At 41.0% G+C, this 139,498-nt stretch overlaps 1 protein-coding gene across 10 annotated transcripts; it reads right to left on the reverse strand.

Moving 5' to 3' along the window:
- Positions 1-28,659: 28,659 nt before the first annotated feature.
- Positions 28,660-117,227, reverse strand: LOC126293764 (guanine nucleotide-binding protein G(q) subunit alpha). Of its 10 annotated transcripts, none has more exons than XM_049987149.1 (9): positions 116,869-117,063; positions 116,273-116,492; positions 105,561-105,745; positions 94,607-94,761; positions 88,351-88,479; positions 73,931-74,060; positions 73,403-73,556; positions 60,301-60,408; positions 28,660-33,224 (listed from the first exon to the last, which is right to left on the reverse strand). In XM_049987149.1, the coding sequence occupies exons 2-9, from the start codon at positions 116,388-116,390 to the stop codon at positions 33,142-33,144; spliced, it is 1,062 nt and encodes a 353-aa protein (XP_049843106.1). In that variant the 5' UTR covers positions 116,391-116,492; positions 116,869-117,063; the 3' UTR covers positions 28,660-33,141. The 10 variants fall into 10 exon arrangements, with proteins under 10 accessions (XP_049843106.1, XP_049843107.1, XP_049843103.1 ...); XM_049987150.1 differs by having other exon boundaries at positions 116,895-117,036; XM_049987142.1 differs by lacking the exons at positions 28,660-33,224; positions 60,301-60,408 and adding exons at positions 56,549-57,641; positions 66,316-66,423.
- Positions 117,228-139,498: the final 22,271 nt, after the last annotated feature.

Below are 139,498 nucleotides of genomic sequence, written 5' to 3' on the forward strand. Positions count from 1 at the left end.
ATATTTATTTTAATACCCACAGTCATTAATGCTAAGACGGACCTAGACTCACCAATTACCTTCCCTGTGTTAACTGAATAGAAGATATGAAATCTGTTTCTACCAGGAGATCTCAGACATTATTCTCACCAGACAGTTGTATAACCAACTGGAACAGATACTTAATGTAAATTATTTAGTACTACATCATACAATTCCCTGTTCTTGCTGCATGTTCTACTGGATCGAGTCTCCAATCATGTAACTGATATGCTGGAACTTTTCCCTTATGGGAAATTTACAAGTAATCTTTTCCACTGACATCTTCTACATCCTGGAGGACCTCCTCACTACAGGTCAATTGGACTGAAAGTAAATCTAATCTAATCTAATCTAATCCAAGTTTTCTGCTACTATGGCAACTAAGGCACATAGCCTATGACAGTGCTAAATTACAATGTTCAACTCACAGTTCACATTTATGTTCCAATTATTTTGTGTTTGGAGTAAGTAATAAACTCACTAGATATGACTTTCTTCTCTATGGACAGTTTGGAAAACAGAAAATTTGCTCCATATTAAAAGCACGCTGTAACCAAAGACATGATATTATGTGTTGAACATTCATTTGTGCTATACAAGTTTAAGAATCTTGAAGTGTTAAAACATAATCTGGAATCTTGTTACTATAAATTTGCCATTTCAGAGTTAAAATCCCCACAGATAGGATCATATGTTTCTTAACAATAATTCGAATTTATCAAAAAATAAAGTTATATACTGATTTAGAGATTTATTACATTTTCTTCAACCAGTCTTACACAACTAAACTGTGTGTGCGTTTCTGAACAATACCGTGTTGTGTTGTTTTGAAACTACTGAACTGTGCTTAATGTAAAGTCCAACAGCACCATTCACCTCTGTTTCCCACAGCTTATGCCCACTGCAATATATCCCTAACGGCTCTCCACTGGATTTTCTGTAAGCCAGTTTTCACATATGAGGGTGGTCTCAAAAGTCTGATAGTGAAAATGATGATTTATGCTTTCAAAGAAGTTATAGTTTTCGACATAATCTCCTCCAATATCCAATGGTGTTCCAGTGCCATTATCTGCTCTCAGGAGTGTTCCTCCAGAAGTTCTGCAGAGTATCCACGTAAGGCTGCAACAGTTTCTCGATTGGACGAAAAGGCATTTCTTCTATTTTAGGAATAGGCTGACGTTTGAGAGAGTCAAATCTGGCGAATAAAATGGATGTTCCAGCACTTCACAGTGCAAATACCTCAATTTCCCCATTGCTGAGACTTATGCATTATCCTGATGGAATACAATATTTTTCTTCTTTATGCCAGATCTGGTTTCACAAATGATATTTCCTATTTCATTAAAAGCTGGGTAATATTCTCCACTTTGGTTTTCTCTCTTTTGAGATTGTCAATTGAAAAAATTCCTTTCACATCCTGAAACACCGATGCTGTGATCTTCCCTGCCAATGGCACCATTCTTGCCTCCTTCAGAGCTGAAGAATGAGCTTCAATCCACTGCGTAGACTGCTGCTTAGATTTGGTTGTGTAGTGATGTGTCCACATGTCATCCACTGTCATGAACTGACTTCTGTAAAATATCTGGGAGTATGCATACGGAACGATCTGAAGTGGAATGGCCATATAAAATTAATTGTTGGTAAAGCATGTGTCAGGTTGAGATTCATTGGGAGAGTCCTTAGAAAATGTAGTCCATCAACAAAAGAGGTGGCTTACAAAACACTCGTTCGACCAATACTTGAGTATTGCTCATCAGTGTGGGATCTGTACCAGGTCGGGTTGACAGAGTAGATAGACAAGATCTGAAGAAGAGCGGCGCGTTTCGTTACAGGGTTATTTGGTAAGCGTGATAGCGTTACGGAGATGTTTAGCAAACTCGAGTGGCAGACTCTGCAAGAGAGGCGCTCTGTATCGCGGTGTAGCTTGCTGTCCAGGTTTTGAGAGGGTGCATCTCTGGATGAGGTATCGAATATATTGCTTCCCCCTACTTATACCTCCCGAGGAAATCACGAATGTAAAATTAGAGAGATTCAAGCATGCACGGAGGCTTTCTGGCAGTCGTTCTTCCCGCGAACCGTACACGACAGGAAAGGGAGGTAATGACAGTGGCACGTAAAGTGCCCTCTGCCACACACCGTTGGGTGGCTTGCGGAGTATAAATGTTGATGTAGATGAAAAAGTCATTTCTGTTCTTCTTAAAATGCACCAAGCACTCTTCACAAAGTGCTGTGCAGATGCATTTGTGATCTGCACTGAACAAATGCGGCATCTGTCTTGCACGAAGATTTCTTGTGTTCAGTTTCTGGAGCAAGATGTGACCTGTATGTTCCTTTAATATTCCTAGAGCGTTAGCAATTTCTCACACCTTTAAACACCAGTCTTCCAAAATCATATTGTGCACTTTGCTGACGATTTCTGGTATGTTTGCACTTTTTGGACATCATCTATGTGGCATCTACTAACACGTGTACCAATGTATAGGGAAAAAATCACCAGTAGTGCTGTAATCTCCAGGCGAGGCTGAGAACTTTTCAGATGGCCCTCGTACATATCGTATCCACATCTTCAATGCTACAAAAATGTTCTAACAGTGTATTTTTACAACAAAACATATTTATTTGCATGCTACAACATTCAGATGGTCAGTGTGAATAGGGCTGGGAGTAGCATACTGCCACGAAATGCGCCAGTCAGACTTTCGCACACAGACAGTGGCAGCGTCACGAGGCCGGTCATCTACATTAGCATTCAGATGCACCTGCTGCACCGAGTGTGGCTGCATGCAGCTTCCAGGAGATCCCGTTACAGCCTGCTCACAGGGAACGCGTTTACCAGCTTGCTAGAGTACACAAAGCTGTGTAGAAAAATGCCTTAGCCCCCCAGCGAGAGAGAGAACCTGGCTCTGTAGAAGTCTGCCACAGGAACAGAGGTGGGCAGCAGTGGGGACTCACCTACAAGATGATGAATGGTGGGTCAGACCTCCAGAAGGTCTGGCGGATGGCGACGGCCCAGCTTTCCACCAGTCTCAACTCAGTAGATGGTGCCGCAGCTCACGGCGACCGAATCCCTCCGGACAGGACTTTCCGCTCTGTAGAAAATCTGTGGTGGCTAGAAAAGTAGAGGGTTGACTGGCGCTGGCTTTCCCCTTTGATAGGATGGCTACAATCTGAATAGAACTCTGCCAGAACAGAAGTAATATTTATATAGGCAAGCTCCTGTGCTCTGCTACAGTGAGGCAGCAATGACCTTATTCATTCTGATTTTCCCATTTAGTCTGCTCTCTTTTGTCACTTCAGGATCTCACATGCTTATGTTTCAGACATTCTTTTCTGCTGTGTCAGTAAATTGAGTAATTACTCTATTGTCCAACTTCAGCTTTCTTGCAACACTTTGTGCAGTCATGATTGCAACAATATCCCTTTGTCACCACAGTGTCATTTTGCTATGTTGCTTATTCCGGCACTCAGCCTTTCAGAGTGTTGCAATAGCTTCTGTGTTTGCTGTGCTGCACTATCAGTAGTTCTTCCTCACTGGAATTCTGCCTGGCTGTTAACGTTCTTCCTCTGGGGTTGTCAGAGAAGAACTTCAAAATTTTTCTGGCTGCACCAAGGAAGGCCTATTCTAATCTGCTTTGCAACAGTTAGATGCCAGTTTCGCATGCTCCAGCGGACATATCACTGGAAATATTAATCTACTAAAATTTCCACCACCAAATACTCTGTGCAGTATCTGTCACACAAAAACACTGTTAGGTGACATTCTATGAGGGTTGTCCACAAAATAAGTTCCGTTTGCATTTCTATCTAAGGCAGCACTACGATTGCACTTCCGAACATGCACAGCAGTTACTCTGACTCAAGCAGAAGATATGTAGGCCACTTTCAGATCACTGCTGCTGACGTGTGCTTTTTTAGTGCTTGTTTATAATGTCAGCTGTAATTGAAAATGCCACCGTGTGTGAAATCAGATCTTTGATTCCTGTTCTAAATGCAAAGAAAGTTAAACCAAAGGAAATTCATTCACAAATCTGTGAGGTTTGTGGACAAAATGCTTTGAGTGATTCAATGGTTAGAAGATGGGTCAGACTGTTCAATGAAGGACGTGATCAAGTGCATGATGAACGAAATGGATGCCGGTCTGTGGTTACTCATGAACTGGTTCACACAACTGAAGAGAATATTAAGCACAACCATAAGTTTGCATTTAGTGCCCTTGCTAGGGAAGTTCCGCACAATGCAGGACGAGGATTACTGTCTAAAAGTGTTGCTTTTTTCCACGATAATGCCCGACCGCACACAGCGAATGTGACCAAACAACTCTTATGCCAATTTCACTGGTGGTGTGTTTGATCATCCTCCGTACAGCCCGGACCTTGCTCGTAGTGACTTTCATCTCTTCTTACACCTAAAATCTGTCCTTGGTCATCAACACTTCAACAATGATGACGAGCTGAAGAACATGTTACCACATGGTTGAATACACAGGCGGCAACCTTCTATGAAGAAGGCATATAAAAACTTGTGCCACACTATGACAAGTGCCTACAAAATTTCGGAGGCTATGTAGAAAAATAGTGTAACAGTTGTAGATTTTTGTACAATAAATATTTTTTCTGTATCTGTACACGTTTGTTTTATATAACCAAACGGAACTTACTTTGTGGACATACCTCGTATAATTACAGTGAATTTGGAGAACCCGGTTGTTCATTGCACTCCAAAACGAAAAGTAAGATAGTGTACCTTTGTAATTTCAGTGACAATGGGCATTTGAGTAAAAGGAGATATGGCCAAAAATAATTTCCCTTTATTAGTGCAGTTGTCGTTGTGGTTGTTGACTGGTTTGTTACAGCTCTGCATGCTATTCTACCCTGTGCAAGCCTCTTCATCTCTGAATAACTATTGCAACTTACATCCTTCTGAATCTGCTGACTGTATTCATCTGTTGATCTCCCACTACAATTTTTACCCCCACCACTTCTCTCTCATACTAAACTGGCAACCCCTTGATGTCTCAGAATGTGTCAACCAATCCCTTCTTCTAGTCAGGTCATGCCACAAATTTTTTTTCTCCCCATTTCCATTCAGTACGTCCTCGTTAGTTATGTGATCTTTCCATCTAATCTCTGGCATTTTTCTGTAGCACCACATTTTGAAACCTTCTATTCTCTTCTCATCTAAACTGTTTATTGCACATATTTCACTTCCATACATGCATACACTGCAGACGAATACCTTCAGAAGAGACTTCCTAATACTTCAATCTCTATTTGATGTGAACAAATTTGTCTTCTTCAGAAACACTTTCCTTGCCATTCACGGTCTACATTTTTTACCCTCTCTGCTTTGGCCATCATTTTACTCTCCATTTACATTACTTAATTTTTTGTTTTTAAAGTCTATACTGCACTGGGCACATGTAAGGGAATACTGATCCTACAACTACTCTTGGAAGATAAGTTTAGTAAAGACAAACCTATGTTTTTAGCATTTCTAGACTTAGAGAAAGTGTTTGTCCTAATCTAATTCCCTCAGCATCACCTGATTTAATTCGACTACTATCCATTACCCTTGTCTTGTTTTTGTTGATGTTTATCTTATATCCACCTTTCAACACACTGTGGATTCAACTGCCAACACTGCTCTTCTCTTTATAGTCTTTTGCTGCCTCTGACAGAGTTACAATATCATCAGCAAACCTCGAAGTTTTTATTTCTTCTCCATGAACTTTAGTTCCTACTCCAGGTTTTTCTTCGGTTTCCTTTACTGTTTCCTCAGTGTAAAAGTTGAATAAACAGCCCTGTCTCAATCCCTTGTCAATCACTGCTTTCTTTTCATGGCCCTCAACTCTTACAACTACCATCTGATTGCTGTTCAAGTTGTAAATAGCCTTTTGCTTCCTGTATTTTACCCATGCTACCTCCAGAATTTCAAAGCAAGTATTGCAGTCAACATTGGCAAACATTTTCTCTAAGTATAGAAATGCTAAAAATGTAGGTTTGCCTTTGCTAAACTTATCTTCCAAGAGAAGTTGTAGGATCGGTATTGCCTCACATGTGCCCAGTGCAGTATAGACTTTAAAAACAAAAAAAATTAAGTAATGTAAATGTAGCTTCTTAGTGTAGTTTTCATGTGTCTGGCATGTTTAAGGGTATTTTAAAATAATAAAGGCTATAATGTAATTCAGAAGTTTATTTCAGTTGAAACTGTTGTTTGTGTTACAGACTTAACAAAATATTTTCGTAATATTTCATATTTTGCCCATTAACATTACATAAATATATACATATTTTGCCTGTTTATAAGAAGTAAAAATCTGGGCTCTACATATCAGTGTTAGGACATTATTTGCAGCCCTCTTGCAAAGATAGTGTCTTACATTCACAACGGAAAGCAGATGGTCTCACAGATAGACCAGTGTCTCAGGCATTGCCTACAGAATGGGGAAACATAAAGCGTGAGGTGCCACAAGGAAAGGTATTGGCCCAGCTCTTGTTCTTAACCTACAGCAGTGGTTTTCTGATGACCTTAAAGGGCAGTTCAAAGACTGAAATGTATGCTGATGACACAAGCATACAAGCACGGGTCAGATGATAACTAAACAGACCAAGTGGCTCACAGCAGATAGTTTAAGACTTAGACTCACATTATGTGATTTCAGACAAGCAATAATAATGTGTTAGCACCAGAAGTTGACACTGATCGTCATACACGACATGAAAATTCCTTCACGTCAAGCAGGATAAGTTAAAATATTCAACACACAATAAACTAATACAAAAGCTTAGTTCAGTGTGATATGACCTTAGAAACCTCCCTCATTGTGTTGCCCTTAACACAAAAGTGTTGGCTTATTTAGAACATTTCGTCTTGTGGATTTATATTCTCGGGCACGGTAGTTGAGTGGCCAGCACGACAGAATGTCAATCCTGAGGGCCCAGGTTCAATTCCCAGCTGGGTCGGAGATTTTCTCTGCTCAGGGACTGGGTGTTGTGTTGTGCTAATCATCATCACTTCATCCCCATTGACGCGCAAGTTGCCGAAGTGGTGTCAAATCGGAAGAGTATCACCCAGCGAACGGTCTACCCGATGGGAGCCCCTAGTCACACGACATTTATATATTTGTTCTGGGGGAGTACATCTGCAGTAAATAATGTGACTATTCAGTAGAGGTGAGAAGTAAGACTATTGCATATAGTAAACAACATCTCGCAAAAGTCTTTTTATAAAGACGTTGAAATTCTTGCCACTCATTTCTCAACATATTTACTCCTCAACTGTTTTTGCTGCTGACAATCAGTTTCAGCTGAGCTGTGGTTTGCACAATCACAACACAAAAAGTTTTCATATACTTTGCCTCCCTGCCTTGGTTTCAGGATGGAGTTATGTGCTCTGCTATGTACCTTGTGTTACTTTCTCCCATATAACGCAAGGCAAGAAAGCGGGCTGGGAATCCCCACAATTCAATAGAAAATGCCTCATTAGCCACTCTTTCCATAAATTATTTTAATATCTAGATTCAACGATTAAAAAGTTCTGTTAGTTACATGGCAAGTGCAGCAATGTTCTTTGTAAGGCTTCATGGTAAGTAGTAATGTACTGTAAACGAGACTCGGTATTTGTAGGTGTAGGAAAAAATTTTCTTTGAAAAATACCATTGAAATAAAATTAAACAGGTGCTGTACGAAATAACCAAGGAGGCGGCAATTTTTTTCAATGAAACAACTTTGTTTCTGATTTATTTGTTTAAATTTAGCCAGGAAAAACATGAATGGCATCAATTACACTCATGCTCTTAAGGATAATGCTGATACATGGTAAAACAATGTTCTGGTGGGCGGTTTGCGGGGTTAAATCACCTCGGGGTATGACCATGCGGTGCATTTGACCTACGGTCGTCACATGGTGGCGCTAGCAGCAGTACACATACGCAGAGGTGTGTTGGTACATGTCAGAGTACGGTGCAGCAAGTAAGAGTGCAGACGTTTTCAGACATGCTAATGGTGACTGTGTGTTGAAAATGGCTCAAAGTACACATATTGATGACGTAAAGACAGGGAGAATGTTAGGGCAACTCGAAAGTGTGATCTCAACATTATGGCAATGATTCCAGCAGACAGGAAACGCGTCCAGGCATTACAGTACTGGACGTCTACAGTGTACAACCCCACAAGAAGACCGATATTTCACCATCAGTGCCCACAGACGGCCACAGAATACTGCATGTAGCCTTGCTCAGGACCTTACCGCAGCCACTGGAACAGTTGTATCCAGACAACTGAACAGACATGGTTTATTCACCCGGAGACCTGCAAGGTACATTCCACTGACCCCTGGTCACAGGAGAGCTCGTAAAGCCTGGTGTCAAGAACACAGTACATGGTCATTGGAACAGTGGTCCCTGATTATGTTCACGGATGAGTCCAGATATAGTCTGAACAGTGATTCACGCTGGGTTTTCATCTGGCGTGAACCAGGAACCAGATACCAACCCCTTAATGTCCTTGAAAGGGGCCTGTATGAAGGTCGTGGTTTGATGGTGTGGGGTGGGATTATGATTGATGCATGTACACCCCTGCATGTCTGGCAGAGCAACTGTAACAGGTCACGTGTACCGGGACGTCATTTTGCACCAGTGTGTCCGCCTTTTCAGGGGTGCAGTGTCTACCACCTTCCTCCTGATGGATGATAACACACAGCCCCACCGAGCTGCCATCATGAAGGAGTACCTTGAAACAGAAGATATCAGGTGAATGGAGTGGCCTGCTGTTCTCCAGACCTAAACCCCATCGAGCACGTCTGGGATGCTCTTGGTTGACGTATCGCTGTGCATCTTCAAACCTGTACGACACTTCAGGAGCTCCGACAGGCACTGGTGGAAGAATGTAAAGCTATACCCCAGCAGCTGGTCAACCACCTGATCCAGAGTATGCCAACCCATTGTGCAGCCTGTGTACGTGTGATGGTGATCATATCCCATTTTGATGTCAAGGTACATGCACAGGAAACAGTCGTGTTTTGTAGCAGAAGTTGCGGGATGGTTTTCTCAACTTATCACCGGTACCATGGACTTACAGATCTGTGTCGGTACCATGGACTTACAGATCTGTGTCGTGTGTGTTGCATATGTTGTTAGTGCCAGTTTTGTGTAGTGACATGTTGTGTGGAACCACATTCTGCAGTTATCCTTAGTTTATGAGCATGAGTGTAGTGTAGTGGTAGGCTATTGTTAATTCAGAAAACAAATTAAGTTTCTACAATTTGCTTGTCTTTTGTCAATTTATATCGTCAATTGCTGCATACCCGTGAAGCTTCTTCTTTTTGATGGGACCTAAGGAATGAATGAATGAATGAAGAGAATCCGAGACACGTTCCTGTTGACGAAGGCTCCTTCTTGGACTAGAAATACTAAGTTTACGTGGTCCTTTAGTGGACAAATAAAGCATGTGAAATTAAAAGTGTCTTTTGGTGTACTTGGAATGTTTAGGATGTACCTTATTCCAAGGGAAGAGGAGGTATTAAAACATAAGGATGTTTCACACCATAATGTTATGGAGACACACACAAACACACTAATGCGTCAAAACATTATGTCCACGGGCCTAAAAGTGTACTCGTCCTCCTCTGGAGCGCCATTCAACAGTGATTATGTGTTATTCAACAAGTACTTGATAGGTTTCCAGAGGTTTGTAACACCAGATGCCTGCGCACAGGTCACAGACTTCCCGTAATGTAAGGGTGGTCAGGTTGGCTCGTGGTTGCGGTGCTCGATAGCATCCCAGATGTGTTTCATCAGATTCAGGTAAGCCAAATTTGATGGCCAAAACATCGAGGTCAGTTCACTGTTGTGCTCTTCAAACCACTTCGGCACGATTCTGGCTTTGTGACACGGACAGTTATCCTGCTGGAAGATACCACCACTGTTGGGGAAGACACCGAGCATAAGGTGTTACAGGTTGTCCCAAATATTATTCATGTAGTCTGCAGCTGTCTTCGATTACTGCAGCGGGTTCCACAGAAGCCGTGGTGAATGTCCCCCATAAACAATACTGCTCTCACCAGCCGGAGCCTCTGGTGCTCTGCACGTTTCGAGCAGTCGTTCACCTGAATGACAGCATATCTGGACACGACTGTTAACCTGGTTTAACAATAAACAATAAACAATAACAATAAACAGGCCAGGTTACCCACTTCCAATCTCAATTATCCCGTGCCCACTGTAATCATAACTGACAATGTCGTCAGGGCAACGTGAGAACACTCAGCAGCCCTCTACTGCGGAACTCCACATTCGACACTGTGCGCTAAACTGTGTGCTCCAAAACGATTGTTCCTGCACCGGCACTGTACTCTGTTATCAGATCTGCCACAGATCGATGCCTACCCTACTTCACAGAGTGGGCGAGCCTCTGATCCCTGTGTCTGTGCTGAGGTACGGACGTCCAATTTCTTGTCACCTACTCACGGTTTCAGCATTCTTCAAAGACTTTGCATAAATGTCAAGTCACTGAAGTCGGCAGATTTCTGCATTTATGCTACTTATCGTTGCTAGAATGATTCCTCATTTCTCTCTGCTCTGTTCGAACGCCTCTCTTCGCTCGTCACGTGCCCTCAGGCAGGGCACGACCTCGTGGTGGACAGTGGTCATAACGTTTTCCCTCTTCAGTGTACAATTACGTGCATACGTATTAATAAGGATACGTCAGATAATGATGAAGATAACAAGTTGTGAAACAAAGATATCTTCGAATGAAACAACTCTGTAAGAGTTGATTGTACCTTTGCGAGGCATACCTTAAAGGAAAATGCTACCTATATACCAAAACTAAGTTTTAGGATGAGGACTCTTTTTCGAAAGGGATTTTTCTGAAGAGGAGTGTACCTTTATGGTGACCAGGTTACTTTATGTAACAATGTTACTTGATTTAAGAGAGAAGGATACCATGGAGATCAACAACATTTTTGCTAAATTGGGTCCAATTTAGTACTTGTTTTGACGACTTACCCTCTTGAATCAAGTGGCATGACCTGCTCACTTCCATTTCAAGCTAATCACTCTTTCCATTATGTCACTGACTGATATCAGCTGCTTTCCTTCTGTGTTTCTTTGCGAAGCCCAACATTGATCATTCCATTACTGTTTGGGTTACTACTAGTTTTCTAACAATGAATTTATTTAATGTCCATGTCTCATGATTGAGATATTACTGGTTGTATAAATTGGTCAAAAACTTTTCTTCATCTCAGACAACATCTTAGAATTCAAAACTGTAGAGTGTCTTCTGCAAGCTTGCCAGCCTAATTTCATACATCAAACTGTTTCTGGTTTTAGGTCTCCTTTCATATTTTCAGATCAACACAGACAGACATTCTGTGACCCTTTTGTAATGGCGCTACCCAGTATTTTAGGTAAAAGTATTAAATCTTTAGTGTAAGTGGCTGAAAGTAGCACGGAAGCCATTGTGGAGTATTATGATAATAACTGTCAGCCACACTAGGTTATTATGTAGGGCACAATAACAGATGTGCAAGTGAGTTGGCAAAGCGAGGATAGCCCAGTGCCGTGTTAAACTGCTTGCGCAGCTGGAGCGAGTAGGTCATTCCCACCACACTCGAGCGAGTCTCTCTGTTGTGTAGATAGTTCTGCATAGTCAGCGCATACACAACTTTCCCACTAGAGCGTGCCCCGCTAAGCACAACAGCGCAGGCGCAGCGCTCGTCCATCTCTGCACTACGAGATGGCGCTGCCATAGAGATGGATCAAATTCTGCTTCGGCCGATCCGTGTATTAATATGTAACGCAGCCAATGAGATTGCTGCTTACGTAGAACCTTTTCTCCTCGCGGATCAAACTTGTGCAGTGATACATGAACGTGCGAGGTATTATAACAAGTGTACAGACCTCCGATTAGTCAGTCTGCAGTAGTCTGTACCAGTCTGTACGAGTTCTACATTTGTCTGTACCAGTCTATAGTTAAGTTTGAGTCTGCACCCAATAAGATTACCATATTCCTGTACATAGCCATGAAGATAAATGTATAGACACTTTTGTCAAGTATCAGAGATATATGTGAGAATAAGATTAACGTACCAACACCAAAGGAACTTCAGATTGTCAATTGTAAACAGCGTCCAGAATCAAGTTACGTAATGTCTATGCATTTTATTATTTTAATAAATGTGTGTGAAAATTAATCAAGTTCTGTTTAAGTTGGTCATCGTCAATCTGCTACTCTAAGCGTGCAAGTGGCATTTCTATTGTCTGACTTAACGGCTCAAGATAAACACGACACGATAAGACCGCGAGATATATTGCTGACACTCACCTACTTCATTAGAGCGACAAGTCAAATAATCGGATGGTGTGTGTACTGAAGGTCTTACAGTACGCACACCACACTCTCTGTTACGGACAACACGACTAGATGCCAGGATTTAGAGAAAACAAATGGGCAGTAGTGGAGTATAAATGAGACTGAATTCGAGATCACGATATAATTCAGTTTGAGGACTCGATCGTCACTGAGTAGCTGCACCGCAACACCAGACTATGAGATAACTGGGCAGCAACAACTGCAGCCTCCGTTTTGAGACCAGGCTACGTCTGCTATCACACTGCCACACTGGGTCCTTCACGGGACTCTGTACCAAAGCCACACTAGCCTGCTATCTGTGTCTGCTGCCACCGACACTGAGGCCCAGAGAGGGACACGGTGTCACGCAAGACACCGTCCACCACCTGTTGGGGGACGGGGGGGGGGGGGGGGTGTCGAGACCTGTGCACAGCAACCTCCGCCACTGTGGAGCGAAAAGCAGCAGAGCTGCCGCATGGCTTGTTGTTCCGCCGTGAGGCGCCACTGTCACAAACGGTCGTGTCCTCGCCGAGCACCCTCCTAGCAACCCACGCCAGCAGCACCATCCAGAGCTCACGAGGAGAGGTGTGTCTGCCTCATGTAGAATTGCAGATGTAATAAAGTTATACTGTTAAATTGTCCACAGTGTTCCCACTGGTTTCGCACCACCTATGGTATCACCACACACACATCACCCCCTACAGAGCGGTCTGTACACTTTTCAGTTGTGTACATTCAACAGAGATAGTTCCCTCCAGCGTTCATTCATTCATCACGATCCGGTTTTATCATAGTTCATTTCTAGACTAATATATACACGGTGAATCAAAATTCGTGCACTCTGATGCCACAATGTGATTCCTCGCATATCGCCATCACAAAAATGTTGGTAAAAAAAAATTTGTCCCTTGCATATTTTCAGTTGGAAATGGACAACAAAGAAAGACAATTTGGTAACATTGTAATCACACTTGGATATATCCTCTTCTGATACATCGCAGCTATACTGCCCCATTAGTGTGATAAGTAGAGCTTTGCCTTAGAATTTTTGAGCTACATTTCAGGTCCAGGGGTAATATTTTTTCTTTTTTGCAAAAATTGATCTGCTCAACAATGCTGTAATATACACTGTTTCTTAAATGAAACATATCTTACAACTACAGCTTTTAACGTTTAACATAATTATTGGACAGATAAGTCAGAAATACTCATAAGTGTTGTAATCCAAGAGAGAGAGAGAGAGAGAGAGAGAGAGAGAGAGAGAGATCCGTTACGGGATAGAAATAACTGTCAAAACTTATCAATCAGAGATGTTAAACACACGTGCTACATTAAAGAGTGGCAACCTGTAATACTTTAAATACACCATCTGTGACAGTAAGTCTTTCGGTTACACAATACATCACACAAATCTGAAGGCTGCCAATCCAACTAAATGCTTAGGGATTACAATTAACTTAAATTGAAATGATCACATAGATAATGAGGACTGCAGTTTATTGGCGGAATGCTAAGAAAATGAGACAGATCTATTAGAGAGACAACTTACATTACAAATGTGCCCTCTCTTCTCGAATACTGATGTGCATTGGGGTACACACAAGTTAGGATTGACAGAGGACCTCGAAAAAATTCAAAGGGCAGTTCATTTTGTAGATGTTCCCCACTAGGGCAGCCAACAGCTCACAAACAGTCATTGATAATATCTTTATAGAAAAGTCCAATGAACAAAATTATGTTACAAAACCAGTAGTCAATGGCCTCTCAGACCATGACATGCAGTTCCTTCTGTTAAATGTTAATACTGAACAGGATATTAAATCTGAGCTCAAGACGGTAATCAATAAGCCAAAAATTTATTATTTTATGACACTCCTCAAAGACATTCACTGGACTGATGTTTACAGTGCTCATGGCATGAATGAAAAATATAACACTTTTGCTAATAAAATACTTACCTTATTTGAACACTGTTTTCCCCCAAAACTAACCAAGGTTAGAGCAGAGTCTACAAAGAAGCCATGGATTACTCAAGGAATAGGGGTATCTTGTAAAACAAAAATAAAACTGTATCTGTCAATCCGAAACAGTTCTGATGCTGATGCTATAGCACATTACAAGACATACTGCAAAATATTAAATACTGTGATACGGACATCAAAGTAAATATATTACACGGGAAAGATAGTTATATCAGATAACAAAATGAAGACAATATGGGATATAGTGAAGGAGGAGACCGGTAGAACCCGACGTGAAGAGGGACATATAGCACTACGAGTAAATAATACATTGGTGACAGATGTGTGTAGTGTTGCAGAACTTTTTAACAAACATTTAATAACTGTTACTGAAAAGATGGGGTTGTCAGGTTCTGTAGATGCTGCTATGGGATACCTCAGACCAGACATTTCAAGTAACTTCCATAATATGTATCTGACCCTAACTACCCCAGCAGAAATTATGTCCACCATAAAATTTTTAAAATCAAAAACATCTAGTGGGTATGATGGAATATCAACAAATTTAATTAAAGAATGAGATTCTAAGTTAAGTAACATATTAAGCTATCTGTGTAACCAGTTGTTTAGCAGTGGAATATTTCCTGAATGGTCGAAGTATGCTGAAGTTAAGCCACTGTTTAAGAAGGGAGATAAAGAAATAGCATCAAATTTCTATCCAATTTGACTTCTCAAAAGTTTTAGAAAAAGTAATGTACAATCGGCTTTATAACCATCTTATCTCGAATAACTTACTGTCAGAGTCACAGTTCAGATTTCTCAAGGTTTCTTATATTGAGAAGGCTATCTACACTTACAGTGAAAAGGTGCTTAATTCATTAGACAAAAAATTGCAGTCAACTGGTATATTTTGTGATCTATTAAAGGCATTTGACTGTGTAAATCACAATATCCTTTTAAGTAAATTAGAATATTATGGTATAACAGGAAATGCTACAAAATGGTTCAAATCTTATATATCTGGCAGGAAACAGAGGGTGTTATTAGGAAAGAGACAAGTATTACGCTATCAGGCATCATCCAACTGGGAACTAATTACATGTGGGGTCCCACAAGGTTCCATTTTAGGGCCCTTACCTTTTCTTGTGTATATCAATGACCTTTGATCAGTAACATTACCAGATGCCAAATTCGTTTTGTTTGCTGATGATACAAACATTGCAATAAATAGCAAATCAAGTGTAGTCTTAGAAAGATCGGCTAATAAAATATTTGTGGACATTAATAACTGGTTCCTAGACAATTCTTTGTCACTAAATTTTGAAAAGACACACTACATGCAGTTCAGAACTTGTACAGGGTGTCCCATGAGTATATGCCTAAGATAGGATGACAAGCAGATAGAAGAAGTAGACAGTGCTAAATTTTTGGGATTACAGCTTGATAATAAATTCAACTGCGAGGAGCACACCACAGAACTGCTGAAGCATCTTAACTAATCTCTATTTGCAATGCAAATTGTGTCAGACACAGGGAATATAAAAATAAAAAAGCTGGCATATTATGCTTACTTTCATTCCATAATGTCATATGGGATTATTTTTTGGGGTAATTCATCAAGACAAGCTTAAGTTCTCCGGGCACAAAAACGTGCAGTGAGACTTATATGTGGTGTGAACTAAAGAATATCCTGCAGAAGCCTGTTTAGGGATACTAACAACTGCTTCCCAATATATTCATTCCTTAACGAAATTAATAATATACCACTTTTCCAAACAAACAGCTCAATTCATGGAATCAATACTAGAAATAAGAAGAATCTTCACAAGGATTTAAAGTCACTTAGTCTTGTACAAAAAGGTGTGCATTATTCAGGAACACACATTTTCAGTAACTTGCCAGCAAGGACTCATTTCCCCATCATGCACTTGTTTTAAAACCCATTTGCAAAACTTAACCCTGTGTTCATTGTAAATAAGTATTATAGTAGATCTACTTCGTGTCTATTACCTTATAAATAAAATTAAAAAAAACTTTTATTTTAAATTCAGTGCATTAGTGTTTGTAACACGATTCTTTCATATCGTGTTCATTAAAAAAAATGACTATCACTCCGCTTGGGACCTGTGGAAGGTACATTAGGTTATTTGTTTCAGTTGTAAATATTTGTCATGTATTATTGTCTTTCTGACATGTTCTACATCCTGGAGGACCTCCTCATTATGGATCTACTGGAATGGAAGTTAATCTAATCTAATATTGTGCAGTACAGTAGATGCCGGGCAGTGAGCGCTCCATTGCCCAGCGATCAGAGGCCTTGTCGCCTGTTTACTGCTGCGGTATGATGTGAACCTATTTAAAATATAAGCAAACAAATTTTGTACTCACTCATGTCACACCAGGAGATGCTAGAGCTGTCTGCCATTATTTTCTAGGCATTTCTAACATCTACTCAAGAAATTATTAATCACAAGATGTAACTCTCTCTCTCTCTCTCTTGAGATACTGAAATAATTGATTCGTACATATTATCCTCGACTTACTCTATTGTAATAGGTTTTGTTGTGTACGCTTTGTCCTTCAGTGCATCCCCCAAATAAAAATCATACGGAGTTAAATAAGGACTTCTAGCAGGCCAGGTAGTGTTATTAATCACTCTTTCATCAAATACACTGTGAATAGCACGCAAAGAAACATTGGTCATATGAGCCTTTGCTCAATTCTGTTGAAAAAATGTGATGCTTTGTTCTCTTCCAATCAGTTTATTAAAAAACTGATCACATAATGTTTTGCACATATCTTTCACTTGTATCTGTGTAATTAAAAAAAAATTGGGCCTATTATTCTGTCACCACTAATGGCACACCACAGCCCTATTTTCTGATCACGAAGGGATTCCTCGTGAAGCACAACAGGTCTATCTGCACTCCAGTGTTGACAGTTTTGGGAATTAAAACGGAATCAAGCCTCGTCTGAAAACAGAATGAGGTAAGGAGGCATTTCCCCATCATGCAAATAATTTAAAACCCATTTACAAAAGTTAACCCTGTGCGCAGGATCATCAGGTCGACGTTCTTGTACTACTGATACTTTATAGGGCCTTAGTCCAAGCAGCTTAGCACCCCTTTGACAGAGGTGCACAATATTTGCATTTGCTACGAAAGTTGTATAAGAGACTTTTTAGGGGAATTTTCCAGGCGGTACGCAATGTCATCGAGACTAGGTTCTTTGAGCATTGTATGTCGTCCTTTACGCTTCTTGTCTTGAACACTTCCCATTTCACAAAATTTATTCACTCATTTGTGAACTGTGTCATGACTCTGAACTCTAACACTTGGAAACTTCTGTTAAAAAAATCTCTGACCAGTATGAGTGTACTCTGTATGCACATGTGAATCGTAAGTAAACACTCATTGCGAAATTGAACAGTTCACTCTTGCTATTGCTGTGTTCGCAAACTTCACTGTTACACTCGTGGTGCCTGTTTCATTGCTCGAATGACACTAGCCAAATGTCCGTATGGCTTCCACGCAAAAAAATATGGGGGGGGGGGGGGGGGTGTAGTGCATGTGGTACCCATTCGACCAGCTCAGCTGGCGCATCTTCTGTGGCTGACCTGCAATACCCCATGCGGGCAGTCATCAGATAAATGGAACGTCCTGTACTATCACAAAATAGGGGAGAGTGTGCCACAATATTGGGTGACAATCACTGAAATAAAAATGGTATGCATAGTGGCAGTAACTCATGAAATTTCAATCACTAACTTTTTCCTCAGAGTGTGAAAATATTTTGTTGGTACATAGATAGAAATGACCATCATAATAATAAATAGAGAAATCACAGTTTGTGCGGAAAGATGTGAATGTTTGTTTTCTTCCGCGAGCCGTTCAAGAGTGTAAAGGTAGAGAAACAGCTCGAAGGTGGTTCGATGAACCCTCTGCCGCACACTTGGTTGTGAATTGCAGAGTAATCATGTGGATGTAGATGTAGGAACATACGTAGCCTTCAGAGTAGATCCTTAAACAGACCTTCCCGCATCTCCAAACACTGGTCGGATCGTGTTTCTCCAAACTCTTCGCAGCACAGCTGCATTCTTAGTTACGAGATCCACACGGAAACCCACTACCAGTTCTCCCCACATTCACCAGTGGAACAGAATAAACATGCCTCTTCATCAAGTGCCCCACAGAGAATTTAGATCAGGTAAATGCGGAGGCCACAAATGGACCACCATGACTGACCCGTTTTCTGAAAAAGGCTCTCCTTCATTACTGTTGCACATATTTTACAAATTGTGTAGGTGCAACCACAACTTCTGCCGAATATGAAGTAGAATGTCTCATAGAGCTTCAAGAATATTTTTTTGTGGGAAATGAAGCCTTTGCTCAGTCATCCAGCCTGGCATCAAGTTGGGACCCGAGATACCCTCATATGTGAAGACAACTTCTTTCTTAGAAGTGGAATAATAAAATCAATTGCACTCTCATTTCTGTAATAGTATTAAATAACTGCATGTGTCTGCAATGCCTGTTAAATGATTACGAAGCCAGATACCAAATTGTGAGTCTAAAATTAGAAAAAAGAAATATTACACCTAGATCTGGAATCAAACTAACAAACTCCAGTATTCTGACACAAAACTTGCAACATGACAAGGCTGGAGAGGAAGCCTCGGGCTACCAGCGACAATTATTTGAGGCTGTGTAAGTATAAGTTGAAGCCGAGAAAAGTAGTTCGTGGTAACACCCAAAAGTGTGAACAACAACAGACGACCTGTAACATGTGTTGTGGAAACACTGGAGTGGGAGAGCAGGATAACCATTAGTTTAAGCTGTTAAAAGACAGGGATGGTTCCCTTTCCCAAAAAACATTGCTACAGAAGACTGTTCATTATGTTGTGCGTATATGAAACAGAGGCCGGGCAAGTGGTGACGGGTTCAGCCAAGGTAGGCACAACAAGGGCCAACAGACAGAGGAGGAATTAGTAGGAGTTAGCATCTGGCCTTAAGTGGTCGGCACTGACAGGTAAATGCCGAGAAGGTCCCTAATAGCTACTTGTTTGGAAATATCAAGATTCTGAACAGAACCAACACCTTAATAAATTAGAATAAGACAAGGAAAACTGATGTAGTAAGCTTAAGGGTTATATGTGAGTTCAACAAAGACAATGTTATTCAGCGCTATGAACACAAGCACCAGCTGTAATTGCAAGCATAAGTAGACACTGTACAGTAAATGTTTGCAGACAATAATAATAAACAAGACTGTCTTACAAGGCAGACATAACATGGAAAAATGGCATTGCACAGTAGCCATTATCATGAGTAACAATGCAAATTATATTACTATTAAATACACTACGATGATAGGTGTCTACATTAAGAGTGTCATACCACGGAAAACACACATACACTTGGAAATAAAATGGTACACATTTATTAGAATATAAAACTAATTTAATATAATTATTAACCTTTGCAAAAGTATTTGATTGAAAGTGCTATAAATGCACATACTTGTCCAAATAAATCATACATCCATGTTTAAAGGAATAGAAATTAGTGTCAGTAAACACTGTATCAAATAATGTTTCATTTAACTTGTGTAAATTAACTGTAGAATTATTAGTGTAGGAATAGTGGTCCAATTCCATTCACATTCACATTTCCCATTCAGTTTCATTTCATTCCATTCCATTTCATTTCATTTCAACTGCACACAGTGTGTAAAAGTGTTGTAAGAAGTTGTGTTAGCTAAAGTTGGGTAACAGTGGGGAACGTGATGGTGAGATGTGCTCTTGGGAGCTGTTGAAAATGCAAGAGAAAGTTCTGTTACAGCCATTGGGCAAAGGGGGCTGGTTTGGTTTTTCTGATGTGAGAGTGAATATTCGGTTACGGCTGTTGGACATTTGTGGTTTTTTGTTACTGGGAGTGTAGCCCAATGATAGATTCTGGAAAGATACTCGTGACTGTGACTTTGGCTGTCGAAGCACGTACAGTATTACGTTATACGTGGACTTCAGTTTACACATCTGAGCATACTAAGTCAAGACTTCCACAACTTTTATGCCACTAGATAAATTGCAAATGGGACATCTTTTAGAGCAACTCATATTTTATTTCATTAGGACCACAATTCAATGGGAAATATAACTTGCTGAATATATAAGTTATTTCAAATATAAATCTGGAGTGTAATGTATGTTATTACTGTGATTTCCATGATCTTTTATGTTTAATAATCGGTAACTCGCATCACGTGTCTGACTTCGAGCATCTGACCACAGGTTTGTCAGTGCAGTGTATCGACTGGTCACTGCCATAGCGTGGTGTAAAGCAGACAATGTATGGCGTGATCCTGAGACATCTATGAGCCAACTTTTAGCCCGAGGAAGTTAACTTGCAAAGTCTGCCCACCACACTATTAAGACAGCATAGCTATGAAGTACTGAATGAACACATTTGTCATAATGCAATGACAGTGTTGCCAAATTGCCTTCTTATCAATATCAATTTTCTACCAAAAGTAAGCAAAGACAAAATTCTGTTAGACATTTTTTGTACTGTTAGCACACAAGGGATTGCATTGTGGTGTCTTCACTGAATGAATTTTTGTTCACCCAATATACAGGTTAGCCTATGTCCTTGTCACAGTGGTAACACCAGTTCCTGCCAGATCACCGAAGTTAAGCTCAGTTGGGCTCAGCTAACACCTGGACAGGTGACTGCGCTAGTCTGCCAAGGACTGTCACCAAGCGTGATGCACTCGACACTCGTGGAGGTGAATTGAGGAGCTAATCGACTGAGAAGTAGCAGCTCCGGTCACAAAAACTGACATTTGTCACAAAGGCTTTGAAACACTTGGTATGATCAGGGAATTTAGTATACAGTGGAAACAAATTCAAAAAAGTTATATTTATCTCTGTAGTAGTATTGCGACATTCAATAAGTAACGCCACACAATTTTTTTCTGAAAACAGATTGGTTTCATTCATGATTCCAATAAACCATATTATTCCTCATTTGGCTACAAATCTCTATTTTTCAACATAATCTCCATTCAATGTGATGGCCTTTGCAATCTTGCCCGTATGGTACTGCTCTACTGGTTGATGTCAGGGGCAACATCTTGCTGGATTAACAATCTAATCATCATCATCATCATCATCATCATCATCATCCATGTATTCCTTAATGGAGAGTGCACCCTTCATTGGGCCAAACACATGGAAATCGGAAGGTGCAAGATCTGGGCTGAAGAGTGGATTAGTGAGAACAGTCCAGTGAAGTTTTGCGGTCTCCTCTCAGGTGCAAGGACTGGTGTTGTCACGGAGAAGGAGATGTCGATTCACATTTTTGGGGTGAGACTGCACTGAAGTCGTTTCTTCAATTTCCTGATGGTGTGAGTGGGCAGCCTGCATGCCCTTGTTACGATGCTGACAGATGCCTCGCCTAATGACTAACCGTACTTTTTCTCACTGCCAGGTCTCCACAGACATTTTGCAAGCATCTAAGAATATCTGTGACACTCTGGTTTTCTGCCAAAAGAAACTCGACAATAGCTCTCCGACAGGAACACACCTCCATTACAGACGCCATTTTAAAGACATACTCAGTGCCACCACCAATCAGAACTTCATGAAACTATGTCCCACAACAAATTCCATATTTCCCCAACCAAAACTGGCCAAGAAAAAAAGAGAAGAAGAAGAAGAAGAAGAAGAAGAAAAAAACAAATGTTGTTGCAGTACTTATTGAACGCACCTTGTATACCACATGTTGAGTGAACATATGTTCATTTGGGAGAAACATTAAAAATTACCACTTCTGAGCAGGTTTACGGTCTTAATAAGATAACATTCCCGATGCAATATGCAATTGGTCTTAACTGTCCTTGCTGTGATCGTCATTGTCATTACAAATGTGATATGCAGGTACTGTTACCTCCTGTAGGAGGCTGTGAGGCAACAGTTTGTGGACAATAACATTTCTGAAAAGGACTGGCTTTCCCAGATTCCCAACGTGGAGCAAAGGAACAACTTTACGATGAGTCAGAATGGTGAATTCGCTTCATGCTCCAGCACCTTCAATGGTTCTGGCTGTTTAAGAAGAATGGGCTGCCATTTCTTCACAGACATTCAGACACCTTGTTGACAGATTTTCCAGTATTCAAGTTGTCATAAACGCGAAGGATGGAAACACTACATTTTACTGTCAACTAATAGGTGTCCAAGATACTTAAAAAAACTCTGCCACTGTGTCTCCAGCCTGGGGCCTTGCCTTGCAAGTGACGGAGGAGGAAGGGGGAGGAGCAAGTCCTTGTCACAAAACCTGTGTCCAGATGGTAGCACCTTGTGAGAGTCCCTGCCCGAGGTTGTGTGTGAAACCTGTTCAATGGTCTCAATGACAAAATAGTAGTATGAGTTCCAAACGGCAGAGAGAGTGGAAGAAAACTACTCACAGAAACCCTTTCAGCATTTGTTCGGAGCAAGCAGTCAAATGTCGGCGTCTGTTCATCTAGCTTGGGTAGCTGCAATAAAGATCTGGAAGCGACCACCCCAATTCTACTCACCCAGTGGAAGGTGGACTCGCAAACTGAGTGCAGACTCGAAAGGTGAGAGAAATACTATCACTACAACAGTGGTAGCCGATCGACCAGCACTCACCATCGCACCGTAAATGGACTGACAGATTTGGTGGAGTTTGGCCTACCACGGAAACAGAGGTTATCAGAGACATCTGGCAAATTTTCCACCGAAGTGAAAACATAAATAGGAACACTGAATACCAATACACTAATCAAAGCAGGGAAGCTAAATGAATCAGAAAAGATTCTGGGCAAACAAAGGGTCCCAATACTGGCAATACGAGAGACCTGCATCACAAATGACAATGCTGTGGACTTCGGTAACAACAGACTGTTCGAGAGTGAAACACGGAAGAAAACATGCAGAAGAGCTCCACTCCTGGGAATGATCTTTCCAGTCAAGGGGCTCCTCTGATCAGTAACAGAAGTAAAACCAATAAAAAACAGGCCGATGACAAGGCTCAAATGTGCTAATAAGTCTCAATCAAGCGAGAATCAACACACGAGCATCAGTAAACAACAGTAACATGGAGAGAGACAAAGAAAGAATCAATAAGCACTGAGATAGGAGAGGGGGAGAGGGAGAGAGAGAGAGAGAGAGGGGGGAGAGAGAGAGAGAGAGAGGGAGAACCCTAATGGGAGGGATGTTAAACTTTTATTAGCTGATTTAAACTCACAATTTGGAAGAAAAAGAGATTCAGAGGAACAATAGGAAAAGTCCAGGACACACATTCACTAACATTACCGGCCAGAGACTGGTCACCATATGTTAACAACACAGTACAAGGATAGTTACTCACTTCCAGAAACAGATCAAGAAAACAAAGATGTGGAAGTTATCCAAAACGTCATCAGGAGAATACCAAACTGACCATATAGCTATTACACACACAAACCGCAGAGAAATTGAGAATATACAACTCAGAAAAAGAGGAAAACAGACTTCGATCATTACCTCACTGGGATCAAAATCAGGCTGAAGCCAAATAGAATGAACAAGATGACTGTGCCGATACCAAAGTCTGATACGACTAAATTAAAATCATCGAGAATCAAAGACAAAAGGGAGGAAAAGACTGCCATGACATGGGAAGAATTTAAAGAGAAGATCATTAGTAATGTAAAAGAGAAAATTTCTCTAGTCAAAATGTAGAGACATCCACGTTGCAATGACATACCTGATAAAGCAACTGAAAACACAAAAATAGCATACAAAAAATGGTACAGGGGCAGAACAGAATTTAATCTAAAACATACATAGAAGCAAGAAAGCAAACAACAGACTCCCCTAATGAGTCAAAAGAGAATATGAACAGCATCAGTTAAAAGGAACACTAGAAAATTTCCAATACCACAACATGACACACTTCTAGAAGTGTTTAAAACCAGAGTACTCGGATAGCATCCTCAGAAAAAAGGTGGAGAACTGATACAGAACAAGAAAGAGAGCTGTGAGACATTGGTGAAATACTTCAACAAACTACTGAATTGTCCTGAACCAGCTGAGAGAGTCCAAAGGAGTCAAGAGATCAAGTCAAATGCACTGTACAAATTGAAGATCAAGAGAAAAATCATGAAACTGATAAACTCGTAGGACAGCAGGAGAAGATGGCACTGCAGCTGAACTTCTAAATGAAGATGGGCTAAATAACATCAGAGGAATAACAAATATCACACAACATGTAGGAGAGACAAATTGCACAGTTATACACACTGTATGTATGAAAGGGAATAGGACTTCACAGTTACAAAGGGATATGTTTACTGCCCATTACACACAAAATTATATCACAATACCTGCTAGATAGGACACAGTTCCAACTGGAAAACACAGTAGGAGAATACCGAGCTGGCTCCACACTGGAAAGATCCTGTGCTGAACAGGTACTCAGTTCAACACTTTACGGCATAGTAATCTGCTGTGCACTTTCTGCACGAATGTTTTTCTTTTAACGAAAAAGATAAATGTATTGAAACTTCCTGGCAGATTAAAACTGTGTGCCGGACCGAGACTCAAACTCGCAACCTTTGCTACGGTTTTAATCTTCCAGGAAGTTTCATACCAGTGCACACTCGGCTGCAGACAGAAAATCTCATCCTGGATAAATGTATTGCTTTCAAGGTTACCAGTCCATACTCATAAGCAATTTTGGAAATCAGTTTTGTTTTCCAAAATATATAAAACATGCTTTGGCACATTTCTGGCACACCACGCATGCATATAAGGCACAATATCTTTGAGTGCAGTGGTGGTGTTTTTTAAATTCTATTGCGCTAGGTGACAACTATCACATCACTTGTGCTGTCCAATGGTACAATCTACATCAACACTCCTTTACTCATACAATATGGAACATTTTGGAACAATTTCTGTCCTTATACGCAAACAAGACACGGATATATTCACCCTTCAATTTCCATAGCTACCAATCTCTCCACAGAAACTAGTGTCCAGCATTTGGCCATTTATAATGGTCAGCCAGAACATTATTACCGTTTACCTAAAAAATTCCGGGGAGGGGGTCAATGAGCTCTGACACCACGCTCCATCACATTCCAGATCTGGGGAGTAGGGGTCCCAGCACATCAAATGGGACTCGTCACTATTCCTCGAACCACTCCAGCACACTCCTGGTCTTGTGACGGCACATTATATTGTTGAGAAATGTCTGAGTCATCGGGAAACGTGATCATCATGAAGCGCTGTACGTGATCTGCAACTAGTGTATGATAATCCTTGGCCAGTCTTGTGCCTTGTACAACCTCCACAAGACGCACAAATGCTCACGTTAATGTTCCCCAAAGTACAATAGAGTCGCCACCATCTTGTCTCCGTCCCGAAGTACAGGTACCAAAGAGCTGTTCGCCTGGAACACTACAGATTCACACCCTCCCTTCGGCACGATGGATAAGGTATCGGGATTCGTTAGGCCGTGCAACTTTCTGTCACTGCACCAATACCGAGTGCCAAAGGTCAGGTTCCATTTCAGTTGTAACTGCCGATGTCCTGGTGTTAAAATTGGCACATAGACGGTTGTCTGTTCTGGAGGCCCTTCGTTAGCAGTGTCTGATGCTCTGTGTATTCAGATACACTTGTATCTCCCCAGCATTAATTTCTGACGTCAGTTCCGCCACAATTCGCTGCCTGTCTTGTTCTACCAGTCTGCTCAGCCTACAACGTCCAGAATATACAATGAGGGGTGGCTGCCCAACTCCACATCATCTGGAAGTGGCTTCACCTTGGTTTTGCCAGGTGTTGAAGACACTCATCACTGCAATCCTCAAACACCCGACGTTGTCACACAGTTTCCGAAATACTCGTGCTGAATCTTCAGGCCGTCACAATCTGCGCTCGGTCAAACTCTGACAGATCGTGCACCTTCCCCATTCTACACACAGACAGCACATTCACTAATATGTGCACCGTGCGTGTGTCTGACTAGCAGTCAATCCTCGCCTGGACTGGTTTATACCAATAGCAGGTCAGCGGTCATAATTTTCTGCTCATCAGTGTATATGAGAATAAGAATGTAAACTCATTCAAAATGTCCCATACTGCATACGTAAAGGAGTATTGGTGTAGATTGTATACCATTGAACAGGATGAGTAGTGTAGTAGTTACTTCACACACTACAGTAATTGTGAAAAAATAAAATAAAAACGTAAAAAACTGAACTGCTACGTAATGCAGCTTACATGCAGGGTGTGCCAGCAATAGGCCACACTATTTTTTCTTATATTTTGGAAAATAAAGTGGTTTCTTTACAAATACGCAGAAGGGTTACAAACACCAAACTAAAATTAAATTCATGGGAGAGTTAAACATGCTTCAAGATTAGAACAGGAGTGAGACAGGATGACTTTACTTCACCACTATTATTCAATATACTGACAGTGCTCACAGATAATATAGAAACTGAAGTAAAGCAAACACAGAACTGAGTCGAAATCTCTTGACAAAACAGAATACATGTGAAACCAAAAAAAGACATATCTAAAAAGATCACGATAAAATATGGTGAATTCACAAATTCAGGTTATCTTGGGGAGATGATACAGCCGAATGGGATAGAGAAAGCAGCTCACAAACAGACCAATCAAAAGATTAGTAGAGCATTCCGGAAGACTGGAAGCACCTACAGTAAATCGGGCATTTCACATAATGCAAAAAGAGAATACAACACTTATCAAGCCAGAAACCTCACATGCATCCAGAAATGTGGATCAGGAAGGTGCACTACAAAATATTAAGAAACTAGGGAAAAGAATAATCAGAAAAGTCTTAGGACTCAATTAGACAGAAGGAGGCTACAAATTGCAAATTAGTCAAGAGGCCAAACAGCTATCTAACATAGCACACGACATTAGGAAACACTGCTGAAATTTTACAAGAGTATAAAGAGAACATGACACATATGACAAACTAAACAGATCTTTGAGTCCACAGAAAGTATTCAGGGAATAAGAAATTCGAGACAAGGGCAACTTGGTCAGATGAAAGGAAGAAAATGCAAAATGAGAAGATGAAAGAAGTGCAATGCTTCCTGTGCACTTCAGTGGTTTGCAGAATATGCTTGTATATATTCTTTTCAGCTTCATGGTCAACTGTGCACCAAAGGTATTTGGTATGCATTTCGGAATAATTTTGTAATGAAAAACTAAGAAAGTTTAGCTATCTAATCTTGCGCGGGCACACTGTCCTCATGAGTCGCATTAGGCCTATGTCACAATGTGGTTAATTAAATGCACACTATTGCTTTGCGGTATTATGATTATGATATGGTAACAGCAGTTATGATCTCTGTAGTTTATGACGACGATCTGTTTATATGAGGAGGTCACAGAGATTTATTTTGTGTGTGTGTGTGTGTGTGTGTGTGTGTGTGTGTGTGTGTGTGTGTGTGTGTGTGTACGCACTCCCCCTCCCCTCCCCGCCCTTCCCTGCGAACTTCAGGGTCAATCTGAACTTACCAGGTATAAGCCACGGATATCTAAAAGGTGCGTGTTCATATTTAACCCTGCAATAAAAAAACTTGGGCTTTTTAAGGATATTGTTGTGCTTATTCAGAGAACTCCAGACAGAAAAATGACTTGCACCCTGATAACACTTCCTCGTGCACTGTACAGAAATGATTAAACAGAGAAGAGCGGGACATCTTTTACACATTAATACTGTCTTACAATAAACTTTTAGTATTGCATTTGTCAGTTTTCAAAGTAGATTTGCTTTGCTGCAATACATGAGTATATATGGTTGCAACTCTGTTATTGTTCATGTTCTTGTCTGTAACCATATTCTGCGAATGTCAATATCCAGCGAGTCATTCAATAACAAAATAACTTTTGCTCATATTGTCCCAAAATCTGGAAATTTAAACAATTCTACTTACCTAGCAGCACATATGGAGTATTGGCCACTAGCTCGTAGACTCCAAAATTTTCTAAGCTAGTTACAGGGGAAAAAAAAGGTTTCAAAGAAATGCCTAGCACTTTATTTATATGGCAAATGAGAGAAATCTCCTTCCCAAACTTTTTACAATTAAAGTCACTATCACTGATAAAGATATAGCATTAATTCTCCTGAGAAGTGAATCGAATAACGAGAGATTTCTCACATCTTCTAGAGTCACGGGTTGGGCTGCTTTTCGAACATGACAACCGTTTGAGCAGGGACAGAAAGAAATGAAGCAGTGTGAAGGAAATAGTCAAATAATTAGAACTTCAAACATCACAATTTCCAGAAAAAAGTATATTTTTGACAAGAAATGATTTACAAAATGAGCTAATGCCACATTCACAAACACATGCTTGGCCAGCACACACAAACAGCTGTTGCTGCATATCTCAATCACACAAAAATGAATGAAGCAACGTATTATTACATTTTCCCCTTATTCACCATGACTTCTCTTCAACAATAATCAGATAGTTCTGAGAAGGGAAAACTGGAACTTTGTCCTCTCATCATTGTTACAATGCAAATTGAGAAAAAATACAATTCCATTTTTTGTGCATGAAACTGTGTTTTCATATACACATATACATATATATATATACATATATATTTCACACCACGTCCTTTAATTTTTTTACCATTTTAGCTTTTCCACACTAACAGCAAGCAACAGGCAGGACTTCGAAGAGCCCAGGTAACCTAAAAAAATCCACACAAACAAGAGGCTCTTTATACAATACTCTAGCACTTTGCAGCATCATATAGAAGACACTTTCGTTCTTAACTTGTCACTATTCTAACGCTTACATATAAGAACGTATTTTAACTGACTGGGGCACATTTAACAGAAAAAAATGTGAAACGAAGGAAAGTTATGCTTTGGCATTTCTTAGTCTTGCATGAAAAAAAACTTATTTCCCATTCCATTCTTGTTGGTCACAATGCTCTACCACTATTATTCGCTGAAGATCGTCATACATTCTGGTAGGCTACACAATAATAAACATGCTTCTTAGTGTTTTTCCCCAATGCTAAACTGTGATGTTTGAACACTGTCTAACTCATAGGCCTAAAAATGTTGCTGTGTTTCAGTTTGTAATCACAGGTTAGACGTTTGTGCACAATATTCAATTCAGTAGACATAGAGCTGAAGTAAACTAATGAAACAATGAACATGTTTGCAATATACGGTTGTATACATTTACAAAGGCAGAAATAAAAAATCACAAGATATAAAATTTATTCATAAGATGTAACAAACAATATAAAGCTTTTGGCAATAGCAGCTCAAATAGGAATACAAACATTACATGTTTTGGAGTTGTTTTCAGATGTCTAAAGTGTTGCAAGAAATTGCAATAACAACACAGACAATGAGTGAAAAATATCCGTTTGTAATGAAGGGTTACCCTGAGCAAGCTCCCTATGTAGTTTTGTAATTTTCCATATGCAGTTTCTTATACTGGGCTGTATGAACCTGTACTTGAATTTGATGTAATGGCATTGTTATATATTAGTACACCGAGGTGTCTCAAATGTATTGAAAAGTGGTATTTATGATTCTGCAATTCTTAAGTACCAAGAAGTGAATGAGGAAACAAATAAACATTCAAGTAACTGGATGCTTAAGCAGCCAATGACTCAGGGAGGTAACACAGCACATCTCAATCACTAGCTCCTTTCAGTAAATTATTACAAAATTTTTTATACTGTCTGACTGAGAAAAATTTTGTCCATTTTCCTTTGGACTCTATGCCCTTTAAATAAAAAAAAATATAATTATGAAGGGCATAAGATTGCAGGTCCACTTCACACATTAACACACCGACAGTGCTACCAATATCAGTATTTCCTGCCCATTTCCACATTTTCTTCACCTTATATAATTTTTCTCCATACATCTCCCATATCTGCACAAAAAATAGCCCCCTGAACAAAAGACCTGTGTTAAATACTGTTTCAACTGAAATTAAATTCTGAGACCAATACAAACCACATTTGAAGACACCTCAAAAGCCTGAAAAAATTCAGACTTCCTAAAAGATATGACGACTCGTCTAATGGCAAGCTGGCAGTAAATGGTGTCATAAGTATTCCTCAACAGCTGTTTGGAATCTTGACAATGGGGTTCAGTGAACCCATGATCGAAGTCGCAATATGACAACTCCACACACATTACGAGCCAAATTGATGACTTCTTCTCTTGTGCCTAGATAACCAGTACTCTGATACAAAATGGAGTCGACCTTACCAATGTCTAATGTCCTTTCAAATTCCTCGGTTGCACACACTATCCCAGTCCGTTGCACTGTCGCAACTCGAGGTGACAGCTGGACTCTGAGCTCTCCGTAACAGAGATCAAATTGGGTCGACAGGTATTCATGTATTTTAAATGACATCGTTGTATATTGATAATATTTGATTATTGGACTCTGTTAATACTTCTGCACAATGCGTCGTAACAAATAAAAATTAGTCCGTATAAATATAATTCACAATATGTGTATGTGTGTACATATATTTATATATATATATATAGCTTGGCATAATCATCCAATTAACTGCAACAATTTCTGTTTAATAAATAAATATTCTGTATACATTAATACAATTCACAATATTTACAGTTAGAAGATAATTAAATCAGCTGAATTTCACAAGCTATTTCTGTCATTACGAACACTACAAACTTCAGTATTCAACCGCATTTACACCTATGATATATAATGCCAGGGAAACAACAATAAACAGAAAAAAGTAAAAACCATCCTTACAAGTTCTGCAATGCTAATCAAAAACTTATCACATTCCATCTCCAGCATTTAATGCTTCCCACTGTAGATAAACCCTACGAAAAAGCAGTGTGTCGCAGGCACGGCTCTCACACTTCACTCTGACCTAAGACGCGACACCGCGAAGACGCGGTTGCGTTCAAAAATTGTCTCTTCACACTGCAATACTTCTCGATCCAAAAGTTCGGATGACTGTGTCCATTTGCTGCACACTGGCAATCTGCATTTCTTTCTTAGGCCAAACTGTCACTGTTTAATTACTAACAACAGCCATTAAAAACAACAACGAAGCAAATATGCACAGTACAACTCACTGAAGAGCTGTAAAAGGTATTTCCACAAATCCTTCACAACCTCCTCTTGCAAACAAAAAGAAAAAAGAGGGATAAATATTTTCACACAACAATAGCACGCGCTCTGCACAGCTATACGGAATAATTAGCTTAGTACAATTATTTACAAACATGGAATAATTATGGGCTCATTTAAAATACAATTAACAAACAGATTAGCATACATTCATGTAAATGTCCCTTGTTTTACAACCAGATGATGACAATAGGCACTGGAGATTCAATAGATTTCATACAGCTGCTCTCCATAAGTGCAAGTCAATACCTCTCCTGCAGGACAGGGAAGGTGGAAAAGCACAGAAGGGAAAGAAAGAGGCGTGAGGAGGAGGAGGAGGAGGAGGAGGAGGAGAGAGAGAGAGAGAGAGAGAGAGAGAATCCCAGAATCCCAAAGGCGGTAGTATTGTTAGGCGTTGACCTTCTCCCACTACACAGATATGTTTCACAGAAACCTTACCGAATCGACAAACACACCGACTCGAACAGTAAATGCAAACTCTGGATCCTTACAAAAGCTCTCAGTTGAGCTGGTGTTATCTATCACAATGCACCAAAATATAGGAAATTTTAACATAACATAATGAGATATTTTGCAAACACCTGCAGACTATAATTGTTTCACAAAATATTTTTTTTTACAATTTGAAGGCATTATTTTAAAATGTTGCGCTATCAAAAACGCTACTGTTTGCAGCTCATAATTCCTGTAATGTACTCCTGAAGAAAATTACAAACACCATATATGCCAATAAATACAGAAATTTTGGACAATTTTAACCCAATGAAACAAACTGATATTTTGGTTCAAGTTGGTCCACTGCTATAAATTTAACTGGTAGCCAGAACACTGAGGAAAGTACAGCTGACAAGCAGATAATAAGCTTACTGTTAAACTGAAGTAGTTATTAACATTAACTTGGTAGTGTAAATTTAAATATCACACATGATCATGGGGGTACCCTTCTTCATTCCTAAACGTAATGCTATATGTAGCGCATTTCAACAACTGCCCCCCCCCCCCCCCCCCCAAGAAAAGATTACACACATCATACTCCCCAAGCGTGATAAAATTCATGTTTAAAGCAGTGGTTATATTACATTCCTCTTATCAACCATTCTTGCCCAGAAATTTCTGTCCTATAAACCACAAAAACATTTTTTGCTACGTTGTCATTGGCAGTAGGTAATTTAGGATTTTGAAGTTTACATCAGAGAGAGAGAGAGAGAGAGAGAGAGAGAGAGAGAGAGAGAGAGAGAGAGAGAAGAGGGTTGAGGGAGGAAAGCAGAAGAGAAGGAAACCAAAGAATTAGTTGTGACTTCTCTCCGATGCTCACTAACAAATGTATCCCTACATCAGACACTGGACTCAGGTGACAACACTGAGGAGAAGAAGGGAGCTCTTCCTTCCACAAATAATAAGCGAAGTGTCCGATGCTCTCTAATTAATGTACGACTGTATTGGCATTGGATTCCTCTGACCCAATACAATGAACACAATACACAATGTAAGAACATTTCCTCCAATTCTTTTTTCTTATGTAATAAAATGATTAAAAATAAATTATCTCTCAATATGTTACGTGGTGTCGAGCGAGAGCTGCCAGGCGTGGTGTGGCGTTTTAAACCAGGTTGTACTCCTTCAGGTTCGACTGCAGAATCGTGTCCTTCACTGCCGCAAACACAAACCTGATGTTCTCTGTATCTGTAAACAGCAATGAAAATGGTGACATGCAGTAGCTGAAAATGTTACAGTTGCTACCGTGCTACTACTATCTAACTGGTAGTCGTGACTACTGAAGAAATTGTGAAGCAGTAAATCATTGGTCATACATAAAGACAAGCACATTTAAGAATTTTTGGAAAAATACTAAATACTACATATGTTTTAGAGGCAAAAGAACAAATTGCATACTGCACTAATTTGAACCCAGGTATATTTAGTGTTTTTCATTTGTTTCAATAGGTAATTCAGTAACAGTACACAGTCTTCCAGAGAGCTACCAGGTGTACCGATATGAAATGAGCATTTTTTGTGAAAATTAAACACTAATTTTGAATTGAAAAGTAAAAACATTTTATTCGAAGTACTGACCATTGCTTTCTATAGATTTTGACAACCTTTCTGGCAATTTCTGGACACCCCTACAATAGAAATGTTTGTCTTTTGAAGCAAACCAATCAGACACACAATTTTCGACTTCTTCCTAGGAATCGAAGTGCTCTTCAGCCAATGCGTGTCCCATTGATGAAAACAAATGGTAGTCGGAAGGGGCCAAGTCTGGTGAATACGACAAGTGGGGTAGAAGCTCCCAGCCAAGTCTTTTGATTGTATCCTGAACCAGTTTTGCGTTGTGTGCAGGTGCATTGTCGTGCAAAAAAAAAAAAAAAAAAAAAAAAAAAAAAAAAAAAAAAAAAAAAAAAAAAAAAACCCACAACTACTTTGCCATGTCTTCTGGCCCATTCTGGTCTTTTTTCGATCAATGCATAGTTCAAATTGATCATTTGTTGTCTGTAGCAATTAGTATTCACAGATTCACCGGGGTTTAGAAGCTCATGATACACCACACCTTTCTGATCCCACCAAACACAGAGCATTGTCTTCTTGCTGAATCGATCTGGTTTTGCATTCCATGTTGATGGTTGTCCCAGATTAACCCATGATTTTTCCCGTTTAGGATTCTTAAAATAAATCCATTTTTCATCGCCAGTAACAATTAAATGCAAAACTGATTTTCTTTCATGTCTTTGAAGCAAAATTTGACAAATGATTTTTCTGTTTTCCATCTGTCTTTCATTCAATTCATGTGGCACCCTCCACACTTTTGGATCTTTCCCATAGCTTTGAAACGGTCAGAACTTGTTTGTTGTGCAACATTTAGCATTGCTGCCATTTGATTCTGACTCAAAGTATCATCTTCATCCAATATTGCTTGTAATTCGGCGTCTTTGAACTTTTTTGGTGGTCTTCCACGTTCTTAATCTCTTATATAAAAATCATTATTTCGGAACCGTTGAAACCATCTTTTGCATGTCGCTTCTGATAGAGCACGATCACCACATGCCTCGACAAGCATTCATTGTGACTCTGCAGCACTTTTTTTTTTTTTTTTTCAAATGAAAACAAAAAATTAATGCTTTCTGCAAATTATCACTTTCTGGTACAAAATTCAACATTGTTAATACGATGAAAACATATGTTGTTGTTTGTTCCACAACTTGATGTATACTAAATATCTTTGACAGATGTCATAAAAAAAAAAAAAAAAAAAAAAAAAAAAAAAAAAAAATAAATAAAGGCTCGTTCACAACAAATGTTCCCTATCAACACATTTGTATCTTAACACTTATTTCATACTAGTACACCTGGTACATTTTGTGCAAAGGCAAGTGCTCTGTCAACTGAGCTATCCAAGTACTTCTGCTGTCCTAATAGCAAGTTTCAAAATAATGCATACTCCACTGCAGAAAGAAAATTCATTCTAGAAACAATGCCCCATGTTCTGGCTAAGTTATGTCTCTGCAATATCCTTTCTTCCAAGAGTGTTAGCCCTGCAAGATATGCAGGAGAACTGCAAAGTTACGAGGATAGGAAATAAGATATCGACAGAGGTTAAGCTGTGTGTGTGTGTGTGTGTGTGTGTGTGTGTGTGTGTGTGTGTGTGTGTGAGTGCGCGCGCGAATAAAACTGTCCACCAGACTAGGACTCTGACCTATCAGCTTTGCCTTCTGCAGCCAAATCCTCTACTAATGGAGATCTTTGAGCATAACTAATGACCTCCCCCAACCCCCCCCCCCACCACCACCACCACCACCACCACCACCACACACACACACACACACACACACACACACACACACACACACTCACTCGCGCGCGCGCATTAGTCATTAGTTATGCTCAAAGATCTCCATTAGTAGAGGATTTGGCTGCGGAAGGCAAAGCTGATAGGTCAGAGTCCTAGTCTGGTGGACAGTTTTATTCTGCCAGGAAGTTTCGAACCAGCACGTAACCGATCACAGAGTGAAAATTTTTTCTGGAAGTAGGGTTACTGTCATAGATGACATCATGTATGAAATCAGAACAGGTCTCAAAGAGGAAGAAATATAAACACTAAAAATGTTCTGAATACATGCACAAAACTAATCCAAAATGAGATAAAAAAAATTTCCATATTTAACAGCCAACCATCTTAAAGTGGTAGCTCGCAATACACACACACACACACACACACACACACACACACACACACACACACACACACCAGCAGTTCTGTCATGGGCTTATTCCATACAATCGAGGTAGGTCTACTTGTGAAAGCAGATGTGTTTGTACCATGTCTGCTGTTATTTTATCTGGGCACAACCTTCAACCAACTGTTCACCCAAATTGTGGCTGACAGAGCAGTTGACCACCTAGTGGGGAAACACACTGTCAAGCACAACGTGCTCAATTTTTTGTAATTGTGACAAAGTCACACAAAAAGAATGCAACCATATTGCAAATCAATATAAGTACTTTATTTTTTTAAATTGTTTTTCTTTACATTTTATATAATTTTTATGAAGATTTGAATTTTTCTAACTGTCCTGGGATTTTTACTCTTAATTGTAACACTTTTGTCAACGGCATTTTTTGTATGTATAAATTTCTACGCTTAGTTAATTTTATTATTTCCCATTTTGTAAAATTTTACAAAAGTTTAATTTTGTGAAATACATTTTTTAGGACTTAGAAAAATTTCTTCTATTTCTGTCACTACATGGGCTACTTTCATATTTGTCACCGCCCTCTGGTTGCTTAAATTTTCTTCCTTGTTATCATATTGTAGCTAGTTGGTCTGCCATGACAGCTGTGTTACATACTGTCTTTATATAGCTCATCACAGATGTTCGTGGTGTGTATTTCAGCTGTTTAATGTCCTACGTATTTCTGGTTTGCAGGCAATCTGAAGATGGGTTCTAACTGGAACGCGTCAGTCATTGCTGGCTTCTTACGTAGTGATCGACGACTCATACCCTCCGAGAATAGGTTGCAGTGATTGTGCACGTAAAACTTGTTAAAAAACAAAATAAATAATGTAATAAAAAACACCACAGAAATACAAGGGAAAATCGAGGACATAATATAATTTCCAAAAGCACTGGGGTAAGAGGTAACAATAATCTATTCAGAACATGAGCATTAATTATATCAGATGTCAAGGATTCTGGAGTGTTTCCCATACTTATCACTTTTGTCATATGTATTTCTAGAGTGTTTGAATTCCCAGCATCCTTGATATCTAATAATTAGTGCTCACGTACTGAATAGGTTGCTGTTACAGCTTATCCTAATGCTTTCGGAAATTTTAGTATGCCCTCTAACCCCCCCCCCCCCCCCCCATCTTCCAATGGTCTTTTATTATTAAATTATTTATTTTATCTTTTAATGAGTTTTGCTTGCTCTATCTCCCTCACCTAATCTTGTGTGGGTTTGAGTCCTTGCCCTATGTTACAAATGAATTTTCTCTATTGTCTTTCACCTTTTTAAAGTTTTTTTCCTTCACTTGTTTTATTTATGTAATTTTGTGTGAGAATAAATTTAGGTAACTGTCTTGGAATTTTATTCTTTTTATGTGTCATTTTACTTGTTTGTCTTTTTTGTCAATGGTATTTTCCATATAATTTTAAATTTCTATTCTTTGATCTTTTATTATTCACACTTTGTAAACTTTTCCAAAAGTCTTTTTATATGCATTACATTTCTTATGAAAAACCAAAAAATTCTTTGCTTCTCCCACTACTTTTATATTCATCACCACCCTCTAGTGTGTTGTATTGTCTCCCTGGTTATCATGCTGTAGCTACCCAGTGAGCCACTACAGCTCTCTTTGTTACATAATGTCTTTACATATCTACCCTGTGAGCCACTACAGCTCCCTCTGTTACATAATGTATTTACATATCTTTTCACCAAATTGTTAATGATGTGTTTAATTTTGACAATACTTTTAGTTTCATAGATTAGATTAGATTAATACTTGTTCCATAGATCATGAATACGACACTTCGTAATGATGTGGAACGTGTCAGGTTAATGAAAGATGTCTGTACAAGATATTACATTACACAAAATATTGCATGACACTAATGCTTAAGTTAGTTTTTTTCCCTCCCTTGATTTATATCTAAAAATTCAGCCAATGAGTAGAAGGAGTTGTCATCTAGAAATTCTTTTAATTTATTTTTAAATGTTGGTTGACTATCTGTCAGGCTTTTGATGCTGTTTGGTAGGTGACCAAAGACTTTTGTGGCAGTGTAATTTACCCCCTTCTGTGCCAAAGTCAGATTTAACCCTTCATAGTGAAGATCATCCTTTCTCCTGGTGTTATAGCTATGCACACTGCTATTACTTTTGAACTGGGCTGGATTATTAACAACAAATTTCATAAGTGAATATATATACTGTGAGGATCCCTAGATCCTTAAATAGATGTCTGCAGGATGACCATGGGTGGGGTCCAGCAATTATTCTGATTACACGTTTTTGAGCAATGAATACTTTTTTACTCAACGATGAATTACCCCAGAATATGATACCATATGAAAGCAGTGAATGAAAGTAGGCATAGTAAGCTAATTTACTGAGATTCTTATCACCAAAATTTGCAATAACCCTAATAGCATACGTAGCCGAACTCAGACGTTTCAGCAGACCATCAATGTGTTGCTTCCAGTTTAACCTCTCATCAATGGACACACCTAAAAATTTTGAAAATTCTACCTTAGCTACAGACTTCTGTTCAAAGTCTATATTTATTACTGGAGTTGTACCATTTACTGTACGGAACTGTATATACTGTGTTTTATCAAAATTTAAAGAGAGTCCATTTGCTGAGAACCACTTAATAATTTTGTGAAAAACATCATTTACCATTACATCACTTAGTTCTTGGTTTTTGGATGTTATTACTATACTTGTATCATCAGCAAAAAGAGCTAACTTTGCATCTTCATCAATATGGAATGGTAAGTCATTAATGTATATCAAGAACAGTAAAGGACCTAAGACCGAACCCTGTGGGACCCCGTGCTTGATAGCCCCCCAGTTTGAGGAATCAGCTGTTGTATTAACATTACATGAACCACTTATTTCAACTTTCTGCATTCTTCCAGTTAAGTATGAATTAAACCATTTGTGCACTGCCCCCCCTCAAACCATAATGATTTAGCTTATCTAAAAGAATTCCATGATTTACACAGTCAAAGGCCTTTGAGAGATGTCCAGTTATTCAGAGCATTTAATATTTGATCAGTGAAAGCGTATATAGTATTTTCTGTTGAAAAGCCTTTCTGAAAACCAAACTGACATTTTGTTAGTACTTTATTTTTACATATATGGGAGGCTACTCTTGAATACATTACTTTCTCAAAAATTTTTGATAGAGCTGTCAGAAGAGAGATTGGGCGATAGTTGTTGACATCTGACGTATCCCCTTTTTATGCAATGGTTTTACAATGGCATATTTCAGTCTATCGGGGAAAACACCCTGCTCCAAAGAGGTATTACATACGTGGCTGAGAATCCTACTTATCTGTGGGGAACAAGCTTTAAGTATCTTGCTGGAAATGCCATCAATTCCGTAAGAGCTTTTACTTTTCAGTGAGTTTATTATTTTACTGATTTCAGAGGGAGAGGTTCGTGGAAATACAGTTGTTTCAAACTGCACAGGTATGGCCTCTTCTATTAGAAGCCTAGTCTCTATTTAGTTACACTTTTCTGTTATTCACTATGTACTTCTGCTGTGCATATAATCTGAAGAAGATTTCTACCTGAAACATGTCAAATAAATTCACTGGTTTATCAATTAGTGGTTTCTTATTTAGTGATCAGTACAGCAACTGTGCAGTACTCCTACTGATGTGCTGAGTTTCAATGGCTGCTTCACAACTCATGCCATATGAATCCTTCACCCCAAAGCCAGATTTTCTGAGCAATGTAGATGAAAGTCATCCTCACAACGCACCCTTTGTTCCCGTAATCTTCCCAAGTTCATCCCACTGCCCCACATCCATTTCCACTCCGCCCCAGGACCCCAAAGTAATTCATCCTGCACCCCGACAGTCTTCCCCTCTGTTCTGTCACCCCTTCCCAATCCCCTCCTTGTCATCGTGGGTCGCACACATTCACAGGTGCCAGTTAGCATTCCAATCCTGTACACCCGCTGTCTCCCTCGGAAACATCAGTAATCCGTTGCCCACCCCACCGCTTCCTTTCTCTCCTTGCCTACTCCACCTGACATAACCAATCACCTCAGTTCACCCACAAAATTGCAGTTCTGGCATTGTGTCAATGTATGTGTACAGCAGCGGTTTTGTGTGAGTGTGAGTGTGTGTGTGTGTGTGTGTGTGTGTGTGTGTGTGTGTGTGTGTGTGTGTGTGTGTTTTCAATATGTTATGCCACACTTTTTTTTCCCTCAAAGCTGGTTGGTTTAATTCAGGATTCCAGTACACCATATTAGTCCCCACTCTTTTCTCCTACAAAACCCTTTTTTTCCACAATCTCTGTTCAATGCAATGGCTGTATGCCACCTTATTGGGAGAGCCTGTATGCCTGCACGGTGTCATTCTACGAGTTGCTGTTGTTGCATCAATAACCTCTGCATCATCCATGTAATGATTCATTCCATGGGAATCCTTAATAGGGCCAAACAAATGGAAATTGAGAGGTGCGAGATCTGGGCTGTTGGGTGGTTGAGAAAGAACAGTCCAAAGTTTTCCGAGCTGCTCTCCGTGTGCAGACTTGAGTGATGACCGGCATTGTAATTAAGAAGTAGTAGTAGTAGTAGTAGTAGTAGTAGTAGCAGCAGCAGCAGCAGCAGCAGCAGCAGCAGCAGCAGCAGTAGTAGAAGAAGTAGTAGAAGAAGTAGTAGTAGTAGCAGTAGTAGTAGTAGAAGAAGTAGTAGTAGTAGCAGTAGTAGTAGTAGAAGAAGTAGTAGTAGTAGCAGTAGTAGTAGTAGAAGAAGTAGTAGTAGTAGTAGTAGTAGTAGTAGAAGAAGTAGTAGTAGTAGTAGTAGTAGTAGAAGAAGAAGTAGTAGTAGTAGCAGTACACTTCAATTTTTGTGGCTATGAACATGCCGATTTAGTTTTTTCAGTTTCCTGAGGGTAGAACAATACACGTCTGAGTTGCACGTTGCACCAAGTGGGAGGAGATAAAGCAGAATAACCCCTTCAGAATCCCCAAAGCCAGTCGTCACGATTCTACCAGCTGAGGGTTTGGCTTTGAGTTTTTTTGTTTGGACAAAAAATGGTGTGCCCCACTCCACAGATTGCCGTTCTGTTTTTAGTTCAAAGTGATGAACCCATGTTTCATCATGTGTGACAATGTGCAACAAAAAAGTTGACAAAATCAGCCTCTTGAGGTGGAAGCAATTCCACAAAAATTGTCCTGTGTTACTCTATATGGTATTCTGTTAGGCAGTCAGGAACTCAGCGACCACACGCCAAATGGTGGACGAATGTGTCAGCACTTCGAACATAGACATTCAGTGGTGCAGTGAGGTGTTTGTTTGTGATCCGTCAGTCACGTCAAACGAATGCGCTTGCACATTCCAACGCTGCAGGAGTCACAGTTGCGTGGGCCGGCTGGTGTGCCGAAGATCAGAAAGGTTTGCATGACCTCGATGTTAAGTGACAGACCCCTCGCACAATGAATCGCCGTGATTTTGTTCACGCCAGGTCTCTGCAGATGTTCTGCAAACATCTTTGAATCTCTGAGATGCTCTGGTTTGACACACTCTTCACAGGACACAACTCTGTTAGATACACCATTTTGAAAGCTACGCATAGCGTCACCACCTACTGGAACTTCACGAAAATATAGAGGCCGAAGTGGGAATTTTCCACTACGTCCCACAACAAACTGTATTTTTTCAACCAAAATTGGTGGTGCACTACTTACTGAACACCCCTTGTACTATATGCCTAAGAAGACACTTCGCAAGGGGGATCTGGTTTTTCAGTTGCTCGCCAACAACATTCAACGTGTTTATTTGGCACTGACAATGTTAAAACTGCATCAACTACAGAGGGTGATCCAATGGTTGGTATGACAGAGTGCACTGTAAATGTGTGCTAGATCTAGAGACTGATCCCAAATGGCATGACTGATCATCTCTCCCTGTCTCTCCACTGACAGCAGGTGGTTCTGAAGGTGACGTGTAGACTGTTGAGATATTCTGACATTTCAATAATGCATCAGAGATGCTCGGCAGTATTTTTCACATTGGATTGTCCTTGAAAGGCACCTAAATATACTACCTATGTGGTTCAGGCAGAGGAACTGTTTCTCAGACAAATGTGCATTTCCAAACAGCATTATGCTGCCTTCAGGCTGCAAAATTGATTCAAAGACTAGAAACCCAACTGCATTTTTATTAAGTAAAGCGCATTAAATTTATGCGGTCTGTGACCCGATATGAATGGAAAGAACCACATTAACTATTCTGCAAGGATTATCTCGTGTGTAAATTAAATGGCATCATCAGTAATGAATATCTATAAACAGCTTATTCTTCACTTTTTTGGTCTCGCATATCTTGTGATTGTTACTATGGGAACATTCTTATCATATCAGTGTTGTTCTCCTTAAAAAGCAAAAGGCACTACGAATAATGTTTAACACTGCCATCCTCTGTTTACTGAGGTCAAAATATTGACAGTTCTAAATCTTTACCTGTGTCACAAACAATGTCACAGATATTGACACTAGCAAGAATATACACTATCGTGAACACTGGAAGCAAAATGAGTATTGACATTTGTAGGCGCAGACTGACACAGACAAGAAACTCTCACAACTTGTCTGAAGTTCTTTATTAAATTTCCACATTCTGCTCTGACCACACCATTATACTATTTCAAAAATAATCTGCTCATATGGTTAGTTGACAGTCCATCCTCTGTAAGAGAAGTAGTAGTTTTTTTTCCATATGTATTGTTGAAACTGGTTTTAAAGATTCTGATTTTAAAGCTGTGTAACTGGTTATCTTTGACAGGTGTGAAAATTACCAAACTATCAGTTAAATAAGTCACTGCTGCAAAATACAAACAAATTCTTTACACAACAGTGGAAAAACTGGTAGAAGGCGACCTTGTGGAAGATCAGTTTGGATTCCACAGAAATGTTGGACAATGTGAGGCAGTACTGACCCTAGGAATTATCTTAGAAGACAGATTAATGATACGCAAACCTACTTTTCTAGCATTTATAGACTTAGAGAAAGCTTTGGACAATGTTGACTGGAATACTCTCTTTCAAATTCTGAAGGTGGCAGGGGTAAAATACAGGAAGTGAAAGGCTATTTACAATTTGTACAGAAACCGAAGGGCAGTTGTAAGAGTCGAGGGGCATGAAAAGGAAGCAGTGGTTGGGAAGGGAGTGAGACAGTTGTAGCCTATCGCTGATGTTATTCAATCTGTATAATGAGCAAGAAGTAAAGGAAACAAAAGAAAAATTTGGACTAGGAATTAAAATAAAAGCTTTGAGGTTTGCTGATGGCATTTTAATTCTGTTGGAGACAACAAAGAATCTGGAAGATCAAATGAATGGAATGGAGAGTATCTTGAAAGAAGGATATCAGATGAACATCAACAAAACTAAAATGAGGATAATGGAATGTAGTCTAATTAAATTGGGTGATGCTAAGGGAATCTGATTAGGAAATGAGACACTTAAAAGTAGTAAACGAGTTTTGCCATTTGGGGAGCAAAATAACTAATGATGGTCAAAGTAGGGAGGATATAAAATGTAGACTGGCAATGTCGAGGAAAACGTTTCTGAAGAAGAGAAATTTATTAACATCGAGAATAGATTTAAGTGTCAGGAAGCATTTTCTTAAAGTATTTATACAGAGTGTAGCCATGTATGGAACTGAAACATGAATGATGAATGGTTTAGGCAAGAAGAGAATAGCAGCTTTCAAAATGTGGTGCTGGAGAAGAATGCTGAAGGTTAGATGGGTAAATCACATAACTAATTAGGGTGTGCTGAGCAGAAGTGGGGAGAAGAGTAATTTGTGGCACAACATGACTAGAAAAAGGGATCAGTTTGTAGGACATGTTCTGAGGCATCAAGGGATCACCAGTTTAGTATTGGAGGGCAGTAAGGCGAGTAAAAATCGTAGAGGGCGTCCAAGAGATGAATACACTAAGCAGATTCAGAAGGATGTAGGGTGCAGTAGTTACTTAGGAATGAAGAGGCTTGCACAGGATAGTGCAGCATGGAGAGCTGCATCAAAGCAATCTCTGGGCTGAAGACCACAACAACAAGTTAACATAAAATATTTAATTTGCACATAATCCAACTGTAACATACTGTCACTGACAAAATCTATTCTACAGAATTTCATCAATGGCGAATAAAGGATATGAATCTGGAGAAGTTCACCCATTCTTAGCGTAAGGTTTCCCACATTCACTAATCATTTTCTACAGCACACGTCATCCTCATGTAAATATACACAGTGCTCCCTGTGAAAGTTTGTCAGAGTTCCAGTTCAACTGTATAATAAATTAATAATAATAATAATAATAATAATAATAATAATAATAAATAAATAAATGTATAATAAATCACACTATGTAGATTTACTACAGGATGATCTGGGCTGTAAAAAAAACAGAGTGCAAAGAGTGAGTGAGTGAGTGAGTGAGTGAGTGAGTGTTCTCAAGAATAGCAATGCCTCATTTACTGCTACAGAAAACCAGCTGTTAGAAGGAAAACTTGCTATTATTTTCACAATTCACATTTGTCTCTCCCACATGTGTGGTCACACCTTAGCTCAAGGCTGGACCATACTAGACCAGAGTTCTGCAAAGCCTCTAACACATTACTGGGAGATTGTCCCACCATCAGAACAGATAGCATGGGGTGAATATTGCGAGGCATAACAGTTACACCTGTTTCTATACTCCACAAGCCTCCTCATGGTGTGTGATGAAGGGATACGGTGTTTCCCTTTCCCCACTACACACATTAATCGTGCACGGGAAGAACAACTGCACCTCTGGACGAGCTCTAATTACTCCATCTTTTTGACTGTGGTATTTTCAGAGAAGTAAATGTTTGGAAGCAATAAGTCAGCCAAACTCTTTGAGGAATGTATGCTTTCGGAATTTTGCCGGTACACTCCTGTGTGCTGCGCAACGTCTCTCTCATACTGTCTGCTACAGGAGTTCATCAAGTTTCTCTGGAACACGTTCGCACTTACTACAAGATCCTGTGACAAAATGGGCCACTCTTTGTTGACTCTTCCCTATCTTTCACATTAATCTGCCACAATACATGTCAAAGACTGATGGGTGACACAGGCACTCATGAATCAGTCTTACAAGTGTTTTGGAAGCCACTTCTGTCATCGACAGATTACCTTCCCTCAAGATTATTCAAACTAATCTCAGCTTGATATCCGCTTTTCCTCTACCAAGTTTTATGCAATCATTCCTCTCCAAGTCACTTAGGGTGGCAGTTCACAGTTTGCGGTAATTGTCACCAGGGATGTAATCAAACAGCAACGAGTTTCTTTGCCTAGCTGATCGATATGTGCCAATCCCTGCAGGAATCGCCAGGTTCTCTTCAATTGTTTTGATATTTTGGCTCTACTCAACCCCCCCCCCCCCCCCCCCCCCCCTTCTTCTTTGAGCTGAGCTGCTCCGAATTTTTCAAAATAAGTTTTTAGCAAGCTGAGTACACACAAAATATTGATTGTGTACTCCATTTTGACAAAGATTTGAAGGAGCAATTTTTACCACAATATTATTTTAAATAATGACTGAACTGATACTGTTAACAGAAAGAGCTAAATCATCTGTAAAAGACAGGCATTTTTAATGCAAGTGCTCTAATTCTGATACGTAAGTTTTCTTTTGCTATTTCTTCTAGTGTCTTTTTAACCTTTAAATGGTTTTTTTCTATGTGATAATTAAAGAATACAGACAGCATATCTCCATCAAATTGCTGTTCAAATTTCAAAAAATTGTGATACATGGGCTATCAAGAAGCTAACCTCCACTGCCATGCAGTGCAAGTGGGAATGGAACAGATACTACACTGGTTCAGTAGGTCAATGCACACTTCACTTGCCTACAGTAGCTATTCAAAATCTGTAATACACCTGAAACATCCACCAGATGTGAAAACAATCTTTAAAACCGCTTTTAGTGCCAAAATATCTCAAAGCTGATGGCATTAATCACAAACCGTAAGTTGTGTACAGACTGAATGTGATGATTGAATATTGTGTGTATCAATGAAGCTGTCTAGCAATGGCAATATTTCTGAGTACCATAATACTCAATGTATTACTGCTTATCTTTACAAATACAACAGATAGAGAAAGTATGTGTCTAATGAACAGAACAGAAAATGGTGACGAGGCATTTGCTTCCTATGCTAATGCGTAGACCAAACAGCAGCCAGTGGTAGAGTCAATAGAGCCTTGGAAAAAAAGAAGCGGGGAGGGAGGAGGAAGGCGAGCCAAAGGTTGCGTTTCATTGGCAGGACACTTAGAAGATGCAACAAGTCCACTAAAGAGACAGCTTACACTACACTCGTTCGTCCTCTGTTAGAATATTGCTGCGCGGTGTGGGATCTTCACCAGGTGGGATTGACGGAGGACATTGAGAGGTTGCAAAAAAAGGGCAGCTCCTTTGTATTATCACGTAATAGGGGAGAGAGTGTGGCAGATATGATACACGAGTTGGGATGTAAGTCATTAAAGCAAAGACGTTTTTCGTCGCGCCGAGGTCTATTTACGAAATTTCAGTCACCAACTTTCTCTTCCGAATGCGAAAATATTTTGTTGAGCCCAATCTACATAGGTAGGACTGATCATCAAAATAAAATAAGAGAAATCAGAGCTCGAACAGAAAGGTTTAGGTGTTCTTTTTTCCCGTGTGCTGTCCGGGAGTGTAATGGTAGAGAGATAGTGCGACTGTGGTTCGGTGAACCCTCTGCCAAGCACTTAAATGTGAATTGCAGGGTAATCGTGTAGATGTAGAGGAGCATGCCGATGTCTTGCAGCCAGATAGATTACAGCTACTGTGCTTTTTGGACGCTTCTGGATGTGGAAGGAAAATAAATTCTTAGTTCTACTGTGAAGCATTAAATCTCTTGGCTAGCACTCTGTTTTTGCTCAACATGCCGATCCACATTCTGCCTGGGAAACAGTAGAATTCTTGCACCGGTTCAAACAGAACATTTTGAAGATCTACTCTAACCCTAGACTTGGCTATAAGTGATTTTCACCTCTTCAAAAAAATGAAGTAGCAGCTCAGATTGTAATGCTTTAAGCCTGAAAAAGAATTTGAAGATACTGATGGGCCCCTATACTCCCAGGCAGTGGAACATTGAGCCAAGAGAACTTGTCAACTCATCAAGAAATAAATGGTCCAGTTACATTAATGGGAGCTCTGGCTACCAAAATGCAATAATAGCACTAGTAGTGGATGGTATATAAAGCTGGTTTGCCCGCAAAAGGCAAAGGTCCCGAGTTCGAGTCTCTGTCGGGCACACAGTTTTAATCTGCCAGGAAGTTTCATATCAGCGCACACTCCGCTGCAGAGTGAAAATCTCATTCTGAAAGGTGTTCACATTAATGTGAGTGGACAGTGTATATTAAGTGCTTTAATAATAAAAAGAGTAATTTTTAAAACTGTCCTCTACATTTGCAGTAGTTTACTGACAGCTGATTGAAGGGTACTTTTACAATAGCTATTATTTTGCCAAGGAAATTGACCTCGGATTTACAATACTGGCCATTAAAATTGCTACACCATGTAGATGACGTGCTAAGGCCCGAAATTTAACCGACAGGAAGAAGATGCTATGATATGCAAATGATTAGCTTTTCAGAGCATTCACACTAGGTTGGCACCAGTGGCGACACCTACAACATGCTGACATGAGGGAAGTTATCAACCAATTTCTCATACACAAACAGCAGTTAACCGGCGTTGCCTGGTGAAATGTTGTTGTGACGCCTCGTGTAAGAAGGATAAATCAGTACCATCACGTTTCCGACTTTGATAAAGGTCGGATTGTAGACTAACACAATTGCGGTTTATCGTATTGTGATATTGCTACTTGCGTTGGTCGAGATCCAATGACTGTTAGCAGAATATGGAATCGGTGGCTTCAGGAGGGTAACACGGAACACTGTGCTGGACCCCAATGGCCTGGTATCATTAGCGGTCGAGATGACAGGCATCTTATCCGCACGGCTGTAATGGATCGTGCAGCCATGTCTAGATCCCCGAGTCAACATTTGGTGACTTTTTCAAGACAACACCCATCTGCACCAAAAGTTCGACGATGTATGCAGCAGCATGGACTATCAGCTAGGAGACCGTGACTGTGGTTACCCTTGGCACTGCATAACAGACAGGAGTGCCTGCGATGGTGTACTCAATGACAAACCTGGGTGCACGAATGCCGAAACATCATTTTTTTGGGTGAATCCAGATTCTGTTTACAGCATCACGATGGTCACACCTATGTTTGACGACACTGCAGTGAACACACATTGGCAGAGTGTATTCGTCATCGCCATAATGGCGTGTCACCCGGTGTGATGATATAGGGTGCCAATGGTTACACGTTTTTGTCACCAATCGTTCGGATTGACAACACGGTGGGCGTTACATTTCAGATGTGTTATGGCCCGTAGCTCTACCCTTCATTCGATCTCTGCGAAACCCTACATTTCAGCAGGATAATGCACAACTGCATGTTGCAGGTCCTGTATGGGCCTTTCTGGATACAGAAAATGTTCGACTGCTGCCCTGGCCAGCACATTCTTCATATCTCTCACCAATTGAAAACGTCTGGTCAATGGTGGCCGAGAAACTGGCTCATCACGATACGCCAGTCACTACTCTCGATGAACTGTGTTATCGAGTTGAAGCTGCATATGAGCAGCTGTACCTGTACACGCCATCCAAGCTCTGCTTGACTCAATGTCCAGGCATACCAAGGCCGTTATTACGGCCAGAGGTGGTTGTTCTGGGTACTTATTTCTCAGGATCTATGCACCCAACTTGCATGAAAATGTAATCGCATGTCAGTTCTAGTATAATATATTTGTCCAATGAATACCCGTTTATCCTCTGCATTTCTTCTTGGTGTAGCAATTTTAATGGCAAGTAGTGTAATATTCAGGGCAGAGTGGTGAATATACCCTATCAGTTTGTCACTGCTCCAATGCACGATATCACTACATTAACATATGTGAATCTGCCTTTTTCACCGTGCAACAGACACACACTCTCGCCGCCTACTCTTCTACCGAGAGGTACAGACACATTTAAACACACTGCCACTCAAGTACTCTGACGTACAATTATTTGGATATCAACAATGATTAAGAAGACACCTCAATATTTTGGCTTTAAAGGTTGCCCTAGGGACCATTTGTCAGCCTTATTTATACCGAACACAGTATAGTACAACACGCCACTTTAAGAAAGTCGTGTTGCACAATGTATTTAGGACCAACAAATGATGATCAAGTGCTGAAGAAAATTTATCTGATGCAGTTGGAAGGTGCACACACACGTCGAGTACAACGTTGCTCTGTACGTGCACATTAACTGAATGGCAATTGAGTTGGCACTGCTACTGGACAGGGTGAAGCTCGTGGCGGTTCACGTACACTTGCTGTTTTTAATGGTTTCTCCAACAACCAAACACCACCTCAGACTTGTGCCGGTCTCCGTGAAAGAAGACGGTTGTGACAATGCTTGAAAAGCTCATGGAACAATAGAAGTTTGAGTTGGCAGGAGCTGCTACGGACAGGAACTCCAATTGTCACTAATAAATTTTAGGCAAACTTGTCCGGCAGCCGGAGACTTGTTTGAAGCTGTTTTGAGAGTTTAAAAGATTGTTATAATGTATGTGTTTTATGAAAGAAGAAAATACTCTCACTTAGCAGCATTGAGAGCGGTAGTTTACTGTCAAGTTTTCAGCACTCAGCAACATGCTAAAAAGGAGAATAAGTCAACGACGTGAGGCACACAAGGTATAGCTTGATGTCGATTTGGACAGGTGGGAGCGTGAGCTGGAGGGGAGTGGTTCGTGTGAGAGATTTTCAAGCCAAGATGCAGGCAACGAGAAAAAGAGATATTGACATTAGAAGCCTGTCTTCCAGCTAAAGTACTGAATTATTCAACAAAACTATTATGGAGGAACCCAGAAAACATTTCATTTGTGATACAGTTCTGGTAACTACATTGGCCCAGACCCATCTTGATCCTATAGGCTGTGCTAGCACACAAACCAAAACAGTTGACATTCCAAATTCCACAACATTCGTTCGGTAACTGGTACAAAAGTACACAAAAAATGAATGACACACTCAGTGCCCCAAAAACACAGACTTTTCACCAAGACAGATTGCTCATGTGGCAGCCCTCCAACCAAATAGATAACAATTTAGATCTTGAGACTTGTTAAAATGGCACTACATAATATTTTGTGTGATGTACTGGTGGGACATATTTCCTGTACAATTTTTTCTTCCTTTTAGTGAAATTTCGTAATTAAGGTTTTTTGCTATGCTAGTCTTTTTATTGTTTTAGCTTCTCTGGTGACTACAATGACAGTTTTACCCAAGTACCTTGGGTTTGGTTCGACTATTTTCTTCATCAAAAGTAAATTACAGAACACAAGCCTATTACAAATTTCGTAATGACTGACTCCACACTTTGAGTTCATGTTCTGGTTACATCCCATGACGAACATCAATGTGTTGTATCCTGCTGGAATTGTGGAAATTTCTGCTTTCAGTTGATGTACGAATATTATACAGGGTGACTTATAGTCATTTTACATTTCAGTGATACAGTAAGTCACTGTACATTACTTTGCCCGTCGATTCCAGAAAACAGGCCCCACCAGACTTGCTATCAAGACCCTAGTCAATAAATTCCAGCATACTTGCAGTGTTGCAGATGAAGAGGCCGGCCATAATGCCAGACACTGTGCATAGTGCGCAGGATACGATCACACGACGCCCTTCCGCATCTACAAGGAGACTTAAAAGGGAGCTTGATATTCCTCAAACCACTGTAATGGAGAGTTCTTCATTACAAGCTGCACAAACGTATGTACCATATCCAGGTCGTACAAAAGTTTGAAGAGGAAGACTACACAGCCAGACATGGTATGTGCCATGACCTGCTACAAGCTGTGGAAAATGATAATTTGATGCAAACTGTCTTGTTCAGTGATGAAGCTACATTTCGTACCCGTGGACATGTGAACAGACAACTGCAGGATCTGGGCAGATGAACAACCAAGTGTGCTGCAGGAGTGGCAATGGGACAGCAAAAGTGAATGTGTGGTTAGGGATATTGAAGTGAACAGTATACGGGCCCTTCTTCTTCGCAGAACAAACCGTTACTGGAACAACATACCTAGATATGTTGGAAGAGTTTTTGGAGTCACAGATCTGCAGCACTGAACAATTAACACAGCGGATTCGAGTCGCAGCTGCTGAGATTACACCAGATATGCTTGAGCAGGTTTTTCGGTTTACAGTGGAGCACTGGGGGTGTGTGTCTAGACACGCGAGGTGGTCACATTGAAATGTACTGAAATTATGTTCTACTGTAACATAAGTTGCAGTGCCATTATATATTGGTTAATAAAATTTGTTTAAGTATGGTGACTTTAGAATCACCCTCGTATTTCATATGAAAAGGTGGTGTCATCTGCAGTAATATGTAGGAGAAAGTATGCTGTATCAAGCATTTTTTGATGAACATCAACTCTGAGGAGTCACAGAAACTTTACCGTAACTAGGACAACAATTTCTTTTGCAGTTTAAAGATACAACATTTTTCTCTTTGCAGGGGGATTTTCATTATTTTCTGATTAGTCATTTCATTGCTATAATGTCAAATGCAAGACACTGCGACTGAGCTTACCATTTTAGTCATTGCAGTAGAGAAATCATGGGTGTATAGCTTCAACTTTTGTTGATTGCATTGTATGCCACTACTAATGAATACTCCATGTGTTTTTCATTTAAGAGTTTGTAAAGCTGCTTGTTAGTAGCTGCAATGTACAGGAGACTTGAGTAATCATACCAATGACTGCCACAGTTGTAACGCACAATAGGCACCTATTCACCAGCAAAAATGGCCAACTTCATACTAGCATTACAATGTAGTATTCACGCATTAGCTTCTTGAGGGTAGGGGGGTGCAAGAAAATGGGAAACTGCAACTGAACACTTGATATAGAAGCAGCCCTCAATAAATGAACAATGAAAACTACTGTACGTTTTAACAGAAAATGAAAAATTTATTACTTTGAATGAATTTTGGAGGAAAGATTGACGAATGAAATAATACCTACCTTAATCGCCTTTGCAGTTATTTGTTTTCATGAATGTGAATGACAGAATTCCTCCAGACCCTTTGTGAAATGCTTTTCAGAGTGGAGCAAGACATCTACAAAGGAAGTACCATTTACCTTAAAATTCTTGTTCTCCTTTGCTATCTTATTCTTGACCAAGACCCAAATAAGTTCAATGGCAGTTAATTTACAGTGTGCCATACGCAACCACGAGAGTTTAATTTCCTTGTCCACCGAGTCCAATATGCAGACTTCCCTCAAGGTATTCTTGTGACCCAAAGTGCAGTCGCACACGTTTCAGTAGGCCCACCTTCGTAAATTCTTCAACTGACAAGGCAGATGGAAGCTCTTCGTTACTGCTTTCCATCCATTTAACAATAGAATTCTTCTTCCATTTCACAGATGGGTTTCACGATACTGGACTTAGCATTTTGTGGTATGGGGCACAATTTATTTCAATCGGAGATATGTATGGTAATATTTCGAAAATACTCCTTTGTAGTGTCTGGTTTTCATCTCAGAGTGATAATCTGCAACTCCTTTTTTCCCTTCAAAATGTAAGCCAGCATTTTGCAAGAACCCACCTTTGTATCCAATGTTGCACAATATAATCCTTTTTTCCAGACCCAGGCAAAGTTTCTATTCTTCCCTTCCAGTCATTCTACTCTTGTACACTTCCTCCGAGATAATCTAATATAGTTTCTAATACATAATTTCTTTTTTTTTCCTGCAATAAATACTTTCTGATATGATTTGCACCACACCAAATCTTGTTAATGTAATAAATAATCCATCTAAAGTTTGGCAATTGTCTTATTTCTCAAAGAACTTGTTACCTTTTCCTTTTGGTCTGTTATTTTTCATCAGTAGAGATTTTTTGTTCAGCTTTTCATATCTCATGCCCAATTTTTAAATAGCACACCAAAAGATTATTTTGCCTTATCAGGCAAGTCTTCCGCTTCAGTCTTCAACTTTCTCCATGCAGCTGCTACTGATGGAAACTGCATTTCTACACTGAAGCTGCAGATTTTCTTTCTTATGACTCATTGCGGAAAATTCATCTAATACAAACTTCTGTTGCCTGCCCGAACTCTCTATTAGTTACACGAGACATCAAGTTTCCGTATATTCTCTTTAAATTTGCTTGACTGTAGTTTCACTAACAGCAAGATACTCAGAAATTCTCTTTGCTGGTTGCGACACAAAACTGCTTGTGCCCTGTTCCTTTTTGGCTTCAAAGTAAGCATGCCCTCTTATCACTGTGGACTTATCCCAACTCTTTACAGAAGTACAAGACAGCTAATTACATCCTGAAGCCTGCTGCATACGAGTACTAAACGACGAATGGTAGCACAGTTGTTTTCTATCTGAGCAGAAACCTCTACGTTAACACTGCAACGAACAACGAAATTGAAACACTTTTCAGAGGCCCAGCAACATAACACATGCAAGCACGTGGCGTATAAGAATGCAAAAGTGTAATTTTAAACATGTGCTTTTGCGTTTTATGTAAAGTTACATTCGTAAAAACATAATAGCTGTAAAAGACATCAACAGAGGTAGCATTTAACTTTCCATCTTGTTTTTATGTATCAGCATTATGGGAGTTGTGTCAAACCACATCTGCCATTATTATGAGAAAATGATAATTAGAAACCAATAAAAATGCACGTGCAAATGGAGAACGGTGGAATTTTTAAACCGTGCCAAGGAAATTGTTAACATAATTACGGTCTGGTTTCTGTGACTCTTCGAAGATGACATACACTAGGAAAGATTTGAAAAACACATTTCCTCTTACATATTACTACAAATGTTGCTCACTACTCAACTAAAGCATAATATCCATACAACAAATGGAAGCAGACATTTGCACTATTCCGGCAAGGTACTACAATTCACGGATTGTCATACAATGTAACCAGAATACAAGTTAGAAATCAGGGCTAAATCATTATGAAATGAATAGCATTCAGAGCAGTGGGACACCAAGACAGTGACGAGATATGGTGCTAGGGCACCTATGCTAGGTGTGCGAAGTTGCAGGCAGTTCAAAGAAGAATGTGTGTCATGTCAAATAAAAAGACCAATTACATGAAAACCTGCAAATGTAGCAAATCTTCAAAGCAGATTGCATATCGTTACGATTTGAGGGGTGTTATCCAGAAATCATTATGGGTAATGTAGGGCAGTGTATGCAATTAGAACTATTTTGGAAAAATCTCTCTTCTTGAAGAAATGGAAGCAACATTACATCTGCTAAACAAAATGACAGAAAGAGTGTTCACTGAGGTCATTTCTCGCTATCACAATTAATGGTTGTGAATACTTCTCCTTTCAAGTATTGCAGTCAATGTTCAATTTCCACGACGACACTGCATAGTCTTTTGGGATCTCTCTTATGTGTTATGTTTTAGTACTTACGAGTTAAGAAATAAAATTGTAACAATAAATATAAATTCTATCAACAAGACTTAATGGTCATCTTCAGGTACTATGCCAATGACAGATAATTACCCCCACTGCACTACTTGTAGGTGGTCTTTAGAACACATTTCATGCCCAAGTCAAGTACATAATAACAAGACTGTCCGCATTACCTACCCACATACAGTGCCACTAATGGGTGAATGAGTGGTCTGTTAGGTTCCCGTGAATCTTTGACTTCGGTATAATCAGTCACGTCAGTGTGAGGACGTAGTCAAAATGCTGAGATCCTTGCACTATACAGTAGTTCAGGTTTGACCTATAAAACCTTACCACATCCACACTGTTCTAACTCTACCCTTCTAAAATACTAGCCCATTCTTCGCCAGTCTAAGTAAGTAGAGAAAACCAGTTTAATATCGCATGAATGATAAAGTAATTATAAATGAAGTACAAGCTCAGACTGAAGAAGGTGAGAAAGGAAGTCAGCCGTGTCTCCTTTTCAAAGGAACTGTTCTGCCATTTTCCTGGATGGGGATTTGAAATGCCATCCTCCCAGGCACAAGTCCACTGTGATATCTCACAGCCAATAAAGAATGTGGTGTGTGGTAAGCCTATACCTGTCTTCCACAGTTCACTTTAAGGTAACTGATGAAGCTCAACTGAAATAAATGACTATCTGTGATACCAAACTAGCATACAGTATTTGGTATGACATGGTAAACTTTAATGTAAGAATGTTTAAAAACAGTATATGGTCAGATGGACCATATGACTATTCATTGTTTACAGAGTCGACACTCCACACTTTCACATCATGCAAGATAAGTGTACCTATAAATCTCACTCAGGGTTGAACAATGTGGGTAAACGTTACACATGGGAATTGAAATTTGAAGTTAGATCTTATACCTTCGACTTTTTCTTTTGGGCATGAGATGTACTGTCACAAATCGATTCCTTCAACAAACTGGAAGAAAGAATCGCTTTTGTGCCTATATGTAAGGCAAAAATAAAATGTTGAATAAAGCTTCCGTGTGTGAGCAAACCCATACATCTTCGTGTTTAATTTTCATTACAGCTACTTAAGTGACAAATTTAACAGACTTACAGTAATTTAAAAACAGAGTGGCTTGTCAAACTCACTTTGCCTACAGCATTACGTTTGGAACCCTGTTAATTGTGTACTGTTTGACACAAACCATCAATCTGGTTTGTCAAATGTGGAGGAACTGTTGGTCTTTCACTATCTGAGGCTGAATGAGAAATTATCATTTGTGATGTATTTGCAGTTTTGTAGCTAATGGGTGTACATCAAATACATATTGAGTTGGCAGCCATGTGTGGATGCTTGTGTGTATGAATTCTCTTTTCTGATGAAGCCTGTGGTCGAAAGGTTTATCTAAGTGTCTTAGTTGTGCCTGTCTACTACTTAATGCATCTTCTTATGGCAAGTAGCAATCTACTGTTTCATACATTGCAAATACATATGCTAGTTTGATATATCTGTTTACTATTTCTAACCAAGAAATTCTGTCTCAAGTCATTTAGTCTGATATCACTAATTTTTAGGCTAAAGTCTCGTTATCAAATTCTCCCATATAAAAAATACACAGCAATAAACCCAAATTTTAAGTAGAGATTCATCATCATCATCATCATCATCATCATCATCATCATCATCATGCAGTCTTGACAAATATAGAGAGGCCACAAAATATGGAAATGAAGACCAAAATTACACCTGAAAAATACCAAGATTAGAAATAATAAGCCAAATTTGTGCAAGAATATTACTTCAGCAGAGCTGAGAAGATTTTTTGTTAGGAGTACTGCTATTTTGAGGCACGATAAAAATTATTATACACGGAATGATACTTGGAAATGAAGGAGTGGGTGTTGGTACCAGGATTAGGAGTATAGAAAAAGGTGTGTGTGTGTGTGTGTGTGTGTGTGTGTGTGTGTGTGTGTGTGTGTAGGTAGGTGTTTTGTAGGGAGGGAGAGGTGGGCAGTATAAAGATGCAAAACTTGGTCATTTATATTAACGGTGGTTGTTCAGTAAGGTTTTTAACAGATGGCCAAGCAGCATTCCCCACAATACACATGCAAAACACATACAAATAAAAACATGCAATCATTATTTGGTCTTCCAGACAAAGTTATCACTGTTTATGTAAAGTGATACAAAAAAATAATCAGTGTTCAACAAATAACAGTTTCTATATTTGTGCATTTCCAAACTCATATCAGAAAATAATTGTATTTAAACATTAGTTATTTGATTCTGAAGAATAGGTTATTTACAAAATTAGTAATTATAATATTAACACACTAAATTATTCTACATCTTTAAATACAGAACAAGCCATCTACAAAAACTGATCTCAGGTTCATTCAAATAGTGTTCCTGAGTTTACATTTTTAAGGGAATTACCCATATCAAACACAAAATGTGGCAACAAAATCTCTTAGCATGTGGAGAAACCATAACAAATATTGTATGAATTAATGAAATACCTGCAAACAGCAAAACGATGTCTATGCATCCCCACGTATTTAACAATATTTAAGAACTTCGTAAAACAGTTATCTGTTATTTTCAGCATTACCAGCTTGTCATTGTTATAATAAAGATATTTAGAGATTCATTGTAGCCTCGCAGAGAGAACAGTTTAATAACCCAATACAATACACGCAGATGTAATACTGAAGGGAATAGTTGCACCTAAAAATTGCCCATTTGCCAGTTATCTTTCTTTCTTTAAGGGCATAAAATGTGAACAATATTTCAATTCTTTTCTCATATACACCACCTTCAATTTTTCGCAGCTTCATTAATATACAAGAAAAGAATTTACAATAATTCCCTGAAATGGTATAAAAACATCAATTTATCCAAATTGTCACTTGCCCACATATTCCAAACATCTCAAAATACGACAATGTGGAACCTTTAAAATATCTGCTTAGTGATCCCAATACTGAAATACACCATACAGTACAAATACATTTAAAAAAATTCTGCCTCCACATTTCTTTGACACAGAGAAAAAAGAAGATTTGAAAACATGCAATCAGCAACAGTGGTGTTAATAATAGGAGCAAAATAAAATATGTGCATGCACACGTTAGTTACATTAGGCCAAGTTGAACTCCTTCAGAGCACTTTGCATTATAGTGTCTTTGACAGCACAGAACACTAGTTTAATGTTCTCAGTGTCTGTAGACACGAAGCACATAAGCAGTCATTTTCATTATCAGAGAAAGCCACGCGACCAAACACATTTGCAGCAACTGAGAGGTCATGCATTCGGAAAAGCACCAGACAGCATGCAAGTCGATATAGCGCCGGCAAGTGAGGAGTCGAAGACCAGATCCCGGGACAGGAAAGCGTGCACAGACACAGAACACACACATTAGAGAAACCAGACCATGCACAGAGATTTGCAGTGACATTGCCAGCTATTGTACGACACAGGGAGTAGCGACACACACAGTAACAACATACTTGCACCTAAACCCCCACACAGCACTGCGAGACCACAGCAGTATAAGCACTTGTACTAGAACGAAAGACAAGCCATTAAATCACACTTTTCTTTTTCCTTCTTATATGACAAAAATAGAAAGCGAGACATATTTTCAACCACAGCAGCTCGAGATAATTTTGTTAGGTGTCTTCTGTCACTTAAATTTTGTATGTTCGTACAAAATTCAAATTTGCTTCTATCAATTAGAAATTTTAATGTTCACCATCAAATGAGATGGAAAACAACAGCAGTGCGAGCACAGCCACTGTGGTGTGTGGGTACTGAACACCGGGAACCTGATTCCTGTGCTGAGTGAAGTGTACCAGTTGTCTCTCCTAACAGCAGTCAGATGGGTTTCTTCCAAGTTCCTCAAAATACTTTTCAATTTCGTTTCTGTGTGTTGTAGGTGGAGCTGACACAATAAGACTGCTCACAGTGTCAATTCGTGTGGATGTTGACTGATAACTTAGTTTCTGATCTTGTTAATAACAAATGAACTAATCATGCTCAACAATTTATAGCTAAGGACATATTTGTTGTGGGAACCAATCAGCATCCTTGAACAGATTGAAAACATGGTACTTGATGAAAAGTCCTATTTACTAATAAATTATTTATTATGCTACAGTCCATGGCCATGTTATTAGACACTTTAACAGTTCAATTATTTCTGGGGTTTGATTTAATAAACTGGTTCACCTATAATAATTTAACAGGTTGAAAACCATTAAAGAGCTATTACTGAAAGAATTGAGCTCATCTATTCTGCTGCATCATTCTTGTGAGATCCAACTTTTGATGAACAACTGACAATTACTGTTTTGAGTAAGAGCTGACATGTCTTAAGTGTGAATACATTATTAAAATCTAATATTATCATGTTCTTGATGTATTTACCATCCGTAACCTCTAAAGTTTGCTGATTACTGAGCGATTTTTGATAGAAAATGGTATGAAAAACAATGGGTAAAGTAAGTGATCTGACACACTGAAAGACTGTGGATACATAAGGACTGACTGGCGGCAATACGTATTCAAATTGGATTTCTAAAAGATTGGCATATCAGAAATCATCTGCAAGGTGTGTAAAGAAGAAAACTAATTTTGGAATGGAGTTAGTACCTCAAAGAAAGAACAGGTGTGGCAGAAAAACAATGTTTTCACCAAGGTCTGAGTGCTTTTTGAAAAAGATATGCTGTAAGAACTGGTTTACTCATACAAAAGAGATCAAAATTAAAGTAACGCAGTGGTGTTGCTGATTCGGAAAGAACTGTAAGATGGAAACTTTGATAAATGTACTTCAAGGTGCAAGGGCAAAGGAGCAAAAGCATCAAGATTTGAACTTCTGCAAATTGTCGAGTGTCGTTAAATTAGAGAGCATTTGCCTTCATACAGCAGTGATAAATTTTGTGAGTTCAAGGCCAATCCTAAAGCAAATCTTAATAGATTTTTTTCATGGCATTTCAGGTTTGCTTTAGTGACGGGTTCACAACCAAAATTTTGATAAATAAAACTCAGTCTGTATGAAGGCACCTCAGTGAAAAGTGCTATCTCGAATGTATTGTGCAGATTCTGGAATATAGCACCAAAGTCATTATATCTCCTGTCATCAGTGGCAAAGGCACTGGGCATCTGTACTTTGTTGAGGGAACAATGCAGCAAGACCAGTAAAAGGATGAGGCTACTAACTCAAATAAAAAAATTGTTCCCTAAAGAAGAACCATTTGTGTTTATGCAGGATTGAGTTCCATGCCTCAAAGCACAATCAGAAAAACTTTTCTGCGGCAATAAAACATCCCTTTGTTACCATGGTCAGGAAATTTATCGACATGAACCCAAGTGAGTTCATGGGAGCTGGTGGAAAGGGAAGTGGCAAAGGAAACAATCACAACAAAACTATTTCTCATAGAAAATGTTACTCGCATCTAGTATCATCACCCATAGATGCAGGGCACTGTACAATGTGTATTAACAGTATGAAAAGGCAAATTGAAGCATTAGTAGCTGATAAAAACAGTGTGGTGAAGTATTACGAAGTTAGGCCTAGTTCCGCTTACTTTTAAAACAACATCAGCATGGTTTGTCACTTATTAATAATCTGTCATGTTTCAAGAAATTCAATTAATTTAGAATGAACAAAACAATCTTAACATCTCTTTGTACCTCCTGAACTGTTATGATGTGTGTGTGTGTGTGTGTGTGTGTGTGTGTGTGTGTGTGTGTGTGTGTGTGTCATAATGTGACCATCGTAGTGGACAATGTCTTTTAACCAGCTAGTGCAGAACTGGCATCTGGTTCAGCCACACAAAATTAATGCAGTACAAGTGCTTATATGCGACACATCACAAGACAATCCAGCACAAAACATTAAGAACACTGAACAAGTAGTTGGCAATGTCACCACATTCATTAACACAAAATACCTGTGGCACAAGTGAAGTGCGAGTAGATAATCTTCTCGCTGTCAGGATTCAGCTCGACAAACATTCGCAGAATGAATTCCCGAGCCGCGATGGCGTCCCGCTGAGGACCTGTGCCACAGAAGTTGTCATGTACACCTCTCTCTACACGCTACTAGATGTGAACAACAGAACTTAACATACTGGCATCTGGGAACTGCCCACTGTCACCCAAGTCCGTAACTCATCTTTAAACATAACAAAAGTTTGCCACAAAGCACATTTATGACACATTCCTTTACAATGAATTATGTCTGTCAGTATCCCGTGATATGAATGGTCACAATTATCAACAAACAAAACTGGGGGAAAATCAAATTTTTTGAATAGTTTCAACCTGAAACAGGATGTTGTTCAGTAATTATTATACAATGAGATAAGAGGGGGAGGGTGGGAGAGGTTCCGAGAGAGAGAGAGAGAGAGAGAGAGAGAGAGAGAGAGAGAGGGGGGGGGGGGGGGAGTGAGGGGAAAAAGGGAGATGTAGTTTCCAAGGGAGGGTGGGACAGGTATGTTCTGAGGGAAGGAGAAAATGCTGTAAAGTCAGATGGTTGCACACAAGGCAACAACAACAACAGTGCATATTTTTCACTACGCAAATCCTTTCATTCTTGATGCCCTTTACTATAGCTTTCACCATTATTTGTGAATTCTTATGACAAAAAAATTTGCCACCTTTGGTAATAACAATTACAATTAGGATTGTAGTGAAATTCATAAAAACTGCAACAAAAATATATTTACTTAAAGCACTGAATTGCTCTTACTGTAACTGTCTTAGCACTGATGAGACATGGAGGAATTACATCATCATACTAAATAGTACTAAATCAGTTCCATAGATTTGATCTTCTCTGCTAAAAATATACAAATATTTGCATATAAAAGCTGTAATTGTTACAAGGTGATTTACTTTAAAGCATGACCATAAATGGAATACTAAAAATCAGCAATAATGACAATAGTCACTTGTCTGCCTAGCTGGGGAAAGCACCAAGTTACTGCATAAACTTCAAAATGAGATTATAGCATATTGCAGTTAAAGTTACTAAGTAGAATATATATCAGATGTGGCTTTCCAACTGTGGCTCACTGGCTACTATCTCACCAAATATCTAAATGTGAAGCGATATGTTGCTATTACAATAGGTAATTCATACACAAAATTGTTTTTGAAACACCACAGGTATATTTAACTAGGTACTTACACCAAAGATTAGGTTCTTGACAATACACTAATTATCAGAATAATATACTGAGAATTCTGTACACTGGGGTGCTCACCCTCTCCACCACCGCAGCCCTGAGAGGCTCTGAACATAGCTACACATCATCACATAATGTCTGGAGAATGTCTCCACGAAATATCGAAGTGACTACGACAGAATCATAACTAGCAAATAGTCCACTTGCTGAATCCTATACACATTCAACGGGTCCAGAGAACAGTGGGGTGTGTCTCAGATCCAAACACAAACTTTGACGAAGAAACTGAAGATGCTCTTACAGGACAGCTGCAATCTGAGGAGACCCAGTTACATGCAGAAGGAACTTCTCAACATAGCAAAAGGTAGAAATACTTTAAGAATTTTTTTAAACTATGAAAATCTTCCAAAAAACTTTTGATAGCCACATTAGCTATTCGTAATCGTTTTTTTGCAGAGTCATACACAATTAGTTTCATGATGAGTTAATCACATTCTTAGGTGTACACATCTATGAGAAAATGTAATATAATTAGAAGGTATAATAATGGCAAAAATAAGGTAATAACCTGAAGGATAGAGGAACAAATATTCAAAAACTAATTTACCATTGGTTTGTTAAAGATACACCGGCTCTCAACATTTGGATGGCATTGGAATTGACAGAACTGCCTAAATTGGATGGTTACAAGATGAAACATTAAAAATTCCAATGGGTAGCAGGTCCAGGCAGTGGACATGAGCACAGGGAGCTGCAGATGTTGTGGTCTTCAGTCGAGAGACTGGTTTGATGCAGCTCTCCACACTACTCTATCCTGTGCAAGCTTCTTCACCTCCCAGTACCTACAGAAACCTACAACCTCCTGAATCTGCTTAGTGTATTCATCTCGTCTCCTTCTACATTTTTTAACCTTCACCCTGCCCTCCAATAATAAATTGGTGATCCCTTAATGCTTCAGAACGTATCCTACTAACCGATCCCTTCCTCTAAACAAGTTGTGCCTCAAACTCCCCTTCTCACCAATTCCATTCAGTACCTCCTCATTGGTTACATGATCTACCCATCAAATCTTCAGCATTCTTCTGTAGCACCACATTTCGAAAGCTTCTATTCTCTTCTTGTCCAAACTATTTATCGTCCATGTTTCACTTCCACACATGGCTACACTCCACACAAATACTTTCAGAAGTGACTTCCTGACACTTACATCTATACTCGATGTTAACAAATTTCTCTTCTTCAGAAACGCTTTCCTTGCCATTGCCAGTCTACATTTTATATCCTCTCAACTTCCACCATCATCAGTTACTTTTCTCCCCAAATAGCAAAACTCGTCTACAACTGTAAGCATCTCATTTCCTAATCTCATTCCCTCAGCATCACCTAATTTAATTTGACTATATTCAATTATCCTCATTTTGCTTTTGTTGACGTTCATCTTATATCCTCCTTTCAAGACACTGTCCATTCCATTCAGCTGCTTTTCCAGGTCCTTTGCTGACTCTGACAGAATTGCGATGTCATCAGCAAACCTCAAAGCTTTTATTTTTTTCTCCATGGATTTTAATACCTATTCCAAATTTTTCATCCTGGCCGCCCCATTGTAGCTGGTTACCAAGCCCCCACAGAACGTATCTCTGCCTACATAGATCAACACCTTCAACCCATTACATGCAGTCTCCCATCCTTCATCAAAGACACCAACCACTTTCTCGAACGCCTGGAATCCGTACCCAGTCTGTTACCCCCGGAAACCATCCTTGTAACCATTGATGCCACTTCCCTATACACGAATATCCCGCACGTCCAGGGCCTCGCTGCAATGGAGCACTTCCTTTCACGCCGATCACCTGCCACCCTACCTAAAACCTCTTTCCTCGTCACCCTAGCCAGCTTCATCCTGACCCACAACTTCTTCACTTTTGAAGGCCAGACATACCAACAATTAAAGGGAACAGCCATGGGTACCAGGATGGCCCCCTCGTATGCCAACCTATTTATGGGTCGCTTAGAGGAAGCCTTCTTGGTTACCCAAGCCTGCCAACCCAAAGTTTGGTACAGATTTATTGATGACATCTTCATGATCTGGACTCACAGTGAAGAACAACTCTAGAATTTCCTCTCCAACCTCAACTCCTTTGGTTCCATCAGATTCACCTGGTCCTACTCCAAATCCCATGCCACTTTCCTAGACGTTGACCTCCATCTGTCCAATGGCCAGCTGCACACATCCGTCCACATCAAACCCACCAACAAGCAACAGTACCTCCATTATGACAGCTGTCACCCATTCCATATCAAAAGGTCCCTTCCCTACAGCCTAGGCCTTCGTGGCAAACGAATCTGCTCCAGTCCTGAATCCCTCGACCATTACACCAACAACCTGAAAACAGCTTTCGCATCCCGCAACTACCCTCCCAACCTGGCAGATAACCAGAGCCACTTCCTCATCCCCTCAAACCCAGAACCTCTCACAGAAGAACCCCAAAAGTGCCCCACTTGTGACAGAATACTTCCCGGGACTGGATCAGACTCTGAATGTGGCTCTCCAGCAGGGATACGACTTCCTAAAATCCTGCCCCGAAATGAGATCCATCCTTCATGAAATCCTCCCCACTCCACCAAGAGTGTCTTTCCGCCGTCCACCTAACCTTCGTAACCTCTTGGTTCATCCCTATGAAATCCCCAAACCACCTTCCCTACCCTCTGGCTCCTACCCTTGCAACCGCCCCCGGTGTAAAACCTGTCCTATGCAACCTCCCACCACCACCTACTCCAGTCCTGTAACCCGGAAGGTGTACACGATCAAAGGGAGAGCCACATGTGAAAGCACCCACGTGATTTACCAACTGACCTGCCTGCACTGTGACGCTTTCTATGTGGGAATGACCAGCAACAAACTGTCCATTCGCATGAATGGACACAGGCAGACAGTGTTTGTTGGTAATGAGGATCATCCTGTGGCTAAACATGCCTTGATGCAAGGCCAGCACATCTTGGCACAGTGTTACACCGTCCGAGTTATCTGGATACTTCCCACCAACACCAACCTATCCAAACTCTGGAGATGGGAACTCGCCCTTCAGTATATCCTCTCTTCTAGATATCCGCCAGGCCTCAACCTCCGCTAATTTCAAGTTGCTGCCGCTCACACCTCACCTGTCTTTCAACAACTTCTTTGCCTCCGTACTTCCGCCTCGACTGACATCTCTGCCCTTACTCTTTGCCTTTAAATATGTCTGCTTGTGTCTGTGTATGTGCGGATGGATATGTGTGTGTGTGTGTGTGTGTGTGTGTGTGTGTGTGTGTGTGTGTGTGTGTGTGTGTGTGTGCGCGAGTGTACACCTGTCCTTTTTTTCCCCTAAGGGAAGTCTTTCCGCTCCCGGGATTGGAATGACTCCTTACCCTCTCCCTTAAAACCCACATCCTTTCATTTTTCCCTCTCCTTCCCTCTTTCCTGACGAAGCAACTGCCAGTTGCGAAAGCTCGTAATTCTGTGTGTGTGTTTGTGTGTTTTGTTCATGTGCCTGTCTGCCGGCGCTTTCCCGCTTGGTAAGTCTTGGAATCTTTGTTATATAAAACACAAAGATGCTGTGACTTATCGAACGAGAAAGTGCTGGTAGATAGAGACAATAAAAAACACACACACAAATTTCAAGCTTTCGCAACCCAAGGTTGCTTCATCAGGAAAGACTAAAGGATGTGGGTTTTAAGGGAGAGGGTAAGGAGTCATTCCAATCCCGGGAGCAGAAAGACGTGCCTTGGGGGGGGAGGGGAAACAGGTATATACTAGCGCGCACGCCCCCCCCCCCCCACACACACACACGTAAAGGCCTTTACATGTGTGTGTGTGTGTGTGTGTGTGTGTGTGTGTGTGAGAGAGAGAGAGTGAGAGAGAGAGAGAGAGAGAGAGAGAGAGAGAGAGAGAGAGAGTGAGTATACCTGTCCTTTTTTCCCCCCTAAGGTAAGTCTTTCTGCTCCCGGGATTGGAATGACTCCTTACCCTCTCCCTTAAAACCCACAGCCTTTTGTCTTTCCCTCTTTTCTGATGAAGCAACCGTTGGTTGGGAAACCTGGAATTATGTGTGTATGTTTGTGTGTCTATCAACCTGCCAGCTCTTTCGTTTGGTAAGTCACAGCATCTTTGTTTTTTAATATATTGTATTTTTTCATAGATGTATGCACCTGAGGATGTGATTGAATCATTGTGAAATGGTTGTACATGATCCTGTAATAAAAAAACTGCTAACAGCTAATGCAGCTACCATAAGTTTTTTGAGATTTTAATAGTTTTTGAAAAGAAAATTTAAATATTTTTATTATGTATCTTAGCTGTGGATACCCACACAATGAAATCATATCAGTAAACGGAATTATAAATGCTTAACAGTGATTACATACAGAAGCAATACAAAGGTATAGTTTTAAGATTTCTCTAATAAATTTTCTGTACCTCTTCCAGATAGCCTATATATAAGAAAAGCACTACAAGAAAGTCAATTATTTTTGCACAGCCATCTGTAAAGAACTCCTGCTCTGCTTCCCTCCCTCCCACTGTGACGTCACACAAAGTCCAGAGATAACCAAACCAGTATTTACACTATGCAGGTGGGGTGATAGTCTATGGGAAGTACCAATTTGATACTGGAGAAGCAGTTAGTGTCCAATTACGAGGTCAAAAAGGAAGAAAAGGTTTTCTGTAAGCTGAAATACTTTTATCCCTACTCTGCACCCAACGGTAGCAACAAACCTAGGTACGAGAATAATAGGTCTGACCTGTAGCGACAGTGAAGTGAGAATAACACATGCGATCAGGGTCGGGATTCTGTGCCATGTACATCTTCAGAATGTACTCCTGTGCACCAATGTGATCTTGCTTTGGCCCTAAACAAAAACAGTCATTGCAACGTACTGTTTCAGATAACTACTGCGGTCTGAAGCACAAAATCAAATCAGTCACCAAATTAATTTACTTGTGCATTTCAAGGTCACAAACACTAAAGTTTTTTCTATGCTTTAGTCTTACATACACTGAGAAGCTATGAGGGTCATTTCAAAAGTTCTGTACACTGCACCTGCATAACTGTTACAGAGGTCTGATCAACTTGAAATTCATGTCAAGTCATGAGCAAAACTTTAGGTGCGATGGTCATATATGTGTGTGCTGGTTTGTGTCAATGTGTCATGATTAAAAAGATTACAGACAGTGACCAGTGTTCTTATGTTAAAATTGAATCCCTGTGTGAAAAGACATTTATTACTATTTATACAATATATTTATTCAAATTTATACAACACTCAGAGCAGTGTGAGGGACTAGTGCAGTGGATCACAGCACAGTATCTTGGTGGTCTACTCAGCACAGTATCTTGGTGGTCCACTCGTTTTGTGAAGGTCAGCTAAGCACTGAGGATGGCCCAAAAAGGTGAAGGCTATTAACTGCAACCAGACCACCTCTAAGGTTATAGTAAATGACATTTTGAGAGAAGATCAATGTAAGACGTGAGGAATTTGCATGTGAAGCCAGAATGTCTTGTCACTTCGTTTACAAACTCGGAACTGAAAAGTTAAAGATGAGAAAAGTTGGTGTCAGATGGTTCCGCATGATCTGTGCGAAGAGCAGACAGCAGGTCGCAAAAGAATTGCTTCAACATTATGGAACAGAAGGAAAACAATTTCTGGGAAGGATTTGATGTTTCAATAAATAAACCATTTGAAGTGTATATAAGAGAGAAATGGGTAAGTTTAAATGACAATATTACGAAAAGGAAAATTGTTACTCACCATATAGTAGAGATGCTGAGTCACAGGCAGGCACAATAAAAAGACTGTCACAAATATTCAGCCATTAAGGCCTCCTTCAACAATAGACCACACACACACACACACACACACACACACACACACAACTGTAGTCTCGGGCAACTAAGCACACTCAGTGGTTTCAGTTGCCTGAGACTGCAGTTTGTTTGTTTGTTTGTTTGTTTGTGTGTGTGTGTGTGTGTGTGTGTGTGTGTGTGTGTGTGTGTGTGTGTGTGTGTGTGTGTGTGTGTGTGTGTGTGTAAGGGGGGGGGGGGGGGGGGGGAGCAGTTGACGAATGCCTTGATGGCCAAAAGCTTCATTTGTGACTCAGCTTCTATGCTATATAGTGAGTAGCAATGTTCCTTTCCTAATATTGTTACATTCCATCCTGGATTTTCCATTGTTTGAAAGTGCAAATGACAATTTTCAGGGATTTTAGAGGTCAGTTTGGTTTTAAAACCATTTTTTTTAGTTTGGCCATTGACAGTTGCTATTTTTATAAACATTGCTTAAAAAATCTCACAGCCAGTAGCATCTCATTGCCCATTAAATACAGTATGTACGGAAGTAGTACCATGTACAAGAGGTATAAAAGGGAAGTGCATAGATGGGACTGTCATTTGTACTTGAGTGATTCAAGTGAAAAGGTTTCCAACGTGATTATGATCACACAACGGGAATTAACAGACTCTGAATGCGGAAAGGTAGTTGGAGCTGGACGCGTGGGATATTCCATTTTGGAATTTGAATCAACAGTGTTAAAATTGTGGAAAGATTACTAAATATCAGGCATGACCTTTCACCGTGCACAAAACAATTGCTGACAGTCTTTGTTAACAACTGAGAGCAGACGTGTTTGCGTGGGGTTGTCAGTGCTAACTGGCGAGCAATACTGTGGGAAATAACTGCAGTGTGGGATGTACGATTAAATGATCTGTTATGATTGTGTGACAAAATTGGATATTAACGAGATAGGGCAGCAGACGACTGACGTGTGTCTTTGCTAAGAGCCAGCATTGCCTGCAGCCCCTCTCCAGGGTTCGTGACCTTAGATGACTGGAAAACCGTGGCCTGGTCAGGTGAATCATGATTTTAGTTGGTAAGAGCTGATGGTAGAGTTCGAGTGTGATGCAGCCCCCACAAAGCCATGGACCCAAGTTGTCAATCTGGTGGTGATTCCATACTGATGTGGACTGGTCCAACTGAACCAGTTAATGACTGGAAATGGTTATGTTTGCTTACTTTTAGACCTTTTGCAGCCATTTATAGGCTTCACATTCCCAAACAATAATGGCAACTTACGGATGACCTCGTGCTGTATCACTGGACCACAACTGTTCCCAAATGGATCGAAAAACATTCTGGACAATTCAAGCTAACGATTTGGCCTCCTAGATCGCCAAACACGAATCCCATCAAATGTTTACGGGACGTAATTGAGAGGTCAGTTTGTGCACCTTATTCTGCACCGGCAACACTTCCGCAGTTATGGATGTTATTGTAACAACATAAGGGGCCTTCCAGTTACTTGTTTAGTTCATGCCACATCATTTGCTGTATTACACAGGGCTAAAGGAGCCATTAAAACTGCTACACCACGAAGATGACGTGCTACAGATGCGAAATTTAACTGACAAGAAGAAGATGCTGTGATATGCAAATGATTACATTTTCAGAGCATTCACACAAGGCTGGCGCCAGTGGCAACACCTACAACATGTTGACATGAGGAAAATTCCCAACCGATTCCTCATACACAAACAGCAGTTGACCGGCGTTGCCTGGTGAAACGCTGTTGTGATGCCTCGTGTAAGAAGGAGAAATGCGTACCATCACATTTTCGGCTCTGATAAAGGTTGCATTGTTGCCTATCGCTATTGCGGTTTATCATATTATGACATTGCATCTCGCGTTGGTCGAGATCCAATGACCATTAGCAGAATATGGAATCGGTGGGTTGAGGAGGGTAATACAGAATGCCGTGCTGGATCCCAACGGCCTCGTATCACTCGCAGTCAAGATGACAAGCATCTTATCCATATGGCTGCAATGGATTGTGCAGCCACGTCTCTATCCCTGAGTCAACAGATGGGGACGTTTGGAAGACAACAACCATCTGCACCAACAGTTCGAAGATGTTTGCAGCAGCGTCGACTATCACCTCGGAGACCGTGCTGCGGTTACCCTTGACACAGCATCACATACAGGAGCGACTGCGATGGTGTACTCAACGACGAACCTGGGTGCACAAATGGCAAAACATCATTTTTTCGGATGAATCCAGGTTCTGTTTACAGCATCAGTGATGATAGCATCCATGTTTGGCAACATCGAGGCGAATGCACATGGAAGCGTGTATTCGTCATCGCCATAATGGCGTGTCACCCGCGTGATGATATAGGGTGCCAATGGTTACACGTCTTTGTCACCAATCGTTCGCATTGACAACACGGTGGGCATTACATTTCAAATGTGTTATGGCCTGTGGCTCTACCCTTCATTCGATCCCTGCGAAACCCTACATTTCAGCAGGATAATGCACAACTGCATGTTGCAGGTCCTGTATGGGCCTTTCTGGATACAGGAAATGTTCGACTGCTGCCCTGGCCAGCACATTCTTCATATCTCTCACCAATTGAAAACGTCTGGTCAATGGTGGCCGAGAAACTGGCTCATCATGATACGCCAGTCACTACTCTTGATAACTGTGGTACTGTGCTGAAGCTGCATGGGCAGCTGTACCTGTACACACCATCCAAACTCTGACTCAATGCCCAGGCGTATCAAGGCCGTTGTTACGGCCAGATGTGGTTGTTCTGGGTACTTATTTCTCAGGATCTATGCACCCAAATTGTGTGAAAATGTAATCACATGTCAGTTCTAGTATAATGTATTTGTCCAATGAATACCCATTTATCATCTGCATTTCTTCTTGGTGTAGCAATTTTAATGGCCAGTAGTGTATTAGGAGGGGTCCCATGACTTTTTTCACCTCAGTGTATGTTGGCATAGACCTCAGTTTTCCTGAACACCAGACCATATTTCAGATATTTTCTGTTGCCAAGGCAGCACTTGTTTACAGATAATTTTCATTTTTGGGTTTCAGAACAGAGACTTCTTACAGTTTTATTTCGATCCGTGGTATGTGATATTACACCCGACACCAAATATACACGAACCAATGTCTACAAATAGGGTTTCATTAGGATAATTTTCTTTAGTTGCAGGCAGGTAATTAGTTCTTTTTTTATCTGTAGATTCATATTTCTAGCAGCTCTTTCAATCTGGTAAAGGTTTCTTTCATTGCTCTTGGCATTCTTGCAATTATATCAATTTCATCTGCTTATACCATCACCTGAACCAATTTTTTCAGGGTAAACCACCTAGTACTCATGCCCACATCTCTTATAATATTTCCCAAGGCTATATTAAGTACAAGACAAGATAATTAATCTTACGTGTTTCATTTTTTGTGATCATCACACTTGGTAACATACATTATTTTGTATCATAATCTGACTATGATGTTTTGCATAGTAGCTTTCACCAAAGTCCTTCAATTCATTAGGAATGTCCAACGCTACCATTGCCTTATTAAGCTCCTTTCTGTTATTGTCATAGGGTGATCTATAAATATATGATGTGTATCAAATTTTTCTGGTATTGTCAGTATTGTGATGATACTGTGAACAATAGATCTTCCTTATTATTACTAACTACAGAGCTAGAATTCCTTCTTGAGAGCCCAGCTTCTATTAAAACCAAACAGTTCCTCTCCTGATCTACCTTTGATTATCCCTGCTTTCCTGCTATGATGTACTCCTGTGAGTATTTTTGGCCCATGTGATACTCAACCAACTCTGTAGTAATTTTCGTATCTATCCACTCTTGCTGTCTACCAAAAAAAGTTAACAGTATAAAACTCTGTCACCCAGTTTCTAGTTGGGGATAGAGCCTCGTGGGTCCAAAATCAACTGAAATTAAACTAAATAGAGAAAAATACAACTGCTTAGCTACAGAACTGAAACAGAACAAATAGTAATTATTTTCCTCCACGAATACATTAGTGGCTGACCTTTTCCAACACTGTTGAGGCTAGATGATTAATTACTCTTTCTCCTGCCTCACACATCATCCCCTCTCCTAACTGCTACAATCTTTTCCTCTTCCTCCACAACCTCCTTTCAGGTCAACTGCAACTGAGGACCAGGAAAAGAGCGATATCTTGAAAGCTTGACAATTGGTGGTATGTGTTTCAAAATGCCACCCATCTCTCAGCTGCTCATTTTTGATGATTAATGATACAGCCTACATAGTAAAAGCTTTATATTAAATACACAGCTTTTTTAGGAGCTTTTATCACTTTCCTTAGTCACAGCTGAATAAATGGGTAGACGAGCCTACACAAGCCAAGAACTGACCTCTCATTAGCATTTGAAATTTCAAGATTCAGAATGCTGAAGGCTGTTTCCCATCAGCATTGCAAATTGGCTTCCCCACTTATTGTACGGGAGTGCTGACTAAAATCTAACTACAAATAAGTTGACTATCCCTCAGTGGATGAAACAAAATATAAAGTAGTAGTACAGGGAGCTTCAAATTCAATATCTGGGTATTAAAGCTTTCTAACATTTCTTGCATTCAACTCACAGTTGTAAATAATACATTCAATGAAATAACAACTCTAATAGTTTCTCTTATGTGTGTTCAATGTGAGCACCATTCGCCACAAAATACACACCAAGTCAATATGTACCAACTTTGCAAACAAAATGTTACCCCTGCTTCCAATCCCCTATTTCATGACTCATAACCCTGTAACAGGCCTAGATGCCAGACATGTCCCATACATCCTCCCACCACCACCACCACCACCACCACCACCACCTATTCCAGTCCGGTCATTAACATCACCTGCCCCATCAGAGGCAGGGCTACCTATGAAACCAGTAACAACCAACAAGTTGCCTGTCCACATGGCCACCGACAAACTGTGGCCGAGAAACCAGTGGACCACCCTGTTGAACACGCTGCCAAACATGATATCCTTCATTTCAATGACTGCTTCACAGCCTGTGATCCTTCCCACCAACACCAGTTTTTCTGAATTATGCAGGTGGGAAATTTCTCTGCAATAAGTCCTACGCTCCCATAAACAGGGGCCTCAACCTTCGTTACTCACTGTCCTCGCCCATCCAGCCCCTTCTCTGTTCACATTCCAGCACTACACAGCTGCCATTCCACCACCACACCCAGCAGTCTCTTTATTTCTCTCCTTTTCCTCCCCCCCCCCCCCCCAACCACCTCTCGCTGGCCTCTGCCTAACCTGCAGCACTTCACTTCACTGTGCGGCACCCTCACTATACTATCTCCCCCTTCTCCACCCCAGCCTGCTCCTCATTTTCCCAACCCAGTTGCCACTCCCATTATGCACTGGTGCTGATGCTTGCAGCATGGTTTAAGTCAACTGAAACCACAGCCGTGTGTGTGTGTGGGTGGGGGGGGGGGGGTGGGGGGAGGTAGAGAGAGAGAGAGAGAGAGAGAGTCGCTGACAAAGGCCTTAACGGCCAAAAGCTATATTTGTGAGTCTTTTTGTCGTGTCTATCTGAGACTTAGCATCCCTGCTCTATGGTGAGTAGCAACTTTTCTTCTCATAATGTTGAGAAGTCTTTTATTTGACGTATTATTTACAATTTTAAGTTGAATGCAAGAAATGCTAAGAGATCTTAAATCCCAGATATTCATTTTGAAACACCCTGTACTTTGTTGAGTGTGTATATTTCAACAGATATTTTCCCTTACTTTTTATTGTGACTGCCTTTTGTTGAATCACAATGTTCACTGCCTTCAACCTAGCTTTTACATTAGGTCCTCTTTCCCCAGGACTATAGAGGCAGTTTTTGGGAGACACAAATTGGTGAAGTGGTGTCCAATTTAAAGACCTGCACTGGATTGTCGAGTCACAGAATTATTACAATTACTATTACTATTATTATTATTATCATCACTAAATCTTCTCCTAAAGAGCCTATTTCTCACCACTTTATTACGAAATACTTACCATCATATTCTGGAAAATAGTCTACTAGATGTGAATACATGATTTTCTCTTCAAGGAGATCCTTCTTGTTCAAGAACAGGATGACTGAGGAGTGTTGGAACCAGGGATATGTTATGATCGTTTTAAACAATGCTTTGCTTTCTTCCATCCGATTCTGCAACAATTTTGAACACCGTTTCAGGTGCCAATCGCATCTGATATGCAATAGGTACAAGTTTTAATTAATAGCACTGACACATAGGACACTAAATGATGTTTTTTAAAGGCCACTCATAAATAAGATCTACTAGGAATACTTAATATTAATCCCGTTTCAGGTGCCAATTGCATCTGATACGCAACAAGTACAAGTTTTAATTAATAGCACTGACACATAGGATACTAAATGATGATTTTTTAAAGGTCACTCATAAATAAGATCGACTGGGAATACTCGATATTAATGCTCAGGTTAAAAGAATTATAGATAAAACAATTATGAATCAGGGAGGCACAATTAGGTCTACAAGGAAGACCAAAAATGCTCACCTCATTTTCAGATTCAAACAGAATTTGGTCGTATTCACTTAATGCTACCAGGAAGATAATGGAAGTAACATTTTCAAAGCAGTGTATCCACTTCCTTCTCTCCGAACGCTGTCCTCCTACATCTACCATCCTGTGGGAGACAGTACAAATGCAGTAACATGCTCGAGACATTCATACAAAATGTTATATTTTAAAATAGTGTCACCTCTGGAAATATCACACTATTTGTGAGAGTTTGATTCAAATTTACATTTATACAAAACTTTAAATTCATAAAATTAAATTGCTGAGAATACTTATTAAACTGATCAATAAACACAGTATTATTACATACTATTACTGTATAATCAATAAGACATAACCAAGAGTTATTAGAAATGAAGCAAGTGCAGGCAATACTATTACTGTTCTTGAAGGTCTAATTTTAGCTAAGTGAAGTCAAACTAAGGAAAGCAAAAGAAAGGAAAATAATAATACTAAATTAATAATCTATTAAGGTTCTTGAAAGCATTGTTTATGACTTACTTACCCCTTTACTTCCCCTCTCCACTCACCCACTCACCATATTCACAAACTTACATCAATTTAGTAACATTGATTTCTACAAATTTGCACACTCCAGAAGCAAACAGTGTTAAAGCAGTTACAAATGCCAACGGACAACAGAATTTTTCCAGGATGATCATGCATCAACAAAATAAGCAAATAAATTCGGATTATTCAGTTTGTGGAAAATAAATCTGTTATTACAGACAATTATCAACATTTCTCCCACCATGAGCACGCTTCCTAGAAAGCATTCACACTGCCGGTGCAAAAAGACGCTCGGTGTAGCTCTCCTCACTGGTCTATTCCGTGTGAGCATCTTCACCTCTACATTACGACTGCAACTTACATCAACTTCAATCTGTTTACTGCATTGTCTGCTGCGTTTCACAGTCTGCATTTACAATTTTTACCCTCCACACTTCCTATTATTATCAAGTCGATAATTCTTTCACGCCTCAGAATGTATCCTATCAATCCATCCCTTCTTTTCGTTAAGTTGTGATACAACTTTCTTTTTCCCTGTAAATCAGTTCAGTACCACCACATTAAGCATGCAATCTATTTGTCTAATTTTCAGCTTTATTTTGCAGAACTACATTTCAAAAACTTTAATTCTTTTCTTGCTTGCAGTCTTTAATGCATACAACAATCAGCCAGAAAATTACGACCACATACCTACTTTCGATATAGGCCTGTCCAGGCAATGGCAGCGCTATCTAGTGAGGGGTGACTGCTAGTCAGACACATGCACGGTGCTCACAGTATCAGAGAGCATTCTGTCTGTGTGTAGAGAGGGCTAGGCATGTGATATATCAGAGTTCGATCGAGGGCAGACTGTGATTGCCTGGAGGCTAAGCACGAGCATTTCGGAAACTGCACGAACTGTCAGGTGTTCGAGGAGTGCCGTGACCAGTGAAACTGTGTCTGGACATCACGGAGCTGGACGGTGTAATGTAACGGACTACTGAAACTACTGATACCACCGGCTGGCAAGGTGCGCGGTGCCATCAATCAACTTGAAGGAGCAAGTGAACTTTAATTACGTAAACATGAAGTGAAATATTATTATTATGTTACAAAACTGTTAATATGACGACAATAATGAGGTATATTGCCACAGAACTGTATTATAAACACTTTTCATACTATGTTTTTCATATATGTATATGTGCAATGTGTAAAATATCGATATATAACAAAGGCTGGCAGTACTGCACAGTCTGTAAGCTCTGAACAGGAGTCGGTTGTTGGCGAGTGTAGAGACAATGGGCAGTCAGTGTCGAGACGCCTTGTAATACGCGTGCTTTGAGAAGGTCAAGGATAGAGGGAATGAAATGATGTATTAGAAAAGCTGTTACAATGAAAATTTTTGAATAAAAGTTGGAAGTTTAAATGTGTGTCAGTTCTTACGCAGCAAAATACCTCAAATTGGTTTAACAAACAACGGATGGCGAGATTCATCACTGGACGACGAGCTCGCAACAACAACCAATAAAGGTAAGAAAGTTATATCACTCTAAATTCAAATTGTGATGTCACATGTTTCTTTTTGTGGCGCACAACTACAATGGTCATTTAGCGCCCTGACTAAGTTAGGAGTGCACAGCGAGGCACAAGGTTAAAACAGCAACTAAAAGGGACAACACTATAAAAGACGTATTAACAGGCATATGATTTAAAAAACCACCATCATAATCAAACGTCCTGAGACAGGTGTGTCAAGTTGATAAAATGAAGAACGGGAGCAGCAGCTCCTGGGTCATCCGCTAAAATGGCATCCAGCGTACATGGCAGGCCAAGATCAAGACACAGTGTAGTAAAATCCGGACAGGACGTTAAAATGTGGCGGACCGTCAGCAATCGCCCACATGGACAGAACGGCGCCAGCACAGCCGTCAGCAGATGGCGATGGCTGAACCGGCAGTGTCCAATTTGTAGCGGGGCCAAAACGACCTCCTCCCGCCGAGAAGGGCGTGAGGAGGACGTCCAAGCCGCGGGAAGAGGTTTCAAGGCCCGAAGTTTGTTGTCCATAAGTGCAGCCCAACTGGCATGCCACAGCGATAAAATGCGCCGACAAATGACCCCGCTACAATCTGATGAAGGGACACAACAATAAGCCATCCGAGGCTGGAGAACCGCAGCCTTGGTCGTGGAATCTGCAGCTTCGTTCCCAGGGATACCGACGTGGCCAGGAACCCACATAAAGGTAACCGGAAAACCGTCGTCCGCCAGCTGCTGAAGAGAGCGTTGGATCCGGTGCACAAAAGGGTGAACCGGATACGGATCACTGAGGCTCTGGATGGCACTCAGAGAATCGGAGCAGATGACATAAGCAGAATGTCGGTGGTGGCAGATGTAAAGAACAGCCTCTTAGATGGCAAAGAGCTCAGCTGCGAATAAAGAATAATGGCCATGTAACCAGTATTTGAAACTTTGTGCCCCGACAATAAAAGAACACCCGACAGCTTCATTGGTCTCAGAGTCATCTGTATAAATGACGGTCATATTAATGAACTTCGAACGAAGTTCGACAAAACGGGAGTGGTAAACCGAACCGGGGATAACCTCCTTTGGGAGCGAGCTGAGGTCAAGGGGAATGCAAACCTGAGCCTGGAGCCAAGGTGGCGTGTGGCTCTCGCCAACTCTAAAGGTTGCAGGGAGTGAAAAATCAAGGCATTGAAGGAGGCGACGAAAGCGAACTCCAGGGGGTAGCAGGGCAGAGACATACAACCTGTATTGATCGTCGAGAGAGTTGTCAAAAAAGGAACGATACGGCGTGTGGTCGGGCATTGACAGTAGCCGACAGGAATAACGACAAAGTAGTATATCGCGCCGATAGGCGAGTGGCAATTCACCGGCTTCAGCATGTAGACTCTCGACAGGACTAGTATAAAACGCTCTGATCACAAGACGTAAACCCAGATGTAGTATGGAGTTGAGGCGGCGTAAGATGTACAGCCGTGAAGAAGAGTATACGAAGCTCCCATAATCCAGCTTGGAGTGGACGATTGACCGATATAGGCGAAGTACGACGGTTCGATCCGTTCCCCACAACATACCACTGAGAACATTTAGAGAACGGGTACAACGGGCAGCCAAATATGATGTTTCTCAATGTTTTCAACCCTGTATGTACTCTGTTGTTAGAGTGAACAGCGTGACGGGGACTGGTGGTCGACTAGGCACACCAGGGTGACCGCACACGTTTAAAATGATAATTTGTAGCTTAATATACTACTACTGATAATAATTAATACTTGCCCCCCGGAGAAAGAGGTGCATTACAACAGCCACCCTCATTACAGATGTTGGATGTCATAGGATGGGCAGACTGGTAAAAGAAGACAGGTGGCGAACTATGGCGGTACTGACATCAGGACTTTAAAGCCGAGCAGAGTACATGTGTGTCTCAACACACAGTGCACTTAACACTCTTAACGATGGGCCTCCACAGCCAACGATCCACGTTAGTGCCAATGTTAACACAACATCGGCAACTACGACAAACAGGCATGGGGGACCGCCGGCACTGGACGTCGGCGCAGTAGCAGAGCGTTGCACGGCCCGATAAATCCAGATACCTTCTTCACCGTTCCAATGGGAGGGCACGAATTTGTCGTCTTCCAGGGGAATGGCTCCTCGATATATCCATTGTGGGAAGGAGACAAACTGGTGCCATCTTCATTATACTCTGGGGAACATACATACGGGCATCCGTGTGTCCAGTGGAGCTCGTTCGAGGTATCGTGACAGAAACGAGTATGGTACACTGGTCGCAGACCTAATACAACCTTTCCTGAGAATCGTGTTCCCTGATGGCAGTGGCATTTTTCCAATAAGATAACGCACCCTGTCAAGGCCAGGAGGCAACGGAGTGGTTCGAGGAACACAGTGGCGAGTTCCAATTGATATGCTGGCCACCCAACTCGCCAGATCTGAACCCGATCGAACACATTTGCGATACGACTGAACGTAGCATCCGACTTCACGGAACCCCTCCCCAGAATTAGGCAACTTTTGTGTGCCGATGTGGTGCCAACTCCCTCCAGTGACCTACAAAGACTGTATCGTTTCCACGCCCCGGCATGTCGATGCTGTTACCCGTGCCAAAGGTGGACGTACTGGCTATTAGCTATAGCAGTTTGCATGTTATAACCTCTCTATTTTGGCCACTGACAGTTATACAGCTGCCCAAACAGTAAACTAGATTACTACTTTTAGTGTCCCATTTCCTAATGTAATCTCTTTCATGGCACTATCCATTTTGTTCAACTGTTCTTACTTTTAATTCCCTTTCCATATTTCTCCCGTTTCCTCCTCCGTTTTCTCAATGTACAGATCGACTAAGATGAGAGAGGTCAAGCAACAGAATCCAGTTTGTTGTCCTCCAAAGTGAATGTTCATCAGAGACATGATTATCATCCATAGTGCCCCAGGGAAGTGTGAGAGTACTGCTCTCTTTTCTATACACACAAATGATCTGACGGACAGGGTGAGCAGCAATCTGCGGCTGTTTGCTTACAACGCTGGGGTGTACAGGAAGACACTGTCATTAAGTGACTGCAGGAGCATACAAGATGGCTAGGACAGAATTTACAATTCATGTGATAAATGACAGCTACATGGAAATGTAGAAAAATGTACGTTAATGTGGATGAGCAGGGCTTTAAAAAAAAAAAAGGTAAATAAATAAATAAAATAAAATAAAATTTTGCGTAATGTTCGGATACAGCATTAGTAGTGTCCTGCTTGACACAGGCCTGTTGTTTAAATATTCAGGCATAATTTTGCAAAGTGATATGAGCATGTAAGGATTGTAGTAGGGAAAGTGAATGGTCGACTTTGGTTAATTGAGAGAATTTTACGAAAGTGTGGTTCATACAGGACACTAGTGCAACCCATTCTTGAGTACTGCTCAAATGTTTGGGATCCACAGCACGTCTGACTGAAGGAAGGCATCGAAGCAATTCAGAGGTGGACTGCAAGATTTGCTACTGGTAAGACTCTAACAACATGCAAGTATTACTAAGATGCTTTGGGAACACAAATGGAATCCCTTGAGGGAAGGAAACGTTCTGTTTGATGAACACTACTGAGAAAATTTGGAGAACTGGCACTCTAAGCTGAAAGCAGAATGATTCTACTACTGACAACGTACATTTCACATAAGGACCATAAAGATTAAAGAAACTAGGGCTTGTAAGGAGGCACACCGACAGATATTGTCCCCTTGCTCTATATGCGAGTGGAACAGGAACGGAAATGACTAATAGTTGTATAGGGAACCCTCTGCCACATGCTATATGGTGGGTTTTGGAGTATGTATGAAGATGTAGACACAAGCCTGCAACCTTTTCTCACTCCCTTATCAACTAATGCCTCCCTTTCATCCTTTGACTTTTATAATTGTAGTCTGATTTCCGTACAAACTGTAGATAATTTTTTGCTTCATGTATTTTACTCCTTCAGCTTTTCAAAGAATGGGCTAGACCTCGTTCGGGCCTCATGTGACTAAGTTTGGGGAACACTGTGGAGTCTGCCCGAACCAAAATGGGAGAAGAGGCTGCAGCATAGCATGCACTGTTCAGTCAGATGATTGCCTCAACTGAAGTGATGTGACATTCTGAAGCCATTTTACATCCAGTCTATCTCTACACCTACTCTGCAAGCCACCCTAGTGTATGGTGAAGAGTACATCATTCTCCACTGTCCCATTTGCGAACACTGGCTCAGGAGAATGAATGTCACTAAGCCTCTGTACCAGCTATAATTTATCTTATTTTCTCATCACGGTCATTTTACATTTTGGGTGCATCAGGAAATAATATGTTGTCAGACTCCTCTTAGTGTACAGACTCAGAATTTCAACAGTAACTTCCATGTGGTGCACAACACTTCTCTTGTTCTGCAGTATTTAAATCAATTCTCTTGTAGCACAATATACAACTCTTCCAGTCATTTCCCACCTCACTGTAAAGAGTTCTCCATCATGGAATTAGCCAAACCCTTTAGCATGTGTTCACCTCAAACGCTCTGAACTGAATTAGTGCTGTGGAATACGGTAAACTGCAATTGGTCGTCTAAAGTTGCCTCTAGGAGTGCACTGCATCATCACCAAAATCACTGTTTCAGAAATTTTATATTTTCTGAAATACATCTCACTTACAGTGTGTTCAAAGAAGTGACAAGAATGTGACGAAAGGTGCCCATAATGCTAAGGCAATCATGTGACGTACCCATTTAGCTGCAAATACTGTGTGCCAATCTGTGTCCACAGCTACTAAAGGAGTCAATTACGAACAACTTCAATCGGAAAAATTGCAGAGATATTGTTGCACGAAAGGTAAACCAAAGACTGCATTTTATTGGCAGAACACTTAGAAGATGTGACAGCTCTACTGCACTTCTCCACCCTCTGCAAGAATACTGTTGTGCGGTATGGGATCCTTACTGGAGAGTATTGATGGAAGATATCAAAAAGGTCCAAAGAAGGGCAGCTCTTTTTGTATTATCAGGAAATAGGGGAGAGAGTGTCGTCATGGATATGATAAACAAACTGAGGTGTCAATAATTAAAGGAAAGAGTTATGTTGCAGTAAGATTTTTTTCCTCCTTCGAAATTTCAATCATGAACTCTCTCCTCTGAATTTGAAAATACTTTTGTTCCCTACTTACACAGGGAGAGATTTCAGCATCATAAACCAAGAGAAATCAGTTTGTACGGAAATATCTAACAGTTAATTTTTCCACACACTGTTCCAGAGTGGCACATTAGAGAAATAGTCTGAAGACTAAAATGGATGTAAGAGGGTTACATCACAGCAGAATTGTTGTCGTATGTTGTTTACTTTTTCTCACGAGGTACATCTTTCACTTGGAAAAGTCTGGGTTCCAAATGTTGCGTATTAGATAAAAATTTTGTTAAAAAAGTCAGCAATTGAAAGTTATTACTTTACAGACCAAACACATACCTGTGTAATGTGCATTTTTTTGTACGAATAGTTTATTAAAAGCTTTGCAGTTTGGGAAATCTGAATTCCAATTGAACTGAGAGCTTCGATACCCTTCATGATTTCCTAGTAGAAATTCATCTTACTTAGGATGAAAATGTCAAGAATAAAATTAAGGTACACGTGAAGGGGTTTCGAAAAATGCCAATCACTATTTACTTGCTCTATCTGGTAATAACAACATTCGCAAAAGAGAATAATTTTGGAAGTGCAAATTGAAGAAGCAGCTATTTGGAACTTCCAGTGCCTAAGTTACAGAAAATAAATCTCTGTTGCTGATAAGTTTCAGGTTATACTCAAAGACTTGAGTTTCCAATGCTATCAAATAAAGTGGTAAGAAGTTTACTACATGTCTCATCCACATGTCTGTGAGAAATAAAGGCTTTTCCTTCTTAAACATAATCAAGAAATAAATCCAGAAACAAACTTCGCAGCGAAAGTAATTTTAAACTGGCTTTACCCTCTGTGGTCCCCAATTTTGAAGTCACGCCACATGCAAAGCAGACATATCCTCCTCGACGAATTCCAAAGGACTGAGCTGGTCAGTTCCATAACGAAGACTTTTAGATTAACAGAAAAGTGTAAAATTCTTTAATATTGTGTACTAGAGCTATCCACTGTGCAAAAGCTTCAGCGTTTTTGATACGGTACAGGTGAAATGTACACAGCTCTATAAAAGCATTGTGGCTACTAAACCATTTGCTTTGATTTCAATTCCTTCCATGTCAAAATAAATACTTTTTTGTGTTACATCAATCACTTTACATGACACATTATTTTTCTTTGTAAAGGATCAAGAATGCGCTGTTCGTACCACATCAAACCTTCGCTATTCTCAAAGGAAAGCGGACGATTGAGGGATCAATTCCATGTTCCACACGAATGTGGTGCCTTCCCAGCACTGCCCGTTTTCCAGTTGCACCGTGCCTCGTTGACACCCAGGCTCGGCTGTGTACCAGACGAGATGCGGGGCTCAAGAGCGCATCGCAGCTCATGTACTCCGTTGCCAGTACACTTGAGCTCGACTATCCAGAGAGTAGGCAACGGGACAGAGTGGTCAACCACATCCGGGCTCGGGCAGGTAAATGTGGCACGGTGCACGGCTCTGGCCACATATACATAAGAAGCAAACCAGGCACTGAAGGCTTATGAATCCCAAAGAAGGCCCCTCCAATCAACAAATGAAAATGTTGGCACAGGAAAGAGCCTCCTGTCTTCCATGGTCACACCCCTGATATATTTGTTTATGTGCCCTTCAAAAGCAAGTATGAAGTTGACAAAAATGAGCAGGAAGGATGTCACAGGACTGGAATCAGGTGGGCACTGGTTGAGGTGATGTTGACTGGCAGCCAGATTATTTACATGGGGAATGTTGGTATTGACAGAGAGGTATCGGTGGTGAGAAGCAGGATGTGTGGTGGGAGTGGGACAGATACAGATTTCAGATCTACGAAATATTTGGTGTCTTTACTGCAGAAGGAGGGTCTTTGCATTATGATTGTGGGTGTTTATTAACCAAGCATCAGGAAGTCGTTTCTGAAAGTATTTGTATGGAGTGTAGCCATGTATGGAAGTGAAACGTGGATGATAAATAGTTTGGGCAAGAAGAGAATAGAAGCTTTCGAAATGTGGTGCTACAGAAGAATGCTGAAGTTAGATGGGTAGATCACGTAACTAATGAGACGGTACTGAAAAGTATTGGGGAGACGAGGAGTGTGTGGCGCATCTTGACTAGAAGAAGGGACTGGTTGGTAGGACATGTTCTGAGGCATCAAGGGACCATCAATTTAGCATTGGAGGGCAGTGCGGAGGGTAAAAATTGTAGAGGGAGACCAAGACATGAATACACTAAGCAGATTCAGAAGGATGTGGGTTGCAGTAGGTGCAGGGAGATGAAGAAGCTTGCACAGGATAGAGTAGCATGGAGAGCTGCATCAAACCAGTCTCAGGACTGAAGACAACAACAACAACAACAACAACAACAACAACAACAACAACAACAACAATTAACCAAGGCAGATATATGTGTTGAATGGGTGCTTTGGAGCCAGCAACTACAGGACGGGTTGTGTTTGTAGACCTTAGAAAGAACGTAAAAGGTGAGAGTGCATGTTGGGGTAAGAAGTACTATGGATTATTAGTTCTTGTAAGGAGCTGTATGATCAAAAGTATCCAGACACCCCCAAAAACATATGTTTTTCATATTAGGTGCATTGTGCTGCCACCTACTACCAGGTACTCCATATCAGCAACCTCACTAGTCATTAGACATTGTGAGAGAGCAGAATGGGGTGCTCTGCGGAACTCGTGGAAATCAAATGTGGTCAGGTAATTGGGTGGCCACTTGTATCATACGCCTGTACGCGAGATTTCCATATTTCTAAACATCCCTAGGTTCACTGTTTCCGATGTGATAGTGAAGTGGAAACTTGAAGAGACACATACAGTACAAAAACATACAGACCAACCTGTTGACTGGCAAAGGGCGCCGACAGTTGAAGAGGATTGTAATGTGAGATAGGCAGACATCTATCCAGACCATCACACAGGAATTCCAAACTGCCTCAAGATCCACTGCAAGGACTATAAAAGTTAAATGCAAGGAGAAAGAACTTTGATTTCATGGTCGAGTGGCTGTTCATGAGCCACACATCACGCCGGTAAATGCCAAACACTTGGTCTAAAGAGCATAAACATTGGACGACTGAACAGTGGAAAAATTGTGTGGAGTGATTAATCATAGTACACAATGTGGCGATCCGATGGCAGGTTGCGGGTTTCGCGAATGCCCGGTGAACGTCATCTGCCAGCGTTTGTAGTGCCAACTTCAGTAAAATTCGGAGGCGTTCCGTGTTTCTCATTGAGGGGTCTTGCACCCCTTGTTGTTTTGTGTGGCACTATCACATCACAGGCCTACCCTTGATGTTTTAAGCATCTTTTTACTTACCACTGTTGAAGATCAATTCAGGGATGGCGATTTCATCTTTGATCACAATCAAACACTTTTTCCTAATGCATGGCCTGTGGTGGAGTGGTTACACGACAATAACATCCCTGTAATGGACTGGCCTGCAGAGTCCTGACCTGAATTCTATACAACACATTTGGGATGTTTTGGAACGCCGACTTCGTGCCAGGCCTCACTGATCGACATACCTCTCCTCAGTGCAGCACTCCATGAAGAATGGGCTGCCATTCCCAAGAAACCTTCAAGCACGTGATTGAACGTATGCCTGCGAGAGTGGAAACTGTCATCAAGGCTAAGGGTGGGCCAACACAGTATTAAATTCCAGCATTAGCAATTGAGGGCGCCATCAACTTTTAAGTCATTTTCAGCCAGGTGTCCAGACACTTTTGATCATATAGTATACATAATTCCTTCAGTCATGTACCACAGTGGTAAATCCTTTGTCTGCCAGGAGGATAATGGAGTCATCAGTTTTTTTAGGTGCAGGAGTTGTGCAGAGGGCAGTTAGAGCCATGTTGTAGGGACTGAAGAAGGATCATGAACCAACATTGTATGTTAGAACTTCTTTGAAGGATTTTGACATACGGGTGATGGATCAAATTCTGATCACAATTGGAACTGTTCAAAGTACAGTTCAATGTTAGGTTTGCTGTTGGAAAGGTTTTGAGATTGGATTCCAAAGTAATATTTCCAATTAAACAAGTTTTAAAGAAAGTAGGTCCATAAGCAAAGCAGCATGATTAAATGTAGACTTATGGTTAATAATGAGACCCTTGTGTAATACAGATAATTCACAAGGTGCAAGGGCCTCGGAAGACAGGTTGAGAATGCTGTACTGTTGTGGCTGGTTCTTGTGATCATGAGTTACCATTGCTTTGGGAGGAGTGGTGAAGGCTGGCAACAATTTGATACAGATAGACAAACTAGAGTATACAATAAATTTGATCTCATATCACAAACAAACAAAGGCAAGAACTACAATAGCAAATAGCCTGTAGGGGACGCAACGACCACAGCAAATAATATAGAGACAAAACACACGCAGGTAACACTGCGATCTGATTTCATAACTGGACTGTCCAGCCAGAAGCAAGCCAAATTTTTGTAATTTACTTCACCTGATGTTGCCACCAACTCAGATTTCTACAGATTTGATGACACTTGCATCTGATGTGTGAAACCAGTAATAAAACTTAAATCGAGTGTGACCTGCAGGTTTTTTACATCTACATAACAACTGAAGTATAAAATGCAAGTGTACTCTGCAAGTAGGCTGGATCCATGTGGATGTTATTGGCCGCAAAGTACACTGAACTACCAGACAGGTCAGAAAACTACACGTGCAACTCATGTATCATTTCCAGCAAAAAATAAAAGAGCCAAATGCACATCATTGATGCCCAGTCAAATAAACTGAGCACTCACAAAATGTTAAACAGAGAAATGTGCTGAGCAGATGCAACTTTGGAGTAGTGAGCCACCTTTGCACAATACTTTTCAAATGGTATGACATGCATATTAAGTGGTACATTAGAGTATCCTAAACTTAACTTTCCATTCATGACAATTTCAGATCACAAATACCCCTATCGCAAAAATACAAGAGAGGAAAGGTATTTTACTGCCTACAGTAGAAACAGGAATGCAGCACAGGATCTGGGGTAGTACTGAGGAAGATGGTCTGAAATTGAAAAGTTCTGTTCTAGTGTGCAACATACGAGTGACATATGAGACTAAGGCAACAGTAGCTAAGCACCTACGCAAAAGGGTCAAACTCTGAGGCGAAAGACAGTACATACTGTCCTGAACTTACAGGGTCTACTCCCACAAACAACCAATTGGGCTTCAGTTAGCAGCAGTTTGAGATACTGCAAATATGTGACACAAAGAATGATCTTTGCACATCTTTACCTAAATATTATGGAATCCAAGTCAAAGGGATACTCTAAGATGCCAGTTGTCGGTACACGTGCACGTAGGATGTCTTGTTCGGTCGGAAGAAAGTCAGATCTCTCGATCCTCTCTAAGTCGCTCAGGTAGCTGAAAATTCACAAGTCGATGCATTTTGTTTTTTAATTATGGACAGGAGCTGAAAATTCACATTATGGGGGCAGAGTCACCCCTCGGTGTCCTTTATTCTTGTGTTCACTTCAACGACACAAACTACAACACACAGCATGCACATGCATAAAAAAAGCAATAATTGTGTAATTCCAACCAGCTTCCGGATGGTCTATTTCTTCTGAAACATGCCAAGAATCACAACTGGCTGCTGCACAACCATACAAGTCTTTACCACTATCAACAACTCTAGTAAAAACTTTTACTTCCTTCATTAATCCTTCAGGAATGTACAATGCCACATACTAGTAATACAGAAAATACTGGTCATTCTTCCACCTTGATTTCCTCTCTAATTTTTAACACTGGAAAATCAATATACTCATAATAATCTTAATCAAAAATCAGTTCCAAAGTAGTCTTCAAGAATAAGATAATCCAGACTATATGTTAACGTTAGTGAAAATCTGCGGCAAAGCTTTATCAAACGCACCTCATCAGAGTGGAAACAATCTAGAATGTAACTGGTGCACTGTGTCTCACAATGTTCAGTCGATTGCACTGATGTATGGCATGTAAACTGTGGAAGTAGCACAGCTATGGAGTCATTCGAGACTGACTTTACAATTGAGACTCACACATGACTGGACTGGCACACACTGCTAATAAAGTCACAATTACTGGTAAAAGGGCACTCACTGCCACCGCGAGTCGCACATAATATGACTAGAAGATGAAATGGCAGTTCTAAATTTATTTCTTTGCATAACATGCCACATTTGGACGTTTCATTTGACATTTAAAGCCAAAATTACTGATAATTTAGCATAGCATGAAAGAGGCTTTAAAACATACATTAAAAAAAAAAAGGATTTTTAAAAAAACATTATTTTTAACTTCTCCATTATCTCACATCACTGGAATGTTTGAAAACAGTTTATATATTTACGTGCAAAACACAGTATTATGTTACTTTGTCACCTTTTCTCCAGCCAGACTACTGTGATTGTATTAAAATAATGATATGCATGCACTTTGAAGTGGCTGTACATTCTTCTTCAAAGCCTTTTGGGCATTGTAAACCGTATCTATCCTGTTAGATGCCCTTTGTAGGCCAATTTGAAGTGGTTTTCTGACTTGACCGACCACAACTTTATCATATCATATCGTTTCCCTTCACTTCGCTTGCACAACTATCAAATGTTAACAGTTATCATTTACACCCTTTACAGACAAAACACTCCACCACGATCTGGACTGCCATGGGACACTTGTGTGGTAACTTCCAAGGAAAAAGAAGTAAATGAGTACTGATGGTACAATATTGACTAACAAACAAAACACCAAAAATTTTATTTCACAATGGAGAATAAAGACTAATTAAACAGCCAAAGCCCATAAATTCCAACAATATAGAAGCAAACAAATTAATTATTTTTACGTCATTTTACACTTTCGAGGATACAAAATACTTTCACACACAACGCATATCTTCACAACAATGCTTTGAGCTTTAACTTTGTAACTAAAACGGCTGTTCAAGTTTAGGCAGCGTACCAGTGTGATAGCCTATCTTTACTTAATCTGTCTCTTGTTCCTCCTCCTCCCTGTATAACTTTAATTGTTTTGAAAGCACATACTATCTGGAAGCTGTTTGCCAGAAATTTGCTAAGAAGAGGAAGACAACACAGATACAGAAAAAATTCATGCACACAGAAAGAGGTCCCAGCAGCCCGTAGAGAGAAAAGAACCGCAAAGCCAACACAGTTTCCATTCCACATGCAGCAGTAGAGAATGGAAAGCCACCATCAGGTCACGAGATGACGGCTGTACCTAAAACGAATCTCCTCCAGATCAAACGGATACTCTATGATGCCGGTGGTGGGCACTCGCACTCTCAGGATGTCCTGCTCCGTCGGGAGGTAGTTGGGAGCCGCCACACGGTCTATCTCCGACAGGTAGCTGCGATCCAACAGAACGACATACTTGACACAGTTACAAAAGTGAGAAGTCAATAAAACACCTCCTGGCTCAATCCAAGGCAAAAACAACAATTGTGATACATATTATGCAAAACAAAGACAAGAAGTAACCAATCATTTAGTTATGTGCTAAAGTGCCAGCTTCTTATTGTCAAGTGACTGCTTAACATTTCAGTTGATAAGCTATTACCAATATTTATAGAAGCTCATGATTATTTGTAGAATATGTCAAAACTGAATTTTAGAGGTAAAATGTTTGCTTTCCAGTGACTGTGTGACAGATTTTGTAGTCTTACAAAATTCTCAATTACTTTATTCTTCTATATCTGGTTTACTGTTTGATTTACTAGGCATATTTGATAAGTAACGGCCATTCTAAACACTTATTAGCTTCTTCAACCACTCTGTACAGTCCTCTGCCCGTACATTTACAATGTCAACAATGGAAGCCTAGTGTCTTAGCACTTTGAAACCTCTGTCCACGAAGTGGACTGCTTTGAGTGTGAACAGAGGTAATGTGATGCGAGTGAAAGTGAAGAGAGGGTGGGGTGTGGTCTACGAGTTTCTGCTGGAAATGCTGAACCTTTTCCTTTGTACAAGCAGCAGTGCAGAAATAAATGCCATCTTTAAGCTGTACTTTCCTTGGCAACAGTTTACCTGCCATTTATTTTGGCTGACCATCTCAGCCTTGCAAGCATTTCACAGCAATGGCCGATCAGATTACAGATTTTGCTCCACTTGCAGTACGATTTTGTCGGAAGCTGGATTTGGCACACCACTCTCCATTGTGCAGCTCTGTACTTTCAGTTTTAAGGCCTCGACAGAAGGTAATTACTGTATGCCCACAAACTAGACATGGCTGACCAATCTGAGCAGCTGTAGGTCCATTTGTACACAAAAATCTGATTACAGACACATTTCACAATTTGTCTTTTTCCTGGTCTCTATCCTGTAAATTCACGGGGTCGACACGTTAATTTCTGTTTGTCATTGGCAGTCAGGAATGATGGGGCAGATGTCTCTTCCTGTGTGCCCCCACCCACTGAGCAGATTTTGTGTACCCAACTGTATATATCTGGTGCTATTCCACATGAAAGGGTGGAAATGTTTTCTACGTGTTCATGTATTGTCAGAGGCAGGATGTGGGTACCAGCCCAGTGTTTATCACGTTGGACGTGGAAAACTACCTAGAAACCACACCGACCCTCATTACGAAGGCACGGGGCCAGCAACGCCTCCCCAAAACCCTGAAACAACATGCTAGCGCACACGACTATCCGGGCAATTACACTTCACCATTTGTAGGAACAACAATTCACAAAGCTGTTGTCTGGTTTTACCAACAGTGAAACAACTACTGAAGCAAAACAATAACTTTTGTGGCTTTGTAAAATCAATAGATGGGGATGCACTTGTGCAGCTTTCTTCTCAGCTACTGAAGTTTATGTACAAGTCAATGGCCCTTACTTTTTCACATACACATTGTAACTACCCCATCCCCCTTCACTGTATTAACATTGACGTCGTTTGGACTTCACCCATCTCTACTCTTCACAAAATTATAAGATAGACTTGCTGGCCATTACTTACCTTCAGGAGGCACTACGCTAGCTTTTGGAACTAATAGCTTCTCCCTCAGGAGAAGACAGGGAGAGTCTGAGGAACCAGTATTGACCAAAAATCATCCATGTCCATCTTTCAGCAACCCATTGCACTCATGTATTCCCCTCGTATTAAAAAAATAAAATAAACTGCCCGTTTTACCCTTTCACTGCTGCAGATGAGCTCTCTGCATCCCGTGCCGAGGCTGCTTTCATTACGGCTGTACTGCTTGCCAAATTCTGGTGCCTGTGCTGAGGGATGGCGTTCCAGCCAATACGAAATACTAATCATCTGATTTTTTGAAAACTATTGGGTGAAAAATTTTGACTTGTTGCACATCTTACAGTCTGGTATCTGTACCCAATAAAGAACTGAATTTCTTTTCCTTATCTGTCATACATATTATGTTGCATAAAATTAAGTAGAATCGTGCACAAAATTTTAAAGAGTTTACAGAAGTAAAAACTCATTAAGAGAACTTCACGCAAAGTTGATTTTACCTTACAAATTGCAGTGAATGAAATATAGACAAGTGACTGAAATTTCATTTAAAGCTGAGAGCAGAATAATGTCTCATTACGTTCTCAAGTTACTGGATTTTATATCCAAACGTCAGTAGCGAGCAACGGGTCCATTCACATCCTCATACATCGCAAATCGTGAAGTCATAACAACTGTCATTGTGTATAAAGGATTTGAGATACTGAGACGAGGTTTTCTGCAAATGATAGCGTGCAATGAGGTAGATATGTTGTTTGATAAATACTTTAAACCTTTTTATTCATCGCAGTATGGCAGAAACTCGTTTGCAGCAGTGAGAGGTCAGCAACTCAGGACACATTCAGACATTCATAGTAGTGTAGAAAATTCCAAGTGGCACGCATATACACACCCACAGCACCTGGGGTATGGCATAACAGGACACTTATACATCCTCACAGCAGTGGAAGGGTTAAAGAAAGATTACTCTGAGCCTTTGCATTTCTCAGCTAACGTAGCATAATGTTCCTGGCATGACCTTCCCTTTTAGTCCCTACACTACTTTGAGAATCTGACCGTCTTCTTCCTGAAAGTTAACATACTGCCACTATGAAAACAAAAGCGTCACATACCTCAAATATCGACAAAATTATAGCAACCTGACATTCCCAAACGTCACTGTCCGTATAAGATTTGATTCACTAAATACTGATCTAATGTAATTCGTATTTCAGTTATATGACAAATGTTTTTAAAAACCTGTTAGATATGTTGTGTGACAACTGCTTTTGGTCGGATCGAGACTGCACAATGAGTACATCGTTATTTTATGTTTATAATGAAGTGAGTTACAAATGTCAGTTTATATGAATAAAAACAGTTATCTAATGAACATGTCACTATTCTTTCGCTACAAATTACTAAATTGTGGATTATATGTATTTATGATAGGTAAGTTATCTTGGTAGGTAAGTTATCTCGAAAGATAAAGTAAAATTTCAAAACAAAGCCACGAAACAGTGAAAGAATCAGGTATATCTAGAGATAAATAGACACAAATACGAAAAATTTATCTGGGAGGACAACACTATCAAGGATTCGAAACATTACACAAACTAACCACACTATTGAAATAAGGGAAACTGGCTGCCTTGCAAAATGCATGCAAACTTTTTTCCAAGTCTACAGAACAGCCCAAGTTCAGAACCAATCCAAATGCTATATAAAGGATAAGGAAACAAGCACTTCCGACACATACCTCGCACAAGCTGAGGATCAGTATGGAAGTGTCGAGGGTGGCAGAAGGTGAAAGGATAGTGTGTTCCCCGAAGTGCATCAAAAGCAGAAAGGCTCACAAATGGAAATTAATAACATGTTTTACTGACATGTGACAAATGTACTCAACCACCACAGTTGTATGGAGTACATTTATGGGAGGATGGGGGGAGAGGAGGGGGGGGGGGGTACACACCAACAACACACTTCTAAACATGACCAACTCTAAAGCTTCATTTGATTTAAGAGCCCTGCCAAGTCTTCAGCAGCTTTGTAAACAGAGCCACCGCAGTTGACACATCTGTACAGTGCTGACATGTCGGCAAAAGCAATGTGTGCTGTGAATGCTGTTAGAACTGAGTACCGGGCACAAAAGTGCTGAGCTCGTGATGAATTTACTCAACTCAGTGAAAGGGTTAGCTTTATTTCGAGCTTCTCAGTGAGTCTGTACACACTGTACATTTGTCAAGACAGTTCAATCTAATTCTACTTTCACCAATAAACACAGCAAAGGAAACACATGTTTTTAAACTGTTAGTACTTAGTTAGGAGTGGAGCTACTGACCTCGAACAACTGTTGGCAGTCAACTCAGACAACGTTTCAGTTGCTTTGGAATATTGGAGTGTAGAGGGCATTGTTTGCTTATGGTCAAGCAGTTCTTTAGAAACAATGCCTCGGCAGTCACAGATTAACAACTTTTCCATCAAAAGTTAATGTCGGATGCCGAGATGCAGTCCCTGATCAAAACACTGTACTCCAACGGGTTGCAGCATTTAGGATTACTGGATCTATGATGAAAAATACACCACCTGGCCTTCCCCATTCACTCTGAATTCCGGGAAACAGAGTGAGAACAGCAGTTCTCGATAATCCGAAATGATCCGCTAGGCAACAGACTGTATCCTCGGGTACATGCTTGCTTCATTGCATCTTACACAATAGTCACAGATTTCACCTGTGCAAAATGATAATTGCCTAACAGCTAAGTAAAACGGATTTTGTGCAGCACAGAGAATTTTGTGGCATAATGGAGATTATTCTTACAGCAGATGCAGATGTCCCAGTATTCACAAGTGATGAAGCCCAATTTCATCTGAATGGTTATATGTTAACGAACATTTTATTTTCTTTCTTTTTCTGGAAAGAGATGAGCCGCAGTTACTATTACATCTGTGCACTGTGTCTAAATGTTCAACAACTTTCTTCATCCAGAACTTGAAACGTGTCCAGTGTACTCGAGAGAAATAAGGTTCCAACAGGATGGTCCCTTAACTCTCACGGTGAGAACATCCACGGAACTGGTTCAACAAATGTTCTCAGGACATGTCATGTCACCATATGGTAATGTTAATTGGCCCACAAGCTCATCTGATTTATCGAGCTGTAACTCCTTTCTGTGCGGTTACTTGAAACTGCAGTGCAATGACACAGCCCTACACAATTGATGACCTCAAGAGTTCCATGTCAGGAAACTGAAGCTGTGCAAAATGATGGGTTGGAGAGAACCGTAACTTTCAGGAGAGGATCCAAATTCGTGTCTGGCAAGGTCACCTCAACGACATTATTTTCCAAGCCTAATTAAGGTATGTAGATTTTAAAAATGCAATAAAGTACTACTACTGAATGTAAGATTTTTCTAAAAATAAAACCAGGCTTTAGTTATTCAATAGTGGAAAACAAGCATTTGTTCTGCTTCATCCTGTAAAACTAACAACAATTTTTACAGAGAAGTCCTTGCAATTTAATTCCGCTTTTTAAAATACTGTTATAACCTTATTTTGAGTGATTACTATGAGATGAAGAGAGTTGCAGAAGATAGAGTTGCATGGAGAGTATCATCAAACCAGTCTTTGGACTGAAGACCACCACAATCAAACAGAACATTTCAAATAGTTCTGTTATCTTATAGAATGGGTGTTTCTCATCATGAATTTTGTAAAGCAAGCACCGAGCAGATTTTGGGAGTTCGCTGAAAAAAATATTATATTATGCGAGTTTCTGGTCTTTGTCGGTCTGTCACAGTGTATCGAAGTCAAGTTAGCCTTCTGTGTAACAATGGTTTATATTCTCTCTAATGCCAGGCTAGAGGTACTTTTAACACAAAGCAATTAACTGTCACATTCACAACTTTTGTGGAACTGTACTGAGAAAATTGACCATTAGTTCATTCATCAGGGCAGAAAAAGTGACAAGTTGCAGACAGTAAAAAGAATTGCATTCTTTTTTAAATTTCCCCAACCAATCAGGCTCTCCTTTCCACTAACAGAACTAATAGTTCCCAAAACTAAGATAATGTCATGAACTTTTATGTGTATATACAAGCAGTATTCCTCCTGGAGTTAAATTTTGGCCAACAATTCTATTTCATAATTTCAAGTATTTATATATTATTTTCTGTAATTTACAATGTTTTAGTTTAAAAAAATAAAGAGCTCTGTGTTGTATGCATTTTTTCACAAATAATACACAGTGACAATATTTAGGCACCAACACAGGAGATGATAATTTATTACTATTACTGGGCAGAGCATGTTGAAATTCAGCTGTTATTGTTATTCCCTCCAAACAGTCACACTATACCACATCCCCCTGCCCCCCTCTTTGTAAGTGGATGTTTTAATAATCTGCATTTCAATCATTATCTCAGAAATCATTACCACAAAATAAAAACATTCTATTATAAACAGGATGGTTTTATCTTTTCTGTTTTTAACATCTTTTTATCGTCTCCAGCAAAGTCCATACTTACTATTTGGCAGAGTCTGTGAGCTGGTACTCGCGACGCCTGTCGTAACATTCCTGAATTCCTGCATCTGCCCACAGATCCTTGATGGCCTCAACATATGGACTTTCAAACGTTGTTACTGTTTCAAAGTCCACACTTCGAATGAGTTCTGCTTTTTCCTATAGAAAAAGAAAAAAATTGCTTTATAAATACAGAAAGAAGAAGTTGTTATTATTTATTTATTTATTTATTTACACATCTAGTTTCGTAGAACCAAATTGAGGAGCAAATCTCCAAGGTCACGGAATGCTATTACTATCTTCTTCATCTTTATCTTTATCTTGAAAGAATACACCACCGTTTGACTGTATGTTTCTTGTGTACAACCTAGATTTCGGCTTTCATGCCATTTTCGAATACAGTTACCTTACACAATCAACATCATTTTGCTGTGTACTGTGCAGGATGGTAAATACACAGTTAAACACATTTACTTAACACTGATATAAATTAATAGTGGAACAGCTACATCTTAAAGGCATAAGCTAATCTTGTGTTTACCTGCTTTGGGCGTGATGTGCTTGTGCAACAATGTGCTGCTTTCCTGCAAGACCTTAACTTTGTACTACTTACATGTATGTTAAGTACGTGTTGAATGCGTCGAAATGTGTATTTGTCGTCCTGCACAGTATACAGCAAAATAATATTAATGGTCTAATAACATTGTACTTTATCATGGTGTGAAAGCCAAAATCCAGACTTTACAGAAGAAAAATACAGTAATATACAGTCGAATGCCATGTACTCTTTAAAAAAAAATTACTATATGACAGTGGTTCAGCACGGTTGAAAACGTTTTTGAAACAAATTATAAACTAAGACTCACTCGTTAAAAGAATCTTGTGTTGCTAAGGTGTAACTACGAATGCTCAATTTTTACTCTGTGTAATGTCTTATGCAAGAGTTCATTGTTACAGTTTTATCTTGTTCAACTGTGACCAAAAAATCTGTTCGTTCCAATCAGGTAACATCTGTAAAGAACTATGCTAACAGGTTATGGAACCAGACTGCATACTTCAGCATAATATATATTTTTAAAAAAACCTGGGTAACTACTGGCACATGCACAGTCCTTTCCTAGTTTGAGGAGAGACATCAGAATAGCCTCTCCCCACGAGTTGGGAAACCGGCCTGTCTGCCGTATCAAATTGAAACAGTCAAGAAGGATTTCATGTGACTGGTGGAAAATGTCAAAGCATGGATTACCAGCTTTGGCTGTGACCGGGTGCAGTATGCTTGCCCTTCACAACAGCCACACAGTAGAGCTGAAATGCCAGATCCTAGCTGGCTTTGGCAGTAGCGTTACAAAGTGCTCTGCCATCATCTGGGCGATGCCACCAGGCATTTTTTGGAGACAACGTGGCTTCAGTACTGGTGCTATTTGGAAACAAGTGTGTTTACTGGAAATCCTCCCAATGGATTCCCAAACTTCCATAGAACAAGTTGAACAGTTGATGGGCCCAGTTGATGCGTGTCCTGGAATGCTTTATTTTTTTGTCATCAGTCTTCTGAGTGGTTTGATATGACCCATCACGAATTCCTCTCCTGTGCTAACCTCTTCACCTTAGAGTAGCACTTGCAACCTACGTCCTCAATTATTTGCTGGATGTTCTCCAATCTGCCTTCCTCTACAGTTTATGCCCTCTACACTTCCCTCTAGTACCATGGAAGCCATCCCCTGATATCTTAACAGACGTCCTATCATTGTCCCTTCTCCTTATCCATGTTTTCCACGTATTCCTTTCCTCTCTGATTCTGCGTAGAACCTCCTCATTCCTTACCTTATCAGTCCACCTAATTTTCAACAATCGTCTGTAGCTCCACATCTCAAATGCTTCGATTCTCTTCTGTTCCGCTTTTCCCACAGTCCATGTTTCACTACCATACAATGCTATACTCCAGATGTACATTCTCAGAAATTTCTTCCTCAAATTAAGGGCAATATTTGATATTAGTAGACATCTCTTGGCCAGGAATGCTTTTTCTGCAATAGCCAGTCTGCTTTTGATGTCCTTGCTCTGTCCATTATTGGTTATTTTACTGCCTAGGTAGCAGAAATCCGTGACTTCATGACCATCAATCCTGATGTTCAGTTTCTCACTGTTCTCAATTCTATTCCTTCTCATTACATTCATCTTTCTTCAATTTACTCTCAATCCATACTCTGTACTCATTAGACTGTTCATTCCATTCAGTAGATCAAGTAATTATTCTTCACTTTCATTCAAGATAGCAATGTTATCAGCGAATCTTAACATTGATATCCTTTCACCTTCAATTTTAATTCCACTTCTGAACTTTTCTTTTATTTCGATCATTGTTTCCTCGACGCATAGATTAAACAGTAGGGGTGAAAGGCTACATTCTTGTCTTCGCCCTTTTTAATATGAGCAATTCATTCTTGCTCGCCCACTCTCTTTATTCCCTCTTTGTTGTTGTACATATTGTACATGACATCTCCCTATAGTGTAAGCCTACTTTTTTCAGAATTTCGAACATCTTCACCATTTTGTATTGTCGAACACTTTTTCCAGGTCGACAAATCCTATGAAAGTGTCTTGATTTTTTTAAAGTCTTGCTTCCATTATTAACTACAATGTCGGAAATGCCTCTTTGGTGCCTTTACTTTTCCTAAACCCAAACTGTTCATCTAGTGCATCCTCAATTTTCTTTTCCATTATTGTGTATATTGTTCTAGTAAGAAACTTAGATGCACAAGCCGTTAAGCTCATTGTGCGGTAATTCTCGCACTTGTCAGCTCTTGCTGTCTTCGGAATTGTGTGGATGATGCTTTTCCGAAAGTCAGATGGTACGTCAGTAGACTCATATATTCAACACACCAACGTGGTAAGTCATTTTGTTGCCACTCCCCCCAATAATTTTAGGAATTCTGATGGAATGTTATCTATCCCTTCAGCTTTATTTGACCTTAAGTCCTCCAAAGCTCTTTTAAATTCTGATTCTAATACTGGATCCCCATCTCTTCTAAATCAACTGCTTTTTCTTCTTCTATCGCATCAGACAAATCTTCCCTGTCATAGAGGCTTTTAATGTATTCTTTCCACCTATCTGCTCTCTCCTTTGCATTTAACAGTGGAATTCCCATTGCACTCTCAATGTTACCACCCTTGCTTTTAATGTCACCGAAGGTTGTTTTGACTTTCCCGTATGCCGAGTCTGTCCTTCCGACAATCATTTCTTTTTCGATGTCTTCACAGTTTTCCTACAGCCATTTTGTCTTAGCTTCCCTGTACTTCCTATTTATTTACATTCCTCAGCAACTTGTATTTCTGTATTCCTGATTTTCCCAGAACATGTTTGTACTTCCTCCTTTCATCAATTAACTGAAGTATTTCTCCTTTACCCACGGTTTCTTCGCAGTTACCTTCTTCGTACCTATGTTTTCCTTCCCAACTTCTGTGATGAACCTTTTTAGACCTGTCCATTCCTCTTCAACTGTACTGGCAACTGAGCTATTCCTTACTGCTGTATCTATAGCCTTAGAGAACGTAAGTGTATCTTGTCATTTCTCAGTACTTGTGTATCCCACTTCTTTGCGTATTGATTCTTCCTGACTAATGTCTTAAATGTCAGCCTACTCTTCAGCACTACTATATTGTGATCTAAGTATGTCTGCTCCTGGGTATGCCTTACAATCCAGTGTCTGATTTTGGAATCTCTGTCTGACCATGATGTAATCTAACTGAAATATTCCTGTATCTCCAGGCCTTTTCCAAGTATTCCACCACCTCTTGTGATTCTTGAACAGGGTATTTGCTATTACTAGCTGAAACTTGTTACAGAACTCAACATTTTCTTAATACCCTTAACTATGTGTCTAGCCTTGATTCTCACAACTCTAAAAGGGTGCAATGTTGACTGCTGTTGAGCAGTATTTAAATTGCCGAAGAGCCACACACTTTACCCAGATTGCTGAGCAGCACTCGTTGCCTCATAAGGTGACTCGAGGACTTTGGAACGGATACGTCAATGGCACGATGGATCACTCTTGTGATACAATCCATACACTCCTTGACACTGTCGCGGTGTTCAAACACAGCCATCTGGCTAAGCAGCATCCAGTTAGCCTTGCTGTCCACTGATATTAGTGACTCCTGTTCAGTAATGCTTCATCCATTAAGTCGATCCAGAGCGGGAAGTGGTCACTGGAATGAAGGTCATCAGTTGCTTCCCACAGCCTGAGTTTGCAAGGGCTGGAGAGCAGAAATACAGAATGATGGCTGAGGATGACCCAGTAACACCCGGGAAATGAATGAGTCTAGCAGCATTGAGGATCCACAACACCTGAGCTATCACGATGTTCTCAACGACTTGACCCCTGGGGCAAGTATAGTTCAAGCTCCACAATACATTACGGGCAACGAAATCATTGAGTTGGAGAATTGGGTGGGTAAGTTGTTCAGTAAGGACTGTCAAAGCCTCAGTGTCAATTGCATGTAAGTACAGTGAGCAGACAGTGATCCTTTGAGCCACACAAACTGCAACAGCTACAGTGTGTATGTATGTAATCAAGGAGAGGGCAGAGCAGTGGTGTGTGTTTCTGGCAAACTCAGCAATCCCTACCTTGACCCTTTCCCCAGTAAATTCATCTTTGTGGTACAAGGTATAGCCCCACAATACAGGGGCATCAGATGCTTTAAAATGCGCTTCCTGCACAGAGGGTGTTCCTGTGCTAGGAGTATCAGTTCCTCCACACGTGTCGGAACCCACTGAACCTATTAATGTGCCAATGCAGTACAGGGGCCATTTATCACGGGGGTTGCCCTTCCACCATCTCTCTATGTCAGGGACGGGAGCCCATAGTGGGTGGAGGCTAAGACTTGGAACGAGAGGAGTGCCCTATACCAACATTGAGGTCCATTGGAGCTGAGGGTGAATCACAAGAGGCATCAGGGAGAACAATGTCGACATCATCGACGACTTACTTCCTGCCTCTATCAGTGGCTGATTCTTTGTCTTTGTTTTTGATTTTTATTTGCCCTGAGTAGGCTTTAGAGGCACAACCGTGGAGGTGGTAACAGCACTGTTGGATGGTGGATCACAATGAACCTCTGGAGGAGCAGTGAGATCCACGGCGTCAACAACCGCAGCCTTTTCTGTTGTTCTGGGAGAAGTAACTGCTGCAGCAGCAGGACCACAAGTGCACTGACAAATTCATATTCTAGTGCCTACACTAGCAACCTCTACTTCTGTAGTAGCATTGGCCTTCTGAACAGGCTGTTTAAGAACAGAAGCAATGAAGGTAGTGAACTTTGAGGCTGGCAGGCCCTTTCACATCTTTTTGGCCTCATCACACAGGATGCACATCTTTGTTTTAACCACGTGTAATTTTCTTTCTTCAAGGAAGACACTTCAGTCCCTACTCGAGACAATACAATCCCCAGAGCAATTTACACACATCAGACGAAATGAACAACCGACTCCTTTGTGGGCAGCCCGACTACATTTGCCAAAAGTGACTTCTTTCTTTCAACCTAGAAGAGTGTGCCCAAAGTGCCGCCATTTAAAACAGCGCATTGGGTTGGGGGACACAACACCACATGCTTAGGTGAAGGAAATCTGCCTTGATATGCTTTTCAAGTTCTTTGAGGAGTTATTTGAAAAAGACCCGACATTGAAAATGGCTCTGAGCACTATGGGACTTAACATTTGAGGTCATCAGTCCCCTAGAACTACTTAAACCTAACTAACCTAAGGACATCAAACACTTCCATGCCCGAGGCAGGATTTGAACCTGCGACAGTAGCTGTAGCGTGGTTCCAGACTGAAGCGTCTAGAACCGCTCGGCCACTCCGGCCGGCACCTGACATTGAGTTCTATACAAATACCTGATGAACTTCTGTCTATTAGGCGTTTTGGAGTACATTTGTGAACAGGCAAGTGCAATAAAAAAGAACCAGAATGACTTAAGTGCACTGATGTAAATTGAAAGTACATATTGCACTGTTTACTAACATTCATACATGAGTGTGACTGATGAAAGAAGACTCGTTGCCAGTAGTGATGAGTTAACTGTAATCAGTGTAAATTGACATTAACTCATTTTTTTCTGAATTTCTGCAGAAGAACACTGAAGCAACCATCAAATTTAACATTTCAATTGTTGCTGGAGGATATCAACTGTTTCAAACACTTATAGCTTATGACTGAAATTTTGTTTGTTGGCAGTGCAGATTACATAAAAACATCCAAATATCTTCTGAAAGTGACAGCAGTCTACACTCCCTTTTATGAGACATGTACTTTTAGCACATCTGTGAAGCAAATAACTTTAAAAAACATGTCCCTCTTGAAACATTTTCAAAAAAATTGCTCCAAAATAAGGAACAACACTGTAAGCAACAGTACACAGTACTAAGTTATAGTTATAAAACAAACACAAGAGTTATGCGTAGTGATGTGTCTTTTCCTTTGTATTTTTTCCCTGCTGAATGTTTATTTTTCTGTATATTGTGATCCAATCACATTAATGTGACTACTGCATATGTTCGACATCAACGTGCAATAACCATTCACAGGGCAGGTGGCTCCACTAGCAGTGCAGGAGGGTATTTAGCTACAATATAGCAGGTCAGCAACTGGAAGCAGTTAATTCCATAAATTATCTGGGGGTACGCATTAGGAGTGATTTAAAATGGAATGACCATATAAAGTTGATCGTCGGTAAAGCAGATGACAGACAGATTCATTGGAAGAATCCTAAGGAGATGCAATCCGAAAACAAGGGAAGTAGGTTACAGTACACCTGTTTGCCCACTGTTTGAATACTGCTCGCCAGTGTGGGATCCATGCCAGATAGGATTGATGGAAGAGATAGGAAGGATCCAACAGAGAGCGGCGCACTTCATTACAGGATCATTTAGTAATCGCGAAAGTGTTACGGAGATGATAGATGAACTCCAGTGGAATACTTTGCAAGAGACACATTCAGTAACTCGGTACGGGCTTTTGTTGAAGTTTCGAGAACATACCATCACCGAGTAGTCAAGCAGTCTATTGCTCCCTCCTACATATACCTCGCGAAGAGACCGTGAGGATAAAAATCAGAGAGATTAGAGCCCATACAGAAGCATACCGTCAATCCTTCTTTCCACGAACAATACGAGACTGGAACAGAAGGGAGAACAGATACAGGTACTCTAAGTACCCTCCGCCACACACCGTCAGGTGGCTTGCGGAGTATGGATGTAGATGTAGATATAAAGTGTCAGGAGGATGCAAAAAACAGCACAGTTAGCGTCGTAATCCTGAAATGGAATGATTTAGCTGACGTCCAAAAGACTGTGACCACTGGCTTTTGGGCCGAGACTGGAAGCATTTCTGAAACGGTTAAATTTGTCAACTATTAGTATGCCATCATTGTCAATGTGTACCGAACACGGTAAAATGGCGCTACCTGAAATCAGTGCTGACGCAACTGTAGTGCACCACCGGCCACAGATGACAGGGTCGAACGACAAGTATCCAGATGAAACGCGGAGCTTGACAGTGTCTCGTTAACAACTGCTCAGCTAACGCTGCTGCGTAAGAGCCTCTGCAGCACGCGTCTGAATCACGCAGCCACGCCGACAGCTGTTCACCGACGATGAAGGATGGAATTTGACGCCAATACTGCAGCTCGCTGTCCTCCGAATGGCAACAGGTGGCCTTTTGCTGTGAAGCATATTTTATGCTCCATCAGACAGACGGTCATTGGCACAGAAGTGTCTGTGCTGGAGGAGGAAGTATTATAGTCTGGGAAATGTTTTCGTGGCATTCCCTATGTGATCTTGTCATTCTGGAAGAGACAATTGATCAACCCAAGTACACATTTAACCCCTATGCGAGTGTTTCTTCTTGGCACAATGGCATCTACCAGCAGGATAATGCAACGTGTCACACAGGTCACAGAGTACGTTCCTGGTTCGAAGAGCACAAGGATGAGTTTACCGTAATTCCCTGCCCATCAGGGGCAGGGCCATGTGTGAAAGCAGACGTGTAATACCCACTTGGCCACAATTTCTGCCCAGTAATTTACACTAGTATAACTACCAGCTAGGTGTCTGCACAAAAGATTGACCACTGCCGAACTGTGGTCGAAAGATGAGCTGATCACCAAGTGGTGGAACACGCTGCTGAGCACAACAGGCTCCAAATGGCTGCTTCACAAAATGTGCTATCCGGATTAACTCGCAACACGTTCTTCGTTCCCATAATATTCCTGGACTCTAGTCTCCACTGGCTCACTGTCCCACAACCACTTCCAGCCCACCCCAGGAGCCTGACTTCATTCACCCTGCACCTGCACCCACTCCCACTCAGTCTCTGTTCTGTCATCCTCTCCCAACAGATTCCTCCACGTTATCAGTGCTCACGTCATATTCTTATCCCATGCACCTGCTGCATTCCTCGACACTCACACCCACACCCTCACCCTTGCCGTCCTGCAGTACTCCTTACGAAATCCAAACAAATGGAAATCACAGAATGATAGGTCTATGCTTTAAAGAGTAATCAGAATGAGTCCCGCCAGCTCATAGTCAGGTGTCTGCTTTCACTGGGGCTGTCTCCCCTTTCCTCTGCCACTACTTTTTGGAAGGTACGAATTCAGGGGTGTAACAGAACCAACATTTCATCGCAGTTCACAATCCTACTAAAAAATCCGTAACCTTCTTCTGCAAACTTTGCTGAAAGTGTCTGACGCACCTCCAAATGTCTCAACCTCTGAGTTTTGGTCAAAAAGTGAGACACGCATCTGCAACATCCTTTTACACAATTGTAGGGCATTTGTGATGATCGTGTGACACCTCCCAAACTTATTTCAACCTGTTCTGCAATATATGGTAATCTTACCTGTCAAGCATTCAAGAATGTCTCAAACTACACAGAGATTTTCATCTGAAATGCTGGTCCGAGGATGGCACTCTTGTTTCTGATTTTCCACACATTCTGTCCTTCCTTGAATTATTTACGCCAGGCAAACATATGCATACTTGACAATGTTTGATCACCGACATGCGCTGTCGATCTCTGGCAAATTTCTGTCACTCCTTCTGTTGTTGTGATCTTCAGTCCCGAGATTGGTTTGATGCAGCTCTCCATGCTACTCTATCCTGTGCAAGCTTCTTCATTTCCCAGTACCTACTGCAACCTACATCCTTCTGAATCTGCTTAATGTATTCATCTCTTGGTCTCCCTCTACGATTTTTAACCTCCACGCTGCCCTCCAATACTAAATTGGTGATTCCTTGATGCCTCAGAACATGTCCTACCAACCGATCCCTTCTTCTGGTCAAGTTGTGCCACAAACTTCTCTTCTCTCCAATCCTATTCAATACTTCCTCATTAGTAATGCGATCTACCCATCTAATTTTCAGCATTCTTCTGTAGCACCACATTTCAAAAGCTTCTATTCTCTTCTTGCCCGAACTATTTATCGGCCATGTTTCACTTCCATACATGGCTACACTCCAAACAAATACTTTCAGAAAGACTTCCTGACAAATCTATACTCTATGTTAACAAATTTCTCTTCATCAAAAACGCTTTCCTTGCCATTGCCAGTCTACATATACTCTTCACGCAGTATTGTATCTCCCATTTCATCTTCATCTACCTCCTCTTCCATTTCCATAATATTGGCCTCAAGAACATCGCCCTTGCATAGACCCTCTATATATTCCTTCCACATTCTGCTTTCCCTTCTTTGCTTAGAACTGGGTTTCCATCTGAGCTCTTGATGTTCATACAAGTGGTTCTCTTATCTCCAAAGGTCTCTCTAATTTTCCTGTAGGCAGTACCTATCTTACCCCTAGCGAGATAAGCCTCTACATCCTTACATTCGTCCTCTAGCAATCCCTGCTTAGCCATTTTGCATTTCCTGTCGATCTCATTTTTGAGAAGCTTGTATTCCTTTTTGCCTGCTTCATTTATTGCATTTTTATATTTTCTCCTTTCATCAATTAAATTCAATATTTATTCTGTCACCCAAGGATTGCTGCTAGCCCTCGTCTTTTTACCTACTTGATCCTCTGCTGCCTTCACTACTTCATCCCTCAAAGCTACCCATTCTTCTTCTACTGTATTTCTTTCCCCCTTCCTGTCAATTGTTCCCTTATGCTCTCCCTGAAACTCTGTACAACCTCTGGTTTAGTCAGTTTATCTAGGTCCCATCTCCTTAAATTCCCACCTTTTTGCAGTTTCTTCAGTTTTAATCTACAGGTCATAACCAATAGATTGTGGTCAGAGTCCACTCCTTCACAAGCACTAAATTTTATATTTGTGTGTTGTGAAGTGAAGAGGTGCACCTACTGGTCTGACATCGTGGGCACTGCCGACGACGCTGTTAGAAGTATGTAACAACAGGCTATCCCCATTGCTAATGGGCCCCACCCAACAATACTAGAAATGCAAGTCTGATCCAAACAATGCTGATGCTCAGGAACAAAAATCCTGTTTATAGTTGATTCAGCCTCATAAGTAACACTCAATGTGAACTTCAGAAAATTGAAAATGTCTTCACAAGCAAAACTGTCCCATAATGAAAGCAAAATAAAAGCATATTTAAATCTTTACAATGGCAAGTAGTAATGCAAAATGTTATTCAGCTTCCAAGTGACATTCTCTTATGTACAGAACACACTGGGATAGTTTACTTTTATTTTCACATGTCAGATTTAAAGGTTCATCTTTCTAATGAGGTCTTTAATGATTTGATCATATAGGTGAAATATGCAAACAAGCAAAGAATTTCCAACTGCAATTACTGAAGTGGAACAAGTATCAGTAGAACAGTATACACCTACTGGCTTCTTCATAGTATACTTACTGTATGTCTATCATAACCAATTATAATAAAAATTAATTGCATATTACTAATTTCATACTAAGTCTTTAATGCAGAGCAATGGCTACTTACTATATTTGAAGACTGCGCATATTGTATCTTTAGTAACTCCATGGCCCTAATCATACTTTGCATGGCCATGAATATGTTCTGGTAAACCAATTTGATGAAACCTCGTTTATCTTCATCAGAGTACCCAGAGCCGTGGATGATACGCATCTGCTTGATGAATGTGGACTTCCCCGACTCACCAGTACCTGTGGCATATGAGTCAACATTTTATTCACTGCACAAACATAATTCAAGCAATATAAAAAAGCACACTCATGATTCAGAATTACTGCTAACAAAAAGTTTAATTTAGCTTGGTTATGTATGATCCTTCGATCATAACTGCAATATCTTCATACAGTTTCAAGTTAGTCAATTATTTTACAATGATGGTACATTATCTCACCATAAAATCTGGCAAACTCCTGTTGATCACACACACGCACACACACACACACACACACACACACACACACACACACACACACAGTATGCAAAATTCTTCTATGGCGAAATAACCCAAGTCAGGTGCTTTAGCCTACAGCAGAGATAAATACCCAATAATGAACGACTAACTGCAATGACAGAAGAGAATCTGAGAAAAGGAAGAAAAAAAATTATTATATGCAGGTCAGTGAGCAGATTACATAGAAGTTTACAGTTTGCCTGGCAGCACTTTTAACTTATCCGCACACTATATTATTGATTTAGGCTGCTAAGTAAGATACATCTAGAGCCGATGTCACTTGGGGGCTTTTACTTCACATAATCCTGAACTCAAGATGAGATGCAATAACATATTTACGATATACATCTCTTTTGACATTACATGTCACGGACAAAAAAAAGGGCAGAAACAGATATACAACTTCAAATGGCCAAGACCACTACTGTACAGCATTTATTGTGATGACCAGTTTCAGCAAACTATGTTGCCATAGTCAAATCTCTGCAGTACACTTCACTGAAATCTTGACTAGACGTACTGCAGGAGATCTGATGATAGCAACATAGTCTACAGGAACCAGTCACCACAATAAATACTTTACAATAAAGGTATTGGCTGTTTAAAGTTTTGCATCTGTTTCTGCATTAATCCACATTGGCCCCCACTTGAAAAGTCAAGCATATACAAAAAATAGGGACAGAGGGGCATTAAATGCCACTTTTCGCAGAAATGGGAGATTTCATTACCTAAAGATTAAATAAGCGGACATATTTTATTGGCAATTATAATGGTTTTTGTGTAACTCCTAACCAATCATCACATAAAATTTAAATTTCACAAATCATGACAACATATTACCTACACACGTAGCACAAGCAAAATACTGATACATTCAAGTACGACTTTATATTGAAACCTGTACAGTACTAGAATATGAAACCACCACTAACACCCCCAACTCTTCAATCAATCTAACTCCCCTTTAAGAAACTGCTTCCAAATGTTTCATATTTTACAAATGAATTAATATACTATACATTTGACATTAAACATGTAGGCAAGGAAAGGGATAGAAAAGGACTGAAATTTTGTTTGAAGTTTGTTGCCAGCTGATAGGAGCTCTCAAGACATTACACGACTAGTCCAGGTAATTTGTGCTCAACTTTTAAGAAAAATCTAGGTCCTCCCTCTTTCATGTTTAGGACATATCTGCTGATCTATAGGTCGTACAATGATATAATTTTGCAGGCACATTCAATGGTATATTGAGAATGTCTGCAGAATGTGTTGTAAATAGAGATAGTAATAAAGAAAGGAATAAAATGTCATGCCTGATGTTAAGTTTTACCGGATATACAGTGAAAAATTAGTAAGCAATAAACTTGTTTCCTTTCATCGTTTTGCTATGGGTTTCAGTGTGATAAAGTTTCACAATGGTTCAAAATTATGTGTAAAGTTTGTTGGAAGTCGCTAAGTGCTATCATTTTCATATACTGGATTAGTATTGGGTCATTCCATGTCAAATCACCAAGGCATTGACACCAACCATGTCAGGTTTTGAGGAAACTAGGTACAATTACTTCCTTTATCATCCTGAAAGCACTTGTTAATTTTTTTTCCTCTATCTCTTATATTTTTTAATAAATTTTTAACGTTTTTGGATTTGGCATTGTTTCAACAGTGTGAAATCTTAACTTAAATGTGTCCTCACAACTAAAAAAAATTGTATATTAAAGAATACGCAAGACATCAGTATGAAATTTTGGAATAAGTTTGTGTATTATATCTAAATGTTAAAAAAATTACCATAAAGATATATTGAAATCTTCCAAATGAAAAAAATTTACAAGGATTTTTTTAAATTATTTAGCTAAAATGTGTGTAGTTTTACAAAAACTGCAATATCTGGAGTCTCAGACCTGATAGAAAGCTCAAATTTGTTTTAAAATAATCTTAATTGTATAGGCTATTAGATAAAAGAAAAATGATTTTGGCTTTTCAACCTGTTTAATAGTTATCTAATTTTTAAAATAATATTAATTACATTTTAAAAATAAAAAGTACCAAGTGACAGACACCGAAAATAAGTTTTTGACTTCTTGGAGTAACAATGTACGCTTGGATTTTGTTTTGTTACTCCCGTGTTTTGACGTAAAAAATTATTGCAGTGTTAAATAGTGCTTGGGTAGTATTTTATTAAGTTTATTCGAACTTTCAGTAAGTACTGTTACTTAGTTTACAGTGATTCTTTTCCAATATCCTATAAAAGTAACCAGAACAGTATTCAGACCAGAAGTGAAATCAGTATGTCAGATATTCAAACCTGTAGCTTAGGGCTATTTAAAAAATCTGACTTTCCAAACAACCTACACACCTTCAAAAAAGTTACAACCGGTATCTGAATTGAGTGAGGAAGAAAAAAGATTTGATCCCAATCTGGAATTAATCTGAGTGAATTTAAGAATATATGGTCACACCACAGCTACTACTTTTTAAATGTTTTGAAAAGTATCAAACATGTGTAGACCCAATAAAAAAAAACACAAAAAGCCCATCAAAAAATCGTTGAGCAGTGTAGGCTTGGATCTTTCTAAACAACTACTGACAAAAAATATTAGCATAAAACCTGGACAAAAGCTTTGCTCAACATGCCGTAACATTTGTGAGGAAAAATTAAAGAGTTGAAGTCAATGAAAGTGAAATAGATGATGAAGTCATGGTTGAATTAGAATCATTGGAATCCAGAAATGAACCCCTTGTACAAACAAACATTGCTCTTGATAATTTAGGTTTAACACCGATAAAGCTTCATGGCTTGTCAGAACAAAGTAAAGGGTCTTATTTGAAAAGGAAGGTTAGCAGTATTAAAAAGACTGCAAAAAAGGCGGTTTCAAAAGCATTAAAATATGATGCACGAAGTTCTGATGATGACGAAGAAGATACAAGTGTGGTTGAGAAAGCAAAGGATTTTGACGTGATGATTTCTCTTATGAAAGAGAAGATTTCATCTGTTGGGAGGTCTAGAAAAATCCAAATTCTGACCTTGGCACCAGATTCTTGGAGTCGAAATAAAGTGATGAAAGAATTTAATGTAAGTGAGTATATGGTGCGACAAGCTAGAAAGCTAAAATCTGAAAAGGGTATTTTGGAAACTCCTGGTCCAAAAAAGGTAAAACTCTTTCTGAAAATACAGTAAGACTTTTAACATTTTTATGAAAAGGATGAAAGTTCCATAGTGCTACCTGGAACAAAAGACAAAGTAAGTGTTAAAAAAAAGGTGTACATGCAAAAAAAAGACTCATTTTGTGTAGCTTGACAGAACTCTATTATTCTTTCAAATGGGAGAATCCCGAGGTAGAAGTAGGATTTTCAAACTTTTGTTTGTTGAGACCTAAATGGTGTATCCTTGCTGGTGCTGCAGGCACACACACTGTATGTGTATGCAGTATCCACCAGAATGTTAAACTATTACTGGATGCTGTGAAAATTAAGAATCTTATAAAGACCTAATTAAGATGTTTGTGTGTAAAACGGAAAACCAAAACTGCATGCTTCATCATTGCAACAGCTGTCCTGCAAATACTGCATCAACTGAGTACTTAACTGAAAAACTAAGTAAAGATTATGATTTAGAAGAAGAAATTGTAATCAACGGACAGGGCAGGAATGATCAAACAGTCTATCAGTGTTGAAGACTACATTTCTTTATTGGTTAGGTCATTGGAAAAGCTCACCCCCACACACATTTATAGCAAAATCCCAGTCAGCAGCCTTTAAAAGATTGAAAGAAGACCCACCCAAAACAGCAATTATTGTGATGGATTTCAGTGAAAATTATTCCTTTGTTATACAAAATAAGATACAAAGTTACCACTGGAATAGAGGTGGTTGTACTCTACACCCAGTTGGAGTTTTTCTAAGAAATGAGGAAAACAATGTTTTTTTTTTCCAACCAATGTTTTATTAGTAATGACCAAGAACATGACACTGGTTTTGTTAACTTTGTACAAAAAGAAATTACAAAGTGGCTGTCATTACATCATACTGACATTGACTCAGTTCACTACTTTACAGATGATTGTGCTGGGCAGTACAAAAATAGAAACAGTTTTAAAAATTTGACTGAACACGTGAGAGACTTTAATTTGAAGGCCCAACACACTTTTTTTGCAACAAGTCATGGGAAGTCAATTTGTGATGGCCTAGAAGGAACTATTAAAAGAATTTTAAGGAAAGCCAGTCTACAGCTTTCAGACAAAGAACAAATAATGACAGCAATCAATGTGTACACGTTCTGTGAAAAAAATATTGAAAACATTCATTTTCACTTTATTGACAAAAAAGAAACTGATTTGCCACGGTTAAAACTAGAGAAACTTTTTTTAGCAACCCGAAGCATTCCTGGAACAAGAAGTTTTCATAACTTCAAACCAGTTCCAACAAACAACCTTGAAATTAGAAGGACTACAGATAGTGTAAAACCCTCCTTAGTCTTTTCTTTCCATTCTTCTTCTGATTGGGTTCGTGTTGAACCACCCATTAATAGCTACGTGCCTGCAAATTATGATGGTAACTGGTACTTTGGACTGGTAAAAACAATATTCAATGATGAAGAAGATGCAGAGATTCTATTTGTTAATCCTTCAGGACCAGCTGCATCATTTTATTGGCCTGAAAGAGAAGATTCTTGCATAGTGCCCTTGGAGCACATAGTCTGTGTAGTAGACGCACCACAATCAAGCGGCACTGTAAGAATGTATTACTTCTAAAAAAATTGTATCAACAGAAATGAAAGCTCTTGGATGAAGTGGAAAAACAGTCTGAATCACCATTAATGTTTATTAAAAAGACAAAATTACTCAAAAAAATTCAATATTTCAAGCAACCAGTTGGGTTATATATAAGTGTCGTAAGTACACTATCTTTGTACATAACTCTAATGTAATCTACTATAATTAATAAACATATTAAAAAGCCATCATTATTTTTGTTTTATCAAGTAGCCTATATGTTTAAATTAAAACGAATTTGAGCATTCTATTAGGTCTGAGACTAGATATTTCAAAAACCATATATATTTTTTTTCATAGAAAATATTAATATTATTTTAATAGTATCATTTGTATCTTCAAATATGTATAATAAATAAACTTGCTGCAAAAATTCATTATGTTATCTAAAAGAGTTTTTAAGATAAACAATTTTAATGTTTTGAATACAAAACATTTCCAAAGATTCGGAAAATGCAAAACATAAAAACTTTAAAAATTTATAAAAAAAACTATAAGAGATACAGCAAAAAAAATTGCTGGTGTTGTCAGGATGGTATTAGAACCATTTGTGCCAAATTTCATGAAAATCTAAGGAGGTGGGTGTAAAATTTATTTTTTATTGGGTGATTTGATATGGAATGACCCAATTGTCTTAGTAATTTGTGTGACTTAAGTTATGGTACTTCACGACATGTATACTGTTTCTAAGTAAAATACATGTCTTACTGCATTAATCATTTAACATAAGATTATCGATGGTAGGCAGAGTGTGTGTGTGTGTGTGTGATCGAATAATATGTCACTATAATAACTATAAAGCTTGTTATGGAGAATATAATTTTGCTGACAGTTCTATGTCTCTCTCAGGTCACCCACCACTTCCCACAAACTCCCCCTGTCCGACCACAGAGTAGCATTCTGCTCCTGACTCAGTACCAGCTAGGACTGGAGCAACTGAATCAATTCTCCGCCAGCATCTCTATTTTCATATAAAGTATATTTATCAGCCCATTCATCATCAAATACAGTGAAAGGTTTTGTACGGTGGTGATAATCAAACCTAGAATTTTATGTTTCACAAACATTTTCTGAAACTGGTGTAGTTAGCTTGAAACAGAAAATGTGCATTTCTTCCCCCCCCCCCCCCCTCTCACACACACACACACACACACACACACACACACACACACACACACACACACACCCTGTCTGATTTGAGGTCAAATCCGTAACACTGGTACTAAAAACTATATCTGAAATATAACTCTAGAATACCACATTTTCTGCTACTTCCAGTCTCTCTCAGAATTAGCCAACAGAAATAAATTAAAGGCATTAAGCAGTTATGTGTAATAAGTATACTGAGCCAATGTATTTCCAAGAAATCAAACTTGTTGGTCAGTGCTTCCTTCAGGTAGTAGCCTATAAGTCTTACTACCACAAGTAAGAAGCCCCTGAAAGTAAAATAATACTATTTGCAGATTGTGTAATTTCCACATTTCTTCCTCAGGGAGTAAAGGGTTTTGGCCGAAGAAAGTGAGATAGGAGGAAAATATACCTCTGACCACCAGATGTCTGGAATTCCTCTCAGCCCGAGTGGGGATAGGGGGAGAGATGGGGTGGGGATAGGGGGAGAGATGGGGGGGGGGGATAGGGGGAGAGAGAGAGAGAGAGAGAGAGAGAGAGAGAGAGAGAGAGAGAGAGAGAGAGAAGATGGGGGGAGGGGGGGTAGTGTGAGAGGAGATAGTAGGTGGTAGGGAGGGAGGGAGGGAGTAGATATGAGAGAGCATGGGAAGGCACGTGTAGATGGGAGGAAGAGAGGAAGATAGGGAGACTTAGGTGTGTGAGGGAGGGAGGGACTAAAGGAAGGAAGGAAGGAAAGGGATGTGGGGGGAGGGAGTGAAGGAAGGAAGGAAGGAAAGAAAGGGATGTGGGGGGAGGGGGTGAAGGAAGGGGATGTGGGGGGAGGGAGTGAAGGAAGGAAGGAAGGAAGGAAGGAAGGAAGGAAGGAAGGAAGAGGAGGGTGTGAGGGAGGGAGGAAAGCTAGGAAGAGGTGGTGTGAGGGAGGGAGAGAAGCTAGGAAGAGGTGGTGTGAGGGAGGGAGAGAAGCTAGGAAGAGGTGGTGTGAGGGAGGGAGAGAAGCTAGGAAGAGGTGGTGTGAGGGAGGGAGAGAAGCTAGGAAGAGGTGGTGTGAGGGAGGGAGAGAAGCTAGGAAGATAGGGAGGGAGGGAGGAAAGGAAGAGGGGGTGTGAGGAAGGGAGGGAGGAAAGGAAGAGGGGGTGTGAGGAAGGGAGGGAGGAAAGGAAGAGGGGGTGGGAGGGAGGGAGGGAGGGAGGAAAGGAAGAGGGGGTGGGAGGAAGGGAGGGAGGAAACGAAAGGAAGAGGGGGTGGGAGGGAGGGAGGGAGGAAAGGAAGAGGGGGTGGGAGGGAGGGAGGAAAGGAAGATGGGGAGGGAGGGAGGGAGGAAAGGAAGAGGGGGTGGGAGGGAGGGAGGGAGGGAGGAAAGGAAGAGGGGGTGGGAGGGAGGGAGGGAGGGAGGGAGGGAGGGAGGAAAGGAAGAGGGGGTGGGAGGGAGGGAGGGAGGGAGGAAAGGAAGAGGGGGTGGGAGGGAGGGAGGGAGGGAGGAAAGGAAGAGGGGTTGGGAGGGAGGGAGGGAGGAAAGGAAGAGGGGTTGGGAGGGAGGGAGGGAGGAAAGGAAGAGGGGGTGGGAGGGAGGGAGGGAGGAAAGGAAGAGGGTGTGGGAGGGAGGGAGGGAGGAAAGGAAGAGGGTGTGGGAGGGAGGGAGGGAGGAAAGGAAGAGGGTGTGGGAGGGAGGGAGGGAGGGAGGGAGGAAAGGAAGAGGGGGTGGGAGGGAGGGAGGGAGGAAAGGAAGAGGGGGTGGGAGGGAGGGAGGGAGGAAAGGAAGAGGGGGTGGGAGGGAGGGAGGGAGGAAAGGAAGAGGGGGTGGGAGGGAGGGAGGGAGGAAAGGAAGAGGGGGTGGGAGGGAGGGAGGGAGGAAAGGAAGAGGGGGTGGGAGGGAGGGAGGGAGGAAAGGAAGAGGGGGTGGGAGGGAGGGAGGAAAGGAAGAGGGGGTGTGAGGGAGGGAGGGAGGGAGGGAGGAAAGGAAGAGGGGGTGTGAGGGAGGGAGGGAGGGAGGGAGGGAGGGAGGAAAGGAAGAGGGCGTGTGAGGGAGGGAGGGAGGGAGGGAGGGAGGGAGGGAGGAAAGGAAGAGGGGGTGTGAGGGAGGGAGGGAGGGAGGGAGGGAGGGAGGGAGGGAGGGAGGAAAGGAAGAGGGGGTGTGAGGGAGGGAGGAAAGGAAGAGGGGGTGTGAGGGAGGGAGGAAAGGAAGAGGGGGTGTGAGGGAGGGAGGAAAGGAAGAGGGGGTGTGAGGGAGGGAGGAAAGGAAGAGGGGGTGTGAGGGAGGGAGGGAGAGTGTAGGTGTGAGGGAGGGAGAGTGGGAGGGAGGAGAGTGAGGAATAGTGTGTGTAGGTGTGAGGGAGGGATGAACAGAGTGTGTAGGTGCGAGGCAGGGAGAGAGAAAAAGAGAGAGAGAGAGAGAGAGAGAGAGAGAGAGAGAGAGAGAGAGTGTATAAGCATGATGGAGGGAGGTCGAGAAATGTCTGAACAGGGCAAAAGGAATTGGAAAATACAGGAAAAGAAAGAATGGGAGCAATGGAGTAAGGAAAGGATAGCTGAGGATTGGGCTAGTAGAGGTTGTAGGGGTAGGCATTTTATACACGCCTGAGGTTCGGTGGAAATCAGAATTTAGGAAGGTAGCCTGTTGGGTTGAGATGGATCAGTTAAAGCTGACTTCAGGCTATACATGTTTAACTACCAAGGTAAATCCAGGATATGTTCTAAATTATTAATGGGACACCAAGTGGAATCCTTGTTCACTTAACATATTAAACCCCTTTTGTGGTTCAAACAGGCTGATGTTGCATACACAGACACAAAACATTGCGATGATAATGTAATTATGATGGAACTATGAAACTGCACTGTCTCAAACATAGTCCCATGTGCAAAAAAATATTATTTTACACGAGTACTAGTGTATTTGTGGTACAAATTCTGTTTAGCTGATTGTCTAGGATATTAACAAATACACTGTAGGAAATAAGCACTACACTGTTTTTTTCTGTCACTCCTCTGTAATGCAAACATATCCACAAAGAATTCACATTGATATTAGGTCTCTAAACACAACAAAGCTTAGAAAAACCCAAAAATTACAAAGCAAAGCACACAGAAGAATAGAAAATTCTTCAGGTGGTACGTCTCTTAATAAAGTTCACAAATTAAATTGTGTGGAGACAACTTCTTAGTCAAGAAACAAAAATCTATGGTTAACTTTCTATCAATTTTGAGGTAATTTAAGACAAGAAGTAAGTGAATATTAAACATACAGAACACCATCATCTTAGAGCTGAGCTTGAAAAAATTAAAATATTTACAGTTTTGTACAAAGAGTTAAATTTTGTTATTTCTATCATCACTGATGAAATTATTTAAATTAACTGTGCTTTTTTTGGGAAATAACAGATGAAAACGAAAATTTAGCTTCTGAGCTAAATGAATTTCCATGTTTATTAACGAATTCGTCTTACAAACAGTTATACAGAAAAAGATACATACGGAATATGCATATTGTATATAAATGCAGCCGTCGCAGATTAGTGCAAAACACATTAAGCACATTAGAGGTGTACAACAGAAAGAACAGTGTCTGCTTTCATATACTAATACAATTAGGTAAACATTTGGCATACAAATGTATGTTTGAGAAAGTTAGACCAACTGTTCAATCCATTCCCATTGCTTCAGTCAGATGCATCAATGTTTAGGAATTTTCAGGGTGTAATGAGTTCTAACAGCACTGGAAAATCTTCGATGTATTTCTCTGAAGCGCGAAGAAGATACGAAATCAGTTTCGATTCTTATACAAAAATTACTGCCGATTACTTCGTTCTATGACGAAAATATTTAGCTACAACAGCTCTACGACAACCTAGATTAATATTTTGCCATTTTAACCAGTAACAATTTATTAAATGAAAACATTCAAGCCCCTAACTGCTACAGGTTAGCTGTTTATAGGTATAGTTTTGTACACTTATCAACGACGACTAACAATCTTGATAGATCAGCCAAATTGGTAAGAATAAGGTTTCACAACACACGGCAATGAAATCTCCATACCATCTTTCGTAAATCATTTTAAAATGGTGGCAGACTATTTAGAACCACAGAAGTATTTCAGTGAAGCAGTAGGATAGTGCAGATTTATCTAGCCTGGCATATTTCTAAAGTTTGTCTGACCAGCTTTACATTAAAAAAATCATGTAAATGCAGAAGGAAAATATTGCTGGTTCTGAGTGTTGTAACTCTAAATTAGTTGTCTAAAAAATTTGGAAAAAGAAAAAGTCTTGGAACCCTAAAATCGGTTTTCAGGATCCTAAAACTGTCAAACTGTCAAAACAAAATACAATGATGACATCACAAATACACCATCAGTTCGTCGGAGTACTTACCTAGAAGTAAAAGTTTCAGCTCCCGTCTCGCATCACGTTTATCCCTCCGAAGCTGCCTTTCGATTTCTTGATTTATTCGCTTCTGCTCCTTCGCCTCTTCTGAAAGGCAGCACGCCATGTTTTAGCTTCGGAGGGTTGGCTCAGCCAATATTATCTGTTTCGAGCCGTTTTCCGAGCCGTTTTACAAACCCTCACTTGGCTTCTCACAAACGTAGCACTCCTATGAACATTAATAATAACCACCAAATCTTTCCGCATAAACACATTAGCGCACAGTACACACTCGATGTTTTCTGCCTGTTGGGTGTGGTACAGACGACGCAATACTACAGGCAGCCTACTAAAACCCTTCCTTTCCCCGCTCGCAAAAACAAACGAGACGCTTTATACCCCCAGACTGGGACACGGCGCTTACGACAAATCTTGTTACAGTAATGCGATTTGAAAACCTAGTCAGCCTTGCGCGCACGTGTATATTAACAAGATTAAAATACTGAACTAACGCTGAAGTGCACTGGGGGGAAGGCAGGGTTTTCTGAGCAGCGAGCCAAGGGTACGCCGATTATCGACCATTTCTAGCACTACAAAGACTATACCTGTAGCAGCTGCAAAGTAAACTCACGCAAAATATTATCCATTGGACAGTTATAAGTGTATCCGGCTTTCTTTAATGCACAGAGTAATACGTTCTTTCTTAATAAACGACCACTACAGCCTTCCAAAATGGCGTCCTGATGATGTTTCGTCCCATGATGCAGTTCCTAAAAACAAATATGTGACGAGATTTGATTGTACTAAGTTTGTGAATGGGAAATTATATTGCGTTGAAGATGATGTAAGGCTCTGTGCTGTTGTAAATAAGTTCATAGCAGAAATTGCGTAGACCTACGTTTATTATGACCGGAAGAAATAATCGCAATGATTTCAAGATAGTAGACATTAGACAGTATAGCTTCTCAACTGGCTTACTCCTGGCCGGCGACTGCAGTAATTAGTATTCCATTAATTCGTATTTTGCCAGCAACCGAAATGAAATATGTCGATCATACAGTTTTCGCGGGGAAATGACAAACATTGTGTAGTGTGATTCCCAACGCCTATGCTTCTTTCTTACGACAATAGGAAATATGACTTAATTTGTAGCAATAAATAAACCCTAAGTACTTCTCGCAATTAGATTTTTTTACGATAATGGAACAGACATTAATATTTTGTTATGTATGTTCCTAATTCTGTGGCTACAGTCTTTAATTTCATGGCGTGAGAGAGGTTCCACTCACAGTTGTATTCTAACAAATATTCGCAACTATTGTGCTCTTTTTTTTTTTTAACAACACTGATGAAAGGTATCATCGGTTAGAACAATGTCCAGAAATACGCAAGTCGCCTGACTACCTTTTGCTACGTTTTTTTCTTGCATCGGTCATTGTGTAGGCAGAAGGTGTCTGGCTATATGTAAGAGAGGCCCTGAAGGCCCCAATATTGCCAGCTAAAGTAATAAGAGGAAATGGTCATAAAAACGTGTACAAAAAATCCATGGTAAATTAATATAGTGTTAATAGAACTGTAATGTGAATGAAATTGCGATTAATTGTGATAAAAGGTCCACTGCTTAGATCTGTGAGTGATACAACAACAAAAAGGACATAAAAATTGTCTTATAGGCATTATCTCTGTTTAGGTTTCTCTATTTTATAGAATTTTTCAACATACTCCCATTAGGGACAAGGCATTAAATAGGAAGTTTCTACAGATTCCCAATAAAATTAGAAAGGCACCTTTTTATCCATCCTTGCAAATTGTCTTATTGTCAAGTAGAGTAAATACTGAGCTAGCAGCAGGATATAGACAACGTCACGAAGAAGCTGTTACTTTCTTTATTTCCCCTCCTTTCCCAAGTAGTGCCTTCCTTGCTTATTTCAGTATGTTAAATTTACCCTGTGTAAGTACAAATAGAACTCAGAAAATTTGTGATTAGTTAATACAGTTAGTAACAACCATTTATCTTTATACCTTGGCTCATTGTTCATTCCTGTAGGTTCTCCTTTATCATGTTAGCTGGATAATATTCTGATAGGCCAATGCTATTTTGTTGAAAGTATTCTGACCTGTTGATTAAAAAACAAAGAAGCTGTGACCTAGCAAACGAGAAAGTGCTGGCAGATAGACATAATAAAAAACTCACACTCAAATTTCAAGATTTTGCATCGCACAGTTGCTTCATCAGGAAAGAGGGAAGGAGAGGGAAAGATGAAAGGATGTAGGTTTTAAGGGAGAGGGTAAGGAGTCATTCCAATCCCGGAAACAGAGACTTACCTTAGGGGGAAAAGACAGGTACACACACACACACACACACACACACACACACACACACACAGACATATATATAGGAAAACTTATTGTACTAATGCATCCAGTCAGATTTGATAATCAAGACCGGAAGATCACATTGGTCTGTAATTTATTATCCATTTTTTTCCATAGTTCACTTATCTCCAGCCAAGGAGTCTGGGTGGAATATCCCAACACTAGAAAAGCATGGAATGTCATGGAACAGAAAATAAATTTTTACGTGAATATTTTTTAAAACAAAATGCCGATTTCTGTATATTTTTATTGCAAGTTTTGTGAAATGCAAATGAATGCGTAAAATGTGTTTTAATTGATAGGTACTGAACTAAATATATTCTATGCTATTGTTTATCATTTCTGTGTGCTACAGCAATCTCTTTGAACAGAGTTAAAACAGCACTGGTATGTACTATACCACCGATAACCCCAAAGGAAGTCCAAATAGCAATTAATGCCATGAAAAACAGAAAGTTGCCAGATTCAGGATTAATTTAGATAGAACTGGTTAAAGCAGCACTGTCAAAGCTCTTTGAGATATTGGCAGTGATTTTTGACAAATGCCTTAGGGGTGACGAAGCCCCAAAGGAGTGGGAAAAGGTAACAATTACATCTATATTTAAGAAGGGCAACAAGAGAAATTGTGTAAACTATCATGGTATTTGTGTGATGCCATCCATGGCGTGAGAGTATGGTTGTATCCTAAGAAAGAGGATAGAAGAAGAAATAACTGAATCTGAAGAACAAAATGGATTTAGATCTGCTCACTCCTGTACTGATGGAGTATTTACCCTTAAAATCCTAGTGTAGAAAAAGACAGCAAGGGGCCTTACTACCCACCCTGTCTCTGTAGACCAGAAAGCTTATGACACAGCTCCACAGAACAAGCTATGGACAAGTCTAGTTGATAATGGCGTGTCACCGAGCTTTGTGGAAGTTGTCACACTCCTCTACCAAGAGTTTGAGGTGACAAAAGGACTACACCAGGGATGAACACTTGCCCCTACACTCTTTACGATCTTCCTAGAGGAGGCACTGAAATCCTGGAAAAGGAAATGAGGAGGAATGGGTATCTCCATAGACGAGATCTTGTTCACTTTTTTTGCTGACGACCAAGTGTTACTGGCTGGAGAGGAGGAATATGCAAATTACATGCTCCGCAAATTAAAAGAAGAATATGAAAAATGGCATCTTGTCATAAACTTATCTAAAACAGAATATCTGAAAGTGGGAGAAAATGCTGTTGACGACTCACCGAACAGTGCTGATACTGTTAAAAGGTGTCATAATTTTAAGTACATGGGAGTGACACTGTCATCCAATGGTAGAAGTATACATGATATAGACAATAAAATTGGCCAGGGCAAGCAAGCCATAAAACAAGTAAATGGTATTCTCTGCAACAAAAACATGATGCACAGAACAAGACATACAATCTACCATACAGTTATTGAATATTATCACCACACGTGGGTCGGAGCTGTGGAAACTAATTCAAATACAGAAAGATCGCCAGCTGGCTGTTGAGATGGGTTTCTGGAGATGGAGTTGTTGATATTCCAGGCTTGATCGTATTAGAAATGATAGTATCAGATAGGTTATGAATGTCGAAATCACAATAGTAGACTACATAGAAAGGAAGTGCCTAGTCCGGTATGGTCACTAACAGCGTATGCCAGTCACAAAATGGCCAAAACGTGTATGGCAATGGACTCCTCATCAAAGAGGAAAGTGCGGTAGGCCTGCAAGATGCTGGAAAGATGAAATCAACAAATCAGTGGTGGCGAGAGGTCTTAATGAAGGAGGCTGGAATGGCTGTGAACGATGGAGATTGGGATGTGAGAGGCAGCTGCAATCATAGAAACCTTGCTCATATATGTATTGTTTATCCTACCTGTGTACCATAGCAATGTCATTGAACACAGTTAAAACAGTACCCTAGCAACAAACCAGTCCATTTCGTCACCAGATAGACCCAACCCTCCTCCCACATTGCTCTCATCAGTATGTTATGTTTTCCCCTTTTCTTTCCTGCACATTCTAATATCTTACCATTGAATATCCCCATATCAAAGAACAACCCTACTGCCCTCAGAACCATTTCTTATGGCCTGTTCACTCACCGAACTCACACCTCATTATTCACAATTCCCATTACAGTCACGTAAAGCTTCCATTTGTCCATTGCCCATGTCATTTCATGTTTTCTTAGCAACATCCCACCTCAAATGGACCTGTTCTCCATGTGTCAGTGCCAGTTCAGGAAAGTATCACTATCCCTAGATAAAACCAGTTTCACATACTATTCCTTAAATGCTGCTTGCGCCTTGGAAAACCCCCATCAGCCTAACCATAAAAATTCCCTTCTCTGAATTCTACCCCTTTTTTCATAATCACCTTCATGTTTTCAGATTACACCAGCCCCAATCCTCACAAACCTGGTACTGCAAAAACCACATTTTCATGGTGCAGGCATTCCAGAACCACCTCTGCTCCTCCTGCAAGGCCTGATCAACATAGAATGAGATTCACTTTTTCCTGTAATTTCCATGATAGTTTCCTGTCTCTACCATGAATATTTCAAAAGAGTTGGTTTTTATGTGTAATGTCCACAGGTGGCAGCACTTTCGTATTGGTAGGTTGGTAGTGATGCTCTATTTTGTAGACACTCTTTGCATTTTGCATATCAAACAATCGATGTGACGTGAGAGAGGCAGTACAGCACAGTAAAATTGTGTGTTTGCTAAATCATATAGCAACTGAAATTTACAAAAAGCTACAGCAAGATTACGGTGCATACCTCATACAACAGTGTTTAGGTGGTTCAAGGCCTTCAAAGAAGGCATACTTGTTTTGGTTAAGCAAGGTGGACCTGGTGTTTCAGCTTCTGCTGTGACTGAAGTCAACATCAACACAACTGCTGTGATTGTCCATTGGGATTGGCAGATAACATTATATAGTGTAATGTTGAAAATTTCATATGGCAGTGTCTTTACAGTTATGCATGATCTCCATATGCCTTGTGTTTGTGCCTAAGTGTGCCACATATGTTGACTCCTGAACAAAAGACTGTGTGAATGGAGACAATATGTGAGATGCTATGTCTGTTTACTGATGGAGGGGATGCATTCTTGGAATTGGTTTTCATCTGTGATGAGTCATGGTTGCAGTGTTATGATCGTAAAGGAAAATGAGCTTACATAGTGTGAAAATTGACAGGTTCTCCAACACCAAAAAAGGCAAAAGTTGTTCCATCAACAGGGAAAGTGATTGTGATCACAGTTTTTAACTGTGATCCAGTTCCTCCTCACAATACTGTAACAGCAGCATACTACATGTCAGTATCAGCTACACTGAGGAAGCACATTATAAGGTAATAACTAGAGCTTTCTTGGACTGGGTGATGGCTTCATCATGTCAATGAGCGGCCTCATGTTGCATATCAAGTTGTGCAGTTTCTGGTGCATTTCAACATTACCCTTGCACTACTCCCACGTCTTAATCCCAATCTCAGATTTTTTTTTGTTCACAGCACTAAAGGCAATGCTTTGGGGCAAAAGTAAAGCTTTGGGGTAAAGACAAAGCTTTGGCAGAACTCTGAAGCAGTGCTTAAGAAAATGAGACAGTTCTCAAGGATTTGACACAGAATGGACTGGATCATGTGTTTGAAGACTGACAGAGATGCTATAAAAAGTGCATTCAAATAGAAGGGGAGTACTTTGACAAATATCATATAAACATTGAAATGGAGTGGTAAATATCTGTGAAAAAAATCAGTCTCCGTCTTCGTTGCTCGGCCTTTGTTTGTATACCACATTTCCAAAATTTAAGCTTTTGCTCTCCAGTACCTGGAAGAACACTCCAGGCACAATTTCCATAAATTATCAAACTTACTAACTTCCTACTGCTGCTTTGGAGCACAAGTTGCCATCAACCCCAAATTCACCCACAGTGAGCCCTCTCATCAACTCTCATAGCACCCATATCCTGACTTGCTGATCTTTTCAGTTTACCACATCCTTCAAAACTCCCTCCCACCACTACATGAAATCCAGAACCCAAACAAACCCAAAACATTGCCATTAATATACTAAGATGGTATCTGTTGTTTCGGACATGTCCGAAAGAACAAATACCATCTTAGTATATATATAGTTAAGGCTCACCGGCCACTTAACCATCTTCTTGTTCTGTGCGAGTGCTCAAACAGTGCGCGAACTCTTACGGGAATCTGCAAGTAATCGGCGAGTAATGAGTATAAGGGGGGGGGGGGGGGGGGGGGGCACTACCAATGTAGTGCAGTCGCGCTATCCTCTGTGTCCTCAGTGGCTCAGATGGATAGAGTGTCTGCCATGTAAGCAGGAGATCCCAGGTTCGAGTCCCGGTCAGGGCACACATTTTCATCTGTTCCTGTTGACGTATGTCAACACCTGTAAGCAGCTAAGGGTGTTCATTTCATTGTAATTGCCATTAATGTTTTCCCCAGAAATCTTAATCTTACAGAAGCTTCAGTCCTATCCAAAGGTCTTACTTTCAGCGCCCATACCCGATTTTAACCATGCTGGACTCGTCAAAAACCTATTCTCCCTCTCCTGTTCCTTAAAGGAAAACACTTCTTTGCTACAAATGTCTTCAGCCAAAGCCAATCTAACCCCAACATTGTACCTTGCCTCTCCCAGTTTATACCAGCACCTAACTGTGACCCTTCCAACTAACCACTGCCTGGTCACCTTCCAGGAATTCCTTACATCCAACGTAGCCACACCATCCTTTCCCAGGCCCTTTCCCAATAACACTAACTTCTCAACAGAAGAAAGGACAGCCATTCACAAACTCAAAACAGACCCCGATTTAAACATCCTCGCTGTAGACGAAGGCTCCACCACTGACACGGTAAGTCCAATGACAACCTGTCAAAAGGCCTCTTCAACTGTCTGACGTCTCCACCAACGTGCTCTGGCACAGTGATCCAATCCCAGAAGTCCAATATTATCCCCAATCCATAGTGAAATCCTTAGGATCAGCCCTGATTGCTTCCCCCGAAAACATCCCTCTCCTCGTCCCCCACAAACTACCCTTTTAGATGCTTCCTAAAATTTACAAATCCAACAATCCTGTACAGTGCAGTGTTCCCACTCAAAGAATTTCTGCTCTTGTCAACCAATGCCTCCAATCAGTTGCCTGAACCCTAGCTTCTCGTGTCAAGGATACCAACCACCTCCTTCACCGACTCTCAACAATCCCCACCTCATTACTCCCTAGATCCCTACTGTTCACTGTTGATCCTACATCACTGAACCCCAACATCACTGAGCTGATGGCCTTGCTGCTGTTGAACACTGCTTCTCTCACTATCCTTCCACCTCCACTAGGAAATAATTCATACACCTTACCAACTATGTGACACTGTAATTCTGTCAGAGACAGCAAAGGACTTGGAAGAGCAGTTGAATGGAATTGACAGTGTCTTGAAGGGAGGATATAAGATGAACATCAACAAAAGCAAAATGAGGATAATGGAATGTAGTCGAATTAAGTGGGCGATGCTGAGGGAGTTAGATTAGGAAATGAGACACTTAAAGTAGTAAAGGAGTTTTGCTATTTGGGGAGCAAAATAACTGATGATGCCAGAATGAGATTTTCACTCTGCAGCGGAGTGTGCGCTGATATGAAACTTCCTGGCAGATTAAAACTGTGTGCCCGACCGAGACTCGAACTCGGGACCTTTGCCTTTCGCGGGCAAGTGCTCTACCAACTGAGCTACCGAAGCACGACTCACGTCCGGTACTCACAGCTTTACTTCTGCCAGTATCCGTCTCCTACCTTCCAAACTTTACAGAAGCTCTTCTGCGAACCTTGCAGAACTAGCACTCCTGAAAGAAAGGATACTGCGGAGACATGGCTTAGCCACAGCCTGGGGGATGTTTCCAGAATGAGATTTTCACTCTGCAGCGGAGTGTGCGCTGATATGAAACTTCCTGGCAGATTAAAACTGTGTGCCCGACCGAGACTCGAACTCGGGACCTTTGCCTTTCGCGGGCAAGTGCTCTACCAACTGAGCTACCGAAGCACGACTCACGTCCGGTACTCACAGCTTTACTTCTGCCAGTATCCGTCTCCTACCTTCCAAACTTTACAGAAGCTCTTCTGCGAACCTTGCAGAACTAGCACTCCTGAAAGAAAGGATACTGCGGAGACATGGCTTAGCCACAGCCTGGGGGATGTTTCCAGAATGAGATTTTCACTCTGCAGCGGAGTGTGCGCTGATATGAAACTTCCTGGCAGATTAAAACTGTGTGCCCGACCGAGACTCGAACTCGGGACCTTTGCCTTTCGCGGGCAAGTGCTCTACCAACTGAGCTACCGAAGCACGACTCACGTCCGGTACTCACAGCTTTACTTCTGCCAGTATCCGTCTCCTACCTTCCAAACTTTACAGAAGCTCTTCTGCGAACCTTGCAGAACTAGCACTCCTGAAAGAAAGGATACTGCGGAGACATGGCTTAGCCACAGCCTGGGGGATGTTTCCAGAATGAGATTTTCACTCTGCAGCGGAGTGTGCGCTGATATGAAACTTCCTGGCAGATTAAAACTGTGTGCCCGACCGAGACTCGAACTCGGGACCTTTGCCTTTCGCGGGCAAGTGCTCTACCAACTGAGCTACCGAAGCACGACTCACGTCCGGTACTCACAGCTTTACTTCTGCCAGTATCCGTCTCCTACCTTCCAAACTTTACAGAAGCTCTTCTGCGAACCTTGCAGAACTAGCACTCCTGAAAGAAAGGATACTGCGGAGACATGGCTTAGCCACAGCCTGGGGGATGTTTCCAGAATGAGATTTTCACTCTGCAGCGGAGTGTGCGCTGATATGAAACTTCCTGGCAGATTAAAACTGTGTGCCCGACCGAGACTCGAACTCGGGACCTTTGCCTTTCGCGGGCAAGTGCTCTACCAACTGAGCTACCGAAGCACGACTCACGTCCGGTACTCACAGCTTTACTTCTGCCAGTATCCGTCTCCTACCTTCCAAACTTTACAGAAGCTCTTCTGCGAACCTTGCAGAACTAGCACTCCTGAAAGAAAGGATACTGCGGAGACATGGCTTAGCCACAGCCTGGGGGATGTTTCCAGAATGAGATTTTCACTCTGCAGCGGAGTGTGCGCTGATATGAAACTTCCTGGCAGATTAAAACTGTGTGCCCGACCGAGACTCGAACTCGGGACCTTTGCCTTTCGCGGGCAAGTGCTCTACCAACTGAGCTACCGAAGCACGACTCACGTCCGGTACTCACAGCTTTACTTCTGCCAGTATCCGTCTCCTACCTTCCAAACTTTACAGAAGCTCTTCTGCGAACCTTGCAGAACTAGCACTCCTGAAAGAAAGGATACTGCGGAGACATGGCTTAGCCACAGCCTGGGGGATGTTTCCAGAATGAGATTTTCACTCTGCAGCGGAGTGTGCGCTGATATGAAACTTCCTGGCAGATTAAAACTGTGTGCCCGACCGAGACTCGAACTCGGGACCTTTGCCTTTCGCGGGCAAGTGCTCTACCAACTGAGCTACCGAAGCACGACTCACGTCCGGTACTCACAGCTTTACTTCTGCCAGTATCCGTCTCCTACCTTCCAAACTTTACAGAAGCTCTTCTGCGAACCTTGCAGAACTAGCACTCCTGAAAGAAAGGATACTGCGGAGACATGGCTTAGCCACAGCCTGGGGGATGTTTCCAGAATGAGATTTTCACTCTGCAGAGGAGTGTGCGCTGATATGAAACTTCCTGGCAGATTAAAACTGTGTGCCCGACCGAGACTCGAACTCGGGACCTTTGCCTTTCGCGGGCAAGTGCTCTACCAACTGAGCTACCGAAGCACGACTCACGTCCGGTACTCACAGCTTTACTTCTGCCAGTATCCGTCTCCTACCTTCCAAACTTTACAGAAGCTCTTCTGCGAACCTTGCAGAACTAGCACTCCTGAAAGAAAGGATACTGCGGAGACATGGCTTAGCCACAGCCTGGGGGATGTTTCCAGAATGAGATTTTCACTCTGCAGCGGAGTGTGCGCTGATATGAAACTTCCTGGCAGATTAAAACTGTGTGCCCGACCGAGACTCGAACTCGGGACCTTTGCCTTTCGCGGGCAAGTGCTCTACCAACTGAGCTACCGAAGCACGACTCACGTCCGGTACTCACAGCTTTACTTCTGCCAGTATCCGTCTCCTACCTTCCAAACTTTACAGAAGCTCTTCTGCGAACCTTGCAGAACTAGCACTCCTGAAAGAAAGGATACTGCGGAGACATGGCTTAGCCACAGCCTGGGGGATGTTTCCAGAATGAGATTTTCACTCTGCAGCGGAGTGTGCGCTGATATGAAACTTCCTGGCAGATTAAAACTGTGTGCCCGACCGAGACTCGAACTCGGGACCTTTGCCTTTCGCGGGCAAGTGCTCTACCAACTGAGCTACTGAAGCACGACTCACGTCCGGTACTCACAGCTTTACTTCTGCCAGTATCCGTCTCCTACCTTCCAAACTTTACAGAAGCTCTTCTGCGAACCTTGCAGAACTAGCACTCCTGAAAGAAAGGATACTGCGGAGACATGGCTTAGCCACAGCCTGGGGGATGTTTCCAGAATGAGATTTTCACTCTGCAGCGGAGTGTGCGCTGATATGAAACTTCCTGGCAGATTAAAACTGTGTGCCCGACCGAGACTCGAACTCGGGACCTTTGCCTTTCGCGGGCAAGTGCTCTACCAACTGAGCTACCGAAGCACGACTCACGTCCGGTACTCACAGCTTTACTTCTGCCAGTATCCGTCTCCTACCTTCCAAACTTTACAGAAGCTCTTCTGCGAACCTTGCAGAACTAGCACTCCTGAAAGAAAGGATACTGCGGAGACATGGCTTAGCCACAGCCTGGGGGATGTTTCCAGAATGAGATTTTCACTCTGCAGCGGAGTGTGCGCTGATATGAAACTTCCTGGCAGATTAAAACTGTGTGCCCGACCGAGACTCGAACTCGGGACCTTTGCCTTTCGCGGGCAAGTGCTCTACCAACTGAGCTACCGAAGCACGACTCACGTCCGGTACTCACAGCTTTACTTCTGCCAGTATCCGTCTCCTACCTTCTGGAAACATCCCCCAGGCTGTGGCTAAGCCATGTCTCCGCAGTATCCTTTCTTTCAGGAGTGCTAGTTCTGCAAGGTTCGCAGAAGAGCTTCTGTAAAGTTTGGAAGGTAGGAGACGGATACTTGCAGAAGTAAAGCTGTGAGTACCGGACGTGAGTCGTGCTTCGGTAGCTCAGTTGGTAGAGCACTTGCCCGCGAAAGGCAAAGGTCCCGAGTTCGAGTCTCGGTCGGGCACACAGTTTTAATCTGCCAGGAAGTTTCATATCAGCGCACACTCCGCTGCAGAGTGAAAATCTCATTCTGGAAACATCCCCCAGGCTGTGGCTAAGCCATGTCTCCGCAGTATCCTTTCTTTCAGGAGTGCTAGTTCTGCAAGGTTCGCAGAAGAGCTTCTGTAAAGTTTGGAAGGTAGGAGACGGATACTGGCAGAAGTAAAGCTGTGAGTACCGGACGTGAGTCGTGCTTCGGGAGCTCAGTTGGTAGAGCACTTGCCCGCGAAAGGCAAAGGTCCCGAGTTCGAGTCTCGGTCGGGCACACAGTTTTAATCTGCCAGGAAGTTTCATATCAGCGCACACTCCGCTGCAGAGTGAAAATCTCATTCTGGAAACATCCCCCAGGCTGTGGCTAAGCCATGTCTCCGCAGTATCCTTTCTTTCAGGAGTGCTAGTTCTGCAAGGTTCGCAGAAGAGCTTCTGTAAAGTTTGGAAGGTAGGAGACGGATACTGGCAGAAGTAAAGCTGTGAGTACCGGACGTGAGTCGTGCTTCGGTAGCTCAGTTGGTAGAGCACTTGCCCGCGAAAGGCAAAGGTCCCGAGTTCGAGTCTCGGTCGGGCACACAGTTTTAATCTGCCAGGAAGTTTCATATCAGCGCACACTCCGCTGCAGAGTGAAAATCTCATTCTGGAAACATCCCCCAGGCTGTGGCTAAGCCATGTCTCCGCAGTATCCTTTCTTTCAGGAGTGCTAGTTCTGCAAGGTTCGCAGAAGAGCTTCTGTAAAGTTTGGAAGGTAGGAGACGGATACTGGCAGAAGTAAAGCTGTGAGTACCGGACATGAGTCGTGCTTCGGTAGCTCAGTTGGTAGAGCACTTGCCCGCGAAAGGCAAAGGTCCCGAGTTCGAGTCTCGGTCGGGCACACAGTTTTAATCTGCCAGGAAGTTTCATATCAGCGCACACTCCGCTGCAGAGTGAAAATCTCATTCTGGAAACATCCCCCAGGCTGTGGCTAAGCCATGTCTCCGCAGTATCCTTTCTTTCAGGAGTGCTAGTTCTGCAAGGTTCGCAGAAGAGCTTCTGTAAAGTTTGGAAGGTAGGAGACGGATACTGGCAGAAGTAAAGCTGTGAGTACCGGACGTGAGTCGTGCTTCGGTAGCTCAGTTGGTAGAGCACTTGCCCGCGAAAGGCAAAGGTCCCGAGTTCGAGTCTCGGTCGGGCACACAGTTTTAATCTGCCAGGAAGTTTCATATCAGCGCACACTCCGCTGCAGAGTGAAAATCTCATTCTGGAAACATCCCCCAGGCTGTGGCTAAGCCATGTCTCCGCAGTATCCTTTCTTTCAGGAGTGCTAGTTCTGCAAGGTTCGCAGAAGAGCTTCTGTAAAGTTTGGAAGGTAGGAGACGGATACTGGCAGAAGTAAAGCTGTGAGTACCGGACGTGAGTCGTGCTTCGGTAGCTCAGTTGGTAGAGCACTTGCCCGCGAAAGGCAAAGGTCCCGAGTTCGAGTCTCGGTCGGGCACACAGTTTTAATCTGCCAGGAAGTTTCATATCAGCGCACACTCCGCTGCAGAGTGAAAATCTCATTCTGGAAACATCCCCCAGGCTGTGGCTAAGCCATGTCTCCGCAGTATCCTTTCTTTCAGGAGTGCTAGTTCTGCAAGGTTCGCAGAAGAGCTTCTGTAAAGTTTGGAAGGTAGGAGACGGATACTGGCAGAAGTAAAGCTGTGAGTACCGGACGTGAGTCGTGCTTCGGTAGCTCAGTTGGTAGAGCACTTGCCCGCGAAAGGCAAAGGTCCCGAGTTCGAGTCTCGGTCGGGCACACAGTTTTAATCTGCCAGGAAGTTTCATATCAGCGCACACTCCGCTGCAGAGTGAAAATCTCATTCTGGAAACATCCCCCAGGCTGTGGCTAAGCCATGTCTCCGCAGTATCCTTTCTTTCAGGAGTGCTAGTTCTGCAAGGTTCGCAGAAGAGCTTCTGTAAAGTTTGGAAGGTAGGAGACGGATACTGGCAGAAGTAAAGCTGTGAGTACCGGACGTGAGTCGTGCTTCGGTAGCTCAGTTGGTAGAGCACTTGCCCGCGAAAGGCAAAGGTCCCGAGTTCGAGTCTCGGTCGGGCACACAGTTTTAATCTGCCAGGAAGTTTCATATCAGCGCACACTCCGCTGCAGAGTGATAATCTCATTCTGGAAACATCCCCCAGGCTGTGGCTAAGCCATGTCTCCGCAGTATCCTTTCTTTCAGGAGTGCTAATTCTGCAAGGTTCGCAGAAGAGCTTCTGTAAAGTTTGGAAGGTAGGAGACGGATACTGGCAGAAGTAAAGCTGTGAGTACCGGACGTGAGTCGTGCTTCGGTAGCTCAGTTGGTAGAGCACTTGCCCGCGAAAGGCAAAGGTCCCGAGTTCGAGTCTCGGTCGGGCACACAGTTTTAATCTGCCAGGAAGTTTAACTGATGATGGTTGAAGTAGAGAGGATATAAAGTGTAGACTGGCAATGGCAAGGAAAGTGTTTCTGAAGAAGAAAAATTTGTTAACATCGAGTGTAGATTTAAGTGTCAGGAAGTCGTTACTGAAAGTATTTGTATGGAGTGTAGCCATATATGGAAGTGAAAGATAGACGATAAATAGTTTGGACAAGAAGAGAATAGAAGCTTTCGAAATGTGGTGCTACAGAAGAATGCTGAAGATCAAATGGGTAGATCACATAACTAATGAGGTGGTTTTGAATAGGATTGGGGAGAAGAGAAGTTTGTGGCACAACTTGACAAGAAGAAGGGATCAGTTGGTAGGACATGTTCTGAGGCATCAAGGGATCACCGATTTAGTATTGGAGGGTAAAAATCGTAGAGGGAGGCCAAGAGATGAATACACTAAACAGATTCAGAGGTATGTAGGCTGCAGTAGATACTGGGAGATGATGAAGCTTGCACAGGATAGAGTAGCATGGAGAGCTGCATCAAACCAGTCTCAGGATTGAAGACAACAACAACCAACTATGTTCTCACATACAACTTCTTCTCCCCTGAGGGGAAGGTATGTAAACAAATCTGTGGCCCAGGCATGACCAACTGTGTGGCACTCACCTATACCAAATTGTTTGTGGGCCACATGGAGGAATCTCCAGTGCTTGGTTCAGGTTCAGTGATGATATCGTCATATTTCAGACCCAGGCCCAAGACACCTCATCCTCAGTCCTGCACAACCTCATCATTTTCTCTCCCATCATCTTTATCTAGACCTCAGTCCAACATGCGTGACATTGACCTCCACCTCCTTGATGGCTTTGCCCACTCCTCTGACCATATTAAACCCACTAACCTCTAACAGTAGCTGCATTTTGACAGCTGTCACTCTTTCCACACCAAAAACTCTCTTCAACACAGCCTGGCCAGTAGTAAATGATGTATCTGCAGTGACGAGAATTTCCTCGTCCAGTATGTTGGCGTCACAAAAGCCTTGACAGGCAGCCACTATCCCCCAAAACCTAGTCCAGAAACAGATTTTTCATTCCTTATCCTCACACATCTCTAACTCATCTGTGCCATCTGCGTGTAATATCTTTGTTGGTATTGATTGTACTAGAGCTGTGTTTTCCTGTGGCTTGTTGCTGGACACTGAAAGGAGTGTGTGCACGAGTGGCTGCAATCAGGATACGTGCCCGTGCTTGACTTGCTGTGGGGGAGTCACTGGCTCACAGCAGTGGCAGTTGGAGATCTGCATTAACTGAGGAAATGTGAGCAATCTGTGTTGGCCAAACATACCTGTAAGGCGGTGGCCTCACTGTGGAGAATCATTGGTGCAATCACACTAGTTGGAAACTTGACTACCTTCTTCTTGATAGTTGAAGGAACCGAGCCTGCCTGTAGAGCTTTGCATGCCCATATTGTGGACTACGGTCAGATCCTTTGGTTACGGCATTAATTTTGTGTATCCTGATTCTTCCTGTGCCGTATTAATATTTGTGTCATTGCTTTGGTCTGAAGTTGTTGGTCAGAGCCATTCATTTGTATTTGATAAGTAAGCACACCCTTGACACTTGTGGGAAACGTGAAATAAAACAAAATTGCACATTATTGAGCAGTGTGGCTACCTTATGGTGTGTGTAAGAGGCACCTTCTGTTATATAATTTTGTAGATTACATACCCTATTCTCTGTCTCGTGTTTGCCAGTTTTTTAAATGTGATATGTTTTTCGAGGTTGAGGTTATGCAGGAACAACACAGCATAGCTCAAATTCTTACAAGTGAAACAAGTATGCTCTTAAGTATAATTTTGGTTCTTACAAATATTTGGTGGTTTCTTGCAAGTGTGACAATGTGACATGGGTGTGTAGGATTTTTTTTTTTTTTTTTTTTTTTGGGTTGGAGGGGGGTGGGGGGCTGGTGTTGGGTATCATTGATTGTTGTCTTCATTTGGGCTGTATAGATGAAATGAAATATTCAATTTCATTTTTTTTTCCCTGGAGGAATTTTTGTGTGTTATTTTTTGATTATGTGGTTCTCAATGAATGATGTTAGTCTTATTGTCATACTTTTAGTTTGTCCTTGCCCAAAACCACCTTATTCCTGCAGTTGTACTATTACTTTCATTTCATTAGGTGACTGCAATATTTTGCATGTTTTTTATGAATGTTCGTGGTCCTTATTGTCTGTCTTGCAGGTGCATCTTGAGGAATAAGCGGCCTGTTTGTAACTGCTTATAGCAGAACAACTATAATAATAAATTTTTCAAAATAATTTTCGATGAAACTGTATGTCTATTAATCTTGATACGTATATCTTGTAAAAATAAATATCTTTATAACTTAATGAAATGAATTATCTTATATATGTATTACTTTGAAAAGACAAAACATGTAACAATTGTTTTTATAATTGTAAGTGACTGCACTATTCAAAGAGCTTAAATAATGAGTCAAATAAAATTAAATGTATTGCTATGAAAGTCAAGGATCATGATTGGATGATTTGCTCGGTGAATTTTATGGTGATGTGTGCTACAGTAGCAGGAAGCAAAATATAGTGAGGCTTTGAAGTGAGCGGATGCATTGCCATTGGCTGGATGTGCAAAATTAATATTGTGGTAAATTGGAGGTGGAAAATTCATAAATTGGTATGACATTTATTTGCCCGCTATTAAGTCGTTTCTCTAATTCGCAAGTCACAGATGCAAGAATTTCTGCACTTACGACACTGTGAGTTTTTGTGAGCTATTGTGCCACAGGAGTAATGGCATGTTATTCGGTGTTAAATATTTGTCGGGGATGTGAAGAAGCTCTTTGAGATTACTGATCACCACTTTTTCACAACACAACTATGATAAGGGGGACTTTTAATTTGTTTAGCAGACCTGTACAGGGGTGATGGCCATAACAGTGCAAGTGTGAATCTGAAAATAGCTTGCATGTTGCAGTTCATTATTAACACTGAATTGATTTTAATTTATCATATAGTCAACTCACAGTCCTGATTCCTGTGTCAAATACTGACCAGCCAGAGCATTACAACCACCTACCTAATAGCCGGTATGTCCATCTTTGGCATGGATAACAGCTGCAACAAGGAAGAGTGTGGCCTCGGTCGCTTGCTAGAAGGAATTGGTAGCACATCTGCACCCACAAGTCACCTAATTTCTGTAAATTCTGAGGAGGGGGTCGATGAGCTCTGACGGCATGTTCAATCACATCCCAGATGTGTTTGATTGGATTCAGATCTGGTGAATTGGGGGGCCAGCACATCAATTGGAACTTGCTACTGTCTTCCTTGAACCACTCCATCAGTCTCTTGGCCTTGTGACATAGCACATTATCTTTTTTAAAAATGCCAGTGCCATTTGGAAACATGATGACAACCAGTGTATGATACTCCCATGCTGTCATGTGCCCTGCACAATGTCCACTGGACCTACGGATGCCCACGTGAATGTTTCCCAGGGCATAATGGAGCTGCCACCAGCTTGTCTTTGTCCCACAGTACCGGTGTCAAGGAGCTGTTCCCCCGTAAGACAACGGATTCACGCCCTCCCGCTAGCATATTGATGAAGGTATCAGGATTCGTCAGACCATGCAACACACTGGTGCTGCACCAATGTGCGGTGCTGATGGCCACATACCCATTTCAGTCATTGTTGCCATTGTTGTGGTGTTAGCATTGGTACGTGCATGTGTTGTTGGCTGCAGAGGCTCATTGTTTTGGAGTGTTTGTGGGCTCTGTGTTCGGGCACACTTGTACTCTACCTAGCATTAAACTCGGACGATAGTTCTGCCACAGTTTACTGCATTTCCTGTTTTATCTGTTTAACCAGTGTGCCCACCCTACGACATCTGACATCTGTAATGAGGGGTGGCCACCAAATCCCATGTCGTTTGGACGTGGTTTCACATTTGTTTCACCACATGTCGAAGACCTCACCTCAGCACTCTTCGAACACCCAAGAAGTCGTGCAAGTTTTTTAAATGCTCGTTCTGAGCCTCCGGGCCATCAAAATCTGCCCTCTGTCAGACTCAGATAGATTGTGTGCCTTCCCCATTCTACAGGCAGACAGCACACTCACTGATACTACATGCACAGAGCATGTGTATGACTAGCAGTCATTCCTCACCAGGTAATGCTGCTATCACTTGGACAGGTATATATTGATTGTATGTTGGTGGTCATAATGTTCTGGCTGATCAGCACATAGTGCAAATAATAATTGGTATTAAAATTACTATCTCAAAAATTGTATTCTCATCATTACCAACTTCACTAATTCAAAGTATGAAGTCAATTTACAGTTCGTTTAAATTGAACTATACCGAAGCTTTACCCTTTACCTTTGTTTGTCAATTTGCGTATGTAAATTTATTGAAGAAAGTTAACAGTTTGAATAAATAAATTTCAATAATTAATGAATTAAAAGTTTTAAAGATAGCTGCCTAATCTTGTGTTAAAAATAATACTGCTTGCTTCCATCTTGAATTTTTCAGTACAGATCACATTAAAAGTATGGATTATTAATTCCCAGTAAATATCAGAATTAACAAATGAAATCAGCTCCTTCAGAGCTTGGTGACTGTAGAAAGTATTTGTAATATTTATTTCAGAGGGTTTAACAAGGTGAGTCACTAACATCTCTTTTCCTGTACTAGCAGCAGATAATAACTGTTCTACGAGCAGATCTAATCACAGAAACAAACTGACAATGGAGGTAGGTAGTGTTCAGTTTGAGGCAGTACTTTTGAAATACTGGATGAAATGTGACTGAGCCCCTATATCCACCAATTGTTGTGGTATCAGTAGTCTTGTCACCTTTTATTCATACACCTTTTTTTGTGTAACAACAATCCATTTAGAGTTGACACAGTTCAAGTTAGTTAGTGATTATTATCATTATTTGTCCTAATAATAACAGTGCAAATACTCCATTGAGTGAGAGGGTAAAGCTTTTATGTTTACTGCAGGCTGTTGCAAAGGCTAAACTCATGATCTACTTCACAGCCACAAGTGCACAGACAACCAGTGTAGCATCTGAATTCAGCGTATAGTGGTCAAAAATGCAGAATGGTGTCTTTTGTACCTCATAAATGCTTTGGCTGATATTAATAAATCAACTAGCAAAATTGAGACTAATTGGTCACAAAGTATCAGTAATTCAGTAAATGATATGTAGAAACGTGATACAGTTGTGAACAATTTGTCATCACATAAAATTACAAATCAAAATATCCACCGAGCGAGGTGGCGCAGTGGTTAGCACACTGGACTCGCATTTGGGAGGACGACGGTTCAATCCCGTCTCCGGCCATCCTGATTTAGGTTTTCCGTGATTTCCCTAAATCTTTTCAGGCACATGCTGGGGTGGTTCCTTTGAAAGAGCACGGCCGATTTCCTTCTCAATCCTTCCCTAACCCAAGCTTTCGCTCCGTCTCTAATGACCTGCGTTGTCGACGGGACGTTAAACACTAATCACCACCACCAAAATATCCTAAAATTGTGATGGGTCAGTCATGTGCAGTTAGACCCACATATGACGTTATAAGTCAAAGTGGATTAAATTGGACTGGTTGAATTGGACCGCGCACTAATTCTGTAGCATTGCGTTGCCTAGCCCACCTGCACACACGACAACCTACTCCAGTCCCGTCACAGGCTTGTCCTATCCTATTAGAGGCAATGTAACCTATGAAAGTAGCTGTATTGCAATCACTGCACAGCATTTTATGTATACATGAGCACCGCCCAGTTGTCAATCATAATGAATGTCTATTGCCAGACTGTTCCCAAAAACAGAGCTGAGCACACAGTGGCACAACACACTGCTGAGCTCAGTGGCTTCTTCACAACCTATGTCATCTGGTTCCATCCTTCCAGGATCAGCTTTTCTGAACTTTGAGGGCCTCTGAATTTTTTTTTGTGAAAAATCTTAAAGATTTTGAAATAAAACAAACTTTATTAATATCTAGATACTTATTGCTTAACATAGTCACCCTCATGACAAATGCATTTCTCCTAACAAGAAACCAGTTTGTTGACACAAACACTGTAGAATATTATGAGAAGGTAAGTTTCTACTCACCATATAGTGGAGATGCTGACTTGCAGATAGGCACAACAAAAAGATTTTCACACTTAAAAGCTTTTAGCCAGTGGCCTTTCTCAACAATAGACACACCCACACTCATGCAAATGCACATCACACACACAACTACAATCTCAGGCAACTGAAACCACACTGTGAGCAGCAGGACCAGTGCATGATGGGAGTGGTGACTGGCTGGGGAAAGGAGTAGGCTAGGGTGGGGAGGGGGGGGGGGATTGTATGGTGAGGATGGCGGCCAGTGAAGTTCTGCAGGTTGGGCGGCGGACAGGGGAGGGGTGGGGGCAAAGTAGTGGAAAACGAGAAAAACAGAGAGAAATAAAAACAAAAGCAAATCTCCTGTGCCTTATCTTTCCAGTCCCCCACAACCTCCCAAAGCCCCACCATCCAGCTGCAGAGGAGCATTCCCCTCATAACTCAGTACCACCCAGGACGGGAGCAACTGAATTATGAGGGCTGGAACTTTAATAGTGGCAACTATTTATTTACAGCTCATACGAAATAGATACGTTTTTCAAGATTTTACTGACCTTCAAAGTAGTCACCAACATTGTGTATAACCCATTGCTAGCAATGTGAAAGTTGTAGGATACTCTTAGCAATGCCAGTTGTGTTGACAGTTTCAGCCGCGCAATATGTTTCCCGACAAATTTGTAGCATTTTGTATGTCCATCCTTTCAGCAGGATGTCTCTGGGACGACAGCTGTTTACAATTGTGACAAATAAATAAAAGCACCTACAGCTGTCCTTATGATTTTATTTTATTTTGTCACTACCAGTTTTAACACTTCAGCGTGTCATCTTCAGGCTGTTTTTGATGTGTTACAGGTTGATATTAAACCCATGCATAACATCCCAATTGCCAGCATTACTGGATATGGAGATAATGTGTCAGCACTCCAACCATCAACTGCCAACTGTTGCCACCTATCCCATCAAAGGCAGGGCTACCTGTGAAACCAGTCATGTGGTCTACAAACTAAGCTGCAACCACTGTGCTGCATTCTATGTGCGCATGACAACCAGCAAGTTGTCTGTCCACATGAATGGCCACCGACGACAAACTGTGGCCGAGGAACAAGTGGACCACCGTGTTGCTGAACACATTGCCTAAAACGATATCCTTCATTTCAATGACTGCTTCACAACCTGCACCATATGGATCCTTCCCACAACACCAGCTTTTCTGAATTGTGCAGGTGGGAACATTCGCTGCAATACATCCTATGTTCCCGTAACGCTCCTGGCCTCAACCTTCGTTGGACATTGTCATCACCCATCCAGCCCTTTCCCTACTCCCATTCCAGTACTGCACAGCCATGATTCCACCACCACACCCAGTCTTTTTTTATTTAATATTTATTTCTCTCTATTTTTCTCCTTTTTCACTACTTCCGCCCCCCTCTCTCCACCTCTCCCCTACCCTCCACCCAACCTGTAGCACTTCACTGTCCGGCACCCCCACTATACTATCCTCCCCCCCTCCCCACCCAGCCTCCTCCTTTACCCCACCCAGTCACCACTCCCATCATGCACTGGTGCTGCTGCTCACAGTGTCGTTTCAGTTGCCTGAGACTGCAGTCGTGTGTGTAAGTTGCGTTTGCATGAATGTGCATGTGTGTTTATTGACAAAGGCCATTGACCGAAAGCTTTAAGTGTGAAAATCTTTTTGTTGTGCATACCTGCGACTTAGCACCTCTGTTATATGGTGAATAGCAACTTTCCTTCTCATAATATTGTTACATTCCAACACTGTAGAGAGTCTGACTTTGTTGGTGGAGCCACAACCTCACCCCTGCGTGCACCACTTCATCACCATGAAAGTGAAGTCATTGAAGGTGTTCTTTAAGTTTTGGAAACAGATGAAAATTGGATGGGGCCAAACTGGGACTGTACGGAGGATGATTAGTGACAGTGATCCTAGAGCTTCGGGTTATTGCAGATATCACTGCACACGTGTGTGGTCTGGCATTGTTGTTGAAGGAGAGGGTACTCCACGTGTGGACAAACTCTTTGGATTTGTGCTTTCAGTTTTCTGAGGGATTACAGCACACTGTTTCTCACACTCTGAGGTAGTTGCATTTCACACCATCATCTTACACACTACAATTCAGAGCCTTCTACCAGCAGAGCAAATTTTAGGGCATATCTTTTCAGGATGCCCTCGTACATTGATGGGAATTACCCTGGCATCACATCCTTTACTTTTCTAAGCCTCCTGGTCTCAATACCATCTAAGCCATTGTCCCCAAACCCTCTACCTGACAATTCCCCCTTCCTCTGTCCTGTCACCCTATCCCAATCTTCACTTCCACTTTCGTGCACTACACCTCACTTGCCTTGGTACCCATGTGTCACATACCTAGTCTGTGCAGCTGCCACAGCTCCGTCCTGCATTCCTAGCCAGCACAGCTGCCTCCCTCTGAGTAGCTAGCTACCCATCATCAACTCCTCCTGCTTCTCGCCTCTTTCCCCCCTTACCCACCCCACCCAGCACAACCCCACCATTTCAATCCATCCACTGAACAGCTATCCTGGCACTGGCTGTCCAGCCGGCACAGTGTAGAGTTGCAGTGTATGTGTGGGTGGGGCGGGGGTTATGCGCACTCCCATGCGTACACATGTACGCATGTGTTTGCGTGTATTCTGGCAAATGAAAGAATTTATTCCAAAATCCAGAAAACTCCTTTTTGTGCCTGTCAATGACTAACACTATTCAGTGAGTGGTCTCCTTTCCTCCACACCTACATTATTTACAATCTGCTGGAACTTTCCTTACTATACTTAACAAATGCAACTTTATAATATGGGCAGCAAGAGTGATTGACATTCATGGTAAACTGAACTCGAATAAACCGCAAACGGATGATGATTTATTAATGACTGGTTTCACTACATTAGAGCAGCATCTTCATGCTGTTTTACATAGGAAAGAAAGAATCCTTGTAAACTATTTATTAAT

Source organism: Schistocerca gregaria, chromosome 10 (genome assembly GCF_023897955.1).
Source record: "Schistocerca gregaria isolate iqSchGreg1 chromosome 10, iqSchGreg1.2, whole genome shotgun sequence".
NCBI classification, from domain to species: domain Eukaryota; kingdom Metazoa; phylum Arthropoda; class Insecta; order Orthoptera; family Acrididae; genus Schistocerca; species Schistocerca gregaria.

Bases quoted from the DNA above. Each gene is read 5' to 3' on its own strand.
- LOC126293764 (XM_049987142.1), bottom strand. From the start codon at position 116,390: ATGGCGTGCTGCCTTTCAGAAGAGGCGAAGGAGCAGAAGCGAATAAAT. The intron at 94,762-105,560 runs GTAAGTAGCCAT...CTTTTTCTATAG, and splicing joins ATGCGCAGTCTTCAAATATA to GAAAAAGCAGAACTCATTCG. The intron at 66,424-73,402 runs GTAAGTATTTCG...GTTTTTGTTTAG, and splicing joins CTATTTTCCAGAATATGATG to GGCCAAAGCAAGATCACATT.